At 39.3% G+C, this 144,179-nt stretch overlaps 2 protein-coding genes across 2 annotated transcripts; both read right to left on the reverse strand.

The window, feature by feature from the left end:
• Nucleotides 1-668: 668 nt before the first annotated feature.
• Nucleotides 669-73,148, reverse strand: Rala (RAS like proto-oncogene A). The gene is made up of 5 exons (XM_003470090.4): nt 72,963-73,148; nt 20,727-20,879; nt 18,025-18,233; nt 11,809-11,983; nt 669-2,682 (listed from the first exon to the last, which is right to left on the reverse strand). Exons 2-5 carry the CDS (start codon nt 20,838-20,840, stop codon nt 2,560-2,562), a joined length of 621 nt encoding a protein of 206 aa, XP_003470138.1. The 5' UTR covers nt 20,841-20,879; nt 72,963-73,148; the 3' UTR covers nt 669-2,559.
• A 55,758-nt stretch (nt 73,149-128,906) lies between these two features.
• Nucleotides 128,907-132,012, reverse strand: Yae1 (YAE1 maturation factor of ABCE1). The gene is made up of 3 exons (XM_003470089.5): nt 131,804-132,012; nt 130,324-130,445; nt 128,907-129,504 (listed from the first exon to the last, which is right to left on the reverse strand). Exons 1-3 carry the CDS (start codon nt 131,930-131,932, stop codon nt 129,075-129,077), a joined length of 681 nt encoding a protein of 226 aa, XP_003470137.1. The 5' UTR covers nt 131,933-132,012; the 3' UTR covers nt 128,907-129,074.
• Nucleotides 132,013-144,179: the final 12,167 nt, after the last annotated feature.

The following is a 144,179-nucleotide window of genomic DNA, read 5'->3' on the forward strand; positions in this document are numbered from 1 at the left end:
GTTGCGCTCAATACTGGACTACATGGCTTCTAACTTTAGCTACTTGATAGTTAATAGGTCATCATTTCCCATGAGACATCAAATGTGAAAGAACAATTTGGTGGAATAGTATCAGAGTAGTCACTCCTGTCATGATTTGCAAAGTCTTGCGGGGTGGGGAGGGTCACTCTGATTAGAATATGAGCTGGGCACGATGGCACATACATGTAATCTTTACTACTCCAGAGGCCAAGGCAGGACGGTCTTGAGTTTGAGGTCAGCATGCGCTGCTTAGTGGAACTCTATGACAAAATAAAGTGTGGAGGAAATAGCTCATGCCTGCATCTGTGATTTTCTTTTTTTTGTCTTTTTCCTTTTTATTGGTACTGGGGATCGAACTCACGACTGCCTGCTTGCAAGGCAGGTGCTTATGCCGCTGAGCTAAATCCCCAGCCCTGCATCTGTGATTTTCAAAACAGTGCAACAAGAACCTTCCATGGAACTGTGCCCATGGGCATCCTTCATGTCTGAGTGTTGATTTAAATGTGACAACACTGTTATCTAGGAACTCTGGTACCATACAGAGGAAGCTCCCACTGTGATGATGGCTCCAAAGATTTGGTGCCTAAATCTCTGATAAAAAACAATTAGAATTTTACATCATATTGTAAACATCAAGGAACACCACAGACATTTTAAAAAAGGAAGTTTATTGGTCTTTAAATGGCTCAAATTGCAAATAAACGAATCGGGTAGTGGCATCAGCCTAAGACATGTGATGCATCTTTGTCAGTTGGCTTCATAGCACCTCAGTACCCAGGAGAGGAAAGGGCTCAAAGCAAAGTCACAATGTTAGTGGTTAGGCCCCCTGGTTCAGTGAGACTGCAACAAGGACACATGGAGAGCACTGGGCCTGCCGCCCGGGTTACAGCGGAAACTTGGATTCTGCACACGGCATAGCTAAGAGGAACACGGAATGAAAGATGGACATCTTAAACCCTTTACGGACAGATAGTTAACACGACAAGCTGGATGTGATATCTAAAGAGCTGAGTCCCTAAAGAGCCTATTTTTGATAACTTCACATACACACCTGTTACCTGGAATGCCTGAACACATCTTTGACTTGCTGAAATTAAGACTCAGCAGCGAGAAAGAAAAGCTTTGCTGAATCACTGAAGTCTCATTTCAAAGAGGAAAGGGAAACTGACAATGGTGTATTTGCCACTGAAATCACGCTCCCAAAGAGTGCCCTACAATTCTGGTGGGAACGTCACCCACCGGTGACAGCCTGACGTCTGGTCTGTGTGCCAAACATGGTTTTTGCACTGTACCTGGGTTTGACTGGTGGAAGCTGACATTAGGAAAATGTAGCTATGGTGTTCTTCACTATGAACATAGACAGACTACAGGTGTTCCTGAGAACTCCCATAGAGCCAAACTGCAACCACATGAGTATAAACTTAGAACGAACAGGTGGCAAGAACAAGTATTTCCCGAAGTGTTCTAGTGCAAAATGTATTAGCACTATAGATGGTTTTCCCTGTGCCCTGCTCCCAGGAGAGAAGAAACTTAATACTTATGTGCTCACCACTCGCAGGTCATTTCCCGGACCAGCATCTTAAGAGAAAGAAAAAGCATTCACTCAAACGTAACTGGTGCAGAATCCTCGTAGTCTAAAATTATCTTACAAGTATATGCTGGCCCTTCATTTTCAACTTCCTTAGAGTTTGTTAGAAGCAATCAAAGAGCTCTGGAACTTTATATTTTCAAGTACCAGAGTATGGCACACATTTTAGAGTTTGGACAGACTCCTGGCAGATAGTAATTTCTCAAGCATCTGCTATACAAAAGCTACCCTCCATCTAGGTAAGAACAGATCTCTCACCAGGACACGGGAAGCTGTGGGGGGACCCCTGTTACCAGCGAGAACACACCCAGAATGATGTGACCAGATATTTTTCGGTTTCTAAATTAAGGCATATTCAAAAATGTCCATGTACAAGTTTTATGCCACTTTTCTAAGTCAGTCACCAGGTAATTAATGCAGATTCACAGATGAATTACTCTCAGTTTAACTATATGCAACAACCATGCCAATAACGTTTTCTCCTATATTTTGCATAACAATGGTTAAAAAAGTGGTACAGTTTAACTATCATGTTCACAATTGTCATTTTTCAAGGCAGTAGAAGACCAAGACATTTTAAAATGATATAAAATTTAAGCTTTATAATAAACACCAGAGGAAGTGGCCTTTCCTCCATTCCCCACCCCATTTCATTTCTTTATTTAACAGTTCAAGAAAGACCGCCAGAGAATACAAGCCCCACACTACATTCAGGACTGTGGTAAATGTAAGCAATTATGAAATAGGTTGAATTTTGCTTCTTGAGGAAGCCACATTAATTTCTTTTTTAAGTGAATTTGACTTTCAGTGCAGTTCCAATTCATGCTTTTAGTGATACATAACAATTTCCAAAATGTTAAAGTAATTTCAGTCAATTGAGCCTTCGATGGCAATGCTTATAAATTATATTTATTAGTATGGTCAAGATAAGAAAGAAGTTTGGGCTTTGATTATAAAATGCAGCATCTTTCTCTGATTCTCTTGGCTAAACTTTTCCTCTTCTTTTTTCCGTTCTTTTCTTTGCTGTCTTCCATCTTTCTGGCTCGAATTTCCCTCATTAAATCAAAAAATACCTAGAAAGAAGAAAGTAGGATGAATAAAGCAAACAGATAATATGAACGTGGTACTTTTCTGATGCATAGCCGGAAACCCTGGGGACCAGGAAGAAGGCACACAGCTCACCCCCACCCCAGAGCTCCCTGAGGGTGCAGCCCTTGGCCACCCACGCAGGTGCTCCACTCCGGCCCAGCCAGGGTCTCGCAGGGGAGGACGGGGAGCCCGTGGCCCCAAACCCAAGTCTGCTCCTCCAGTATCTTGAGAACATGGGAAAACTACAAGTTTTTCTGAATTATACTTTTTGATAAAAATGTTCATAGAATACCTGATTTTTCTATTCTAGTTTTCAAGATAAAAACAAAGAAAGTCCTACAAAATAATGAGAGCTAAAGACAAAATTTCAAATGGGCTATTCTTGAGTACTTTATGATGGATAAATGTGTTTTAATTCATATTTAATAATTTTTAATAAAATTGTATTGAATAACTTAATTACTATGTTTACTAACTTACTTTCCTCAAGCAGATCTATTTTTTGAAAAGGAGCCAAGGATGGCAGTGCTTTATCATCTTGGCACCAGACACTCGGTTGTAATGTATTTGAGAATTTGACAACTTTTGTCTGATGTCTAGGATTCCCAAGTAATGACACTAACATAATAACTAAAGGTATTACATCACAACTCAGGAGTTACACTTCTACTGTGAACGCTCTCACGCAGAAGGGCCGGGAGCACAAGCTCATGGTGGAGGAAGAGTTGGTGAGCATCTGGGACGGCGGAGGACAAACTTCGAAGGTTCACATTATTGTATTTTTGGTTTTTAAAAATTCAGTTTCTATTTATAGAATAAAGAGTAAGAACAAGAAAGATGTCAGAGACAACGAACGCCCTAAGTAAAGGACCGTGTGTGATGAGGAAGGAGTGCCGTCTGGTGCAACCCGGCTCCCCAGCGGAGACTGACTGAGCAAGAGCGGGGTGCAGGGGCGCTCACGGCCGGGACAGCCGCCTCGGCAACGCAAAGGGAGAGTGTAAGCCCCAAACCAAGAGCCAGTTTCATTTTCAAAAGGAAGCGAGAGCAGCACAGAGGGTGGTGGGGGATCTCTGTATGCACCTCATCATATAATTTCTACTTTGGAAACATAAAATCAAAACAAAAACACACACTGACTGTATTCTAAGTTGGTGACATAATCAGGGAGAAGAAAGAATTATTTCTAGGGTCTTTGGAACACAGCATAGAGAACATTTGCATTAGCACAGATAAATAAACAATGGAAGCCCCACAAAAATACTGCAGGATAATGCAAGTGAACAACTGTTAACGTGGTGTAGGAACCTGGACTCCTAGCAAGGGAAAAGACAGATGAGATTCAAGAGGCACAAAGCTGAAAAGCTGAATTTGAGTCAGAAAGAATACGAGCCGATGAGGGTTTTTGTTTTATTTTGTTTGCTGAGAGGGTTTATGTCTCAGGCTGGCCTTGAATTCACTCTGTAGCCCAGGCTGGCCTTGAACTCACAGTGATCTCCTGCCTCATCCTCTTGAGGGCTGGGGTTACAGGGTTGGGATTATAGGTGTCTCTACACCAGCTTTTCTTGCTTTTTAAGTACTACTTCCTACCATTTTTTGCTGAACTGGCCACAAAGAAATGATGATCCAAATGGCTGAATCCTGCTCCGCAGTGAGACATAAAATTTACAGTGGTGAGTGAGAACACTCTCAAAGACCAGTAGACCACGCTGAAGGGATACAAGATCAACAGGGAGGGGCACAAATGGTTATAGGGAAAGGTGAACACACACACACACACACACACACACACACACACACGCGCGCCCGCGAACAGAGTGAAACACACTGGTGATGTAAACCTTGTGCGTTTTGCCCCTACATATTAGAAGAAGGGATTTCAAGGCCTTTCTTCAAGTTGGTGTTGATGCGCTGGGCCTGGAAGTCTCCGACCTAACTACATGTAATTTCCTGAGTACTCCCAGGACTGCTTTCTAATGCACAAGCTCCACTATGGAAAGGATATTATAAGAACGCTTGATTCCCAATTTTTGTGAGTCTCTGTAATAAACTGCCAGTGCATCCTATTAGAAGCTACCGAGGCCACTTAAACTAGAAAACACAGTGGGAAACTTGAGGTCTGTGTCAGCTAACTTAATGAATTAACGCTACAGGAAGTTCTGCTCTGACTGCCAAGGGCAGGAAACAGGAACTTGGGACAGGAATAAAGCACTGGTTTTGATGAACCAGGCAAACAACAGTCCCCTGGGTGCTGGGCTTTTCCCACTAATTTAACACAGACACTTTCATATCACTTCTCTCCCTCTTTTCTTCGCATCCTCTCTTGTCCTGGTCTTTCTCTCTTCCTACTTTAGGGTAATCTGGTACGTACGAAATTTGGCTTGTATAACTGGTACAAAATTCTGGACCAGACAGCATAGGAAACCTTTCTTCTTCTCACACAAACCCAAGCAAAACCAGACAGAAACAATATATAAGTTCATAATGTAATCAAATACAATAAAGGTCTCTTATAGAAAACAATAAAAAAGAAGTAAAAACATACATGAATTTTTTTGAAAAATTAGAATGTTAGGAAGCAAGCCAGGAACCTCAGAAATCAAAATGGAAAAACTCCAGCATATATGACATTATCTTTAATATCTTTCCATGGCAAAAGACAAAAATAAGCCAAGTAGAGATATGAGACAGATTAGGAGGCAGCATTTATGACAGATATAAATGGACTAAGGGCTAATATATACCAGTCTTAAGAATAAAAAAAGATAAAGAAGCCATTAGATAAGCAAGCAGAGGAAAGGATTTCAGAGAATTCACAGGTGACAGACACACAGCCAGAGAGTCAGTCAAAAGATGTGCAGCCTTGTCTGTAATTGGGAAACACACAACACTACTTTGCCTGTCTACTGGCGATTTTTAAAGACTGTTTGAATCACACTGGGAAAGCCATGGGGAAAGGACTTCCTCGTGTACAGCTGGTGGGACCCGAGGGCAGCCTTCTGCAGGGTAACTGGTCGTGACAATGTGGAAGGCACTGGGGTCTTTTCTCTTGAGTGGTTACACACACACACAGGTCAGTGTAGTGTTGTCTGTAACAACAACAACAACAAAACTAAGAACCAAAATGCCATTAGGAGGAAAATGATTTGAGTTACAGAAAAGCCTAACGATGGAACACTCTGTGGATTTTAAAAAGAATGTGGGAACATTTATATGCAACAGCATGGAAAAGTTGTAAGATTTATTTGTGAAGTCTAAACAGCAAACCAGAAAACATATACACAAACATACATACATATGCCCTATGAACAAAAAACAAGCAAGCCCTTCCTTTACCATCTGGAAAGATACACCAGGGTTAGCGCTGGTGACAGGAGGGAGGGGGACAGAACAAGGGCAGAAAATGACTCCTTTCCTTCTCCCCCTTGCAGGTGGGGATTAAGCTTTACTATGTCACCACGGTTGGCTGACGCCACCTTGGGGCTTAGTACAACATGCTTGGGGTGTTTGTGGGTGGGTCATGGGGTCATGACCTGGGTTACTATATTTGGTCCTTTCCGCCTTCCTCTCGGGCCCTTCTGGCCCTGTTGCCCTGCTCTGCTTCCCGGCTAACGTGAATTAGGCACTTCTGTGTCACCAGGAAACACTTCCGCCTTGGAGCCAGCTAACCATGGACTGAATTCTCTGAAAAGTCAGTCAAATTAAACTCATGGGTATCAGGTAACCTCTCTCAGTAATAAGAAAACTGAGTAATACAGAGCACTGCTAGCAAATCAGTTAGGTTGTTGCTGAGACTGTACCTCATCATGTGGTTTAGAAGTCTTTGGAACCAGTTTGCAGGAAAAGTTTGGAAGGATAGGAGATGCAGGCTAGAAAAGGGCAAAAGGTAGAATAGAAAAGTTTGAAAGACTTAAACTTTGGCCCAAAAGGAAACACTTCTAAAATGGAGGCAAAGGAGGTATGGCTGCTAGAAAGACCAGCACCATTAAAAAGAAATCAAGGGTTTTGTACAAGGACAAGAAAGTACCTTGAGGGCATCGCAGGAATGGCCAGACCCCATTCACTGCAGGCTCAAGGGTGCAAAAATGTCAACTTTTCATTGGAGAAGAGATTCCCTGGGATCCCACTCAGCAGGATTCATTTCTCTCTGCTCAGCCACGCAGATGCTCAGAGGCCACTGTGGCCATGGTTCAAGGGAGCCTGACTACTGCTCCTGCTAACAGCAGATCGTGCGGTAGTTGTTTTACTGGTATGCAGACTCCAGCAGCTGCAAGGCCAAGATTTTAAAGGAAAGACTGGAAATTTAGGCAAGGAGACCTTGAGAAATGCAGAGCATGAAGCTGTGGGAATGAAGCTGAAGGTGTAGTGGAGATCCCAGGAGTCAGAGATTCTAGGAATATGGAATGTCCACCAAGGAAAGCTGCAGGTTGTGAGTGGGGCCAGTCAAAAGAGAGCCATGAGGGTTGTACCACTGGAACCACAGGATGAGACGTCCAAGTCTTTTAGGGTCCCATTTTACCACTGTGTGCCATACACATGGATATAAAGCTACTGGGCCTAATGTTTGCCCTGTTGGATTCTGAGCTTGTTTTGATCCTAGTTTTTGTATTCCTGCCCTACCCCCTGTCAGCTCTCCCTTTGGATTGGGAACGTTTAACCTGTGCACGTACTTTGGGGTTTTATAATTTGTTTTTGATTCTTATAGCTGTTCATAGCTAAGAGTGCTTTGAGTCTCAGAAGAGAATTAGACTTCTGAAAAATGCTATAAGAATAGCTGCTGAGACTTCGGAGGAAGGGATTATTGTTTTTTCTGGTTGCACACAGGGTAGATGTAACATGTTAGGTGGAATTACGAAACTGTTATTGTGTTTATTTGGAGATTAAGCGTGGTTTAAGAGAAGTGTTTGGGTCTCAAACTGATAAGAAGTAGAACATGGCAGTTAAGCTTAATTGTGTCAATTTGGCTGATTTGGGAGCCACCTAGGAGATTAGTAGAGTACACATCTGGGTGTGTCTGATGGGTCAGGGCAGTGTGACCTATTACATTTGGTCCCTTTCCTATTCCAATTTAAGCTTCTTCTTTAAATTGTGGTTGTCATGTATTATGGTCCAGTGACAGGAAAGCTGACTAATACATTATAGTTCGTTGTGACTAATTTTTCTTTACATCGTAAATACATATTTGTGCTATTACTTATATAAAGAAAAACCAAAATATTTTCAAAAAAGTACAGTACACATCTACTAACATATTTTCCCCACTGGACATCTATTTGCTCAACTTCCTTCATTTTTCCAACATGTTCCTTAAACCCTGGAGTCAAGAACCACAGCCTTTAGCCAGATGGTTACTGATGAGGCTGCTGGAGGGACGCTGTGAGTGCACACAAGGTCTGCCCAGAAGGGCCTCAGGTCTCTTCTTGTTAGGACACTTTCCATACAGCATTTAAAACCTGCCTCTTTGGAACTTCCATTCACTGGTCTACCTGGTATCCCAGTGAAGATAAAGAATGAACCCAGTACTCCTGTGGGGAGCGTTACTGATCACAATTCAACAGGAGACAGTATTAACACTTGGTAACCCTGAAAACTCACTATCAGGTTTCTGGAAGTGGATGACATACAACATAAGGGACACCACAAGCTATTCCAAATGTCATTTTGAATAAGAGTGACAGACGTGAGCACAGAGCTGCCGGATTCAGAGCAGGACCGATGCTACCACCAACCCTGTGACCTTGTACCAGTTATGAAATCTCTCCATGCGTGTTTCTCCATCCAGAAATGAAAATAAGACCATCTGTGCCTCATGCACTTGAGGACTAGTGTTTGCCACAGTGCCCAGCTCTTGTAAGCACTAATAAACATTCACTCTTTTACATCCTCAGGAAAAAAAAAAAAGCCTTATAACTTAATTCTAGAAATTGCTTAGTTACAGCGAGTTACATTTATATAGCCACTAAAGTGCCTCACCTGGTAGCCACTCTGCAAGGGTTAGCAGTGTATGAGCTGCAGTTTTTACTAAGATTGTACCTCAATTTACAAGCAGCCCCACTTGATGTCATTCTGTCATGGAGAAGTGACCCTATGACTGTGGACAGTCTTCCAAATGGCTGCAGCAGTATTTCCTACATGGATTTTAAGAGTCCTGCCACTCTCCATCAAGAGCAAGAGTATTCCTAAGGTTCTCCTGAACGCAGGTCGGGTTTTGTGACTATACTGATCAAAAGCATGAGGCTAAAACACTGCTACACATCTTGAGAGGTCAGGCTCTAAAGCTCTAAAGCAAAGTTTTTCTGCCTGGTCCTTACTCTGCTATGACACCTGCCTGGAGCTCTGCCACTGTGCTGTGACAAGGCCTAACAGCACACGGCCACATGGCAAGGAACGTGGCAAGGAACCGAGCCATCCCCAGTAATAGCCAGCATCAACTAGTTGAGCCAGACAGGTGAGAACAAGCCTTAGAACCTAAGTCTAGAAATTTCCAGCACACTGACTTAAAGATTTTCAGCCATGCCACTACATTTTGTGCAGTAGAGATGATTTATATTCCTGTATATAACCACTGTAATTAAAAACAGCCTAAGCCCTTTACTTTTCTTCTTTTGAGAATACACACAAATGGAAAGAAGTTCAAGCACAAAGCCCTTGGAGGGTGTTTACAGTGAAATGCACATGCGCCTGTAACTTAAGTTACCTGGTGATGACCACAGCTACCTGCCCTCACACATTCCTAAGATATTCACAGATGCAGGAACATGAATGCATACCGAAAACACTGCTGCCTAGAGACACTCTTATGTACCCTGCTTTTTTTACTCACTTATATTGACAATCATTTTATATCAGCATATTCAGCTCAATCACCACCCCCACTTTGTGATACTGGGGATGGAACACAGGGCCTTTGCATTGAGCTGTATCCCTGGGCCTTTTTTATTTTCAGAGAGAGACTCACTAAATCACTAAGTTGCCTACGCTGGGTTCAAACTTGTGACTTTCCTGCTTTGGTTCCCTTAAGTGCTGGGACTTCAGGCACATACAACTGTGCCTGGCTCTCCCATTCTTTTTAATGGCTTAGTACTATTTCACTGCATGGACACATCATATGTCAATCAGTCTATTCCCGGGTGCTTGGATATCCTGTAGTCTCTTCCCTCTATAAACAATGCTTCAATGACTGACAACTAAGCATACATCCCTATTTGAGTCTATGGTTTTCTCTGTTGTTTCGTCATAATTAGGATAGGTAGTCACACTGCTCTAACATTCTACTTTCTTGCTTTGCTAAACTCTTGCTGATAATGTTATAACCAACCTCTTTGCTTTTACACCATGGGACAGGCTAAGAAAAATAAGCCATCATATTTTAACATTATTGCTTCCTTTTTTTTTTTTTTTAAATCGGTACCAGGGATTGAACTCAGGACCCTGCGCTTGCAAGGCAGGTGCTTATGCCTCTGAGCTAAATCCCCAGCCCCTATTATTCCCTTTCAAAAAGTGAAGTTGAACTGCTTTTCAAATGTAAAAGCCTTTGCATTTTCTGCAACATTATTGCTCCTATTTTTGGATCATTTCGAAACCCCAGTGGGGTGCTGGGCATCTTCTGGTCCTGAGACCTCTGATCATGCACATCACCACCCTTCCCAGGCCTTACAGACTAACAGGTGCCAACCACAAGGGCTGTCACAACACAGGGCTCCGCTGCCTGTGAACAGTCACCTCCCGTCTCTCTTCCCCATTTGCCTTGGTTCAAGTTGCTTTTATAGTGTGTTCTATGATCTGCTCAAAACACCAACTAGGAGCAAACAAAACATGACATGCTGTGGTAGCGTTCAATGCAGTTTTTCAAAACCCCAAACATGCTCAATCTTTTTTTTTCCTTCAAATTTTTGAGACTTGCTATGGAGCACAGGTGAGCTTGAACTCTATAGCTCAGGCTGACCTCAAATTTGTAGTCTTCTTGCCTCAGCCTCCCAAGAGGTGGGATTATAAGCATGTGCACTGTATTTGGCTCCAAACATATTTAATTTTTATAAGCACTCTAAAAAAATTGCCCTGATCTCTGAGCAAATCAGTGTATTATACTAAGTAGAAATCTTACAGTGCTCATTTTATACAGATTATCTTGGACCATGTGACTAAAAAATTAATCAGGTAAGCCATAGTAACACTGTCTTGAGATCTATAGCAAAAGAACTGTTTCTTGGGCCAGATCTATGGCACTACAGGTACAAGCAGATCTGTCCACAAGCACCCAAGGCCCCAGACAGTGTGACTCTCAGCATGGCCCATCAGTAAAGCCCGCATCAACTGAAACTTGCTAGGACACCAATTCTCAGGCTCAGCCCAAGAGAAGTAAAATCTCAGGGGCAAGGCCCAGGGTGTGCGCTCACCAAGCTTTCCAGGCAACGGATCACACACTGGAGCTTAAACAGCACTGCTGTGGAGGCTGACCAGAGGCTCCATCTGGGGGCTTTGGGCACCTGGCTGCTTCCCCTGAGGGAGCCTGGCTCATGCTGGGGGTCTCAGGTGCAGGATGCGAAGTACCTGAAACCTGGCGGGACTCCACATAGTCCCTGGGAAGGCTCTGTACAACATAGGAAGCCGGGCAGGGAGGTGACCCTCCTTCCCACTCGAAGGGAAATAAATGAAGGCCAAATGGAAGGAATGTAAAGAGTAAAGAGATCTTAAAATTCTCTTTTCTGAAGAAGATTCCTCCATCTTTGGAGCCATGTTTGCTTTTGAGAGCCTGAAGAGGTCCTGGCAGGCGCCAGGCCAGCAGGGAGGCTGACCAGGGCCAGCATCTCGAGCCTTACACAATTCCTCCTAAACTATGCAGCCCCACCAGGACAAGAAAAAAGCCAGGCCTGCCATCAACATGCAAAACAAAAGTACATTTTGTTGTAGTGTCTCATGATTCAAAGTCCCTTGGAGACTGAGAACAAGCAGTCAGAGATTCTTAAACATGCTGCCCTTAAGTACTCAGGGACAGTAAAAATCAAAAAGGACTAAGTCTCCCTGGGAGTCTCACAGCCTACACAAAATGGAGACGAGTGAAAGCAACGAACCTATTTTTCACAGGTCACAGTAACAAGGAGCCAGCGTTTTACCTTGTCCACGTTGGCTCGCGTCTTAGCAGACGTTTCCACGTAGTTCACGTTCCACTGATCGGCTCTGTTCTTCGCCTCTTCTACTGAAACCTGCCTTTTATCTTCTAAATCGGACTTGTTACCAACCAGTAGAAATGGAACATTTTCATCTTCCTTTACTCGTAAAATCTGCTCCCTGGACAAGAGAAAAGCAGGAAGAAATATTATCAAGTGCCCAAATGTTAAAATAGTAAGATAACGATTAGTGATCTGCAACCAGCATTTATCTGTAATTGTTTGTTTCTATATAGCAACAATAGGCTTATCTATCACATGGCAGAAAACAAGTATTTCTTCCATTTCCCACCACCTATTATTTGTGATACACACTCACTTCGGTAATGATGGAAAACCACATCAACAAGAGAACGTAACATGAACATGAGGTACAAAGGGAGTCAAATGCAATTTCCCCTAAAGGGTTTTTCTCAGAAATAAACTCTTACTTTGGAGGGTTTAGTTAGGTATGTATGTATGTATATGTGTATCTATTTATTTACTCGAGACAGGATCTTGCTCTGTAGTTCAGGCTGGCTTTGAACGCATGTGATCCTCCTGCCTCAGCCTCTCGAGTGCTAGGATTACAGGTGTGCATCCCACGCCCGCTCTGGAAGGGTTTTACACTCTTAGAGAGACTGAGAAGATGGTACAGAGAGTTCAGGTGCATTACATACCCACTTTCTCCACATTAACATCTTGAATGAGTGGGGATGCATATGTCACAATGAATGCACTGATCATGACCAGCATCATTAAGGCCCAAACTTTATCCAGATGTTCTTAGTTTTTAACTAATCTTTTTTCTGTTGCTTCAGTGACTACCACTGATCATGCATTGATATTTGGGTCTCAGGTTTTTTCTTGTGGTTTGGTCATCACTGTGACAATCACCACACTGCTCGTCACACACTTTCCTGTTTTTCTGTGTTCCTGCTGACAGCCCCCATCGAGGATTCCATGTGACATTTAGTCTCCTTAGACCGCATGTAGCTGTGAAAGCTCTTGGACTTCCCGTTTTTGATGTCTTTGACCGTTCTGAGGGCTGCCTAGGTCTCTCTGTTGGGATTTGTGAAATGCTTTTCTCATGATTAAACTGGGATATGGGTTTTTGGGAAGACAATACTGTTATTTCACATCAAAGGTCCCACAGATGTTTTTAAAACCCCACACATGGCAGAAATTACTGGAAGTGGCTCCTGAGCACAGCCTTTGCATGTAGAGGTAAGCTCTATACTGTGAAGGTAGCATCAATCTTAGAGTACACTGGCTCTTGCTCTTCACGTGACTAAGCGAGTCCTCTTTTTCATTTCCTTATCCACAAAATAGGACCAGCAACATTTTCCTCGTTTGGCTGCCATGAGGATTAAATGTAAAATGCTTATAACTATGTGTGGCACATAGTGAATATTCATTAAATGTTCTTTGTTCTCATGAGAGGAAGAAATTTAGGTGATTTTTAAATCAACACACAAGAAGAAATATGTAAAAGGCTGGAACGTTAGTATTTTTAAGAGAAAAATGTGAAAACTAATGGATTATATGAATGGCAGTTCAGCAAAACACATTTGATTTTTCTAGGCTGTTGCGGTGATGCTTGAGGGACTGGGTCAAAGCCTTCTTCACGACTTTATCTCAGACTGGTTGTTCTGACTCCCCAGGAGCATTTCCTGAGTGCCACCCACAACCACGCCCTATAGCAAGAATGTCCGGCCTGGTACTCACCATGGGCCAAAGCACTGACACTTTAGTGCCGTACATACACTGTCTCACTTACTCCTCACACACCTGGGACACTAGTATTACTATTCTTATTCTACCATAAGGAAATGGAGATCCACAGAAATCAAGCTGGCTCATTCAGTTAAGTACAAGTAGGGTTTAGACCCGAGAAATTTAACACTAGAGAACACATGCAACTTTTATGCGAGATACCTTGGAGCTCCCCAAATGAGGTGCATTTAAGGGCACACACCCTGAAACAGAAGGCTGAGCTTCCCAACACTTCTTTACGAGCAGTGATCCCAATTTGTGGTATGTAATGGGGCACCACGGGGCCTGACACTATAGGGAGGTTCTCCATGTCACACGACACCTCTCCACACAGCACGGTTACAAGCTGGCTAAGGGATGTCATCGCACTGGGGATCAGAAAGTGCTCATCGCGTACAGACAATATTGCCTTTCTTAAAAAATGTTTTAAATTAATTGTATCTGTTGAGAATTAGAATACTAACAAACAGTGCTATCATAATGTCATAGGGTATTTAAAGTTTAAAATGCTTAATATTTTAAAAAAACAAACAGCAGAGGACAGGACTGTTTTAAATAGGAAGCATAATGTAGTTCACTGAAGGACCGCGAATCATCGTCAGTTAGAAAGAGCTGGTGCAGCGTTGCCATTACCCTCAGGCATGCAGAAGCAGGCCTTCCAGGGTTCAGCCTCTGTGGTCCTGACCGCAGGCCTCTTGATTTCAGCCTCTGCTGTTCTGACTGCAAGGCGGGGAGAAGTCACTTAGCCTCTCCGTGTTTCAGTTTCATCACTTAAAATTTTGTATAATAATTTTTAAAAGTCAAATGTTCAGGATTTCACTAGCTATAAGCTTTATTTTATGTACTACCTAGAAAAGCTGCCTATAATAACAACACTAAGAAGCTGAGACACAGCCCTGACTTTGCAAACGCTAACATGTGGAACTGTATTATCTTGGCACCTATGATCGTAGCCACTCCCCAGGGCTGTGTGATGAATTTGTTCACGTGAATGCTCAGAAGAGTGTCTGGCTCGTGGCAGCTGCTGCACGAGTGGCTGGTAGTACCACTGCTCATATCACTACCTCAGTTACCTGATTACTGGCACACAGCGACCGCTAACAGACTCAGTGCTTGCAGCATGTTCTCTGGACCTGTATTCTCAGTTCCAACATGTACACAGTATGCTCACGCAGAAAGTCACTTCCACCTTTCACTGATTTGCACTTGCGACACCCTTTTAAAAAATAAGGCTAAGAAGTGTGACATGTGGGTGTGGTACGGTAAGCTATGGTTACATAAAGTTATATATAAGGTTTCTTACCACTCACGATTTCTTGCAAATACAGTGGCACTTCCACTCACAACTTAATTCTTTCCACAACTCTGGTTGCAAGCTGAGTTGAGTGAGAACCAGATTGCAGAGAGAATTAAGTTTGGAAACTGAGCTATCAGTATAGCCTGTGACGTTCATTATCACTGCTATTAAACTCATAATGTGCTTGTGGAGAGGATTTTAGCCAATCACAATCTTCTTCCAAGGTTGATAACAACATTTTGCTGTGACTTTCTCAACTAGTTTCCTTCATGACTGGCAACCTGAACTAAGATTTTAAACTGACTTAGCATTCAGCCTCACTAAGCATCAGGACGATGATGTGACCTGGATGCAGGTGAACCCGCACTTCCGGTTATGTGTATATATGCTCATTCATTCATTTGTTAATAAATACTTCCGATGCTACTCTTAGACACTACAGCAAGACCAAACCTGAAATCACAGTGTAACCAAACTGTCCGAAACACGACTGCAGAAAACTTGGGCTAGCAAGCTGGTTACATTAGCCACTTTTGGGAATGTCAGAGAATGGTAATGCTATGTCTATAATCTTCATACACATTTTGCTGAATGCTATGATCCCTTTAAAATAGTTTTAGAGCTATTATACACTTTTAGAATACAAAGTCCCTTTTCAGTATTATCCAACCTCACTTTTGACATAGCAAAGTAAGCCACGAAATGTAAGTTTTTTCAAATCAATCATGTACTACAGTTATATGACTGCTTCTGTGTCAAAGGTGGGTGCCAGAATACCGAGATGGATAATGTGTTGGTTACTTTTCTTTCCTTGCTGTACCAAAATACCTGACACCCAAAATTAGGGAAGGAAAAGTTATTTAGCTCAAAGTCTGAGGAGGTTTCAGTCCATAATCAGCTGGTTCAAGGCAAGGTGGCATGCAGAGGGGCAATGGTTCACGGAAAAGCAACAAGAACACAAGGAACAACAGGGGAGGGCAAGCCTCTTCCCCTTCCTTAATTCCATGCAGGCTACTCGCTTCAGGTGGGGGCAGCACTCTTGCTTCCAGTCTCAGCACTAGACAGTAAAACAACCACAGACTCTAGATTCAGCCACCTTCAAAAGGTCCACCTCCCATGCCTGCCTGAGGCTTGGGGGGACATCTAGACACAAAGCGTTACAGGTAAGAAACTGGACTTGCTCTTGGGGATCTTCACCTTACAAGGAAAAGCAGACACAAACCAAGCTCACTGTAAGGGTGTGCATGATACTGCAGCTGTAGCAAATGCTGCACTGTCCAGAGGGACTTGACAGAGAAGATCAGGAAGGCTGATGGGAGGAGCCGGTGTTAATGCCACAGAGCTGCAGGTCCGACCACGCGGAGCGACTACTACAGTCATTCAGACCTTCTCAAAAGTGCCTTTCACACTGCTGGTGAGTCACCACGGCCATTTTTTATTTATGGGAAGGGCACCACACTGGAGGTATACTAGAAGACTAATGAATCATCCTTATTTTCTGTAACAGTTGTAGCCCAAGATTCTCTCTTGGCACAAAAATACCTTATTCTCTTGAGATAGCACTTCGGCTTTAGTAACTATGGTGACAAAATTTATTCCATTACCTAGAACAGGACTTGCTACATAATAAACTCTCGTGTACCTGCTGAATGAGTAAGTGCTGACACATACAGCTGAACACGTCTCCCGGCTTTACGAGGTACCAGGATCTGCCACCCTTTGCCCTTTATCATTTAGAAAATTCCCTCGTTTTATAAACCAACAAACTTAGTCTTACAAATAAATCTGTCTTTTAAAGTTTCTTAATGACCCTTTTGTCAAGGCATGTTCTCTTAGAATCTTGTTCTTGCGTCTTTCACAAGTGTACATAGGAAGGAATGTTCTGTATAAGCCCCAGTTCAGGTTTTGGCTCAGGCACCGAAATGTCTTCTTTTCTCCACTGTGCCCTCATTCTCTTCTTCAGGCTCAACTACTGGTGAAGGCTTCCAAGCTCCTTACCCCTTCTGAGTGCTCTTTACAGTGACCTTGGCCGAGGTCTCCTTTGTCCCATCCTTGCCTTGCTTATGTGGCTTATATATTCAACTGGGGTGCATAACTCTTAAAATCAGATGATATATTACTACAGGATATATTATTACGTACTTCTCTTGTGTCCCCATTAGCAAAGCAGAAATGTAACACAGAAATAAAAATACACCACGAAAGGACACATGTGATGATGCAAGCAGTATATGTAAGATGTTATGGTTTGTGTCTAGATGTCCCTCCAAAGCTTCATTTGGTCACAGGTTTTTTGGAGGTGGCCGAATCTAGAATGTGTACTTGACGTGTAGTGCAATTCTGGAACTAAGGGTGGGTGACTGCTGGATCACTCTACCACCTGGACTGGTGCTGCCCTAACCCAGTAGACCGGATACAATATAAGGGACAGAAAGAGGTTTGTCTTCCTCTCCTGTTGCTATCTTCTGCCACCATGAACTGTTTTTCCTCTGGGATGACCCTCTGCCAAGGCACACTGTCTTGGACCTAGTGAATTATGGACTAAAACTGCCACAAACTGAGCTAAATAAATCTTTCCTTTAACTCTGGGTGTTAGGCATTTTGTCTCAGAAATGAGGGAAAAGTAATTAAGACACAAGGCTACTCAAGAACTTTATGTTAAATTTCTCTTATGTTTATGGAAAGGAACCCTTCATCCATTTACCAACTGCCTTTCCCCAAACCAAATGATGCCAGGTTTAGAGAAAGCAAAAGATACCTAAGATATACAGTAGGATACAACCTTGTGTGTCAGCATACAGTGACTTTACCACAAATTCAGTGCTTACTTCTTTTTTTAAAATGTAGGGCACCAGCACTGTGAAAGGGGCGACAATGTACTTACGGAGCACTACACAGGGACCAAAAAATCGATGACTGAAGTCTGGGAAAGCGCCATGATAATAGTGCAAATACCAACTACCATGACAGTATAGCACTTTAGGAAAAGTAATGCACAGAGGGACTCTGGATACCACAAACTCAAGTTATAAAACAGGCTGCACTAGGAAGGCTATAAAGTTGTGCAAAGTACCTGAGTACAAGCACGATTAGAGACAGAGTCAACATACCTGAAGTCGGCAGTGGCTGCAAAGGATTCCATTTCTGTAATAGAGAAGACACAGAGGAAGCCCTCCCCACTCCGGAAGTAGTTGTCTCTGATTGCAGCGTAATCCTCCTGGCCAGCTGTATCCAAGATATCGATCTGCACTTCTTCCCCATCTAGCACGACTTTCTTCCTGTAGCTGTCAGCTTTGGTGGGCTCATAGTCCTCCACAAACTAGAAAACATGAAATACACTCATTCTTTCATTATCATTTTTGCTTGTCAAAACTTAGTTTGATTATCTTTTTTATTTTTTGGTGCCAAGAGTTGAACTCAGGACCTTGGCTTGTCACGCAAAACTTTTATATAAAGGTCAAAATACACAGAGATCCATGTGCTCTTTACTCAGTTTCCTCATGAAAATGAAGTGTTCACCTTCATTTTAGATACTTAGCTTCCTTATTTGCAAAAAGAGGGGGCTCAACTACTACTTGAGGCAGGCTGTTTACAGCTTGAAAATTATGTCTTTTATCTTTACTAAAATACATATATGCCAAAAAATATTACACGTATATTTTATCAAAATTTTGAGAATTGTTTCCAGTGTGAATCTAAATATACAGCATTGGGCCAGAACTATGGAAACAACTTAAGGGTCAATATTCAGGTCAACAATGAAAGTACCATGAACCCTTTTCTTTCTCTAAAATGGCACTTCTATAAGAACCAAGTCAATAGTGATTTATACTAATTCACAGATGGTCAACCTTGACTTTTGAGATTTTTTTCCCCAAACTTTAGAAATTTTTTAATAATTTTAAAGTAATATAATTAAAGTTTTACATTCCCATTCCTTTCACCAAGTCCACGAATCTGATACATCTTGAAGACTTTTCTGACATCACTGTTAGCATGTATACACGAACACACAAACACTTACAGTTCTTATATATACTTCTATTACCTGATATTTTCTTATTTGTGTACTTAATTTGTATAATCTGCTATAAGAAATTAACCTCTCAGAGCAGGGACCTTGAGTATGCTACTCCTTATTGTATCCCCAAGGTCTAAAACATGTGCCTACTACATGGTAGACACTCATAAATAGTATTTTAAAAAGAAGAGAATTTCTGTAACTGTAGAAAGTACTCAACAGTCCACCACATTTATATGCTAACACATGCTTAACCATTCCTTCAAAGATAGGCATGTGAATATTTATATTTTGGACTCCATTATTGGTAAAGGATTTATCTGAAAGACTAGCTACCTAATGAACAACCTAGAAAAGAGAACTGAATGAATGAATCAGTAATTTCATTTAAGGTACCACTTCAATCGCCTCCTCCCCCGAACTTTCTATGACAGTCAGTGACAAGCAGGACAAATGGTAGATCTGAGGGCCTGGGATGTGTGTGAAGGTGTGCAGGCGACAGAAAAAGACTCAGCACAATAAAACCAGCAAAACCCAAAAGACTAGGCTTAACATTTAGTTAATTTATTACAGAGAATTCTCCTTGGACAAGGTGGATCTCTGAGATTCTGTTCACTTCTCTGTTAAATGAAGATACCACTACTTACCTTACAGGACTGTTGGGGGATTAATAAAGAGAACATTGTAACCATAAAACCCGGTTTCTAATGAGAGGCAGAATTGAGATTAAATACTTAAATTAGATTGTCAATTCTTAATCATTAAGAGTTGGTAGCAGTTTTCTAGGGAAAGGCTATATTGCTGAATACTGGCTGAAACCTTAACTCAAGGATGATAAAGTCTGACATAAATCTGTAACCTGTCTAATAATTAACAGTTTGTACTGACACAGCCTTCACCTGTTCAGTGGTGGGCGTAATGGGCTGACTTTTTCACTGAGATTATCAGAGAGCATGTTATGCATGTTAACCTCATCTCAATTAAGATCTATGTATATCAATTTTATTACTTAAAAGTAGGACTCTCCATTAAAATAGTATAAATAAAAAAACTGAAGTTAGGTTACTCAAAAACTAGGCAGCTTTCAATTTTTTTTTCTTTTTTACTTTTAACGCCTAAGGTTTTACAGGATTTTGAGTTCTCAATCTTTATTTTAAAATTAATTTTATTGTTACATTTATTTTAGATGTTGGTCCTTTGTTTGAGGAACAACTGGCAAAACTTTTTTTCCACTGTGGGTTGTCTCTTCACTCTGCTGGTGGCTTCTCTTGCTGTGCCCAAAATCTTTTTAATCAACTGAGAGCTCAGTTGTTGATTCTTTGTAATATTTCCCATGTGGTCTGGGTTTTGTTCATGAAGTCCCTGCCTACACCTACGTCTTCAAGATCTCTAACTACTTTCTCCTCCAAAAGATTTAGTGTTTCTGTTTCAATATTCATATCTCTGATGCATTATGAGTTTAGTTTAGTGCATACAGATACACAGGGATCTAGTTTTAGTCTCTGGCATGTGGAACGTTGGTTTTTCCAGCACCTTTTGTTAACGAGGCTATCTTTTTTCCAGTGAAGGTGTCTGGCTCCTTTGTCAAAGGTAAGGTAGTTGAGTGTGCTTGGAGTTGTTTAATTTGTAAAATTAAATTATGTACACATCTTGACTCAGAACTTCAAAATGGAAAAACAAATTACCAGCAGGAGTCACAAATCTAGCCCAAACCGTGCGGAACCTCTAGCTTATGGAGACACAGCCTCTCGAAGCCCACACTGGGATACCCATCGCGAAGGCAGCACTTACCTCATCATACATGAACTGCAGGGTCAGGGCCGACTTGCCCACACCACCGCTGCCCACCATGATGACTTTGTGTAGGGCCAAAGAGTTCTGACCCTTGGGCTTATTTGTGGCCATCCTGTCTCACAGATTTTTCACCAGAGGCTTAAGGAGAATCTAAGAAGAATGAAAGAATAAGTAATGGTCAGTGCATGCTTCTTCAGATTCCAGCACAGGAAAGAGACATGGAATCCTTAGGGTTCAAGACAGCTTTCACTCTGTGGTGATTGCAAACAGATGGCAAGTGAAGTACGCTCACGAGGGAATCATCGGAGAATGAGAATGGCTGGCAATGAAACCAGCAGATGACTCGAGGGCATTTTTGTTAAAACAGTTTCTGTAATGAGCTGCGACCAAATGGGAAAACTTCCCAGTGCAAGCTCAAGCTGACAAGGATGGGAGATCTGCTGCAGTAGAATATATTCACATGGATTATGAAAACAGGCTTAAGGGTCACTGTATTCATACAACCTATGCTGGCAATATTTTAAGAGATACTGCTTCTAATTTCAGTATAAAACAAATGACCAAGGACTGCTATACCTTATGCTAAGGTCTTCATTGAAAGGCTTGCCATATTACAAAAGAAGAAACTTCATTCCAATACATTGGTAATAGAATTTGAAATAGACTCCAACACTGTACATCACAATTATTACCAGAACATCTATGTGTTGTGGGGTATGTAGCCATCCAACTTAAATACTTGGATTGGATTAAACATGCATTTGTTTAATTTTTTTTCCTTTGTGGTACTGGGGATTGAGCCTAGGGCCTTTGCACTGAGCTACGATTCTAGCCCTTCTTTATTTTGATACAGAGTCTTGTTATGTTGTTTCCTGCCTCAGCCTCCCAATGACTGGGGTCTGAAATAGAATCCAAATTCTATTTCAGCCAAATTCAAACTTGTGATGTGGACCAGGTTGCAAGGCACTGGTACCAGGCCTTAGGAAAACGTCTGTGAAGTCACAATGCATACTCTGAGTGTGTCGGGGATGGTGGTGGGGGACTTTTTGTCGTAGTCCTTCCTCCTCAACTTTACTGACACAGCTTTCCTGAGTCACCATTCACAGAACCATGCTCATCTCACTTCCCTCCAGTCAGTGCCCATCTCTCCAAGCTTGGCTACGTCACAACTGCACAGGACTCTAGCTCCTAGATCCTTCTCGGCCTCGGCCTCTGCCATCCACTTTCCTCTCTGGCCTATTCTTTACCCAGCCAGCTCTTCTGTTTTGGGGTCCCAGCCTTACCAGACATCCTGAATGTAAATTAGGCTTTCCTTTGTCCTGGTTCTCAGTGAATGTCTGCTATTTTTCATTTATGGCCATTTTGAAATCTGAAATTGCTTGAGCACATAGTTGTTCAACTTGGGGGTTCTCTAGTACAGTTTACCAGGAGTAGCTTGGGTTCTGGGGCCATGTCTGTCTGGTTTGCCTTATGCCTGATGTAACTAATGTGGCTTGGTGAAATCAGCCTTCAGTTCAGATGCACTGCACAAAAAAGCAAACGTGTGCAGCCAGACTGAACCCTGGGGAAGGGGACACCTAACAGGTACAAAGCAGCTACTGCTACTGGGGAGTCAAGTCATGAGGGGGAGTCAGGACAGAGCATGGATCTGTGCCAAGAGGGCATTCGAGTGCTGGGCACGGCTTCAGACCTCACCCAGGAATCATACCCACTCGTCCAGCTGCCCAACACAAAACAGTTTTCAAACAAACAAAAACAAGCCTACCACCCACTGAACATGACCGCGTTTGGGACTGCCTTCACCCTGCATTTGGCACAACAGAGCTCACACCATATATGGAATTCTTTCATACTGCTCTGATTGTATCAAAAGGACTTTAGTACAAGCAGCTGAAACTCTGAAGGGCTCGACAAAAAAAAATCTGTACTTATGGGTTCCATAGCTCAATTCAACTCAACAAACAAGGTCGGAGCCCCTCTTTTACAGGGGTACCAAGACCAATATCCTTAGATTCTGAGCACTTAGCACTGCTCAAAAAATGACAATTACAGTACACTGCAGATAACGGAAAGTCTGGATGATAAGAAAGCCAAGTCAGTTTATGGAACATGCTGCTGCCGGTGCTCCTACATAAATGGGACATGACTTCTTTTTCACTCTTACATTCCTAATCTGATGGCAGCTATAATGATGTCACGGCTATGCAGCCACCATTTTATTTTTAAAATACTAAGTATCACACGATCTCAGGGTGTTACCACATCAGTTAATATTTTAAGAGGTATGTATGTGAGTGCATGTATGTGTGCTTTAAAGCAAACATTTAGCAGTTCCAGTAGACTGGTTCAAACCCGTCCCCCCCAGAACAGTTTAATACACTGTCACTCAGACAAGAACCTTTTTTCCAATCAAGGGCATTCTTAGTAACTATGTGTGACATACTGTAGACTTACAAGAGGGTACCAGGAAAAGGAGCTCCCACCAAAGAATATATCTCATCCACCATTAAATAAATGGCACTTCTCCACTTTATTCCCCAGGCATGCTAGTCAGCTTTCTGTCACGGTGACAAAATACCTGAGAAAGTGCCAATAAATGGAGAAAAGGAAACTTAGGCTCACAGTTTCATAAGTTTTAGTCCATGGTCTCTTTGGACCTTCTCAGGACATCACAGCTCAGTAGGGACGGTGTGGTGGAACAAAGCTGCTTGCCTCATGGTGGTCAGGAAGCAGAGAGAGGAAGGCTGGGTAGGAATCCTCATATTCTTTCCAAGGGCACACACTGAAGACCTAACTGCTTTTCACCAGGTGCCACCTCTGAAAGGTTCTAACATGTCCCAGCAGCACCACAGGCTGACAACCAAGCCTTTGCGGGTATTTAAGAACTGAACCGTAACACCTGGTCTAGATGTTGTTTTGAATGGTAAACATCCAATGGCTCTGCCTAGCAGAATGTAAGACATGCAGAAATAAAATCCTAGCGGCACCAAGTGCAGTGAAAACCTAAGAGGGCAGAGGGATTATTACAGTTTATATCCAGATGTCTTCCCAAGGCCTCACGTGCTCACAGGTGGGGCTTTGGGGGGGGGGATTGGATCATGAAGACATCATATACATCAGTGGATCAGTCCACAGATGAGTTTGCAGCTAGATGTGTTGTTGGAAGCCTGGCTGGAGTGGGACAGTGACTGGGACCATGGCCTAGGAGGGTGGGAAGCTCACCCCACACCCCACCACCTTGCTGCTACCGTCCTGTTTCCGCTGCCATGCCAGGAACTCTTTCTCCTCTGCCATGCTGCCCTGACCTGGGGCCAGCCAGCCACGGACTGAAGTCTCTATAAACTGTAAGCCAAAATAAACTTTCTCCTTAGAGCTGTGAGTGTTGTGTATTGTGTCTCCATGATGAGAAAACACAACTACGACACGCATAAAGAGTGGGAGGATGGTCCAGGGTCACTCCCCTGCAGAGGTGGCATTTAGAGCCAGGACACGAAGGAAGCAGCAGCTCTGGGGGCAGCGGGGCTATGGGGAATACCAAGCACAAGGACACTAAGATGACAGTGAGCTGGCACTTGCTGGGGATGAGAGGTGCACAGCAGAGGAGGGCTGGTGGTGACAGGTGAGGAGGGGTGAAAGGGAAGCGAGGGCCAAATCACAAACACCCTTCAAGGCCACTGGAAGGTGTATGGATTTTATTACAACTGCAGTGGAAAAATTCTCGAGTGCTTTAAGCAGGAAAGTGCCATAATTTCATGCATGTTTTAAAAAGATCACACAGGCTGATGTGTAGGAAGAGACACCAGGAGTGCAAGAGCTGAAAGTGCAGAACGCTATGCCAGTGGTCCATGCTTGAGAGGACAGAGGCCTGGGTTACTGTGGCAGCTGGAGAAATTATACTAGTTCCGCCACTGTAAGTAGCAATGGTATAAGTACCTTCTCTATCAAGAACAACAACAACAACAAAAAAAAACAACCACCACTGCCCAGGCACTAAGCACTAGACCTCCTTCTGAGCATTCAGTGTCCAGGAACTCATCTGAGCACCATATTTCATACAATAACAATTCTATAAGGAGCAAATTATGTTAACTTCACTTAACAGGTGAGGACTCTGGGTCACAGAAGCTCACTTGCTCAAAGCTGGGCCAGGATTTGAAGTGAGGCAGCCTTACCACTATGCCACCTGTGATGCATGCTGACTGATAAAAATTTTACTATTCAAATTTCTATATGAAAAAATTGTCTATAAGCATAGTAAAAGGTAAAACTGGGGAAATACTTACAACTTTCATAGATAAAAGGCAATTTCCTTATGTAACAGGGGTACAATAAAATCATGTGTCGGAAATGAATGAACAGTCACAGAAAACTCCATGCGAACTACAATAAATATGTTCAACTTCAGTAGGAGAAATATATGTAAAACTGCTTTGGGACACCATTGCTTTACTCATTAGACTGATGTCTGTAAATGCTAGCAAATCATGGCTCTGTTGGGCTGTTTTCAGATGGTCTGTGATTAAGAATGATTTTATGTTTTTGAAGGGCTGCGAACAAAACAAATCCAAGAATAAGCAACAGAGAATAATGTGTGGCCTGCAGCCTAAACTGAAAAGGCTTGTTTACCTGTGGTGTAGAGAAACAGGCACATTCAGTCATTGCTGCTGGAAGGGTAGACCTGATACACGAACGATACACAACTAAAAAGCAGTGAGTGAGCTTGGTATAAAGCACTGATGGAGAAGGAGCTCAAGTACTGTTAAATAAAAAATAAAGCTAGATGTAGAACAAAATTGAACAAAACAATGTATTCTTTATGTTATGAACTGCTAAAAAAACCCAACAAAGATTATTTAAGATTTGCTTATATATTTGGAAGTATGTAAAAACTGTAAGAAAATTGCCTGTAAGAATGAAAACTATTTTGTATTACTAATACAGACTAATAAAATAAAAAGGATAGAAACCATATTACTAGTGGACAGAGTTAGGGGAATGACAGTTCACTGTATAACATTTTGTGTATTTTTGTGCCATATGCACATATAGTTTATTTTAAAAATCAAATTAAAAATAGTCATAAAGGGCTGGGCATTTAGCTCAGTGGTGTGGCCTCTGCCTTACAAGTGGGGGGGGGGTCCTGAGTTTGATACTGGTACCAAAAAAAAAAAAAAAAAAAAAAAAGAGCATAAAACAAATTTATTTCTTCCATTCAGTTGGCACAAGCACCTTATATAAACTAAGAATTGGAGGACTGAATCTGAATTTTAATTAAAATATATTCATATGTGCATGCATCTGTATTTTTTTCTTCTTCAAAAAGATGGGTCTGTGGGACTCAAATTAGTTTCCTCAAACATTTTTTAACTCTTACTGTTCAGCCTTTTAAACTGCCATCTTCAAATAATAACACAGACCCTATTTTTGGATATGGGTGGGCATCAAGGCTGCACACCCTCTGGTTTTCTGTTTCATCCAGAAACTAGATATCTATAGCATGCTTACAAGGTTCATTCTAATTATAGGCTCCATGAAGTATTTCCTTTCTTCTCTCTTCCCTCTTTCCCATCTATTCCCCTCCACAAGTATACACAGTATCTCCCTTATTCTGAAGGCACTGGTCTAGGTGCTGAGCATAAGGAGCTGAATTCCACAGTCCCCACACTCATGTTTCTGTACAGTATTAGTTAATTAGCTTCCTGTACAGCATTAGTTAGTTTCCTGTTGCTACTGTAACACATTAGCAGGAATGCCATGGATCCAAACCACACAAATTCGTTGCCTTCCAGTTGTGGATGATAAGTTAAAATGAGTTTGTGAGAGGCCTAAAATAAAGAATCAGCGGGGCAGTTCCTTCTGGAGGCTTCAGGACAGAATCTATTCTTGGTCCCTTTCACTTCTAGTAACTTCAGATTCCTTCCTTGGCCCCCAGCCCACCACTGCACCCTGGCTTCTGTGCTCATATTGTGTTCTTTACTATCCAAGTCCTCATGTGTTACATTATAAGGGATCATCTGAGTCCAGAATAATCTCCCCATCTAAAAATCCTCAGTCACATTTGCAAAATCCTCCTTTGCAACATGATGCTGTATAGGTTTCAAAATTAGGAAATGGACTTTTTGTGGGTTCCACCCTTCCTGTCTTCCTTTCTCCTTGCAGCAGGGCTGCAGGTTGAACCCAGGGCCTTTGTACTGAGCTACATCTCTAGACCTTGTATTATTATTTAGAGACAAAGTCTTCTAAGTCACTAAGCTGTCCAGGTTAGGTCAAACTTAGAATCTTCCTGCCTCAGTCTCCCAGAGTATTGAGATTACAGACATGCCGCACTATGCTGGCCTTTTAAGAGTTATTAGTCAGTCTGTCATAACGTAGGAAGTGCACCAGAGCTTTGAGCCACAACCAATCTAAACTTCCATATTTATTTATTTGAAACTTCAAGAACATTTTTAATACTAAGGAATAATCTATCAAGTAAGACAGCAAACATTCTCCATCTACCAAAACAAAAACCCCAATAATCTTTATGTTTCTAGGGTTCATTACTATCGTCTTCAGACTTCTGTAATAAAGAAACTCATCATCAGGCTGCAGTTTAACAAAAATACTGCTGGCAAAAGTTGTGAGAGGTTCTGTGCTAATACAGAAATTAAATGAAACAACAGCTCCGTCTCTTCCAATTTAAATAGTACTTTGAATGCTTATGATCACTAATGTGTAGCACTATTACATCATTATAAATCATTACAAATCCCAAGCAAGTAGTGTCCAAACTAGTGAAGCGCTCTTAAAATAGAATTTCATATAAACTCATAACACTTTCTATCTGTATGAATATTTGCTCAAATAGTTGATTTTTAAATTTTTTTTATCTTTTTATCGGTACCAGGGATTGAACTCACGACCACACGCTTGCAAGGCAGGCACTTATGCCACTGAGCCAAATCCCCAGCCCCTGCTCAAAGAATTTATACACAGTGAACAATTTAGAAGATTTAGAATATACTCTATCAATTAAATGAGATACATAATTATATTCTGAAAGAGCTTTAAAATTATTTAAATTTATTAACAGGCCCAGATAAGAATCACAGCTGTATTTTTCTCCACTCTTTCTTCACTGTTTAAAGAGCATCTAACTTTCCAAAGCACAGAGAAAGCTCCAAGTTCCTTCTTGAGAGCTAGCTAGTCTAACAGAAAGACTTAACCAAGACAGAATATAAGAAATATAGACTGATCTAGTTTGAATATGGGGCAGAAATTCTGAACAAGAATGTTAAGAAGTAGAATCTAGGCCTTTAAGAGAATAAACATTTTTTTTTTTGGTGCCAGAGATCCAACTCACAACCTTATGTTTGCCAGGCAGGCGCTTAGGCCACTGAGCTAAATCCCCGGTGGGCCATTACGAGAATAAACCAAAATGACCAGGTGGGATTTAACCACACTGCAGGAATAGCTTAATATTTTGAAGTCAAAATAGTTCCTAATATTAATAGACAAGAAAAATCATGATTCTCTCTACAGGTAGAGCCATAATATTTGCTCAAATTCCAAATTCGATTTTCCTAAGAGTTCTTCACTAGAACAGAAACAGATGGTGCTCGTGTAATACACATGGACACGGGCTAGCTGGGAACCAAAACCATAAAAATATATCATGTTTAATGATAATATAAAAACACTTTTATTAATGTCAGGAATAAGAGTGCCCACCATCATCACTCATATTGTTACAAACAAGACTTCAAAAGGTAAAATTACATAAAATTGAATTTCTTTTCAAATAACCCGTTAAAATATATAATGGAAAAAGAGACCCAATTTATAAACTTATAACAGTACCAACAAAGAATTTAATGAATACATTATATATGATATATGTGTGTATACATATATAAAATCATATTTAGCTAATGTAAAGGAGAACCAGAATAAATGAAGAGAAATCTTATTCTTTTTTTTTTTTTTTTTTGTCTTTTTCATTTTTATTGGTACCGGGGATCGAACTCACAACCGCCTGCTTGCAAGGCAGGTGCTTATGCCGCTGAGCTAAACCCCCAGCCCCGAGAAATCTTATTCTTGAGACAGGAAATGTCTATATTGGTAAAGGCACAAAATCCTGATAATAAAAAAAGACATGAATTTGACATTTAAAAATTTCTTCACAAACCTGGTGTGGTGGTGCACGCCTGTAATCGCAGCATTTGGGAGGCTGAGGCAGGAGGATCACTGCAAGTTCAAGACCAGCCTGGGCTACAAAGTGAGCTCAAGGCCAGCTTGAACTGCAAAGTGAGACCCTGTCTCAAAAAGATTAAAAAAAAAAAAAAAAAAAAAAAAAGAATCTCCACAATAAAAAACAAAAACTATGAAATCAAAAGAACAAAGGCCCTGACTTTGGAGTTAACTTAGTTTGTCAAAGCTTTCTCCACCCTAAAATTTGTAAGGGTGATTTCTGATGCCGAAAACCGGCTTGAGTTTTGAGAAATGCAGTCATGTAACCAGGAGCACAGCCAAGACACAGAAGTTCTGCACCGCCCCTAAGTGTCCTCTAGCCCCTGCGCAGTTTATTCCGAAACTCTGGCAGCCACTGAGGCAGCTCCCACCCCTGTGCCTTTTCCAAAATATCAGCATAACACAGCCAAGGATCATAATGGAAGTGGTCTTTTTGCCTGATTTTTTTCACTGTGACAAAGCTTTTTGGACACCTACGTATCATGTATCCATTATCTAGAAGTAACATGACTTAGGTTGTTTGCATTTTTAAAGTTTTATGAGTAAGGCACTGATAAACATTCATGTAAATACATGTTCTTCATTTATCTTGGGTAAGGAATCAGAGTCGAGTGTTAGGCTATAGAATAAGTGTTTATCAAAATGTTTTCCAAAAGTGGCTATGCCCCCCATATATTTTCTAATTAAACTAGCACAACAGAATACTATTGTACTTTGTTTGCCTGGATACGCAAAGCATTTTTGTTGCTGCTGTCATTGGCAGTTGGAAATCAAACCGAGGACCTCAGCATAATCATCATATCATGTGCTCTACCACTGAGCTACGTGTCCAGGCCCAGGAAGACAGTTTTAGAACTAGTATTTTCTAAATTTCCAGGTACATTTTACCCCTATTACATGTTTCCTACAAAACATATAGATTGATAAACTAACATAAAAAAGTCAGTGTTTCTATAGTACCTGTAAGATAAAGTTTCCACAGGACCGCTGCAGTTCTAGATGAGGCTGTATTGGAACTCACAGTTAAGATGCACATAATTGAAATTAAAATGAATCAGAGCAATGACTGTCAAAAATGAACACTGATTTAGGAGTTCCTGTTTTCAGTCCTATTTCTGCTTCTGACAGTTGGATTCTGAGCAAATGACAACTTCCCTAAGATCATTTTGATCCATAAAATAGGGGAAATAGTCTAGACCAGCACTGTGCACAAAACTGTCTTTGTGATGTACAGCAGTCTCTGGTCACATGTAGTGACTGAACATCTGAAATGTGGTTGGTGTGACTAAGGAATAAATTTAAAATTTTATTCAATACTATTCAATTTAAATAGCCCCATGAGACTATGCGGCATACATTTCAATTATCGTGGGTAAGGAACTAGGATTATGTCTGCCTGGCTATATAATAAGTGTCTATCAAGATGTTTTCACTGTCTGGATAGCGCTGTGGGGACTCACTTTTAACTCCTTCCCTCAGCAAACACTTGGGGTGTCTACAGTCTCTCGAGCATCAGGGAAGAGGGAAAGGTGAGTCATTAATGTCTTTGTCCTCAAGGAGTTAACATGAAGAAAAGCTACGTTTCAATGATGATACTACAGAGGGTAACAACTAGAACACATATCATCTCTAAGGTCCTCTCCAGATCTGAAATTTAATGAATGAAATACAAGTATTTACTGAACAGCTATTCTCGACCCAGCTCTTTAATGGTTCCATTTCTTAATAAAGCATTATCACCCAGAGTGAGTAACTCACAAGTATTACTAGGACTCTCATTGTGTTCAAGATTCAGAGTTCTTTGTGGTTTAGTGTACTGTATGCTTTACTTGACTTAATGACTATATGTATTTATAGGATACCATGTGACATTTCAGCACACACATACAACATGTAATGATCAGATCAGAGAAGTGCTCTATCACCCCAAATATCTGCAATTTCTTTCTCTACTAGCTATGTTGCTGTACCTTTCTGTACTTCCACCAATAATGGATGTGATTTCCAGTTGTATATCCTGGTATTGTACTCTTCAATTTGGGACAGTCTAATGGATTGTACTTCATTGTGGTTTTAATTTTCAGTTTCCTAATGACTCCTCATGAACATCTTTTCTTATGAAAACAGAGTACATGTCTTTGGTGTTCAAATCTTTTGCTCATATTAAGCAAAAAGCTGTTAACATCTTTTTGGTGAGCTGTAAGAGTTCTTTACATACTAGAATCAAATCCTTTATCAGAAATGTATACTGAAAATGTTTTCCCCCAGTTTGTGGTTTTTTCTCATTTTTCTTAACATTTTTTAAAAGAATAGAAGGTTTTAATTTTGATAATGCCCAATTTATCAGTTTTTCTTGATATAAATTTCATGCTTTCCCCCAAATTTGCCAGGTCTGAACTTTGTCATTAGCTGTGAAAAAGGGCCAAGGTGAAAATGGTAGTAACGATATCCTAAACGCTTAGAGGTTCTTCCTCCACTTTAAAGGACGTGATTGCTTCAGTTCTGAAATGCAACAACTTAATATTTTCAGTTATCAAATATGAATAAGAACACAGAATTATAACAAAGACTGAACTAAGGAAATTTATATTGTATAAGGATACAGTCATTTTCAACCAAAATGCCCAAAATGATGTCAAACATCAAAGCACAGAGTCTTTTTTTTTTTTTCCAAGTGATATTTGTTTTTATTAGAAAACCCCATTTGGTAAGTGCTTCCTTACCTAGAACAGAGACTGGATGGCCTCTAACAGTCCCACAGCTTTCTGACTGGGGGGAGGGAGGGATGGGGATGAGGAGGACTCTGGCAAAAGCATAGAGTCTTAAAACCAGGAAACTTCAAATTACCTCCCTGTTTGTTACAGTAAGGTTAGGATGAATGAAATAGTACATATAAGGTATCTACTACATGTAAGTAAGTATATGAAAAAGGATATTTTAAATGTCCTGGCACGTTTTTAGAAGCTCTTGCCTTTTTATGAAACACATATTCAGCTCTGGTCAGTTCAGAATTGCAGCTGTGGCACTAGGGCGAAGTTCTTGCCACAGGTAAAGGAACAAAGAGCTTCTCAAATGCTAGTGTTGTGGAAGCAGAGATTTGAAAGACAAAGCATCAGCAAGCCAGCTGAAGCTAGGAGCCAAGATGAGAAATGAAGTTACTGTGTGAAGGAAAAGGCCTGGAACATTTAGATCTGTATCCTTACCACAATGGAGAAGACCACTGGTTTTTTTTTTTTTTTTTTGTCTTTTTTGTTTTTATCGGTACCAGGGATCCAACTCACGACCGTACACTTGCAAGGCAGGCGCTTACGCCACTGAGCTAAATCTCCAGCCCCCAGAAGACCACTGTTTTAAAAGTGAGAGACTCTAGAAGCAAAAAACAGGCAGATGGCTACAAGCACTCTGGGCTAGAGAGGAGAAGAGGGTAGAACTCCAGAGACATTAAGGTAAAAAAGAGTCAACCAAACCAGGCAGAGATTACATGTGAGGGATGAAGGGAAGTGAACACTCAAACCAAAACCAACCTTCTGGCTGGAGTGTGTCTGAGTACAGAACCGAAGGGGGATCATCAGAATTCTAGGGAATGCATGGAGTGGTGGTAGACAGTGCAAGGAAAGAGTGGAAATCAATATGAATATTTTAAAAGATCAAATAATTTTAAAAGACGAATCTGGAAGTGGGCATGGTGGCACACACCTGAGTGTGGGGCACACACCTCAGCACTTGGGAGGCAGAGGCAAGATGATTGCTATGCGTTTGAGGCCAGCCTGGGCTACATAGTGATGTTTAAGGCCAGCCTGCATAGCAATACCCTGTCAGAGAGAGGAGAGAGGGACAGGGAGGAGGAGAAAAGAGAGAGGAAGAGGAGGAGGAGGAAGAAAAGGAGGAGGAGGGAGGATGATCATCTGAATATATCTGAATAAGCAGTTTTCTTATCTCAGTCCCAGAGGTTTCACCATCACACCAGGACTGATTTCAGCAACGTTCAGACATAAGTAACAAGATAGAACACGAAGGCTGGAAAAGCAAAAGACTAGTACACTAGTATTTAAAGCTATTTTTAAAATTGCCTTTACATATTTTTATACAATGGAGTACTACTCAGCTATAAAGAATGATCATATTGAGATAATTTATAAATAAAGGGATGCAGCTTGAGACCATACTCCTAAGTGAAATAAATCAAACTCACATATATAAACACCGAATAGTCTTCCTAGTGTAAGAAATGGTAAGAATACATAAAAGTATGTGGTAATCATGATTTCCCATTATATTGCTTTGAAGCCTTATAATGTTCTCATTCATTAATTGGAATGGTTTTATTCTCGGTTGTTTGATTTTATTGTCTGTGATGGTATGAACAGCTATTTTAAAGAAAACAAGACATTATAATAGCTAGTGATGATTTAATATCATCTTGTTTTGAAGTCCCACCAACCTTTTGTTCTCCTGTCTCCATCGGTTTTATCATGTTGTATCCTACTGGATTTTATTATATGTGATAGCATAAGCAAAATTTTTTATGGACAAGGAGATAATATAGTAACCACTGTTCGTTTTCTGTTAGTTGGTTCTGAATACCCTATAATACTTTCATTCTCCCGAATGGTTTTATACTATCTTGTTATGTTTGATACTATAGTATATGAAGGTATACTCAAATATTTCAATCAAAGAGACACTATGGTAGCTACTGTCATGTCCAGTAGTCTTGTGGTGAAACAGTTGCTTAAATTGTTCTGTTCTGAACTGTTTTGTTACGTCCCTCTTTTATCTTAATTTTTTTTTAAATAAAAAAAAAATTGCCTTTACATTGTGTTTCAAAATAAGATCATGCAAGCCAGCCCTGGTGGCTCATGCCTGCGATCCCAGCACTTGGGAGGCCGCAGCAGGCAGCAGGATCGCTGCAAGTTCAAGGCCAGCCTGAACTACATGGCAAGCCCGTGTCTCCAAAAACAAAACAATCCCACAAACCAACCACAAAAATCTAAAGAAGATCATGTAGTTTAAGAAAGCATTCATAACTGTTAAGTGTAAATAATGTACCTTTTGCTTCCATGTTATTGTGGTAAGTCTCGAAGGATATGTAACCTTTTAAACTTTGACCTAGGAGAAGGCACATATTGCATATTTGAAAATTAAATACATAAAATGTTTAAATTTGACAGTTGCAAAACTGAAAAGAAATAGTATCCTAAGGCTGGAAGTGTAGTAGATATAATTTTAGGACGCATAACTTACATACATACTGTATATCTGCTGTAGGTTCTGTGGATGTTACAAATTATGTACAACGTCTGTTATTTTTTTATTGATAGATTCATAAACTGAATATGATTTACAGCAAACCATTTACTTAAGAGATTATGACAAAAAATCTGATTATAAATAGTCACTAGGAAAGGAAATACTTAAAAGAGGCTAATAAAAGACTGATTTATATCAAGACTTGTGTGAAATTTTTTCAGTGCAAGTTTCATTAGTTAGTTCTCATTGTACAATAGCTTCTCTGATCTCTCTGGCTTTGGACTTCCTTTTTGTTATTTTTCCTCATTACCATATCCTGCATCAATATGTATTTATTGAGTCAACTATGGGGCATTGGGAGGCATTTGAGATCTTTAATTTTTAAGGATCTTAGAACTAAGAACAAAGATGAGACAAGGGGGTAGATGTATTAAACTAGAATGAAAATTCTGTCTTCTGTATTCTCTCCTGCTTATGTCATGCTTTTCTATTATTTTTGTTGTAATTTGTAATGGCTATGTAATATGTCATCCTACAGATACACAGCAGCTTATTCTCCAGACTCCATAATGTATGACATTAGTGCTTTTTCAAACTCTTGAATACTATAGTGGATAACATCATTTCTACATAGAAAATGCTATCATTGAGATAGGTTTTGAGAAATGAAAAATGAACAAATGATTTAAGGTTATTGTACGTACAGTCGAATTCTTCCAAAGCATTGGTGCCTAATATGTTCAACTGTTCACATTCTAACACGGATATCTGTCTAAAAATTTGCTAATTATATATTGAGAGGAGCTCATTGTTATTTCTAATAATGTCTTGATTAATGAGAAAGAAACATCTTTCTAGTTATTAACATTTTATGAGTTGCTCATATTCATTACTTAGCAGCAAAAATATGTCCTGTGTCATATCTTATAAAATTTCCCACCACCACTAGCTAGGTTTTCTTTTTTCTTGCTCTCCCAGTTCACTGTCACTGCTTCCCAATGCAGATCAGGAAGAGACCGTATATGAAGTTCATGTGGAATTCAACGGCCAGGCATGCTTCGGTTTGGGTCAAGAGGCAATGAACAAGTGAACAGGTAGACAAGTTGACTCCTCCAAATATGACAAAGCATTTACCAAGTTGCTGATGCTTTTATTAGAACTCAGTTTCCCTAGGCTGGAAGTTCAAAAAGAAAATCTGTTTTTGGAAGCAGATTTCCTGAACTAGTACAGGGAACCAATGTTGCTGCACACGCTGCTCTGTACAGTTTGAACGTGTGACAGAATATTCAGTTTAAGCTTTCCACGTATATGCTATCTTTTTTAGGGATAGCGGGGATCAAACTTATGACCTAGCACTTGCCAGGCAGGCATTTATGCAGCTGAACTAAACTCCTGGCCCCTCAGGTACACTCTCTTAATCCATCCCAACTCCTATTACCTCTTCTGCTACTGACCTATGCTTAAAGCCTCTTTGGGACTCTCAGGAAGCAGACTCCATGCGCTCCTCCCTCTTGGGTAGGCAGAGGGATTCCTCCACCCTGATTCACCCATTAACACCATCTGCTCTGTCTTCTAGAACCTGGAAAGGCTCAGCTTTGCTGATGGTCACTCCATCTGCTCCCATTCTTAGTGTTGTCACAGATTTACAATTTCTGTCTGTAAATTCTTTTTTCTGTCATTTCACAGGGAGGTGGGGGTAAGAGGAGACGGATGCCTGAGTCGAATCTATTGGCTTTCACTATAAATTTGAGTTAAAATTCCAACTTGAATGGGAACTCCCAATTATTTTAAATTTACCATATGACAAAAACTCAAAGACATTAAAATTAGCTTAGATTTCACTGACAACTTTAAGAATAAGTCAATTTCCTGGTATGGACGACCTAAGGATCATAAATAAAGACCAAAGTTTAAGATTGGGCAGTATCTGCCATAAGGAGGAGCGGGAATGAGGTGATGGGAGACGCGCAGGAGAGCCCATGGGAAAGGCTTTCGAGGGAAGGGCTGAAATGATTTTTTACCCCCAAGCCTGTTTTTTTCCAAAGTACTGGAGAATATGGTGATCAATCATGGCCTCCAAAATTATCTAGCACAATTATTTTTACAAACCAGGAATTTAAAACCAAGATTGATTCTACTGACACAAAGATTCCCTTTGTGCCAATTAACCTTTACTAATGTGCTTCTACTATTCCTCTGCAGAACTGTGACTGAAAACGCAATTAATTTCTTTTACATAGTAACTGGGAAGAAGAAGGAGGGGAAGGAAGAATATAAAGCAGTAAATTTAAAATTCTAACTTGCAGCCCCTAGCCAACCTTATTTAAAAAAGCAAAGAAAAACTCAATTTCATGCAATAAGGAATCCAAAAGGTGAAATCACTACAGACTCTGTGGAAATAAGCCTATTTTCAAACCTCTACTCTCATAGGTTTGATAACAAAGAATAAATAGACAGATTCATAGAAACATATGAACTACCAAAGCTGGGTCAAGATGTAAAACTGCTGAATAACTCAATTTCTATTAATGAAATTGAAAACGTAATTAAGTCCTTACCTACAAAGAAGAGCCCAGACCCAGACAGATTCACTGCAGTATTCTACAAGAAACACAATGAAGACTTAACGCTGACACTCCTCAAACTCTTCAATGAAATCAAAAGAGAAGCAGTTCTTTCTGAGTCATTCCTGGAAGCAAATATTGTTCTAGTACCCAAACCTGAGAAAGACCCAACTAAAAAAGAGAACTACAGGCCAATCTCCCTAATGTGCATAGATGCAAAAATTATCAATAAAATATTGGCAAATAGGATGCAGCAAATAGAAGATTATACACCATGACCAAGTGGGATTCATCCCAGGCATGCAGGGATGGTTCAACATACGTTAAATCAATAAATGTAACCCACCATATCAATAGAGCCAAAAGTAAGAATCACATGATCATTTCTATAGATGCAGAAAAAGCTTTTGATAAAGTCCAACACTCATTCACGATAAGAACGTTACAGAAAATTGGAATAGATGGTCTTTATCTCAATATGATAAGGCCATCTATGACAAACCAACAGCCAGCATCACATGAAATGGCCAAAAGCTAAAAGCCTTTACCTTAAAATTAGGCACAAGACAAGGATGTACCTTATCACCACTCCTATTCAACATAGTACTGGAAATACTAGCCAGAGCAATTAGACAAGAGAGAGAAATAAAAGGAGTAAAGACAGGAAAAGAGGAAGTTAAATTATCATTTTTTGCAGACTACATGATACTCTACAAAGACCCAAAATTCCACTGAAAGACTCCTATCATAAATAAATTCCACAATGTAGCATGATACAAAGTCAATACTCAAAAATCAATAGCATTCCTATACACTAACAACAAAATCACTGAGAGAGAAATAAGAGAAGCCACACTCTTTACACTAGCATCCAAAAAAATGAAATACTTATAATCTAATGAAAGAAGTAAAAGATCTATACAGGGAAAATTATAATACCCTGAAAAAACAAATCAAAGAGGACCTTAGAAAATGGAAAGACATCCCTTGTTCATGGATAGGAAGAATAAATATTGTGAAAATGGCCATTCTCCCAATACTGTCATACATATTCAATGCAATCCCAATGAAAATACCACTAACATACCTTATCGATCTAGATAAATCACTCCTAAAATTCATCTGGAACCAGAAGAGACCTAGAATAGCAAAGGCAATTTTAAGCAGCAAAGGCAAGGCAGGAGGTATCACAATCCCTGACTTGAAGTTATACTACAAAGCTACTGTAATATAATCAACATGGTACTGAAATAAAAATAGATCTAAAGATCAATGGAATAGATTAGAAGATACAACCACAACTACAAACACATTCAACTGCCTCATATTTGATAAAGGGGCCAAATATGTTCACTGGAATAAGTCTCTTTAATAAATGGTGCTGGAAAAACTGGCTCTCCATATGTCAAAAACTAAAACTAGACCCATGCCTATCACAATGTACTAAATTAAAATCTAAATGGATCAAAGATCTGAATATTAAAAGAGAAACACTAAATCTGTTGGAAGACAAAGAAGGTAAAAATCTTGAAGACATAGGGGTCGGTACAGAATTCATGAACAGGAATCAAACCACTTGGGAAATACTTCCCAGAAACTGGGATTATGTCTTATTAAAGAGTTTCTGCAGGTCAAAAGAAATCTCTAGCATAGTGAAAAGAAAACCACAAACTGGGAAAAAATCTTAGTGAACTGTCCCTCAGACAAAGGACTTCTGTCTAGAACATATAAAGAATTAAAACAAATCAGATACCCGAAATTCAAAGACCCAATCTAAAAATGTGCATCTGAGATGAATATACAGTTCTCGGAGAAGAGAAATACAAATGGCAAATAAATACATTAAAAAATGTTCATCATCATTGGTCATTAGAGAAATGCAAATCAAAACCACACTGAGATTCCATCTCACTCCATCTCACTCACGGCCAGGATCAAGAAAACTACCAACAACAAATGCTGGAGAGGCTGTGGGGAAAAAAGGAACTCTTCTGCACCATTGGTAGGAGTGTAGACTGGTGCAACCACTGTGGAAATTAGTCTGGAGGGTCCTCAAAAAGCTGGGACTGGAAGTCCCATTTGACCTAGCTATTCCACTTCTGGGCATATCCCCAGAAAACTGAAAACATCATACCACAGTGATATAAGTGCATCCATGTTTAAAGCAGCATGATTTGTAATAGCCAGATCTTGGAAACAACCATCAACTGAGTGTCCATTAACTGAGGAATGGATAAAAAAATTATATTATTTTTATACAATGGAGTACTACTCAGCTATAAAGAATGATCACATTGAGATATTTATAAATAAATGGATGCAACATAAGCGAAATAAATCAAACTCACATATATAAATATGGTATAGTCTCCCTAGTGTTAAGTATGAGTACACAAGACTTTACAGTAATTATGATTTCCCATTACATTGCTTTGAAGCCTTATAATATTTTCATTCATTAGTTGGAATGGTTTTATTCTGTTTTGTTTGATTTTATTATGTGTGATCGTATGAACAGTTATTTTGGAGAAAACAAGACATTATGGCAGCCATTGCTGATTTAATATCATTTTGCTTTGAAGTCCTATCATACTTTTATTCTTCTATTTCCATTAGTTCTATCATGTTGTGTCTTACTAGACTGTATTATGTGTGATAGTATAAACAAATTTTATATGGAAAATGAGATAAAATAGTAGCCATTGTTCATTTTCTGTTATTTGGTTCTGAATGCCCTATAATATTTTCATTCTCTTGAATGGTTTTATACTATTTTGTTATGTTTGATGTTATTATATGTGAAGGTATGCTCAACTATTTGAAAGAAAGAGCCATTATGGTAGCTACTGCTAGTATCCAGTTGTCTTATTGTGAAGTGCTGTGTTGCTTACATTGTTCTGTTTTGATCTGCTTTGTTCTGTCCTCTTTTGTCTTAATCTCTTTAAAACAAAATTTTAAAAAATTCTAACTTGCTACACATAGCACCACATACTCATTCAGTCAAGGGAACATCTTGGTGTGTACTGTGAAGTGCTCGCTGGAAACTGGGTGTGGTGGCACATACCTATAAAGTAATTCCAACTCTCAGGAGGCTGAGGCAGGAAGGACTGGCAAGTGTTTGAGGCCAGATTGGGCAACTTAGCAAGACCCTGTCTCAAACAAAAAGGCCTGAGGATGTAGCTCAGTGCAGAGGACTTATCTAGCATATCTGATGTCATGGGGTCAATTTTTAAAATTCTCACGGTATACCTAAGGCATTGAAAATGTCCCTTTAATTCTGAATCTATCCAGGCTCATCTCCAAGAGCGACCTTGATTACTGACCACTGTACTCATCATGCCATCATCTGTACTGATCACTCTCTAGCTGCAGAAATCAAGCTCCTTCCCACAACATGTTTTCAAGATATGAAAGTAACATTCCCACCTTATATAACCTAGAGAGAAAAGAAGGGGAAATGTTCCTTTCTTGGCCCTAAATCTCAGTATTAATATTCTGCATTTTAATCTCTTTTTTAAAGACCATCTTTTACAAAGCATTCAACCAATTGTATGGTTCAGAAAGCTGGTAGGAAAATTCCAAGAAAAACAAAAAAAGAAAAGAATCATAATGTTTGGGTACCTTGGGAAAATAATTTCCATTTACTGAGCACTATGTTCTATGTCAAGCATTTTTTCAACTATTTAATTAACTCACAAACTCTCAAAACAACTTTATATTTATTATCCACATTTTCTAGGTAAGAAAATTAAGCCAGATGGAGCATTAAAACTCTGTGCCTCGGGGCAGTGTCTCAATGGTATAGCATTTTCCAAGCTTGCACAAGGTCCCAAGTTCCATTCCTAGCACCAAATGAAGGCAAAGAAAACACCAAGCCAAGTGCCCCAGTTCACACTGCTTAGATAAAACAATGGTAACTCAAGCCCTAAAAAAGAAGCTCTAAATGTTGAACATCTCTAAATCTGTACTCTAAGGCCATGCACAGAACAATAATTAGTGAGAACTGACCTTTACATAAAGACTGGAGCCCAGTTTAGAAGCCATTTTATTTAAATATAAAAAGATAATTCTCATAGGTAGCTGACAAAAGCTACACAAAGCATTTTGTAAATCAGTGGTATCAAACTAGCCATGGTGACACCAAAAACTGCTAAAATCTCATTTATGAATACAGACATTTTCATAAAACCACCAACACCTAGATTTTATTTCTCAGTATTCTTCATAGTTTATAGTGTTTTAATCCAGAAATACAACTGCTTAATATTAGGAATGCTATGAAACACTAGCCACACATCGTGGTGCACACCCTAGATCTCAGGAGGCTGATGCAAGAGAATTGCCATCAATTGAAGGCCAGCTGGGCTACACAGTGGGTTCAAGGCCAGCCTGAACTACGTAGCAAGACCCTGTCTCAAAAAAAAAAAAAAAAAAAAAAAGTTATAAAACACAATCATATCAATAGGCCCAAAGAAAAACTCACTTGATTAGGGACTGCAAAAGAAACAGCATTAAGTAAAATCAGTATCTCTTCTTGATTACAATTCTTTTGAGTTAACCACTACAGCTGCCCCTGTGAGGAGTATATGACTGTATTTCTAATGAAATGCTTCACAAATCTGAGGGCCATTTTTGTACAGGAGCCACACAAAACCTCTGTGTATTTACACCACTAAAGCAAGCACACTTCATTTTTAAGGAATGCCAGCTAGGGAGAACGTGACAGCGAAGAGGTAGCAGTGTCTCTTCTGAATGTGAGTACAACTCCTTTGTGCAGCTGCCAAGAAACTATGAAAAACCGTTGCTAATTTTGGGCCTATTCAGAGCTCTGTTGCCCTGACAGTCTACAGCACAGGCTAATGAGAAAAGCTGGCCACACATTAACACAAATGAAGGGAGACAGCCAAAGAAATTTCCCTGCATGTTCTCTGGACCACATCAAAATTATGAATCCTGTGGGTGAACTGCAGTGTGAATCACTAGGGTGAGTTAATAATGAACCACGGCCTGCTTAATATTGTTCATTCCTCTTGCCATGAAAGGGCAAAAGTGTATCTGGAATGGGCCACATCCTGAAGTTATAAAAAAGATAATATGAAGTTACAAACAAAACAAAAGATTCAGAAATTACGAAAACATTTTATAGCACATAGATTTTTCTTAAGATTGAAGACTAATAAATCTTAAAAGCTTAAAAATGACTGGAGCTTATAAAATCATAAAACTAAAGTTTCAATGTATCAGTATACCCAAAACAAGCTGGTCCATATAAAATAATAACACCCTTAAAAGAGGAACTACCTGAGGGCAGGTGCTCTCAAAGGTATTTCTAACCAGGAGTGTGAATCACAACCACCTGGGGCCCTTTTTCCCCAAAATGCATTTACCCAGAATCCATTCACAGAGATTCCGATCACTGGCCTGAGATAATGTATGTGTACTTTGTAACAAGCTGACTAGACCCTTCTAGTTCACATCTCTGACTAAGAACCCTCATGGCAAGCCGGACACAGTGGTACAACTTGGAATCCCAGTGCTTGCGAGGCTGAGGCAAGAGGACTGACCCATGTTTGAGGCCATCCTAGACTACACAGTGAGTTTAAAGCCAGCATGGACTACACCGCGAGACACTGTCTCAAAACTAACTATCAGGACCAAAACAAACCAGAATTTCAGAAAGAACCATCACTGCAGGGTAGGGTAGAGCTCAGTGGCAGAGCACACGCCCAGCATACACAAGACCCTGGGTTTGATCTCCCATATCAAAACAAAACAAAAGCCCCCAAACCATCATTGTGTAACTATAAAGTTAAACCATATGAAATTACTAATTTGAGTCTTTTTTACTATATACAACCCCATCCCCCTCCCGCAATTTCCTATAATTTATCTAATAGAAAGGAAGCAGGGAATATCAGTTACCATTCATTGAACAAACTATAGTTGTCTTTCGGTATCTTCAAGAATTGGTTCCAGGACTCCTGTAGATACCAAAATCTGAGGGTGTGAAGTCTCTTATATAACTTAGGTATATCCTTAAGTACACTTTAGGTCACACAGTTAACTTATTGTACCTAACATATGTAAATGTACTGTAAATAGTTATTATGCTGTACTTTTTAGTGATCGACACACAAGCAAGTCTACATGTTGAGTACAGGTGTAATTGTTTTTTCAAATATTTTTGGTCTGCAGTTACTTAAACCTGGGGTTGTGGAACCTACAGATATGCAAGGCTAACTGTATTTTGTACAAGGTATTTTACTAAGTTGTTTATACTTGTTGACAGTTTTGATAACACCAGGCAAGAGGTGGGCAAAAATATACCTAGACCTTGTATGGAGAGGCGATAGGCCAGAGAAGCCAAGCAGGAAAGAAGCAGTCATGGATTCCCCAGCACAAATCTGTCTGGGATGAAGACTACTGGGATTATAGATGGACTGATGGTGACAGAGGAGACTACAGAATACTAATTTAAGACCCACACTTAGCAAGGGGTTAGCCCTTCTCAGTTGTTTCTGACATTCAGAAGCAGCACGTTTTATTACTCTAGCCAGCAGTGAGAAAGGGGAGCACAGTGCCCTGACTTTAGAGTTTAGTGATAGCCAATGGAAGGTTAAAGCCCCACAGGCTTTTCTCGGAGACCTCCTCCAATACAACTTTCTTCAGTGTATGTCTTCTAATTTTACAACACAATAAGCTATTAACAAGACTCCTTTATCCCTTCTCTTTCTTTGTTATGTCACCAGGGATTGAACTCAGGGCCTCAAGCATGCTAGGCAAGCACTCTACCACTGAGACAAATTTCATTCCTTTAAAAAATTTTATTTTGCTAAATTGCCTATGCTGGCCTTGAAAATTTGGTAATTCTTCTGCCTTGGCCTCTTGAATAGCTGAGATTACAGCTGTGCACAACTACACTCAAGCTCACTTTCATTTTTACCTAGAAGCTGCACAAGATTTTTTGAAAGTAAATATAATGAAACTGAAGAACCCACAGAAGGAAGGCTTAAAAAAACAATTCAAGCCTTTCATTTTTCATATAAGGAAACACGGGTTCCAGGTGACTGCAGCCACTTGTAAGAAGTTTCATAGAGAGCTGTGGTAGAACTAAAACCGGAACTAACCCAGTATTACACGAGTTTCAAGAGCCGGGTTGAGCAGATCTATTTTACTTGGTAACCGGTACTGGTCCCAGGCTTCCACAGTCACTGGCCTGTCACAGTAAACTAACAGACTGACCACAATGTGTCCTAGCAGTTTCAAGTTGTACCAGGTATACGGAGCTACGGTCTTGGCTGTGAAGTGACAGTGCAGTATAAAGACAGACACTTGTTTCTTCTCTTTAATAACAAAGCATCCGAATTCCCAGGTAACTGGCTGCGGCTCATAAACCTTTCTTTCTTTTCAGGTTCTTGCTGCTGCCATGACTCAACAGTGGTCGCATAACTAATCCCCAATCAGTAAGCCCTGACTCTAAAGCTTTGCAAGGATGACAAATAAAAGCTTAAAGCTCTTACATGCTATTTTATAAGACTGCAAATTGAGCAATTGCAAGCATGAATGGATAAGGCCTAAATACAGTTGTCACTCTCATAAACCCAAGAAAGATTTGGAACCAAAAAAATGCAGATAGTTCTGAATTTTGAATCGCTAGTTACATTTCAATTGATAGGATGTAACTATAATAAACAGTGTGAGAATAAGTATAAGATAGTAGAATAGAGGTTTTGAGTCTGATACTGCAAAAATCTCTATACTAACTAAAATACCAAAGAGACTACAAAGCCCCTTAGCTGAATATTGGCTGCATCTTTATATAAGCTCAACTTATCACAATAAAAAGTGAAATATTTTTGACACAATGTGTTCAAGATTCTTCTGAGAATGCATATTGCTTGTAGATTAAAATCTCAATTCCTTAATTAATCTCCCATGTGATATCCAATTTTGCTCATTTCATTTTCATTCCCTATCATTTAAACCTTTTACTGTTGATTCTGAAGCATATGCAATTTCTACATGAAATAGGTGTAGACAATATGGGGACAAATGACACTTAGTAAAGTGAATGTGCAGGTAGGTGAACAATGGTACCAGGAATGCAAACAGAGTTTGGCAGGACCTAACTTGAATAAAGAAACAGAAAGTACGCTTGAAGTTAGATGGAAAGATAGGGAGAGGGTGAAAACAGTCAAGATGTTCAAAAAGAAAGAACAATTGGGATGGGGGAAAGGAGACAAGAAGGCAGGGAAAGAAAAAAAAATATATAGACACACACATAAATATATATACCCAAGAGAGTTAAGATAATTATACTACTTCCTTTTAGTTCAGTGAACAGAATGGTTTCTACGTACACTGTTTGACCAATTTTGCATGCCTATGTCTTGTCAACTACACTGAAGATAACAATATGCAATATGTTAACCATTGTTAATTTCCTATTACCTTATTTTGAAATTCTGTATTTGTTTCTCTTTAAAGTAAAAAAAGTTAAGATGTGTTATGTGCATGTACCAGCTCCCCACAATGAATGCAATCATTATGTACTACTAAAAATAAAAATTATAAAATAAGCAGAAATTTAACTAATCCATATAACTAAGGATCTCATATAAATTTTCTGTATCTGTAAGCATTTTACTGAGGTATGACTTCAAATAAATTGCACATATTTAAAAGTCTGTTCCCCTGGAATACCTCTCCGGCCCAACTGCTCCCTCCCCATATACTGATCTGTGATTACAGGTTAGTTAGTATTTTCTATGCTTATCTAAAATTGAAATTATGCAATATATACTGGTTCTTTCTTTTACACTGGTTTTTCTTAAAATTTTAAAATTTATTTTTAACCAATACATAAACACATAAAAGTGTATATATTAACCAGGCATTGGGTACTGTTTTATCTGGCTTCTTTACCCAGCATAATTCTAAGAGTTACTTCTATTACCTGTATCAATAGTTCAATTCCTTTTATTGCTGAATAGTATTCATGGCACAGATACACTGTAATTCATTATATCTTGTCCATCGAGAGATAAAAGTCAATGCAGTGAAGAATGGATAATATTTTATTATAACAATGATGCTGGAAAAATTAAACATGCATATGAAAAACAACAACTTAGATCTGTATCTTACACAGTATTAAATACTAACTCAAAATGGACCATTCTAATATAAAACCTGAAACTACATACATTCTAGAAGAAAGCATAGAATTAGGTTAACTTGGAGTTAGTTAATGATTTTTAAGATTCAACATCAAATGCAAAATCTTTAAAAAGATCAAACAGATAAACTGGAATTCATCAAAATTTAAGCCTTCTGTTCTTAAAGATACAGTTGAAAAAAAAATGAAAGGATAAGCACAGACTGGGAGATAATATTTAGAATTTAAGACTAAAATTACTGAGCAAAAGACAAAAATAGGCAGATTTTGGCTCACTAGCAGGATCTTTCTGATACCTAAAATGTCAAAAATGGAATGCACTGTCTGTAAGCTTCTGTCAGAGACTTCAAGCAGAGAAAGAGTTTGGAGAAGGGACTGATTAAATTTAAATTCCTTCATATTCTAGAGAATTAAAGGAAAAAAAAAAAACAAAAATAGAGCTTTTGTAAATCAGGAGAGGAAGAAGGGCTGAAGGGAAGGGATATAGTATAGATAATTAAGAGACATTACCAACATGTGACACAATTCCTCATGATGAAAATGAGCACTATGTATGGCAAACATGTACTAATAAAAAAAAAATTTCTTACTCTATTTGCAAATTTTAGCAATTTCTAAAGTGACAAATTTAATGCATATTTGCTTTAATAGTATTCGATGATAAAAGAAAGAAGTTTGTTCTTGGTTCACATAACTCAATCAAAATATTAATTAAAACACCTTTCTCTAATATGGTGAAATGAATGTGCCCACAGAGGTAAAGCATTGTTCATACAGAACCTCTTGGGTGCAGTGTTCTTGCCCTGATTGCTCTCCAGGTTCCTCAGTGGTTCCAAACATTCCAGACATAGCTTTTACGGGCGCTTTCATCTCATTAATTATTAGGAGCTTTTCTACTGACTGAGGGGAGTTGTATTGTTTCATTCTGTAATTCTTGCACCTAGTATTTGCAAACAACTAGGGTGTATGTATACATCTGAAATACAAGTCCAACTCTGGAAACTGACTTTGGGGAGCAGTTAATCATTACTGGTACAGCTCTGAGTCATCCCCCCAGGAAGGGTAGGAGCCTGCTTAGCAGTTCCTGACTGAAGGGAAACAAAGAGGACTTGAGTCCAGCTGTTTCCACATCTGATGTAGCTATGTTGTACACCTGAAATTACAATGGATTAGCATAAAGACAAATGAAACTGCAATCAGAATTTAAGAAACTAATGCCCAATCCCCTATAGAGTGGAACTGTCACAGATAATCCTGAGTAGAGCTGACATTTCATGCAATATTAACAAATTAATCCAAGTGTATCATCTGTATAAGTCGTGACCGCAAAGAAATCCAACATTCTGATAAGAAAGTCATTTACTAAACTCTCTATGTAACAAGTGGTACATCTCTACAAAACGTTTCTTTGTTCTTAAATAAATATCATGAGACTTTGGAGTTTGAGGGGCATTAGAATTGCTATATTCTTTTGCTTTTCTGTATCCCAGTTTTCTGCCATGAATGTTAATTTCACAATCAGAAAAAAAGTTAGTAAAAAGAAAAACATTTGTCATTATAATATAATTAAACTGTCACAAATAGCTATTCTCGACACTGGTGGCAACACTGGTCGTAGACCAAAGCCGGTTGTACACGATGTAATGTGAGTTCCGTAGACTCTCAAGCAGGTCAGGGTGGGAGTCAGCCCCCAAGAGGACTCCACCAAGGATTACTCCCGGTAATCATGTTCTGTGTGGACTTCTGTGCTGTACCAGGGCTGGCCTGTGTGACCAACGTAACAGAACAGAAGGACAGGACATCATTTCCAGGGCGGGGGAGATAATGTTGTGGGCAGTTCTAGGGAGACGCCTGAGTAGCAGGGATCTGTGGGTGGACGAGGAAGTAGACTTTGGATCTAGCCACATCTCACAGGACCACAGCCTAGGGAGATATGGAGCCAAAGCCACGCAGCCAGGCTGCTCCTGGTTGTGACCACAGAAACCATGAGAGGAATGTTTGTCTTAAGCGGCTAATTTCCAACACAGTAGTGGATAACAAAACAGTGTACAAATCTGGAGACTAAGCACCCACGTTAGGAAAAGGCAACGGGGCTGCAAGTCATTTTGCTTTAAGTTTGAAATTTGGGTTTGCTATCTGATTTGACCAAAACCAGAAAAGGTATCTAAATGTCTTTTTCAAAACACTGAGTTATCCAAATTTTCTTCTACTTTTCTGCCTCTCCCACTCATATTTCACCATACCTTCTTAGGGCCAGAAAACTCTTTGCATGCACATTAGCCGTCTTTGAAGCATCTGGTTGTGCTGCTGTAGTTCAAAAGCAGCCACCTAAAAATGATGTGGTTATGCTCTAATAAATCTGTGCCTTAAAATCAGGCAAACCCTTTCCATAAATATAAGTGACCAAAATCCTAACAATCCCAAAGCTTCCACTCATGCAACAGACCCCACTCGCTTTAGCCAAACTCAACATTTTACTCCAGAAATTTTCCTCTACTCACGCATCAATTTTTCCTTCTCTACGTGATCCAAATGTTTTTTCTTCTGCCTTAACAAATTTTTTTTCCTCAGCCTTATTTCCATTTTTCAAACTCACTGTCACAAATTTTGTTCCTCTCATCTTGTCTCCCAAGCCTACTCATCAGCTCTTGTGAAAGGTCAACCATGACTCCACACTGCTAATTCCATGGATCAGTTTTCAATCTTTGTTTCACGGCACTCTTTGGTAGCAGCTGACCCACAGGATCATTCCCTGTTTCTTCAAACATTTTCTTTGTTTGATTTCCAGGTCATCACCATGAACATGTTTTCTTTTTTTTACAAATCTCATGGCTGCTTCCTCCTTATCCTCCTCACTCTAAATGTTGATAGACCTAACGCACATTAGCTTAGATCTTTTTTTCTATCAATACTCATCCCCTGCCTGATTTCCCTCAGTTAATGGGATATTTATGCTGTTGTAACACAAAATCTAAGACTCGGGAATATATAAAAAACAAATCCATTTCTGCAGTTGGCCAAGAGAGCAAGATCAAAATGCCACAGGTTTGGTGAGGACTGCTCTCTGCTTCGGGATGGTATCTCATCACCGGGTCCTCCAGACAGTACAGACATTGCATCCTCCAGTGGCGGCAAAGCACAAGAGCAAACATGGGCAAACATCGTTCCCTCCAGCACTCTTCCAGTCAACATCACAGCCCAATCACCCCCCACAGGCCCAACTTCCAATTACTATTGCACTGGGGATTAGATTTCAATATGAATTTCTGAGATGAAAAACATTCAAACCACAATACTGAGTGCATCACCTATATAAGGAAGACACCCAGCTTTCTACATCAACTTCACCTCGCTCTTAAACACCAGATTCATGTTCAGGGGCCTACTTAACATCTAATACTGGCTGTCCAACACTCTACACTCTACAACTCAACTCTCAAAGTTTCACTTATGCCAGTGATGGCAAGCCTCTCAGGGCCTTCCACCGCGTGTGTGCCACAGGTTCATCACCACTAACTTACACCAACTTCCTCTCTTTTAGCTTTTCCTCGATCAGTGGGTGGCAGCCGCATTCTTCCAGCTGTTAAGACCAAAACCCCTAGAGTCTTTCTTAACTTCTCCTCCACAGCCCATATCTTATTTACTGACAAATGTGACAGCTCTACCCTGAAAATATATTCACACTTGTGAAGACAACTTGTATCATGTGAATGAAAGCCTTACTTACAGCTCTGTAAGACTCTAAGTTCTTTGGCCATTCCTTCTACCAGGAAATAAATACATGGCTCTCTGGCTCACGTCCTTTGGGATTCCCTCTGAGAACACAAGATCCATGTGGTCAAGGGTTTTGTCCAGTTTGTTGTTATATCTCTCTTACCTCAGACAGTTCTTGACACACAGTGAGAGCTTAAGAAACATTTATTGAACAAATGCATTAGCTATGAAAATAAGCAAAAAATATTTTCTGAATTGACAGAAAACAAGCAAAGCGAATACATTAATTTCTCATGCTCAGTGTTTTCTGATGATGCATTATTGCAGAAAGAGGGCCAAGGTGACAGGCAATGGGCCTATGTTCTAGTCTTATGTAATTATCTTTTTTTTTTTTTTTTTTTTAATTTTTATTTAAGGAGAAAAGAAAAGAAAGAAAAAAAAACAGTGAAGGGGTACAAGTTATACAGATTTACAGAATAAAAAAATGCGCAGTAGGAAATCACTAGTTAATGGATTACATATTGCCATCTTAGAAATAATTGTTCAAGTCACAAAATTAAAGCTTGTAGAGTGGACATTCCACCAATGATACTGCAAACAGTTCTGTTCAATGATCCAATAAAACTCTGTGATATCATTTTCTATCTTATACTTTTAAATATACATGCAGTTATATAGTTTAGGGCACTTTCTTTTCCTCTCTTTTGTACAGTGACTATTACACATTTTGGGTTTCATTGCTCCCACGGTTCTTGTTGCTTTTTTGGAAGAGAGTAAAACCAAATGTGACATAACAGAACAGAATCGGTCAAGTCAAAAGGGTGGACATAATAGATAATATAAAAACATAATACAAGGTGATCAACAATGGTTACCCTAATGCCTCCCGCTATTTCTAATAGAATTGCCTATATCATTAGTTGTAATACAATTGAACAAAACCGTAAAGAATAAAACCGACAAAACCAAAACATTGGAGACATTGTAGGTCTTCAAAAGTAGATAAAAGTCAACGAGAATGGGCGTTATAATGAATCTCATTATCTTCTCAGCTGATGCCTAAACTTTCGAACCTGATACTATCCAGCAAAACAGAATATAGGAACCTCAGTCAAAAACAAGATGGTGAGAGTAATACAGGGCTTCAAATCGAGATAATAGAAAGTCAAAGTGGGTTACTATATTATATCCTGCTATATTTTTCCCTGTAATTAAATGGGTAAAAATAAAAAAGTAAATAATGGAGTGGAGATTGAGAAAAAAAGAGGGCATAACAGCGAAACAGGGCAGATCAAAACATAACCATTTAAGCAGAATAGTGTTTCACCACCAGCTAATCCTGACCCAAAAATAGTTACCATATTGACTCCCTCCCTGAAGTCCTTGAGTACAACTTCATATACTGTAGCATTAAGTATATCAAAACAATGTAAATCCATTTAAGAGAATAACAGCATTATAGAGTATTTAGAATCGACTAACAGAAAATGAACAATGGTCTCTGTATAATCTCCTTGTCTTTAAAAGGTTTTTTCTTATACTATCGTACATAGTAAAATCCAATAAGATACAACCTGTTTAGACCATTGGAGACAGAAGAACAAAAGCTAGATGAGACTTCAAAACAAGATGGTACTAAATCAGCATTACCTATTAAGATGTCATTTTCTCCAAAAAAAGCTGTTCCTATCATCCAATCTTCTCTGTCTCATTTCTGTTGAGCTCTTTTTCTGTCAGTAGCTGTCAGTTTGTCTTCTTCGTTTTGGTCTCTGCTCTATTCGTTGTGGCCTCCCCGCCCCTATTTCTGGGTTCTTTGTATTTTTCTTTTTTTAGAATATCCTGCAATACTTTCTGTAGGGTTGGATTGGTGGTTGCAAATTCCCCCAGTTCCTCTTTATCTTGGAAGCACCTCGTTTTTCCATCAATTTCCAGGGACAGTTGTGCAGGATATCTCAACCTTGGCTGTAGATTATTATCTTTCAAAGCTTGAATTATTTCTCCCCATGCTCTTCCTGATTTGATGGTTTGTGAAGAGAAATCTGCTGTAATTTTGATGGGTCTTCCCTTGTAAGTGATCTGTTTCTTGTCTCTTACAGCTTTTAATATTCTGTTCTTGTATTGAATTTCTGGAATTTTTATTATTATATGCCTGGGTGTTTCTCTGTTAGGGTTGTAGGTAGCTGGGGTCCTGTATGCCTCATACATTTGAGTATCTTTACCTTTTGCTAAATTAGGAAAATTCTCCTGGATTATTTCTGTGAGTAGCTTTTGTAGTTCACTTGTTTGTGTCCCTACTTCTTCTTTTATGTTCTTAATCCTTAAGTTATGGCTCCTCTTATCATCTTCTTGTCTTTGTATTATTGCTGTGTGTTTCTTTGTTATTTTTAAGAAGTTTTTCATTTCATTCTCCCATGTTTCAAGTCTGCCCTCCAATTCAGATAGTCTGTCCTTAGTTTCTTTCAAGCTGTTATGCCAGTCTTGGGTATACTTCTTGATTTCTTGATAGTCCCTTTGCACCTGCTTCACATACTCAATGCTTTCTCTGTTTTCTCCATCAAGCAATTCTCCCCTCTTTTTCTGTTCTTCCACTCCACCAGCTGCTTTTTCCTGGGTGGTGCTTAGCATTTCTCTAACTATTCTGCATACTTCTAGCTTCAGGTCATTGATAACTTCATTCCTGAATTGGTCTATGAGGCTCTCTAAATGGCGCTTAATGTATATTGGTACAGTGTCCACTATTGCCTGATTCTCAGGATTGGGGGTCGAGGAGCCTTTTTTGTTGCTTCCCTTCCCCATATTTTCTGTTCCTTATAAAATGTAATCTTACACAGGAGGCCCGGCTTCCCTGCCTGTCAGCTACAACTTGATCGAATTGCGCTGGCTAGTTGTTCCAGCTCACCGCTGCGCCCCAAGGAGTTGCGGAGGAGGCAGCCTACGCGGAAGTCGGTCGCTCCTCCGGGCCACCATCAGGCTCTGGGATCTGGGCTAGGCCAGCCTAGGGAGTCCGCGAGCAGCGTCCCTCCGGCCAGGCACCTTTCACCAATCCCGTCCGAGAGGGAAATGCGCGGCTGCAGTTGCCACCGCGCCCTGCTCTTACAGGACTGCCCGCGCCCAGAAAATCCTCCGCTGGAGTCAGACTGCGGTAGGGAGTCAGTTCCTCGCTCACCTCGCCACCAGTCAGCCTTCCTTCCTGCCCGTCGCGTTTCCGAGACCGTTCCCAGACGCCTGTTCCCAGAGCTCGGGGGTCACGTCTCTCCTTGCTGAGCCGCTGTGGAGGTAGCCGGCCGCCGCGCGGCGGGAAATCCAAGCCGCGGTTTTCAATGGCGCGGAGTCGAGCCTCCACACCGAGATTTTTCTGTTCCTATTTTAGCGCCAGGACTGTATTCCAAGTTGGATTCTCTCAGCCCAGTTCGTTCCTGAGTCAGCAGAGCATATCTCTACTGGTTCGTATCTCCTTAGTCCGCATCATTCCTGGCCTCTGAGCCGAGCCTTTAGAGAGCCTTCGGTAGTTGCTGTTGTCTGTCCGCCATGTTCTCCAGAGTCCTCTATGTTCTAGTCTTGACTAGCCTCTAAAGAGGTTGGGGTTTTGCTTATAAGCCACTAAAGACCATGGTTTTCAGATCTATAAAATGACAAAGCTGAACACAATGCTCTGGCTCCCTTTAAAATCTATAAAACTCCAAACTTCTGCATATGCCCTCAGAGGTTTAGCAATGGCAGTATCTTTAAAGGTGAGCTGACAGGGGCACACATCCCACTTCCTGGAAAAAAGATCATCCTCTGGACAAGTGCCACACCAGCTGGTGAGCTGCTGAAACAAATACCTATTTAGTGGCTTAAAATATCTAAGACTTTGTGCTAGATACTTGAAAAACTTTTCTCTCAGCCTTTGATAGTAAACAGAAGAGGTGGTAAAAACTTTCAACCTTTTTGATGAGCCCCACATTATACAACACTGCCCACATGGGCTGCCAGAACAAAATACCACAGACTAGCGGCTTTTATCCAAACAATATTTATTTCTAAGTTTTGCAGGTGAGAAGTTCAAGATCAGTGTGCTGGTAGATTAAGTGTCTGGTAAAGGCCCATTTCTTCAAACATGGATGTCTTGTCAACATAACCTTCCATGATAGTAGGCAGAGGTGCAGGAATCTCTGGGCTGTTTTTTAAAAATTAAAGCGAGGACACCAATTTCATTCAGAGGGCTTCACTGTCATGACCTAATCCTCCTGCAGGCCCTATCTCCTAAATTTTATCACCTTTAGCATTAGGATTTCAACACCTGAGTTGGAGGTGGGGCATTAACACTCAGCCCACTGCAAACATGTCCCAGGTCATACAGCTAATAAATGTCCAAGCTGGAATTCAATTATAGAGCTGTGAATCTCCAAACTTACATTATATGTACCACAACACCTCAAGTCTTAGTCATAGGACACATGTCCACTAGAACAGCTACAGATTTTTAAGGAATCTTTTGATCAGAGACAACTCATTCTACCTCTGATATATTTTAAAAAATCATTTTCATCCTTGAGTAATTACAAATCCCAATTTACGTCAGCAGCTACAGTTAGATTTTCCACTAGAAAGAATATGCTTATAAGTAAACAGAATACTTAAATTGTATTTCTCAGTATAAACTAAGACATTCCTGTTTACTTTTAAAGAAAAAAAAGAGAATTTGTAGAATACCTTTTGTCTTCTAATATTTTATAATATTTATCAGTAACTTTTAAGGTAGGCGTCAGATAGATGAAAAATACAAGATTCACAAGACCACACAAAGGATTATGCTTATGGCCCCAGAATCAATGCAGTGTAAAACATCCATTCAGTCATTAGAATATAAAATAGACTATCTGAAACCAGGCCTTTCAATCAGTGTATCACAAAGAGTTATGTAACCTCGATCAGAATAAAGACTCTACACCTCAATCAGAACGAAGACTCTACACAAACAAGAACTGTTGTATATTTTATGTACTGTATTTCCAACATCTGTAAGGGAACCGAGGTAATTCCTTACATAAATGAACCAAGAGTTTTTAAAGTTGTAATAAAGCACATTCAAATACATACATTATTGTTACTAAACATTTCAGTGTGTGTGTGTGTGTGTGTGTGTGTGTGACTGTATTTGAGACTAGGTCTCACTATTTAGCTCAGGCTAGCCTCAAACTCATGATAATCCTCCTCCCTCAGCCTCCTGAGTGCTAGGATGACAGCTGGGTGCTACCACACCTGGCTGTAATCTTTAGACAGTGGTGCACACCTATGATTCCATCACTCAGGATCTAGAGGCAAGAGGATCACAAATTCAAGCCCAACATGGGCAATTTTGCAACTCAGTAAGACCTTGTTTCAAAGAAAAGCTATAAAAATCGGACTGAGGCTCTACAGCTCAGTGTAAAGGGCCCAGTTCAATCTCTAGTATCAATTAAAAATTTCTGAATTTTATAATTACATAATTTGTTGTTTTTTCTAATTTATACTTGATGGCTTAGAAGGGACATGATATAACTAACTGCACAGCACTATATGGGTTCAAATGAAGAGTAACTATACTCACAGGAACCTCTGGAGTTAAGGACCAAGAAGAACGGCAGCTCTGTAGAAAAGGTATTCTAACTAAAACTGGTTCATTCCTGGCTGGCAATAAGCTTATGACACACTTAGACACGTTCATAGAGGAACATACTTGACAAAGTCATTCTGTATCTGTTCAGTCAAACTAAGAAGTGGGCTCATTTGCTCTTTTAACATTTTACCCTTATAATAATTCACTTGTGTTATATTTCACAAAAGTATCAGTCTCCCTGCTTTCAAAATGGAAACGCAGACTATTTCAGGAGCACTGCTGTAGAGTTAAAAGTCTGTCTAAAGGCAAACCTGATGGCAATGTTACCTTCTTAAATGTTTCCAGTGGCTTCCCAGTGGCCACTGAAGGTGTACTGCGACCTGCCCGCGGCTCTGCCCCTCACTGCATGGATCACATCTGCGGTGCTGCCAACAACATCCAGGGCACCTAACACTTCTCCTTTCCCAAACTCCTTCCTGTTCTACTTGGGGGGAGCTTTCACCATTTCTTGGGTGTACTATCCTTTTCCATGTCTAGCACAATGCCTGGCCCACAGCAGGAGTTTATCATTTAACAAACACCCTGGACGCACATCACCACAATGTACTGTTTCCACCGAAAGGCTCCAAGCTTCTGTTCAAAATTTACTGACAATAAATGGACACCTAGCTTTAAATGTTAAAGTACGTACTACAGTAACAAACCCCCAGTTATAATCCTTTCTCTTTCTCATTTTGTTTAGGAGGCTACAACAACAGCCCAGGCTGGAAATGAAGAAACACATACTGGTGATAACTTTGATCTCAAAATTACCTGCATGTGGCTGACTGAAGGGAACATCCTTCCCAGTCTGGTGCTCTCGCTTCCTATACTATAAAAAACTTGGGAAGTATGTTTATGGATTAATATAAGAAAAACACACAAAAAGGAAACCTGCTTTTGTTTACCCTTAGCCCAATCATTTCCGTTCTGAACCCAAATGATACTGTATTATAAATATAAAGGCAACAGTTTAAAATAAATGGTGCTTCACACTTTGATGATTTGGGAAAGTCACTGAAAAGTCTGGTTACACCCCACGTATTAGTTCACTGACACAAGAAGCAGAGACACCATTTCAAGAAACAACAGGTATCGAGAAATCAATCAATAACAAATTCTGGTTAGTCTGTGGGGAAAAAGGAACTTGTCTACATAGTCTGTGAGGAAAAAGGAACATTGTCTACATTGTTGATGGGAATGTAAACTATGTAATTACTATGGAGATCAGTATAGAGATTCCTCAAAAAACTAAAACTGAAAACTCCATCTGATTCAGCTATTCCCAAAAGAGTTAAAGCCATCACATTACAGTGATACACGCATCCATACTTGTAGCAGCACAATTTATAATAGCTAAATCTTGAAAACAGCCTGTATGCCCATAAACAGATGAGTGACTAAAGAAAATGTGGCATTTATACACAATGGAGAACTATTCTTCCATAAAGAAGGATACACTGGTGTTATGGCTTGTGTCTAGATGTCCCTCTCAGTCTCATGTGATCATAGGTGGGGCTTTTTCAAAGGTGGCTGGATCACTAGGACTAAGGGTGTGAATGCCGCCCACCCTAAGTAACCTGGATAGAATGTAAGGGACAGAAAAGGCTGTGGTTCTCCCTGCTTGTTTTGCTATCTTCTGTCTACCATGAATTATTTCTCCTCTGCAACGCCTGTCTGCTGTGCCAACCTGCTTTGAAGCCAGGCAATTATGGACTAACACCTCTACAAATTGTGAGCTACACTAAAATTTCTCTCCTTTAACTTTGGGTAGCAGGCATTTTGACTTAGCAAACAGAAAAGTAGCTAAAACTGAAGTCATTTCTGGGAAAATGGCTGTACATTGAGACCATAATGTTAAGTGGAATAAATCAGGCACACGAGCTTAAATATTGTGTGGCTGCTATGAGAAATCCAAATATAAATACAGGGTGGAATAAAAGATAACAGAAAGTAAGAAGATCTTTTTCAAATATAAAAGGGAACAAGAGATAGAGGGAGGAGTAAAGGAAGAGGAAAGGGATAAAAGAGACAAAAAACAATGGAAACAGCTTCTGCAAATGGAAAAGGGTACAGGATTGGAGGGAGCAGGGAGGGCAGGAAAGGGGATGAAAAAGGAGTAAGATGTGTTATGTCCATGTGCAAACTCTCCACAAAAATGTAATCATTATGCACTATAAATATGTACTAATCAACATTTTTAAAAAAGAAACAGTAAAGAGTAATTTACAAGTAGAATGTGAGTTTCTTAGACTTTGCATCTCATATTCTATATGATGCAACTAAACTGTTTTTAACATGAAGTTACTAAAATTTCAATGAAAGTTCAGGTAAATTTACTGTTTTATAACCTGAATGGCAGCAATGCTTTGACAAGGATAACTTCTAGGTTTTAAGTAATTTTTAAAAACCCACTATGTATATTCTGGGTTGCGCTTTTTACCTAGTCTTTTTGGTTGAAGAAAAATTGTTATTTGTACTCAAGATTTAAAGATGTAGGGCCAAGAACATAGCTCAGTAATACAGGGCCTGCTTGGCAAGTGCAAGGTCGTAAGTTCAATTCCCAGAACCAAAAAAGAGAAAACAAACAAAAAGATGTAATACAGTTGAATGTGTGGCACATGCCTGTAATCCCAGCACTCTGGAGGTCGAGGCAGGATGATCAACGCAGGATTAAGGCCACCCCAGCTATATAGTGAGTTCAAGGCCAGCCTGAACTACATAGTGAGACCCTGTCTCAAACGAAAAACAAAACAAAGCAAAACTTACTCTTTTACTTCCCAATCTAAAAGAAAGTAAAGCAATTGTTACCAGATAGTTTAAAAGTATGTATTCACAAACATTCTTACATGAAAAATTATACTGTTTGCTAAATATTTTCTTAAATACTGAAGGAACTAATAGCAGAAGAAATGGACCAAAGTGTGCTGTGATACATGAGAAGCAATGTTGGGATAAAACTTACTAGGTGCAAGATGGGAAATCCTTGGTAATTCAACTAAGTTATGAGAAATGACAAATTTTTCCCCAAATAATCACTGATGATGTCATGGCTTGTATGTAGATAGCCCCACAAAGCCTCATGTGGTCACAGGTGGGGCTTTTTCAGGGGTTGCTGGATCTAGAGTATGGGGAGCTGGGGTTAAGTGTGTGTGATTACTAAATCAGTCCACTGACTGGTTTGGCACTGCCCTAAGCCTAGACATAAAAAGGGGGCAGAAAGACACTGTGAAGGTTTCTTGTTTGCTTGCTTGCTTGCTTTTGCTGTCTTCTGCTTGCCATGAACTGGTTCTCCTCTGTGAAGACCTTCTGCCAAGCTACCCCACCTTGGAGTCAGCCAATTATGGACTGAAACCTCTACAAACTGTAAGCTAGATAAACCTTTCCTCTCTTCATTTGTGGTTGTTGGGTATTTTGTCTCAGCAATGAGAAAAGTAACTAAGACAGATAACAACCTATTTGACTATCCTCTTGAATATCTTATTTTAGTAGCCTTTTAACAGACACTTATTTTAAAAGCTCATAATTATAAGAATGTTCCAACAAGACCATAATCAATGAGAAATAGATAATTTGGGTAACAAATAATTTATCCTATCAGTACTCAAGTAAGATACTTTTAATTTTCAAACTGTACTTAAAAATTTTTAAACTGCTATACAAAAACCATAAAAATTGTACATATTAACAGGGTATTGCCATTTTGATATGTGTACACTGCATAATGTTTAAATCAAGTTAAACATTATCTCCTGAAGCATTTATCTCTTTTTAGTGAAAACTTTCACAACCCACGCCTCCAGCTTTCTGAAAAGTATACAATTGTTATCTACAGTCACTCCTTGCAAAATAGCACAGAGTTGTATTCACTTGTATTTGTGAGTTCCTCAATTGAAGTGAATAATTCTTTCAAAAATCCTTGGTGACTCAAAATCAATGCGATCGATTATAATCCCAACTTAAGAGGCTATTACAAATGCAGGGAAGCTCTCTTTAGATTCAAGTCCTAGAACGTGGAACTCTGAACCCTTTACTGGGATTTTACTGTCTTTTTCCGCCTCCTGCATCCCTCTCCCACCGTCCCTCACGGTTCACTGCAGCCTGTGTGCCAGCCTTCAGCAGCACCTCTCATCTGTAGAAAATGTGCGTTGTGTTCTACTTGGCTTACTGCTGTAAGGCACAAACTGTGAGCAAGCAGGTCCCGGATGATGGCCTCGCTACTCCCCCGAGCACCAAAAACGACAGCCGCTAGCACTAGGGCCTGGGCATTTCCACTCTGGATGCTCAACAGCACTTCTGTTTGCCTCTGAGTTTTTGTTTTCTAAACTTCCTAATTCTTAATGATGCGGTCTTCAGTTTCACCTTCTCCCTTACGGGTTTGGTGGATGACTAAGTGGAAATAATGCATCTGGAACTGCTCCTGTGCAGCCAGCCACAGAAGAACATCCACATGTTCTACTAACTTTCTCCTCCCCATCAAGTGCTTCCTGTTTAAGCTCATCTCTAAGGAAATGAATCTCTAAGGAAACATGATCTCTAAGGAAATGAATGTTGCTGGATAACTGTTAAAAGCCTGTCTGTGTTCAGGCTGAAGAGGTGAAGACTGTGTGGCTAGAACTGCAGGCTACATGGGAAGTGGAGACAGCTGTGCGTGTGACTGCCAACTTCCCAACTTCCCGCTGCTGAATAAAGGCAGACGTTAGGTGACAATGCTCCATCCTGTCACCAGATGTCCTGTTTAACAAGCGCTCAAAAGTATGTGTGCTAAGTGCTGTTTCAGGTAGCAGAACAAAGAACAAAGAGAAGCTGCCAGTTAATACACTTCAAAATGAGGACAAATGTCAAAACTTAAACAGCCAAAAACGAAGCAGATTTCCATAGCATTACTACAGTGTGTGAGAATGGTTAGTGGCTACATGCTTTTGAGAGGATTTTTGTAAACAGTTAAAAAAAAATCAAAATATATCACCCCAAAATAGGCCTTTGGTATGTAAATGATTTTGAACTGAAGGTAACTGAGAGGTAGCAAACCAAGGAACCGCTGTCTCTATCCTCCTCCTCCTCTTCTGCCTGCAGGACACAGATTCTTCTGTACCAGACACAGCTCTAGACTCAGCCAGAGATCTGCAAACAACTCTTCCTCCACCAGCTTCTCCCAGTACACAGGCCTCCCCAGTTTCCTTCCTGTCCACCCTTTCTCTTATCCTGTCTTCTCCACAAACTGTTCTGTGTTGAAGATGCTGCATAAATCAGGGTTCTAAGCTGCAGCTTTGAGTTTTCATTGCAGTTCTCCTGCACAGTGTGTCCTGCACCCCTTAGTAAACCTGTTTGGTTTTTCTCTTTGTCAAGCTGGCGTCTGTTACCAGCTTCCATTACAACTAAGAACTCTGATGGGTAGAGGTGATCTTCACTCCCTCCAAAGGTGAAAGAGTATACCCCACAATCTCTAATGATCCTGTTCCATTCTGACACATCTATTTCATAAGACAACCCCAAATCACAAGTTTTTTTATCTCTGTATTTAGCTTTCATGTTTAAAATAAATCCTGAAGGGTACTATATGGGAGAAATTCAAGATCCACAGAGTATCCAAAGTTATTTATTCAATTGCATGAACAAATATATTATATCTACCAAGGGTTTGGATAAGAAGCTCTTCAAGTGAAAAAAAAATCATGTCTTTTTTTGAACAGGATAATCACAACTACCACAGCACCATATACGGGGAATTATCTTTAAAAAAAAATCACTTCAAAGATGAATCATATAACATATGGACACTGACAGAGCTTTAGAATCTGAGTTAAGTGAATGTGTGGGGGGGAGCAAACTAATTATAAAAAATTGATTTCAGCAATCTGCAGGAATGTCGGAACTCCAAGACAATTGGCTCTAACATTCATCCAGACAGCTGAGGAAAAGGACAGAGAAGAACATCAGGAAAGGTGCAAGTAGAGGTCAACCACAACCATCAAGTTGTTACTGGTCGTTGTTAACACAGGCTCCTCATGTCCTTGGGAGGTGGGAAGAAGTGTGAGAATAGTACCGTATGTAGAGTTCAGATAAGAGCACTACCAGAAAAATCTGACAGTCAAAATTAATCCTAATGAACACTGATTTTTTTCAAATACTCCAGATGACCACCTCTTCAATATTTGATATAATCTCATAATGCAAACTTCTGCCAATGCCCAATATCCCTAAAGTGGCAGGCCTGTCTGTGTGCTCAGCTCCCCTTCCCCTTGAGGGAACTGTATCCTCCGTACTCTGCTACAACAGTACTGCATCAGGATGTGCCCTGCAGTGGGGAGGACAGAGGCCCTCACTGCCCAGGACTCCATCCCTGGGTTCTTCTCTAGCACTAAGAAAGAAAACAGGCTCTTTCTGCAGAGTGGGAAGAACTGTCAATCACACTAAGGGTCCACGAAAAAAGGAAGAAGGGGCCAGAGAAAGAGAGAGAAAAGAAATTCTGTTTGGCTGAAATGAATTTCTGCCCTTTGCAAATAGAAATCCCTCTGTGCCCATGTATCTACATTCACATCTTGTGGTATGGACAGAACAGTTCTTCATTGCTAAACAGTAAAGATGAAGGTGCTGATCCTCATCTTTAATCATTAACTGTCTTTGAATATTAGATATGTAGAGGAATTAAGAAGAGTTAGCTTCTAGTCCCAACACCCCACAACACCCCACAGCAAACTGGAAAACATCAGTTAAGGCTCATGGTTAAAATCCTTCCCCACAAATAGCCCGGTGGGCAAGAAGCCATTTGCCAATCATAGATATCTGATGAAGGACTTATATCTAGAATATACAAAGAACACCTACAACTTGGTAACTAGAAGATAATCAACTCAATCAGAAAGAAATGGGAAAAAGTTTTCACTAGACATTTCACCACAAAAGATACAGGACTAGGTGTAAGCACATGAAAAGGTGCTGCAGACCATCCATGATTAAGGAAATGCAACCTGAAAAAGCCACGAGAGGGCTGGGGACATGGCTCAGTGGCATGATGCCTGATGAATATGTGTGAGGCCCTGGGTGCAACCCCCAGCAATACCCCACTTGCTTGCCCCACCAAAGGACATAATGAAGTTCATTTTTAAAAAATGAATAGGCTAAAGAAGACATGATAGGGCTGGGGATTTAGCTCAGTGGCTCAAGCACTTGCCTGGTAAGTGTAAGGTTGTGAGTTCAATCCCCAGTACAAAAAGAGGAGGAGGAGGAGGAAGAGGAGGACGAGGGGGAGGAAGAGGAGATGACCCATGACCAAGACATGATAAACAAACAGAAGTCATGAATTTAGATTCTTAATCAAGGGAAAAATAGCTATTAAAAACATTAGACGCTAACTGGGGCGGGGGGGGGGGAGAGAAACTGCCATTTAGATGAGATAGTATTATGAAATTAGTACTAATTTTCTTAGGGTTTACAATAATATCATTATGCAAGAAAATATTTTTACTCTTAGAAGATGCAAGCTGAGGATCATAGCCGAAGTTTCTCCAACTTACTTTCAAATAACTCAAACAATAACAGTATCCATCTTTAGAAATAAAAAACAAAACAGGCCTAATGATAACTGGTGACAGGTGAACACAGGGGCAAGTGCTCAACACACTGCTCTTCTAACATTCCTGCAGGTTCCAAATGTTTCAAAGTAAAAAGCTGGAGGGAAATAGCACTCCGGTTTGAGACTGCAACCAAATGTGCAATAAATCACCACAGCGGTTCTCTGGATGTCAGGAAGACCCAGTAGTAATGTATACTGTCATCTTAGTTTATAATTGTGTTAACATACAGAAACTAACAGAGGGAACAACTAAGAACTACAAATATAAAGTAATTATGCAGCCAGGTGTGGCAGCACGTATCTGTGAATTACTCTAGAAGGCCGAGGCAGGAGCCTAGCCTGGGCAACTTAATGTCTTAGTAAGACCCCATCTAAAAATAAATTAAAAATTAAAAAGGGCTGGGGTTGGGATATAGCTCAGTGGCACAGCGCCTGCCTGGCAAAGTGCAAGGTCCTGAGTCTGATTCCGTACCAAAAAAAAAAAAAAAAAAAAAAACTTTACAAAAATGTTCTTGTTTTAAAAGAAAAGCTCGTTAACAAATACTTTCTGAAATGGCATTTAAGTCAACGTGACACAGTTAGCATTGATGTTGAAATCTTTAGTTTATAGATGTGACCAAAACAAAATTGTTGAGTGACAGTCAATCAATTTTCCCCTCTGTGCGAACCACCCATCCCACTGTATCTCTTGGCTTATGTACACATCAAATTAGATCTTGTATATAAAAGTGCTGAAGTTTATTTTTAAAAATTCAGTCATACTCTGTACTAGGATGCACACAGAATGAAATCGAGGATTTCTGGCTACTCTAGCTAATTTTCTTAGGTTTTACAACACTGTGGTTATGCAAGAGGATGTTTTTATTCTCAGAGGATACAAGGCTGAAGAACGCAGCCAAAGTTTCTCCAGCTTCAGCCTCTAACTGGGCCTCCTTAATTTTGCAGTCAACACTACACTAACAATTCACTTGAAGACACTGTCAACCGTATCTGTTACAATAATTTCTTTTCTTTACTCTTATTCTGTCTTATTACTCATTATGCCACAATTTCTGATAGTTTTACTTTCAACAATTTAAAGTTTTAACAGCTTGAAATTCACCACAGAATTCATTCACAGAAATCTTGTTAATGAATCAAAAATATTTATCTAGCATTCAAACAAAATCACATTTATATCTCTCATAATAAAAACATTCTAGGTAGTAGAACTCAAACTAAATTACTTAGGAAAAGGACACGACATGCTAAGATAATAATTATTTCATACATGCAGGTCTTCTGAAGACAAAATAATCTCGCACACGAAAGAAGACAGAAGTAATAGCTACCAGCATAGCTGTAATAAAAAAGATGGGCAATAACAAGTTCTGAAGATGGAGAAAATTGGGAACAATCATACACTGCCACATTTTACACATTTTCACTGAGTTGTATGGTCACTTTAAAAAACAGTTCGCCAGTTCCTCAAAACGGTAAACACAGTTTCCATATGACTCATCGATTCCACTCCCAGGTAGACACGCAGGAGAAACGAAAACATGCCTGTGCTGAAGCATGGACATCATTACTCAATACAAAAAGCTGAACTGTGGAAACACCCAGCTGCTCAGCAGCTGACGAACAGATGGAGTGTGGCCTGTCCATACAAGGGAACATCGGTCAGCCATAAAAAACAGTGACTGGATCATATATGCTACAACATGCAAGAATCTTGAAACATTATATAAATGAAAACAGCCAGACACAAAAGATCACATATGCTATGATTTCATTTATGAAATCCCAAAATGCCCAGGGTAGGCAAATTTGTACAAATAGGAAGTAGATTAGTAGTTGTCAAACTGAGGGGACAAGAAAAATCTGGGCTGATGGCTAATGCGCTCAAACTTCTTTTAGGGGGGTTAATGAGTGTGCTCTGGAATCTGACAGTGGTAATGGCTGTACAACTCTGTAATTATACTAAAATCAATGAACTGCATACATATAAGAGGGTGAAATGTATACTATGTGAATTATATCTTAATAAATCTGTCATTAATAAGAATTAGCCCCTGCATTAGTAGAGAAAGTGTGGAGTAGAAAGCCAGACATAAAAAGATAACTTGCAGAAAAAGAAATCAGAATGGCAGTGAATGCAAGAGAAGTTTCAACAGTTATAACCAGATAAATATAAATTTTAAAACAATGACAGAGTCGGAGGTGGTGAGCACTTCTGTAATCCCAGCACTTGAGAGGCTGAAGCAGGAGAATCATTTCCAAATTTGAGACCAGCCTGGACCTCAAAGTGAGTCCAAGGCCAGCATGAATTGCATGGCGAAACCTTGTCTCAAAAAGACCAAAACAAACAAACAAATAAAAATAAAACAAACAAGACAATGACAGGACTTGGTTTTATGAACTAAGCCTAAGCAATGGCTTTAAATAAATGATCATTTTATTTTATTCTTAAAGACCAAAAGAGCTACTAAAAACCACAATAATTAAATAAGAATAAATGAAGCTTTAAAAAAGAATAAATGAAGTAACAGACACAGAGAACTGCACTAGTTCTGGTACACAGGCACAAAAACCAGGGAGACCTTGGAGAATAAGAGAGGAGGGGTAATTTCCCAGTTATCCAAGCATGAGTCCCCGAGACCCAAGACTTCAGAGAATGAAGAGTTTCTTTCGCAGACTAAATGTCTTAGGAAGATGTGCAGAAGCAGGGATTTCTTTCAGACTAAAAGGGCAGGGGGAGAAGGAACTTTAAAAAAAAGAGAGCAAACAAAACATCCCTCTCCAAGTCCTGCTGTGGGTGGTAGCACGTAGCAGAGGGTAACGCCTGAGGGACTCCAAGGCAAGAACTCTCCTTCCCCTGTCTAAACTACACACCAGTGAGGCAGCAAGACTCAAAGAGCAGAAGGCTACCAGGCCACAGAACATGCGAGTATGGCCATGCGCCAGCAGGCTAAGATACTGGCTTGGCGCTGGAGGGTTTATCAGTCTCCACAAAGGACAAGATTACCAACACGCCCTTGCCAGCCTCCTCGTGTGGCACAAAAGACTACAGGTAAGGGACCAAGCAGCGAGGTAAGTTCCAGGGAGGTGCTCCTTAGCATCAAGGAAGAAATTAACAAATGCCCTACCAGCCAGCACTCTTAGAGAGGCAAGACTGAGAATGCACAGACGGACAAAGGGATGTGGAGAAAGCTCACACACAGACCCAGAACATTTTGAAATGATAAAAATCCTCAGAAAACATGCCATTGGAGCTTTTTGCACAAATATGATGGCAGTAAAATGAAGACATTCTCCAGAATTTGGGAGAGTGAGGTCTGGATGGAATGCCATCCACACTGCCACATGGAGGGCACACAGACAGGATGCAGACCAACACCCCGTTTCACACCAACAGGTCCTCCTGGCCACAGTCTCCTAGACACACTTTCAAGAAACAACTGCCTTAAAGCCAGGTGACCCAGGCCCTAAAATTCTGTCTAGAACCACCCCACGGTCATGTACACTTGGGCACGACCATCTTCCTGAAGGAAGCTGCCTAATCACACACCTGGCTTATCATGTCTCCTACAGACCCAAGAATCCAGGACAGCACTATAGTGACACAAAGTAAACCTCACGCATGTGAAGGGCCCAGAAACCACTCAAGACTGGGAATGACTAGATGATAAGTCCCAGGTTTTCACAGATCTGGGGGGGGGGGGGGAATTTACATTGTGGCATCCATGACTGGCTGGACAAAGATCAATCACAATGATGTCCAGAGGAAAGGTGTGAAGCAGGAAGAACACTCAGAACACCCAGGGGAACTGGAAGGCCAAGAACATTCCATGTTAGTCACTGTACTCTGCTACTCCCCACTGGGAAAGTGGATGTGTCCTGTCTCTCACTATATCCACTGCCATGAGTAGAGGGCTGCAATCTTTGAAAAGTGCATCCATAGCTAAGTTGACATACAGGTACAAAAGCATGCATTTGTATATACATAAAAAAGATAATACAAAGAAGCAACACGTATCACTATTAAAGACAGTAAAGACAATAACATTATTCTGGAGTACAGTCATGCAGTTAGAAAGATAAGCAGCCATAAACACTGAAAAGAAGAGGAAATGACTTCAATTTACAGATGACATGATAGTATCAGCAAAGCTTTTAGCAGCTCAATAAAAGTGAGAATTTGGCAAGGTACAAGGAAAACATGCAGAAAGCAACAATTTCTATATATGAATAAAAAGTTAGAAGATAGAATTGATAATAGCAACAAAGAAGATAAAGTACCTAGGTATAAAATTAAGAAACTTTCAAAACTTATATGAAGAAAACTATGTACAAGAGTATATACTTCAAGGAAAGACATTGCTTCTTTAGGTTAAGATGTGTCAATACCATTCAGATGTCAGTTCTCCCTATGTCAAATCCTAAGTTTAATGAAATTCAGATAAAAATAGGTAGTTTTTTTTTTTAACAGTTGGACAAATGGGTGTTAAAAGTTTATACAGAACAAAGAGAGTAAGCAAGAAGGGGACTAACACTGAAGAGATACTGTTATAATGGGGATCCACTCCCATATGATCACATATTACAAGGCCTCTAGGCAGTGAAATAGTACAAAACCTCTAAAATTGAAACAGTGGTCAGACAAGTACATGAAGGGTCAGACAGTGCAACAAAATAACATATGCCAAACTACACACAGCATGTGACAAAGGGAAGACAATATTTAAAAAAAAATAAATGACATTAGCATACCTGGGCAACTACTAGGACAAAAATGATAAATTAGATCCATTCCTCACACAGAAATATGCTTCAAATGGCAATGTTAAAAGTAAAGTACCTGAGTGTCAGAAGAAAGCATGAGTGAACTGTTCTATAACCTGAGGGCAGGGAAAGGCTTTCTAAGACTAGAACCGAGCATGAAATATATTTGAGGTTAATACATTTTGTTATGCAAAACATACTTTTGCATAGCAAAAAGCAACATATGCAATGCCAAAAGATAACTAGGCAAAATATTGACAACATATGCGAAAGCTAAATAGCTAATATTCTTAAATATAAAAAAATACTAAAAAGTTGAAACAGGGAAAAAAAACCCAGTCAAATCATATTAGAAAGTGCAAATAACATGATTAAGAAAAAAGAAATTGTAAAATGGACCTTAAGCATATGAAAAAAAGGTTCAATTTGCCTGGATAAGAATACAAATAAAAACTACACAGAGATACCAATTCTTTCCATTAGTTAGACTAACATTTAAAAGCTGACAATAAGTTCACAGGTAAGGTTGTGGGTAACGGGTACGCATGCCTTGCTGGAGAGGATGGGTAACAGCACAATCCCATGGGGAGAAGAATTTGGCAACATCTTACAAATCTACACATGCATTTAGCCTGAAGATACACTCCCAACAATACAAACATACACACGTGCAAAGTTTTAACTCATAACATCATCTACTATGGAAATTACTTAAATTTCTAGGTAGGGCATTGTTTGGAAAAAAACATGGTACATGCAATGAAGAACCAAACAGTTAAAAATGAAAGTTACTTAGCTGGGTGGTGGCACATATGTGTAATTGCTGGTAACTTGGGAGGCAGTGGCAGGATTAGAAGTCTGAGCTCAATATGGGCAACTTAGTAAAACCCTGTATCAAAATTTGTCAAAAATTTTAAAAAGACAAGGAACGCTGCTTAGTGCAAAGATCCTAGGTTTAATCCCCAATATTAAAAAAAAAGGTTACTTAGTTTGTGTGTATTATTTCTCAAAAAGCTACTAAGACGTTAGACAATAACTTATTTGGACTAAGTATTTAATAAATTATACTGCGAGGTGTTTTGACAAAGAGATGAAAAAATTACTAATATAATAAGTATCAAGAACTGAGAAAGTTGGGAAAGTTCTAATAAAGAACTGTGAAGGCATTTAAGACATGAACTGAGAGAGGAGGGAGAGGATGACTCTGTATAATTTTGAGTTAACTATGGGGTGACATAAACCAAATGTACAATAGGCTTATGAAAGCACTCTTCTTAGTGCAGTAAGTACAGACACTAAAGGCATGATGGCATACATTAAAACCACAAGCCTAGACTTGGAGATTTACCGTTCTTTCTTTCTATTTATTTATTTTTGATTGACCGCTTGATTGTGGATGGGTCCAGAGAAAAGACCTAATTGACATATGGGTTCCGAGAGGTACAACCTGAACCAAGTCTCAAGGCCTAGCACGAGTGGCACACTGGGAAGAGTGGCTAGCGTACCAGGAAGAGCAAATGGGAGAAGAAGCAAACACTAACACGCCAACACCTCAGCACAGCTGCAAGGGAGTGTTACAAAAGGGAGAAGAGTCTAGACAGCTGACTAGGAAAGGGGCACATCCGGAAGGTTTTGTATACATACGATTAAGAATAAAAAAGTTTGATTCTATTAATGGGCAAAAAGGAACCACAAGAAGTTTTTAAAGGAAGATTAGATTTTAAAGGAAAAATTTAGAGAAAGGCCAATCACAGGACAGAATGCAGCTGTAATATTCCAGAATAGATCTACACCAGGAGGGTATAGGAAAACAGTTGCAATTCTGTGTGATAACATCTACTTCCAATGGATTACAATGCTAGCTACTCAACTGCATAAAAAAATAGTGATTCTGTGGCTTCTATGACAACAACCATGGTCTCTGTGGAATCTAGGCATTTCTGTCGATCTTCACAATGAATTTGGGAATTGAAATCATGTCATAAACTCACTGTGTTTTACCATCCAAAGCAACACTGTCAACCTCAACACTCAGTTTCAAAAAGTGAGTTCAGCAATAAAACTGGATTCTAGACTGCAAGATTATGTGTGTCATGTACCTGGTCTACTGCTTCTAATACAGGACACGGCTGTGATGCCCTTTAAGAAAAATACATAATGTTTCATGGCAGCTTGCTTTTTTTTTGCTTCTACAGACTATTCTGTTGAGTTTGGGGAAACAAGTCTTCACCTTATATATAACTACATCAAGCAAATTCTCTTCTAAAATTGCCTCACACAGCTTTGAGAAAGTGTTTAAGGGAGAAAGCAGAAAAGAACTGCTATTTACGGGGTCCAGAGAATGAGCTGTCTTCTACTTAGAACTTCTATCGTTTTTCTTTAATCCAAGAGGTGAAAACACTCTTCAAATTAAGCTTATGAAAAAGTGCATTTAAAAAAAAAATTCACACAGACTTGGCATGAGGAGCATTCTCCTAGCACTGAATAGCAATTAGATCATGAACAAAAGTTCTGCAATCCTCAAGTCTCTGTACTAAACCCCGAGAAGCATGGTTTAGGGTTAGAGGGGGAAGAACCGACCTGGCACATCTCTGCCATTGTGTCTGTAGGCATCCTGGAGATAAAGAGGAGAGCAGCTGCTGTTTAAGACCACCTGGCCAGAGTCACTGCTGACCCAGGCCACACACAGTGGCCAAGAGTGCTGAGACCAGTGTCTTCACTTTCCTAAAGCTCAGCTCAATCGTTTCCTTCCTTTTAGGGTTAAGATTAACCCTCACTACTCTTAGAAATCCTTATTTCATTTTCAAACCCAGGTTCTACTACACACTAGCTAGGGGCTGCGTCTCTGGCAAATAACTGCAGTCTGTGTTAGAAAGCCCGGGGAAAGTCTCCATCTTGCAAAGGTATGTGGAGATTAGAAATAATATAAGCAAAGCTCTAATCATGGTGCTTGGCAGGAAATCAATGGGTGAAAAGCATCTGAATTAAAGAAGGGAAATCTAACATCTATACAGTGGTCATGTAGGTGAGCTACTCAACTGCAGGCTCTTCTCTTCTTTGTTTAAGAATTCAAACATTTTATAAAACACTGAAAATCATGAACTGTCTCCCCTACATCTTTGAAAAGCATGTTTTCTCATTAACATTAATAGCTTCTTATTCCAGTACTTTAAAAGTGATTAATCCTTCATTTATAAAAGAATTTAGTGTGTAGCCCGCTGAGAGACACATACATGACATGTGATACTGCAGCCAGGGAGGGTGGCACACACCTGTAAATGCCAGCACTCTAGGAGGCTGAAGCAGAAGGCAGATCAAGTTTGAGTCCAGACTGGGGAATTTAGCAATTTAGCCAGACCCAGTCTAGGGGGGAAAAAAAGCCTGGATTCAATCCTCAAGTACCACCACAAACAAAGCAACAAAACAAAGCAAAGCAAACAACAAAAAAATGATACTGGCATGTTTGTTTATGTTCTGTAGAAAGTGAGCAAGATTGGGAAAACAAAGGCAGGAGAACCATTACATACTGGGCAGGAAAGAACAGGTTAGCACTCTGTTCTGATTTGGGCCTCCCTGAAGTAGAAATAATCCAACCATTTATAAACAAAAATCTTCCCTCATAAACTGTCAATAAGATTCTTCTCTGTAGTTAGTCCTTTTGCCCTGTTTTATGAAAAGCCATGCAAGAAAAAAAAAGTGTTGTAATGAAGTAAAAGATACAGATGACTGCATACTCAGCAGACACTAGATCTGGATCTTGGGAAAGAAATGTGCAAGTGGCTACCGGTAAATCTTATCAAGGTCACATTAGATGACAGAGGACTTCGGGCATCTGTGGGAAGAAGCCGCCACTATAAGCAATCCTGGGATGCACCACGTTTCCCACATAGTGTTAACTTCCCATTTCCTCCTTTTGATTAAAACAGGGTACAGTTATTAACTCCAAAAAAACCATAATGCCCATCCCCAGGCAATCTTTTCCTCCAAACCGTGAAATGCTCAAACCATAATCGCTGAACACTGGAATATAAATTATCACACTGTCCAATCACAGTCCCCCAAATATAATTTTAACCTTCCAGGAAAGGGTAGGGTTTTGCGGATTGTTCTTTACACCTGCTGAAGAACAGGAAGGCAAAGCAAAAATCTGTAAGTGCCAAGAACCTCAGAAAAATGAACAAATACTCTCGTGAACAAAATAAAGCACACTTCTGAAAGGTGAGATCACCTACATATTCATTCATTCATTCTGTGAAAAAAATGTGTTCTAGACACATTGTGTTGAAACACAACACATACATAGCTCCTGCCCTGAAAAATTCAAGACCTTAAAACATTATTAATGCAGACAGAAAAATACAGGCTAATCTAATACATTAACAAACATAAGCTAACAGAAAGGCCTAATACTGTGAGAGTTTATTTATTAAATTTGCTATCCTATTTTTGAAACGATTATTAAAGTCATAATTTACTTCTGTGGAAAGAACGACGAACTTAGGATTTATGTTTTATAAAGGGTTTTTCCCACACACATCAAACTACAGTATCTGACAGGGCGTGGCACTGGAGTTCTCACACAACCTCAATGACACTCGACTGAGCTCTCCCAAGTCTGGACATTCAGGTTTCCACGCAAGGCCAGGGAACTCCCTAATTCCCCCTAAACCTCTAAACAACGCTTCCACTCCGTGCGGTCACCCCCGCCCACTTCCCCACCTAGGTGCCCAAACTCAGACGCACAAATCTCACCTTCCACTTCTAGAACAGCGGAAGAAATGCCCCCACCCAGCTACCTCCCTTCTCTCCTCTTTTCCGAGGCTGGGTCATTCTAATAGAAGCCTCTGCTCAGCCTCTACAGGAGTCCAAGGCCAACTGTTCCGTTCAGTGCGGGGCGTCTTAACGACTTGGGTCCCCCAAACCGACCCTTGGATCTGCACAGAAGCCCCGGCGGACGCTTTAGTACAGGCGAGGGGTGCAAAGGCAGGAAGAGAGGAGAGAAGGGTGGAGGGAGCGGGGGACTGCGGCGGCGCAGGCAGGGAGTCCCCAGGTCGCCGGCACCGCCCGGGCGGGGACCTCAGTGCCACCGGCTGGAGAAGCGAGGTGACCTTCCGAGGCCGCCTGGAGGGGCGGCGGGCGCGGGGACTTGGCTCCCGGGGCGCACTCGCCGCACAGCCGCGAATGCAGCGCCGGGGTTCCAGCGCCCGGGACTCGCCTGGCAGCCTGGCCCGAGAGGTGCAATCTGGGCGCTCAGACGCCGCGCCCGGGCTTCGTCCACCGCCGCCCGGACACACCCCCGCCGCCGCCCCGGCCCTCCTGGCCCCGGGGCATCGCTTACCTGTGCGCCGAGCCGGTCCGCCGCCCGCGGGCTCCAGAAGCCGCGGCTGTGCTGCCTCGGAGCCAAGGGTCCGCGGCCCTGGTCGTCTGGGAGGTTCCGCGGCGAGAGCGGCAGGAGGAGGAGGCAGAGTCCGACGGGCGGCGGCGGAGTCTGGGCAGCCGGAGGAGGAGCAGGAGGAGGACTCCGAGCTCCGCTCAGGGGAGAGCCACCCTCCTCCTGGCCGCTCTGCAGCAGCCGCCGCCGACCACTTCCGGGGCGCCGGGAAGCGGGGCGGGGCCGACGGGGAGCACTTCCCGTCCGCGGGCGCGGAGCGGAGAGATGGCGGCCGGGGCCGGGAACAAAGGCTCTGGGTGCGCGGACTCGCCGGCTTCCGCCCCGTGTGTGGCTCAGGGGCGGCCCCTCCTTTGGCTGTCTGCGCCCCGGGAGGCGAAGCACCTCTCCCAGCGGTCCGAGAGTGGCCTAAGGGCCTCGCGGAGGTTCTCGGACCGCGGCGTCCTCTCTTCTGCTGGGAGCGGGAAGGGGCTCTCGGGAGGGAGGGGAGGCCGCCATCTTGCTTGCAGGGGGCCTCCTCGTCTCCCCCGGCGCAGTGGGGCGGGGGCCGCGCTGTCTTGGGCCTAGGATTTTCCCGGGTGTGACGTGGCATGTCGCCGTCCGGCTCCTCGGTGGCAGCTGGACCCCTGTCCTTGCTGGGGGGTTCGGAACTGCCCCGGAAACCGCCCTGGCCGAGGGCTGCGGTCCCTTCCGAGGAGCGCAGGTCGCCTTCGTGCAGCAGGTGTGATTGTGGGTTTGGTCCCGAGATCGTCTGGAGGCCGCGGCACAGATTCAATAACATACGTTAAAAATCTTTTCACCAATTCGGTTGGATTTATATCCCTCCACAGTCTGGAAATAGATGCTTTGCCCATTGTCCCGAGCAAATTCCTACCTCTTGATTAATCTCATTTCTTTCCCCTCCAATTTGAATACCATTTGCATGCTCGGCATTACCCATTGAAGGAATCCCCAGTCAAAAGGGGATATGAAAGCAAACAGTTGCGTGTGGAACTATGGTGTATCAAAGTGAGAGAGGAAAGGACCAAATCTCGAGGTTAGGTTTTTGCAGAGATACAGGCATTTTTTTTCCAAAATAACAATAATGTGAGATGGCAAATTCAGATCCATATAGATAACTAATTGAGATCCATATCACAGGGACAACTAATTGAGAAAAGACTGAGTAGTAATTACAGGTCTTAAAAGTTCAAGTATGGGTCGCAGAAGATGAGGCTGCAGAAGCAGAAGCCTAATCATAAACTCCTTGCCCTTATGACACAGCGAGAATAGGAAAGGCCCTGGACAGATTCACAGTTTAAGCTATTCTTTTGTTGAAGAGGGGCAGATTAGTTGCTGGGGAAGAGCAGGGCATGAGTCTAGATAAAGAGCCATTGGAGAATCCAAGAAGAGAAAAGAGAACTGGTGTGACAGCATCCAAGAGCAGTTCTATAATATTAGGAGGACAAATCAACTGATAATTGAGGAATTGCTAAGTACAGCTAGATCATCGTGGTTGTGGCGGTAACAATGCTTTGTTTGGGGGAGGGGCAGGAGTATTTTACAAAATGATGTGAAAAAGGATTGACTCTGAGAAGAACGCTTTGGGGAGGAGCAGAAAAAGTTTGGCTTTGGGCTTAGTGATTTTGTAGTAAGAGTGATAATATCTAAGGGCAGCTTACATCTGGCAGTCTGGGGAGGTGAATTGTACTTAGAGACAGGACAGGTTTACGTGATCTCATCAAGAGGACTGCAGTTTTGAAGCCGCTTCTCCTTTTTTCTTGCCTTAACTCAGGAAAATTTAAGTGTTCTTTTTTTAGAACCCCAGTGTGGTGCTAAGTGTCCACCCACTACTGAGCAACATCCTCCGGCACTTTTTTTGAGAAAGGGTCTTGCAGAGGTCCCCAGGTTGAAACTGACCTTGCAATCCTGCAGCTTCGGTGATTAAAGTCTGACTTTGAGTATGAAAGTGCTTAGTACAGCATCATAAATTCATAAGGTGAAATATTACCTATGTTGATATTTTAGTGAAAGTATTTAATCATTGGCAACACCTTAGACTACCACAGACTAAGGCTGAGGATGATGGGCTGCACAAATACTTGCTGAATAAAGGACTACCCGGAGGGTGACTTCAAGAGCGAGCAGTAGGAACACCATGAAAGACAGCCTCAAATGCATTAGTCAGCCTTTCTCGGTTGTCACAGCTGTGCTAACCTAGCAGGTTGCAGTCAGAATAGTTCATTTTGAGCAGAGGCTTCAGAAAACCACATGTAACAAAGGCCCCATAAATAATAGCTACAGAAGCAAACCAAAGACTAATTATTAGCTTCTGCTCTGTATTCCTGTAAAGCAGCATTTTTAAAAACACACAAAGAAACTGAAATTCGTTCTCATACATTTAGTTCTTAGATTAAACACATTATTCTCAATTTTCCTAGAATAGAAATTCATTTAGTGTATTAAAGAAGTGTGTAAAAGGTGGTATACTGAACTAGAAATGAAAATAACTGAGTCCCTTTGTTATTAGCTGTTCACTATTATGACCCCAGCAAAGTCACTTCACCCTTCTATGCTCTAGTTTTTCTGACTTTAAAATAAAGATAATAATAACTTTCTACCAGTCTGCTTCTCAGAGATATTATAAGAAATAGGAAATTAATGCTCTAAGAGCTCTTTGACGCACTTAGATGAAAGGGCCTAATTATAAGTACATATTAATCATCACACTAATATCCAGTAGAACTCATGAGCATTCCTAAATTCGCTACCTGGGCAGCTCAGAGAACATGAAAATTCCTGTTTTATAATAATCTCCCTGTTTCTTTGTATCTGCTCTTTATTTGTATTTTGCCTAACTCGAACGAGAGATACTATAAATATTTAACCTGTGTGCTTGATTGCACTATTACATTTTCACAGTGTCTCCATTTTCCCACAAATGTCTTGAATTTATCCTTCTGGATAATAACAGTAAATAGGAAGGGGTTCAGGAGACAGAGAGGGAAGGAACTAGGGGAGGGGAAAAGGAAGTAAATTTAGGATGTGTCATGTACACTACCAAATACAATGAATGTAAACTTTACATGTTGTAAACATGAACTAAAAATAGTAACAGGAATAAAAATGGGGAAAGGGAATTTAGAGGTGGAGAGAGGGAGTTGGGATTAAAATGGATCAAGTTGTGTTATGTACATGTGCCGAATTCCTAAACGAATGTAAACTTCTTGTACTGCAAACATGTACTAATAAATAAAACATAAAATGCCTGGATTTCTTCTTGACTTGTGAGTTCACTTTTTATTATTTGTGATCAAGCCTTACACAATAACAAATATAATAGTATTTTACTAAGTAAAAGAAATTTTAGTAACCATAATTCTTAGGTCTACTATTACTCATAGCTAATTATGCTTTTTGCAGCAAATGAGATAGGTATGGATTTATGAGTCAGGCTTCAGGGTTAATGATTAGTTGACTGCAGTCATTTAATTGGGGTTTGGTGTCAAAAGCATTACTTGTTTCTATAGAATAAGAACTTACATTCAGTTACATGTTTGAAACATTATGGTGAATGTTCCTGCAGACCTGCCATTGGCATTACCAGTTAACCAGAAATACATAATGAAATAGATTGTCCTACGAAGTTTGTCCAGTGTCGATCCATAAAGTAGGTGACTTTTTTTCTTTAGATGGTTGCTTCAGAGCTTTTCTGATAGGCATGTGCATATACCAGCATTGAAATATTTTCATAACTATAAATTCCATATTTATACACATATTTGCTTCATAAAGATACATGAAATAATAAGTAATCCCAGCATTCAGGAGGCTGAAGCAGGAGAATTGCTGCAGGTTTGAGTCCAGCCTGGAATACTTAGTGACACTTTGTCTCAAAAAAGCAACAAACAAATATAACTATACATCTAGTAACAACAACAAAGCTTTATGGATGGGTTTTGGGTCAGGTAAGAAGTCATGTAATAGCAGTTTGTCACCATCAGTGAAAAAATAAATTATATGTTTTATTAAGGTTATTTCTTCCTGGGTAGTGTCACATCAGTAGTCAGAAAATGTTTTTAGGGATAAAAAGTACGCTGTGATGTTTAGTTTTAAGTAGAAAAAAGTATGATCACCTCAGAAACTCTCAGGGCTGTGTGAATACAATTTCGCTGCCATTTGGGTAAAGGTAGTGTGCTCTGCTTTTATACTGTAAGCTGATGGGACCATGGTCTCAGTTTCTAGCTTAACTGTTATTGACAACATGCCTTGGAGGGGGGGCAGGCTTCAGTAGATAGTGAAGACGACAGTCACCTGTAGGATAATGTATCTGTGTTGGCTTTCATATGCCAGATGACCTTTCTGTTGTTGACACACAAAGACTGAGATAATGATTCTGGTATCTAGAATCTACCCATCTCGTCCATGGACCCCATAGTGTTGTATGCTTCTCTATGGAGGTTAGAGAGTATCACACTGCTGAATCACTGCCTCCCAATGCAGCTGCTCATCAAGGTATCCTCCATCATGCTGAGGGAAGTTCAGATTCTCAAGTCCCACTGTAATAATTAATTAGAACATGTTGGGTGAAGCCCAAGGCATCTGTCACTGCAACGTTCTTTCTCAGGTTCTGAATATCGCCGAGATTTAGGAAGTTCTGCTTCCAGCAATTTGTCCAAAGTCACATCAAATCCTAAATGTAACCAGAAACTACCTTAACTCATATCTTATGAGTCCAATTTTGTTTTCACTCAACTTTTGCTGTCTTTTTACCATCTGTTGGGGACAGGAATCCAAGGAGGGGAGAAAATTAGCCTTTTTTCTTTTTATTACTTGTTAACTATAATTTGTAGCATGGTTTTAAGATTAAATGAGTTAGTATTTTCAGAATGCTCAGAACAGTGGTGAGTCATGTAAATGTTAAATAATAAGTGTCTACTGTCTTAGCTTTCACTTTTCCCAGGATTAAATTAGGTAAAATTGTATTAGATATTAATATTTTCTATATAAAAAAAGATGGCATCCTCAGTCTTCATTTGTCAGGGAAGCCCTTCACTTGTATAGCTGAAGATATTTCTATATTATTTCTTTTAGTCATTTCTGGTATATTAAATGTTAATGATATATTTGTAAAATGAAATTTTGGAAAAAGTATGATACTATATTTTTAGATTCTCTTATTTAAGAGATGTTAGGACACATGAGATAAGGTATTTTTCACTGACCTCCTTTCACTGGACTAGTTCCAAAATCAATTCTTATTTTTATGTAATTAAGTAGTCATTATTTAGAAGCCAATGTCTGCATAGATTTATCTTCCAAATTACATAGTTCCCTTAAATGAGGTAATAGATGTACTTGATTCTATTTAATTCCTTTACTGCAATGTTCTTCAATCTTTCTGTGTTGAACATGTTTTTATACCTGCTTATAAAAAATTTGAGCTTTTATTACTAGCAAATGAAGAACCCAATTTAATATTTTAAAGTGTTCTTTGATACATTTTGACAAAGCATGTGAAAATTACCTTTGGTCAGTATTTGTGTATGAAAATTGATAACCATTTGAGGTTTTGTTTTGTTCTATTTATTTATTTATTGGGGGTACCAGGAGGTTTTGTTCAATTTTATAAGCTGTCTTATTTTTCAGAGTGATTACCACACACTCCTGTTTCAGTTTCTAGAGGCTTGTAATAGTTTATGTTTGGATGGCCCCCCAAGCCTCATGCAGTCAAAGAGGCAACTGAATCTAGTGTCTGTGATTGCTTCGTTGTCCAGTACTAAGATTGGTGGTGTGAGTGTTGCATCCATCCAGGGGCAGGGAGCCACATACAATAGAAGAGAGGGATGGAGGAATGCTTTCCTCCGTTTTGCCCTGTTTACTTGTGTTGCTTCCAGCCTGCCTTAGAGCCAGATGAATATGCACCGAAACCTCCAAAAACTATAAGCTCAATAAACTTATCCTTCCTTCATTTTGGGCATCAGGTATTCTGTCTCAAAATCAAGAGAAAATTAACCAAAGCAAGGCTCTTCCTCTATTCTAATGCATGTGTACTTACAGAAAACTTCACATTTTTGTCCAGATTACAATTTAGTCTTTAATAGATTTTGCTAAAGTGAATTCCATCATAAGTGAATTTTTTTCTTGGAATAAAATGAATTCTATCATAAATGAATCTTTTTTCTTGGGAAGGCAGAAGTAGGGGCAAAGCAGAACAGAAGATATTTATAAAGTCAGGAGCCATCTGGCAAGTAGAATACATTAGACCAGCAGGTACAGATTAGAGAAGCCAGGAGAATCAGATGCCATTGTTAATGAAACAGCCACACAAGGGAATTAGGTTTCCAGTAATTGAAGATTTACTGTACAGTATTTCAGATATTGTACCAGGCACCTTACAAAAGAAGGAGTAGCTTGCAAGGGCCCGTAAATCTAGGTGGTTTGTTGTGGGAGTCAGAGAAAATAGTATTAAGTCAAACACGTGAGCACATTTTATTATTGTCTTTTTATATTTACACGATGTAGTTCATAAGAATTAGTGGAAAATGGGATAGTCCATGTGAGTCATCACTTAACCTTTAAAGCATACCCATCCTTTCCTTCCCCATGCTTTTTATAATATAAGACCATTATTCAACCTGTGATTTGGACCTCAACTCCTCCTGTCTACGTGGGGTCCTTACTACATCAGTAACTCTTTCTGTTGGGTGGGTAATGGGAATCGAACTCAGAACCTCATGCTTGCCAGGCAGGCACTGTACCACTGAGCTATAACCCCAGCCTTGTGAAATTAGTCTTGATTGAGTGCCAACATTATTTCTACTGCATGAAACTTTTTTTTTTTTTTTTTTTTTTTTTTTGAGACAGAGTCTCACTGGGTAGTTCAGGCTGGCCTTGAATTCACTGGTCTCAAATTCACAGCAATCTTCCTGCCTCAGCCTCTGGATGCTGGTGAACCACCACAAGGTGCCTACAAGGTGCCTTTTAATTCTTCATGTTTCAACAACACTTGAAGCCCCTAACCATTCCTGCCTTTTTAAAATAATTTCTTTTCTTGGCTTCTGTGATACTATACATATAGCTGTTTCCCTTTACCATTTTTTTGATGTTTCTATCATTGTGTAAATGTTACAGTTCTGAGAATTGTAGGGATGTTATCAGGTTACACATTCTTCTGGGATGACCCCATCTATAGCCATGGTTTTACACATTCATGGCTTTATTTCTATTTTTAGTTTCCTCTTGCTGTTGTAACAAATTGACACAGATTTAGTGGCTTAGTAGAAAAACGAATGTATTATCCTGACAGTGCTAAAGATCAGAAGTAGAAAACAGGTGGGCAGGACTCTGCTCTTTCTGGAGGGCCTGGGAGAGAGTCTATTCGCCGATTCCTGTGGTTTTCAGAGGCTGACTGTCCTTCCCTGGCCTCTGCCCTCTTCACAGCCTGCATCTCCTCACTCACTTTGCTTCTCCAGTCTGACACTGACCTTCTTCAAGGACTGCTGTGACTGCATTGTGTTTATTAGGTGATTCAAGAGAATTTCCCCATCTCGAGATCCTTGTCTTAGTCATGTCCGCCTAGTCCTTTTGCCTCATGAAGTAAAAATAGCCACAGGTTCTGGATAATTAGGATATGAACATCCGTAGGTGGTTGTATGATTTAGCCTAGTGCAATGCTTGGCTATTGAACAGCTACACATAAATAAAACATCAAACAAGATCAAAAGTCTCTCTCTCAAAGGCAAGCATTTTTCACTTTTTTATCAGTTTCTTTGCATAATCGATAATTCTGTGATATGAAGAAAACGTGAACATTTTAATTAGACCTTAACCATGTCTAACGCATATATTAGAGAGCATTAGCTTTTTTCCACTGAGAAAAAAATCGCAGTGCGGCAAGTCAATTGTTCTGTGAATATTTATTAGTTATTATTATTCATTTTATTTTTAGTTATTAGTTTATTTAGTTATTAGTTATCATTTTATTTCATTCAGGACACCAAGTCTCCTGAGAGTTCTTTGCTACATTCTCTTCCTCTCTGTTTTCTATCTTTGTTTCCATTCTTAAAACCATCAATTAAACTTTCGCTGCCACCCACTCTGTCAGTTTTTACTTCCTACTTCTCAATCTCTCTCCTCTTGCCAGTGATCAGTTACTCAACAGTACATATCCCCATTTTTAACTTCTTTAGGCTACTGTGCTGAATATTTTACAGACATTGAATAAATCATTGGCTACTGAAAGCTTTTAGAACTATTGTTAAATATAGTTTCATTTCTAAGCCAATTTTTATAAATTGCATCCTTATACCCATATGATAATGGCACCTTTGTTCATTTTAGGTCTTTTCACCAGTGTCTCTAATTAAATTAATTTTGTTGACAGAAGTAAAAAGAATCAATGGTAGCGATAGATATATGCTAGAATCTTTGGATCTGGCCTGAAGGTTATTAAGAATTTCAGTAGAAATCGAATCAATGTAGAGGAAATGCCAAGAGAAAAAAAAAAAAAAAACAGAACAAACGTATTGTTTCTGCAGTGAATTACCACAAATTGAATGATTCCAAACCACAGAAGTTTTTTACTTTATAGAAATCTAAGATTTCTGGACCTTGTGGGGCTAAAATCAAAATGTTGGCAGTGTGGATATCGGAGGCTGCCTGACTTTCTTAGCTCACGCCCTCCTCCTTCACCTTCAAAGCCAGAAATGCCAAGTGCAGCCCAGGTGACCATTTCTCTGGTTCTCCCTTCTATTTTTTAAAGTTTCTTGTGATTGCATCTGACCCATCTGCATAATCCAGGTTACTTCCCTGGTTTAAAATCAGCTGATTACCCACCTTAATTCCACCTGCAGCCTTAATTCCCTTTTGCTGTATAATCTAATATTTCTCATGTTTCGAGGATTAAGAGACATCCTGAGAGGGGACACTCTTGTTTACCACAATAAACAAATGAAGGAGAAGATTCAGACAATCCCCAAAGAGGGAAAAAGTGTGGCCTTAAATAAACATCATTATTTAGAGGCAGAGATGGTAATTCTTTAAGATAGGTAATCCAAAATACTGGGAGTATCTTCCCATAGAGTTATGAGACTGAAAGAACTTGAATATATCATGTAATTATTGATGAAAAGCAAAAACATCACAGTTATGTATTGGTAAAAGACATTTCAGGAAAAAATAAAAATTATACCACTTATTTTTGGAAAGATTCAAACTTAATATGATGACAGGAGGCAACTTTATGCAAATCACCTAGAACAAAAGAATATATATGTCATTACAAATTACAAAAGGATTGTATTCGATAATCATACAAGTTGGGGAATTTTAGATTGTAAATTGTTTAACAGTTGATTACATATGGTTCTCACAATTACTGTGTAAATAATGCTTTCCTGAATTTTGATTGTCTAGATGCTAATTTAGAATTGTGTTTGGGATCTTCAGATTTGTCCCTAAACTAAAATAGAAAATACTGGGTCCACCCTCATGCACAGGCATGGACATAGCAACTGGTGTGTTCTCTGTAGCCTACTATCCGCCCAGTTCAGCAAAAGCCACCAGGGGAGAGTAAATTTATGCAGCACAGAATAATAGTTTTACTTTGCTCCTTTGTTCCTGCTGGGGATCATAGACTAATTATTGTTAAAGAGAATGAGATTAGGATTCTGTCTTCTTTTTTGCATTTGCATGATGTTTCCCGACACTCACCTAAGAAAACTACAAGTGGGTGCTCAATACAATAGGATTCTGTTACTTGATAAAATTTTATCAAGTGTAGTTTGAAGTCTGAACCCCAAATGTCTCTAAACTTTTGAAATGGTTATGTAAAAATGCAATCTATATCTCTCTTCTCTGAATTCTACTTCTGACTTTTTGTAATTAAATTTTCTCTTTTTGGGCACAGACAAAAATAGTAAGTCCCAAAGGAAAAAAAATATAAAAGCCATTAATTAGTATAATAATGACATTTTTGAGGTGGTCTTTCTGGATCAAATGATTTCTAAAAAAGTGTTTTACCATGAATCTTGAGGTAAAGGAAAGACCCTGCAAGCTATTTGCTTCTATTTTCTAGTAAAAAGAACTCAGTGATTATGAGTGAACCAATAAAAACTGAAGTAGACTAGAATTTTATTTTATTTTTATTTATTTATTTTTTTGAGACAGGGTCTCGCTATGTAGTTAAGGCTGGCCTGGAACTCACTATGAAACCCAGGATGTTTCTCTTTCTATCTATCTATTTTTCTTTCTTTCTTTCCTTCTGGCATTTATTTTATTTTATTTTAAATCCATTTTGTTTCAAGCAAAAAGAAGAGGAATAGGAAAGGAAGAAGGGGAAGAGGAAGAAGAAGAAGAAGAGGATGATGAGGAGGAGGAAGAGGAGGAGGAAGAAAAGAATTTCAAAACATGTCAATCAGGGACCAGGTTTTTGAACTCATGGTAACCCTCCTGCCTCAGCCTTCCAAGTGTTGGGATTACAGGTACATGCCACCCCACATAGCATCATAGAATTAGAATGTTAATCATCCCAAGAATCCAAAAATAAGTAAAAAACAAACAAACAAAACAACAACAACAAAAATAATATAGAGAATGTGCTTCACTCATCTACAAGAAATGAGGAAATGGCTTGCTTTGGAAGATGTTCTCAGTCCATGTATTAGGGTTCTCCAGAGAAGGAAGACAAGAGGGTGTGTGTGTGTGTGTGTGTGTGTGTGTGTGTGCGTGTGCATGTGTGCGTGTGTGTGTGTGTGCGTGTGCATGTGTGCGTGTGTGTGTGTGTTGATTTGTGTGTTAACGGTAGCTAAGAAGTCCCAAGATCTGTGGGCAGCAAACTAGAGACCCAGAAAAACCAAGGTGCAGTTCTAGTCTGAGCCCAAATTTCTGAGAACCAGGAGAGCAAGGGATATGCATCCAGGATGGAGACAAGCAGGCTTGAAACCAAGATCTGCTGATGTTTTGGGTAATACGAGAGAGACTACAGGCAAGATAAGACAGGTGTCTCCGCTCAAATGGGCAGGAGCAGTTTCCTTTTACTGGAGAGAGCCAGCATGTTAGCCCCACCAGCCCCTCAGGTGAGGGTACCCGCATTAGGCAGAGAACCAGCTTCACTCAGTCTCCAGTTTCAGATGTTAATCTCACTCAAAAACTCTCGCGGACTCATCCAGCACGTTTGACCAAGCACGTGGGCATTCCATGGCCCAACCATGTGGACACAGAAAATGGTCATAACCCAAGAGGCAGGATGATAGTTCACAAGAAAGCTGCATGTTTAGAATGTTACTTTGATCTGATCTGAATTCCTACCCAAAGCAAGGTTTTCTCAGCCGCATTGATGCTAGATGATCGTGGAAATTTGGAAATTTCCAGTGGAGAACCAAACATTTTATGAAAAAGTTCATAGGCCATTTCCTGGGTCTTTTTAATTAATTAATTAATATCACTTTTTGAGACAGGGTCTTGCTATGTAGTTCAGGCTGGCCTTGAACTCACAGTGATCCTCCTGCCCCAGCCTCCCAAGTGCTGGGATTACAGGTGTGCATTACCACACCTGGCCTCATAGACAGTTTTAAGTGATAGGTTATGAGATACTGAGCCAAAGGCCATCTCACTGAAGTTTTTACATTTCTGCCCTACTTCTAATCCATAGAACTGCATAGCTTTAATCTATGCTCTAAATATGAACTCTTTGAATAAACTAAGATTTTTGGTGCGTTATAGTCCTCCTAATAGATTGAAAAAAGAAACTTGAATGTGCTTACCATAAAGCAATGAGAGAAGTTTAAGATAATGGATAAATTAATTACTGAGTTGATCACTACTCAATGTATACATAAACCAAAACATCAACTTCCAACTTATAAATATATAGAGAGAGGTATTATGTGTCAATCAAACGAAGTTAAGAGTCCTGTGATACTCTTCCAACTGTTTTTCCCAAATTAAACCATCCCCAGATTTTTTCTAATCCTCTTAGTATACGATTTGTTGTATTCTAGTTTACATAAAATGTGATGACTTATATTGAATACATTATTCTGTGACCTAGCTCCTTGTAAAGAAAACAAAATCAAGTTTAAATCTCCATATAAATAAGAGCATTTTTGTGGGATCACTGAAATCTTTTGACTGTAGTGCTACTAATCAAATTAGCCTTAAATATACTGAGACTCAAATGTTAGTCAGTGGTGATCACACTGTAACCGGTCAAATCTAGTTTTTTTTAAGGTATTCACCTATCCGTATTGCGACTCAGCGGGTGGGGACAGGACTGAGCCCGGGTTGATGTAAGCTCTATAAAGTGTTTCTGAGCTTGAGCAATCCCCTTGCCAGGAGACTGGTTTAATGACGGGTGTGTGACAGAGTTCTGCAGCTTATTAAAGAATGACAAATAAATGCAACTTGTGGTCCCGATCTGGTTCCTGTATAGAAAAATAATTGCTATAAAGAACACTATTAGTTAAAAGAGGGCATAACAACAGAACAGCGCAGGTCAAATCATAACCATTTGAGCAATATCTCAATCCCCTTTTTTTGAATTATTTACTTTTTTCTTTTTATTTTTTTAATTAAGGAAAAAATAAAAAATAGCAGGATACATTATAGTAACCTACTTTGATTTCCTATTAACTTGATTTGAAACCCTGTATTGCCCTCACCATCCTGTTTTGACTGATTTTCCTCTATTCTGCTTTGCTTGATAGTTCGAAAGTATAGGCATAACTGTGAAGACAATAAGAATCATTATGACGTCCATTCCCATTGATTATTATTTTCTTTTAAAATCCTGTAATGTCTCCAATGCTTTGGTTTTATTCTTTACTGATTAGTTCAATTTTATCACTACTGCCCATTCTTCTTAAAATAGCAAGAGGCAGTATGGTAACCATTGTTGATCACCTTATATTTTGTTTTTACATTATCTATTATGTCCATCCTTTGGATTTGACTGACTCTGTTCTGATATGTCGCATTTGGTTTTACTCTCTTCAAAAAAAGTAGTAAGAACTGTGGGAATAATAAAACCCAAAATGTGTAATTGTCATTGTACAAAAGAAAAGAAAAGAAAGTGCTCTAAAGGTTATAACTGCATATATGTTTAAGTGTATAAGATAGATAAACATATTACTGAGTGTTTTTTGGGTCATTGAACAAAACTGTTTGCACTCTCACTGTTTGAAAGTCCACTTTATACTTCAATAATGTAACTTGAACAACTATTTCTAAGATGAGAATATGTAATCTACTAACTAGTGATTCCTTGCTGTTCATTTTTTAAATTTTGTATTACTTATACCCTTTTTCTGTTTTTTTTTTTTCCTTTTTCTCCTTAAATAAAAAAAAAAAAGAACACTATTAGTATAATTAGCTACCTGGAATACGTGCTACAGACTGAGGTATTGTAATAATAATAAATTTCCTGATTTGACAGCAGCAGTAGGTTATATAAAAAATATTCTGTTCACTTTTTTAAAATTTATACTAGGGAGACAATACAATATTTATACATGTGAGTCTGATTTCCTTTACTGATGAAAAAAAAGTGAATAGGATCCAAAATGTACAATAAATATGAAAATTAAAGGGAAAGAAAGTGCTCAAAAGGAAAGAGGAACTGGGATAAGGGAAAGGAGAAAAAAAGAAGAAAAAAGATTATATATATATGTATATATATGTGTGTGTGTGTGTGTGTGTGTGTGTAAGCAAATATATACAAGATAGATAACTATACTACTTGTTTTTTTTTGTCTTTTTCCTTTTTATCAGTACCAGGGATTGAACTCACAACTGCCTGCTTGCAAGGCAGGTGCTTATGCCGCTGAGCTAAATCCCCAGACCCAAAAACTATTACTACTAATCTGTGTGAGTTCATCAAAAAGAACAGTTTGTATTTTCATTGTCCTATTGTTTGGTCATTATTATCATGCCTAAATCTTGTAATCTGAACAACTACTTTCAAGCTAACAATATGCAATATATTAATAAGTGTTAATTTCCTAGTTTTTTGAAATTCTGTACCATTTTTATCCTTTTTTGTTTTGTTTTTAAAACAAAAAGAAAAAAGAAAATATCTTTTATGCTGAGTAACTACTATAAAGAAAAGAGTAGGCAATGTATCAACAATTATAAGTGTTCCACTAAACTGTTTTGTACCTTGGTTTTGTTGTTTATTTATCTTTTCTTTTCTTCTTAAAATAAAAAAAGGAAATGTATTCTCACACGGTTGAGGAGAACAATAAAATAAAATGGCATAGCGTTTGCCTATATCCTGTCCACACCTCCCATATACTTCATCTCTAGATTACTTACAACACTTAATAAAATGTTAATACTATGTAAATAGTTGTATGACATTTTTCAGGAAATAATAACAACAAAGTATACACAGCTCAGTATACATACAGTTTTTCTCATGTATTTTTTGGTATTTATTTATTTACTTATTTATTTGAGATAAGGTCTCGCTATGTAGTCCAGGCTGGCCTTGAAATTCCTATGTAGCCCAGGCTGGTCATGAACTCATGGCAATTCTCCTGCCTCAGCCTTCTGAATGCCAGGACTATAGACATGTGCCCCCTTGCGTGGGTCCTCATGTGTTTTCAACCTGTAGTATGTCGAACATGCAGGTGTAGAACCTGTGAATGTACAATTCTGACAGTAATTTTCTGCTGATGTGAATCCTGTCAGTTCAATTTAGAGACAAAAAATAGCTGTAGGACTTTTGAATTCTAAGTAAGACATCTTCCTCCCTTGGAAACACAAGAATGGTAATACAGTGAGTAATTGTTCTAGCATATTTCCAAAGTGAGTCTTCTCAGAAACTTTGCATTTTTTCTGATATGACAGAACTTAGAACATGTTCATCATTTCATCATCAGTTTCTACTCATGGAAAGACTTCTTTAAAAATCTCAGGAATTTATTGTATTTGTCAGTTTTCTCATTAGTGGGACACAAAACCCAGCGCTCACAATTTAAAGGATGAGGCATTTACCTTGGCTCATGGTTTCAGAGGGTTTAGTCCATGGTTGGCTGGCTCCAATGTAGGAACATCACGATGTGCACGGTGGGGCAAAGCTGCCTAGGTCATGGCAGCTGGGACAAGCAGAGCAGGAGAACAGTGTCAGAGAGGACAGGACTAGGAACATAGGTAAACTCCAAGGACACACTCCATGGCCCACCAAGACACACAGAAGTCCTGCTTAATGGTCACAATTATGGTCTGTTACCTCTCCAGGTGTGAAGGAAGCCATTTATTTGCTGGGTGAGGGTGGAATGTAGGATCCCTCTGGCAGGAGCAGGTTGGCAATTTTTCAGGGACAGACCCCACAGGCTCTGTCAGTTCCAAATTTAATCATTCTTCCAGATGGCCTCTTAGGTCTCTTAATTCTGAATGGCTGTCTCTTTGAGTCTGTCTGATTTGCTCCTTAACAGGGTATAAATGACAAGTACGAGCCTAGGACAATTATTACTACACAAAAATCCTTGTTAATTGCTCCTGTGTGGCCCAGTTTTTAAAATAACCTGCTCTCTGAGTCCATTCACATAGCAATTGACTCACTCATGCACTCATTATACTGTTCACTGATTGTTTTCTATATGCAGTTACCTGCCAGGTACTTGTTACTGTTATGCCCCTCTGTAGTAGTCTGCTTAATTCATTGATAAACACAGAGCCCCTGGGATCCAGTCATCCTATGAAAGTCCAACACTAAACACACTCTCAAGGGACATTTTAGATCTAGATTATAACATCCTTGAAGTCAGACTACTGATGAGAATACTTTAAACTTTTCTAATTTTTAAAATCTGTGTCAAATCTGCATAATACTCCACTCCAGCTGGATGTAGTGGTACACGCCTATAATCCCAGCACTCAGGAGGCTGAGGCAGGAGGGTTGCCTTGAGTGAGGCCAGCCTGGTTACATATTGAGTTCAAGGCCAGCCTGAACTACATAGTGAGATCCTGTCTCAAAAAAAAATTAGAAACAATACTCCATTCAAGTGTCTACTTAAATCGAATGAGCTTCGATACAAAAAACCAATTAAGTCATGGAAGCTGAACTTTATAGTTTATTGTTACAATAATCATCAGCTGACCTGAAGAATGGGAAATCAGTCAGACCATAATCATAAATTTTGAGCTGACTGTGGTGGTACATGCCTGTAATTCTAGCACGCAGGAAGTAGAGACGAGTGTCTTGAGTTTATGGACAGCCTAGACACCTAAATAAATACCCAAGTTGGAGTATCCTTAATCCTACCCAGAACTATGCCAACCCAATTGGTGGACTAATTTATTAATCACCTACCCTTGATCCCACCATTACACAATTAATCAGAGCATTACACACTCTAGATCCAGCCACCTCTGAAAAACTCAACCTATGACTGCATGAGGCTTTGGGAGGGCATGCAAACACAAAGCATAAAAAAATGCCAAATAAAGCTTTTCTTTCAGAATAGATTCAAGCCATCAAGAGATTATAGCACCCGAGCTGTACTCCCAACACTCTGGGAGGTTGAAGCAGGAGGACTAAAAGTTCAAGGCCACCCTGTACAATTCAGTGACTTAGTAAGACCCTGTTTCAAAATAAAAAAATATAAAAAGAGATGTAGCTCAGTACAAAGACCCTGGGTTCAAATCCCAGTACCATCAAACATATGCATATATAAATATATTTTTAAAGATGATAATGCTACTAACTTGTATTATTTCCTAGGGTCATCTAACAAAATACTGCAAATGAGTGACTTAAATGACAGAAATTTATTGTGTCACAATTTTGGAGGCTAAAAATTCACAATCAAGGTGCCAGGAGGGTTTGTTCCTTCTAAGGTTGTCAGAAACAGTAGGTTGTATGCCTCCCCTGGCTCCTGGTGCTTGCTGGCGATCTCTGGAGCTTCGCAGAGTACAAAAGCACCACCCCAACATCCACCTTCACATGGCTTCTCCCTGTGCTCGCATCTTCTCTTTTAGTGAGGACATCAGTTGTATTGAAGGAACAACTCACCCTGCTCCTATAGGACTTGTTAAGTACTTAAGCAATCAAGTTTTAAAATAAAGTCACATTTGAAGAAACAGGGGTTAGGATTTTAACATGAATTTTGGGGAATCCAATTCAACCCCCTTGTAATTTTAAAATTATGTTTTATAATAATGGGTCACCCATATCTTCCATAAATTTTTACTGTGTACCAAACAATATGAAATGTACTGGGAATAAAATGTATAACCCAGTACTCTCTTTTTTCTAGTGCTAGAATTCTGAGTCTGGCACTAATATATTTAATCATGTAGTATGTCAAGTACATAATTACAGGAAGGGTTTCTAGACTAAACATTTCCTTTTACAGTTTTCTTTTTTTTGGACCAGGGATCAGACTCATGACCTTGCACTTGACAGGCAGGTGCTTGTGCCACTGAGCTCCCTGGCCCTCCTTTTATATTTCTAAAGGCTTTTAATAGGATTCTTTTTACTGCAAAGAAAACACAGTTCAAAACCGATTTTATTTTAGGAGCAAACTTTGCATTTCCCTTCTGCTAAATGATGAGCCATCCACAGTTACCATATTGTAGAACAGAAATGTCTTCAAAGTCTAGGTGAAAATTATCATTGGGAGCATAAATTAAAAGAGAAAGTCAGTTTCAGTTGTATATAGCCATATTTGCTTCTAAAATATTTCCCTTGAAATTTGTATAGACACACGCAGTTTATTTACCTGTCAGCAGATGTCCCCACATTAGTCGTGCCATGGACACCGTTATGGTTTGAAATGAAAATGTCCCCCAAAGGTTTGTGTGTGTGCAGAACTGGGGTGCTGGAAGATGGTTATGTTGTGATGTTCCTAACCTGACCAGTTCATCTACGAGCTCAGAGCTGAATCTGTTGTTAGGAGGTAAGGCTGAGGCCACTGAGGCAGTGACCTCAAAGGGTCTCCAGCCCATTCTCTCTCTGCCTCTTACCTAGCTGTTGCCTGGCTGATGTGGGTGGAGCATGTTTCTTCTGTCAAGCCCTTCCACCATGATGTTCAGATCATGAACTGAAACCTCTGAAACTGTGAGTCAAGTTAAATCTTTTCTCCTTTTGAGATGTGTGTGTCAGTACATGGTCCTAGCAGTAGAAAATCTAATACAGGCACAAAGATTCATATATTTGAGAAGCATGCATTGAGTATTTTATTTTAAGTCCTAAACTAAGGGCCAGGACACAAAGTTCAGGGAAAGATGGAACATACATACTCAAGAAGGAGCCATTGAGGAGTAAAAAATTTTGAAGTCACATGATGACTCTTTAATATTAGAAGTGAGTTACTGATTGTTACATATAGTAATGTTTTATTTTATCAGCTCCAAAATATTCCAAGTTTTACAAAGTATTCAAAATATTCCAAGTCTTTTATAAGGTTTAGTAGAAACATATTTCAATGATATACTAAAATATTTTGTTGATAAAGAATTCAGTGTTTATCTGTTATGGCTCAATTATTAAGGTCAAATATCAAGAAAAAAGATGCATCCAATGGGGAAAATTAATGATTGGAGTCAAAACTTAGCTGATTGTGCTGGAGAAACTTACTAGAGACATTTACAGAGACTAGGCCAGGAAAAAAAATAAAACTGTGATTCTGTCTCCTCTTGATGAAAAACAGTATTCAAATGAGTTCCTTGAGTGCTGAATCTCTGTTCTTTTCATCCTTAAGTGCAGTCATTCCAGGCTTGAAACTCACCCATGTAGCTGCTTATTGCTACCTCTATACCAGTACCTGGGCGTAGGAGGTTGATTTCCTCCTCATCTGCAGTAGAGTGGTTACTGAAGAAGCTCCTCCTCATTCATTTACTTAGACATTATTCATCCTTAAAAAATTGTGTAGTGAAATGTAAATTACAGGTTAAGAATCCCTTATCCAAAAAGCTCCCGAAACAGAAGTGTTTTGGATTTCAAGATATTTGCATATTCATGATGAAGTAGTATAGTATAGGATCCAAATCTAAACATAAAATTCATTTGTTTCATGCACACCTTATACAGATAGCCCAAGAGTAATTTGTATTTGTTTCATGCACACCTTATACAGATAGCCCAAGAGTAATTTGCACTGTATTTTTGGTTTCTCTGGGTGACCCTCTGTGACTTGCCACATGAGGTCAGGTTTGGAGTGGTCGACTTACAGTGTCATGACAGCACTCATAAAGTTGTGGCTGGGCACGGTGGTGCATGCCTGCAGTCCAGCTACTCGACAGGGTGAGGCAAGGAGTGCTACTTGATAGAGAGTCAACTTGTATATTTTATTGAAGCTGTTTTAAAATCCCTATTTATGGTGGTGTCTTGGTTACTTCCTTTGTTGCTGGAACAAAATACCAACACCACAAATTTAAGGAAGGAGAGGTTTCTTTAGGTCAGAGTTTGTAGAGGTTCCAGTCCATAGTCGGCTGGCTCCAAGACAGGGCAGCGTGGCAGAGGAGACACAGCTCCTGAGAGACAGGCAGAAAGCAGAGAGCTACGTGGCTCTGTGTCCAACCATAAAGGCTTTTTGAAGCAAGTAGAGTTTGGGTCCTTGCTGGACTCTTCTGCAGTGTTCTCCTTTTATTCTGTGTCATGTTCCAGGGTGATAATCCTCTCTCCTTTCAGGTCACTGAATATGAACTCAAATCTCCTTAATTCAGAAATTTACTGTACAAACCTCCAGAAAAACTGTATAAAATTCTCATCAATGCAAAGAGAATAATTGAATGGAATGCTTGGAAACGTTCCCAGGAATGTTCTCAATATGGGGAAAAAAAACCCCTCTAGTCTATAATGCTTCTGCTTTCTCATCTACAGGAATAGAATTGCAGGTAAGTCAAGAAGAGCAGAGTTTTATTAGCATGGAGGTGCTGAAGAGAAGGTGAGTTGGCGGCTGCTGCGGCTGCCCCTCCTCCTCCTCCTCCTCCTTATTCTTTTGAGACAGAATCTCACTATGTAGTGCAGGCAGACCTTAAAACCTCTTATGTAGGCCAGGCTGGCTTTGAACTTATGGCAATCCTCCTGCCTCAGTCTCCTGAGTGCTGGGATTACAGATGTGTGCGGTCACATTCAGTTTGGCTGCTTCTTTCCAGCAGGAAAGTGAGCTTGGAGCTCTACAGCCTGGGAGCCTATGTGGTCCTCTTTCTAAAAGCTTCATGTTACAGAAAAATAAAATCCAAGAATGTTTTGAAGGGGAGTAATAGATTCAATATAATAAGTAGTAAGTCAATAATAAAAATATGGATGTCTAGATTTGGAACAGATTTTTCTTAAAGAAAAAATTGTTGTTTCATTTCTGTTACTGTTGAAGTTGCAGGTATCAGATTAACCATTCCACAAGTAGCATTTATAGACTTTGAACAAAATATGGAAAATGACTACATGAAGTCACTGAATGGTGACCAAAGTAGGCTGAAAATGGTGGTGCATCAACCCGGAAGGAAGGTTTTCCTTCCTTTTTCTTTCTTTCTTTTTTTAAAGCAGGGTCTTACTATATAGTACAGGTTGACTTTGAACTTCCTGTGTAGAATGGACTGGTTTTGAGCTTTTGATTCTTTTGCCTCAGCTTCCTGAGTGCTGAGACTAGAGGCAACTTGTTTTCTTACAGGTTAAGTATTCAGAGCTGGAGTTTGGGGCAGCTATGGCTAGATGTGAAGGAGAATATTCCAGAAAAGAGAACCATAGAAGGAGAGAGCCTGTGTTTTAGTACAAATTCTAAAAACCTAATAGGCTCCTGCACTGTGCTTCTAGAGGGCAGAGCCTAAGCAGCCCATATATGGCTAAGAATCAAAATAAACAAACTGGAAGATGGATTTCAGCTACTTGTCCCTCATATAGGGGGCAGAATCTGGACTTTGAATTTCGCTGCGATAACTGTCTACTACCGAGACAGAAGTCAATATTCTTGAGAAGAACATGGCAGTCCAGAATTGTTACTACAACACTTTCACTTACCAGATCCTGGGTACAACCCAAGATTACTAGGCAGAAGAAGAAACTGGAAAACATGCACAGTGCTGGGGGACACTAGTGACCAACCCCTAAATGCTTTGCAATAAGCATGCAAGGACTTTAAGGCAGTTGTTACATTTTGTTTTTTCATTTTACTTGAGACAGGGTCATGCTGTGTCATCTAGGCTGACCTCAGACTCACAGTGGAGGCCAGGTTGGCCTGCCTCAGCTTCCCGAGTGCTGGGCTTACAGGTATGCACCACCACAGCAGGCCATTAAGGCAGTTATTGCAACACTTGATATTTAAGGACATTAAAGAACATATGGTTTTAATGAATGACATACAGGAAATCTCAGCAGTGAAACAGAAACTATACAGAAATGAGTGTCTGGAAATTCTAAAACTAGATACTAAGGAACATAACATTTTAGAAATCATAGGATAGCTGTAACTGCAGATTGGAGAGAACATAGAATTAGTGTCCTTAAAGATAGGGCAATAGAAATTATTCAATTCGGGATGGAGGAAGCCCAGAGAATAAAGCCGGGGAGAAAATAAGCAGAGCCCCAGTAATTCGATAAACAATGTTGAGAACTTTAATATCTGTGTAAATGCAATTCCAGAAGAAAGGGATGGGGAGAGGAAAGGAGAGACTTTTTTAAAAGGGGGATGGGGAGGGGAAAAGAGCAGAAAGAGAGACAGAAGAAATAGAAATAGGATCAAAAATTTGAAGAACTAATGGCCAAAGTATTTCCAAATTGGGTACAATATACAAGATGTTGGCAAATCTCGGCAGGTTAAGTACAGAGAGCCACGCCTGGCTGCATCACAAGCACTACTGAATACCAGCAAGAGAACAGCTCCGAGGGGAAAACCACTGCACTGTAAACAGAATGACAGTGACGTGCATGAGAGATGACTTCTTACCACAAGCCAGAGGCAATGAATGACATATTTGCAGTTCTGAAAGGAAGAAAAAAAAAATCCTAGAATTTTATAACTACCTCCCGTTTAGCGAGTGTACATAGAATTGTACACTGAGGAAAAATATCCCCAGGGAAACACAAATTAAAACAACAAGCTAGCGTAACACATCTATTTGTGTGGCCAACATCTCTGACCGCACATGCTGCGGAAGGTGTGGGATAACAGGAGCGCTCAGGCATTGCTGATGCGAGTGCAGAATGGGAGAGTGACTTTAGGAGACAATTTCTCACAAAACAAAGCAATCTTTACTGTTGGACCCAGAATTCATGCTTTTTGGTATTTACCCAAAGGAGTTGAAAACTTAGGGCAACATAAAATGTGTGTGCAGGTATTTATAACAACATTTATTCACATTTGCTAAAAACTGGAGGAAACCAAGATGTCCTTCATTAGGTAATATAGGGTGGTACATCACCAATGGGATGCTATTTAGTGATAAACAGAAATGAGCACTCTATGAAAAGATAAGGAGGAATCTCAAATGTGTATCACTAAGTGAAAGAGTCAACCTAAAAGGCTACACACTGTATCAATCCAAATATATGATATCCTGAAAAAGGTAGAATTATGGGGTCAGTGAAAAAGATTAGTGGTGAGAATGGAGGGATGAATCAGTGGGGCACTAAGGATTGTTTTCAGGTTAGTGAAACTACTATGCATAATTCTATGGTGGTATATTGCATGCCGTTCATTATACAATGTGTGATTAAAAAGTGTTTACATTTAAAGTAATGATTCAAATATATAAAAGTATGTTGTAATCATGATTCCCCGTTATGTGGCCTTGAAGCCTTATAAAGTTTTCACTTATTAATTGGAATGGCTTTATTCTGGGCTGCTTGCTATGGAAATATTTGAAGCTATAGTATATGAAGTTATATTCAAATATTTCAAGGAAAAAGACAGACACTATGGTAACTACTATTAAGTCGGGTTATTTGGTGATGAAGCACTAGGTTGCTGAAACAGTCATGCTTTGACCTGTATTGTTACGTTGTTATGTCCTCTTTTATCTCAATCTCTCCCTTATTCATTAAAAAATTATTTATTTTCTAATTAAGGGGAAAAATAAAAAAATTAGCAGGATATATAATAGTAACTTTTTTGATTTCCTATTAACTTGATTTGGAGACCTGTAATACTCCCACTGTCTTGTTTTGACTGATTAGACTCTGTTCCATTGAGTATGATCATATCAAGTTTGAGGGTATAGGCAACTACTTTGAAGGCAATAAGATTCACTAAGATGCCCATTCTGGTTTGACTATTATCTCCTTTGGAAGTCCTGTAATGTTTACAATGTTTAGGTTTTATTGGTCTTGTTCTCTACTGTTTTGTTCAACTTTATAATACCTAATGAGATAGACAGTTCTTTTTAAGGAAGCAAGAGGCATTATGGTAACCATTGTTGATAACCTTGTACTCTGTTTTTACATCATGTGCTATGTCTTATCCTTGGTTTTGACTGACAGCTTTGTTTTGCCATATTTGACTTTATTCTCTTCAAAAAAAAGTAATAAGAATTAAGGAGTAATAAAACCCAAAATGTGTAAATTTTGTTGTAAAAAAGTCCTCTAAAGGATACAACTGCAAGTGTGTTTAGGGGTATTAAATAGATGACCATATTAATGGTTTTGGGTGGATCATTGAATACAACTATTTACAGTCTGACTGTTTGAATGTCCACTTTGTATGCTTTGATACTGTGACTTGAGCAACTACCTCTAAGATGATAATGTGTAATCTATCAACTGGTGATTTCTTACTGTTTTTCTTTTTTTGGAGTTCTGTATTACTTGTACCCTTACACCACTTTGTTTTGTTTTGTTTTTTCTCTTTTTTCTTTTAAATAAAATTTTTAAAAAAGTGTTTACATTTAAACATTTTTTGCATAAAAGATACATGCTGTTAAGCCTCTCAGAATGCTCTGCCTCATTTTGAGCACACATATCCCATTATTCTTGTCACTTTCTGAAAAAGTTCTGGAAGTCCTTTTTTTGTGAATTCCTTTAGTTACACTGTCATAGCTGCTTCAGTGTCCTGAATCTGTTCAAAATGTTTACCTTTCATGGTCATTTTGACTCTGAGGAAGAGCCAGAAGTTGTACAGTGCCAGATATGGTGAAAAAAATGGATGAGGACAGATCATAATATTATTACAGGCTTGATTTCTATTGTGTGGCACTCAGCAGCAGCATTCACCAGATTTTTGAAATCACATTTCATAAAGACACTCAGTAAAGAGGATTTCCAGAACTACTTCAGAAAGTGGCAAGAGAGTCAGCTGCAGTTGTACTGGCTGGTGAAGATCTAAGAACACAAGACTCCCGTGAGCCAGTAGAAGTTGCATTGGCGGGGGGGTGGGGACCAGGAAGCATGCCCACAGCTGCCCCCTTCCCCCATCATGATCCAGCCCTCCCCCGAAAAGCAGCCAGCTGATTTTGAGGAACACAGGCTGAGATGATAGCAACTGAAGTAAAGAAATAATTTAGCGCTTGTATTGGTTGATTGACTTTGCAGGCCTTATGGTAGACCTTAATGATTTCCTATTATCTTAAAGTTCTTTATCATTTTCAATTTTTTGTTTGATTTTATTATGTCTGATGGTATGGGCTGATATTTTGAAGATAACAAGATGTATTGTGATAGCCATTATTGATTTCCTATTATCTTGTTTTGAAGTTCTGTATCACATTCATGGTTTTGTTTTGATTGGATTTATTCTGTTTTGTTTTGCTTAATTTTATTATGTCTGATGGTATGGGCAGCTATTGTGAAAATAACAAAAGTCATTATGGTAGTCATTATTGATTTCCTATTATCTTGTTTTGAAGTCCTGTATCATTTGCACTGTTTTGTTTTGATTTGCTTAATTATGCTGTACTTTATTTGGTTTTACTCTCTTTTTTGGTTTTATTCTCTTTAAAATAAAAAAGTGGTAGGAATGATGGAATAAATGTGTTGGATGTAAGGGAGGAGTATTTTGAGGGTGACTAATGGAAACGTATCTTTTATTGTAATACATTTTAATTTTTTATTTTTATTTTTTTGATACTGGGGATTGAACTCATGAACTCACACTTGCCAGGCAGGCACTTAAGCCACTGAGCTAATATGCAGCCCTGTAATACATCTAAAAAAAAATCCATGTTTACTCTATATTTTGATCATATCATGTACATTTCTCCAATCTCATGAAATGTACAACACTGCTAGTGAATGCCAATATAAACTATAAACTTTTGGGCGATCATAATATGTTAATGTAAGTTCAACAGTGTAATTCATTCAAACAATTCAAGGCGGATGTGCTCTGGGTGAATGATTTGGGGATGACGATGCACAATGTCTGTACCATTGTTGCACCTGCTTTGAAAGTTTATTGTAGTGTTTTTTATTCTTTGTCATTTTTTCTCTGTATGTTTGAATAAAATGAATTTAAAAAATAAAATTAGATAGAAGTGGCCTTAAATAACACCCTCTCAAAATATCGTAACTCAATGCTAATCTGGGGTTGTTGCTAATGGGGAAGTCTATGCATGTGTAGTGATAGGAGGTTTACAGCAACTCTTTGTACCTTCTGCTCTAGTTTTCTGTGACCCTAACTTCTTCAAAAAATAAAATCTATTAAAATAAACTTGAAAAATGAAAGTGAAATAAAGTTCCTTTAAGAGTAATGGAAACCAAGAGATTTCAATGTCAGTGGACAAATACTGCCCAGCCCTGTAACAAAGCTTTAAGGGAAGTGGTATATTTGGTGTTACGGGTTGAATTTTGTCTCCCTTGACAAATTTATAAATCTAAAGCCTGAATTCCTAGCATCTCATAATGTACATTGGGGTTGAGGGCATTTAGACAAGAAGTTAAAGTGATTTCTTCACTGTGGGCCCTAATTCTGTGTCACTGATGCTCATACAAGACGAGGTAATTTTGTATTAGTACATATTTGCAGTATATAATTTTCAGAGATGGAACATTTGTGCATTGAATCATAATCCTTTTTACTTCACCTTCGCTTCCTCTCCTTCCATCTCTAGATCTCCTTTCCATTTACAAAAGATCTAGCTCCCTATTTCCTACTATCCATTCCTTATTTGGCTCTTTGCAATATTTATACTTTGAGTTTCTCATTGGAGAGAAACAATGTGATATTTAAGCTTGTGTGTCTGATTTATTATGGTCTTGAGATGCATCCATTTTCCTAAAATGACTCAAGTTTATCATTGTTGATGGCCCAAGTAGCACTTGTATCACTAGCCCCTATCACTACGTGGCCATCAAGAAAGATAAGTGTGTAAATAGCACACTTTTTATCCATTTATTTGTTAATGGACATCTAGGCTACTTTCAAGATTTAGCTACTAAGACCTGTGCTGCGATAAACATGGGTATGCATATATCACTGTAATGTGATGTCTTTAACTCTTTTGGGAACATACCTAGAAGGGGAATAGCTGGGTCAGGTACAATTTCTATTTTTAGTTTTTTTGAGGAATCTCCATACTGATTTATAAAGTAGTTATACTAATTTACATTCCCAACAACAGTGTAGGATTCTTCCCTTCCCACCCCTTTCACCTCACTAGCATTTATTGTTTTTCATTTTTTGAGAGAGAGCGACCAGAAATCGAACTTAGGCCTAGCACTTGCCAGGCAGGTGCCACGTTAGCTGAGCTATATCCTGGGTCTCTGATTACTTAACGACAGTGATTCTTTCTCAAATGAGAAGAAATCCCAGTATTGTTTTAATTTTCATTTCTCTAGAGAATTGAACATTCTTTATGTACTTATTGGCTATTCGTATTTCAGGAAGGGGCAATTTGACACATGCAGAGACAAGGCAAGTGTGCACACGGAAAGATGACCATGTGAAAGAAGAGTTGCCTGCTAGACCAGACAGAGGATTTAAAGGAACCAATCGGCCTGTACCTTGCCATGAACTTCTGGCCTTCAGAGCAGTAAGAACATAAATATCTGTTGTCTAAGCCATGCTAACCCTCACCCTCACCCTCACCCTAACCCTAACCCTAACCCTAACCCTAAACATAACCGTAACCGTAACCCTAACCCTCACCCTAACCCTAACCCTAATGTAGTAGGTTATCCCACAAAGTATGGAAGAGGCTTGGGAAAGAAAGGCAAGGGAGGCAATCAGTAAAGAATATAAGATTATTCTCTGTGGGAAGCAGTCAGTATGGACAGTTTAGTATAAAATCCTGCTGATATACTGTTAAAGACCACAGTAATTAAGAGGACAACTTTAATATAAGACAGATATGTTTATCTTGTTTCATTTCATTATTGTGCTGGGGATTGAAGCCAGGACCTTTGCCTTAAACTTCATCCAAGCCCTTTATTTTTTTTCATTTTGAGACAGAATTTCACTAAGTTACACAGGCTGAGCTTGAAATACCACCCTCCTGCTTTAGCCTCCCAGAGTGCTGGAATTACAGGCTTCACCTCTAAGGTAGGAGGTTAAGGCCAAGACAAAGCAGTCACACAACTGGGCAGAATCTGTCAAAGTCACACCTCAGACACATGTGCAGAACACACGATCCAGGATAACTCAGTGGCTGCTAGGCACTGTACATGGAGCCAATCAGAAAAGTGCTGTTTTGAGTCTTCACCCACTGAAGACGTGGGCTTTCTGGCGTGAAGTCAAGTGAGTCTTTTGCAGGATAGCTTCAATCTGGCACTAGGTCAAGTGAGGTTTTATAAGACAACCATCCCAATGCCTTATTTGCAGAGAGGAAAGCCAACCCAGGGATTCCAAGCACAAAAGACCCCTCTTCCTTATCCTCCTGGCCCTTACGGGTCTGTTGACTAGCTGCTCTCACTCTGCAGAGCACACCACTTTTCCACCTTGGTAAATGTTCCTTTTCTGTGTGCCTGTCCAGTTTTTGTTCAGGACACCAGGAATCTGGAAGGAATTTCCCTGGGGCTATCACTGGTAGCAACAGCACATCTGGCTTGTGAGTTTATTTATCTATAAAATAGAGGTAGCATTATCACATTAGGAAACAACATAGTCCTTGTAAAACTGTTTGCCAGGACTTGACATAAACTATTCAATAGGTATCACTGCTTTTTGTTATTTCATTTTATTTGATGACAGCTGTATGGAATTAGTGTTACTGATGATCATTTGTTTGAAAATATCTTCAGGTGCTTTTTTTGTTGTATAAATTCTAATGCCATATTGTTGTTATGAAAGTCACAAGTTCCATTTGCTTCTAGTTGAGTCTGTGTCACTTGTTCCCATGGCCATTCTGAGATCTTTTGCTATTGTATAAAAGAGTGGAACAGATTCTGTTTTGTGGTTTAATTTTTATTATTTAAATAATAAAAGTCTTAGATCAATCAGACAGAAAATCAGCAAAGAAATAACATAACCGAATCACACCTGTGAACAAATGGACTTGATAGACATATACAGAGTGTTCCATCCAACAACATCAGAATACACATTCTTCTCAGCAGTTCATGGGTCATTCTCTAAAATAGACCATATATTAGCCCACAGAACATACTTAAATAAATGCAAAAGAGTTAAAATTATCGGATCATAGCGCCGTGAAATTAGAAATTAATGATAAAAATACTGCAAAAATCCCACAAACACATGGAAACTGAATAACACATTCTTGAGTAATCAGTGGGTCACAGGGGAAATTAAACAATACCTATATGCAAACGAAAATACAAATACAACTTACCGGAATCTGTGGGATGCAATGAAAGCTGTCCTCAGAGGAAAATTTATTGCGCCGAGTTCCCACATCAGGAAAACAGAACGAATACAAATAAATACAAACCTGATGCTACACCTCAAACATCTAGAAAAAGAAGAGCAAGTCAAGTTCAAAGCCAAAAGAAGGGAGGAAATTATAAAAATCAGAGCAGAAATTAATGCAATAGAGACTAAGAAAACAATCGAATGAATCAATGAACCAAAGAGTTGGTTCTTTGAAAGAATAAATAAAATTGATAAGCCCCTAGCCAACCTTATTAAAAAAGGGAAGAAAAAGCTCAAATTCATGCAATAATGAATGAAAAAGGCGAAATCACTGCAAACTCTGTAGAAATAGAGAAGATCATCAACACATTTTGAAAATCTCTACTCTCATAGGTTTGATAACACAGAAGAAATAGCCAAGTTCCTAGAAACACATGAAGTACCAAAGCTGGGTCAAGAAGATGTAAAATTGCTGAATAACCCAATTTCTATTAATGAAATTGAAAATGTAATTAAATCCTTACTTACAAAGCCCAGGCCCAGACAGATTCACGGGAGAATTCTACAAGAAGTACAAAGAAGACCTAATGCAGACACTCCTCAAACTCTTTAGTGAAACTGAAAAGGAAGCTATTCTTCCTAAGACATTTCCTGGAAGCAAATATTACTCTAGTACCAAAACCTGAGAAAGATCCAACTAAAAAAGAGAACTACAGGCCAATCTCCCTAATGAACACAGATGCAAAAATCCTCAGTAAAATACTGGCAAACAGAATACAGCAAATCATTAAGAAGATTACACACCATGACCAAGTGGAATTCATCCCAGGCATGCAGGGATGGTTCAACATACGTAAATCAATAAATATAATCCACCATATCAATAAAGCCAAAAGTAAGAATCACATGATCATCTCTAGAGATGCAGAAAAAGCTTTTAATAAGGTCCAACATTCATTTATGATAAGAACCTTACAGAAAATTGGAATAGATGGTCTTTATCTCAATATAATAAAGCCCATCTATGACAGACCAACAGCCAGTATCATACTAAATGGCCAAAAACTGAAGGCCTTTACCTTAAAATCAGGCACAAGACAATCCCTTATCACCACTCCTATTTAATATAGTACTGGAAATACTAGCCAGAGCAATTAGACAAGAGAGAAATAAAAGGGGTAAAGATAGGAAAAGAAGTTAAATTATCATTATTTATGAATGACATGATACTCTACATAGAAGACCCCCAAAACTCCATTGAAAGACTCCTAGACATAATAAATTCAGCAATGTAACTGGATACAAAATCAATGCACAAAAATCAATAACATTTCTATACACTAACAACAAAATCACTGAGAGAGAAATAAGAGAAGCCACACCCTTCACACTAGCAACTAAAACAATGAAATATTTAGGAATTATTCTCATGAAAGAAGTGAAAGATCTATATAGAGAAAATTATAATACACTGAAAAAAAGAAACTGAAGAGGACCTCAGAAAATGGAAAGACATCCCTTGCTCATGGATGGGAAGAATAAATATTGTGAAAATGGCCATTCTCCCAAAACTGTTATACAGATTCAATGCAATCCCAATAAAAATACCACCAACATACCTCATAGATCTAGAGAAATCACTCCTAAAATTCATCTGGAACCAGAAGAGACCTAGAATAGCAAAGACAGTTATAAGCTGCAAATGCAAGGCAGGAGGCATCACAATCCCTGACTTGAAGTTATACTACAAAGCAACAGTAGTAAAATCAACATGGTGCTGGAATCAAAATAGAGCCGAAGACCAATAGAATAGATTAGAAGATACAACCACAACTACAAAAACACTCAGCCACCTTATCTTTGATAAAGGGACCAAACATGTTCACTGGAAGAATGACAGTCTCTTTAATAAATGGTGTTGGAAAAACTGGCTCTCCATATGCCAAAAACTTAGTACACTGTGATAGACCCATGCCTATCACAGTGTACTAAATTAAAATCTAAAGGGATCAAAGATCTGAGTATTAAAACAGAAACACTAAATTTATTGGAAGACAAATTGAGTAAAAATCTTGAAGACATAGGGGTAGGTAGAGAATTCATGAACAGGACTCAAACAGCACAGGAAATACTTCCCAGAATCAATAACTGGGATCATGGGATCATGTCTTATTAAAAAGTTTCTGCACGTCAAAAGAAATCTCCAGCATAGTGAAAATAAAACTCACGAACTGGGAAGCAATCTTAGTGAACTGTCCCTCAGACAAAGGACCTCTGTCTAAAACATATAAAGACTTAAAAAAATCAGACCCCCAAAATTCAAAGATCCAGTCCAAAAATGGGTATCTGAGATGAATATACAATTCTCAGATGAAGAAATACAAATGGCAAATAAATACATGTAAAAAATTCATCATCATTACTCATTAGAGACATGCAAATCAAAACCACACTGAGATTCCATCTCACTCCTGAAAGAATGGCCAAGATCAAGAAAACCACCACCAACAAATGCTGGAGAGTCTGTGGGGAAAAAGGAATTCTCCTGCACTGTTGGTGGGAGTGTAGACTGGTGCAGCCATTGTGGAGGTCAGTTTGGAGATTTCTCAAAAAGCTGAGATTGTAAATCCCATTTGTTCCAGCTATTCCACTTCTAAGCAAATTCCCAGAAAAACTGAAAACATCATACCACAGTGATATATGTGCATCCATGTTTATAGCAGCACAATTTGTAATAGCCAGATCTTGGGAACAACGTAAATGTCCATCAACTGAGGAATGGATAAAAAAGTTGTATTTTTATACAATGGAGTACTACTCAGTATAAAGAATGATCACATTGAGATATTTATAAATAAGTGGGTGCAGCCAGAGACCATACTCATAAGTGAAATAAATCAAAGTCACATGTATAAATACTGAATAGTTTCCCTAGTGTAAAAAATGATACAAATACATAAAAGTATTTGGTAATCATGATTCCCCATTATATTGTTTTGAAGCCTTATAATGTTTTCATTCATTAATTGGATTGGTTTTTTTCTGGAGTGTTTGATTTTATTGTCTGTGATGGTATGAACAGTTATTTTGAAGAAAACAAGACAGTATAATAGCCAGTATGATTTAATATCATCTTGTTTTGAAGTCCCATCAAACTTTTGTTCTTCTGTCTCCATCGGTTTTATCATGTTGTGTCTTATTGGATTTTATTATATGTAATAGTATAAACAAAATTTTTTATGGTCAAGGAGATAATATAGAAACCATTGTTTGTTTTCCGTTAGTTGGTTCTAAATACCTTGTAATACTTTTGCCCTGTTGAATGGTTTCACACTGTCTTGCTATGTTTGATGCTATAGAATACAGTTATACTCAAATATTTCAAGGAAAGAGACACTATGGTAACTAACACTATGGTTACGTTGGGTTATCCTGTGGTGAAACACTATGTTGTTTAAATTGCTTTGTTCTGATCTGTGTTATGTCCTCTTCCATCTTAATCTCCCCCTTTTAGTATATATTTTTTAAATAAAAACATAATAAAAGTCTTTATTATTCCATTATAGAAGCAAGTTTTTACATTTTGGGCAAGCCTAGTCTTTTATATGTGGCATTTATTTTTTTCTAATGATTCCTTTATTAGATATCAGTTTCTACAGTAAAAAAAAACTCCAATTATAAAAATATTAAGATTTTAATGCTTAGTACATTACTGTGGTGCTTAGTGTCTTGTGGGGTGGTGAGGCAGGAGACTAGGGCACAGAAGGCTGGCTGGGGAACTGGGCATGACGTGCTAACTACAAAATCCCCAGATACATGCACAGAACCCAAAACCCTGCAAGTGGAATTTCCCCAAGAACTCAAGCAGTTTGGGATCTGTGGTCTGACTGGATGCCAGCCGGGAAGGTGGGTGACACAGGAGGGACAGTCAACATCCAGCTCTCTACCACTGAGGGCTCTGACAGTAGCTCCACCTCGTTTTGTGGGGTTCTTTTTTTTCCTACTCTCCCTTGACCTACCTGCTCTTTCTTTTCCTACCTTTAATAGACGTAAAACCTTGCTACCATTTTTGTTTGTCTTGACCAGTTCTAAAAACCACCCTTAGAAGGAGACTCCAAAACCCCCAAATCCAGTAACAGTGGCTAACTAGTTACTTAATACACTACGTATTTAAATCTAGTAAATGTGCTTGGTCCTAAATAATTTACTGGGTGGGTCAGCTTTTTCACCTTAAGCCAAGACAGAAAACTTCCTACATATTCACAAAGTCCACAGGTTCCCCACCCCAAAAATGAATGAATGAATAAATCAATCAATCCCAGGGCCAGAAAATGATGTACTTCTTTACCTTGCAAGTACCCAGACTATTTTTTGCAGTGTGTCCTTTTTAAAATTTTGCCTAATAAATCCCTTCATGTCTCTTAAAAATGATCATTTATTATGTATACATGTGATATTCTTGTTTCTAGGCTGCACTGAAATTACAGTCAGTTGTGGTGTCTCTGCTTCATGTTGTAAGTCTCAGCACACACGTACTTTATTAGCAGCACATGGTCAGGTGATTTCTTCCTATATGTCCTAAGGTTGAGAGGGACTTTTGGTGAGTCACTGTCTGGGTCTCTGTGGTGACGTGTGAGCTTATGGTCTGTCTACTGGGTGCACGCTTGGCTTCCTGAAATGAGGTTGCAGTTCCTGAAATGCCAACTGTGGTTGAAGCTGCGTGTTCCTGGGAATCGCCCTTGATCTGTCTCTTGGGAAACAAGAGCATATGTTGTAATGAAGATGTCAGGTACTTAAGCAAATTAGCTTTAATTGTGGAAAACATTAAAGAGCGGAAGCAGAATAAGTGATCAAATTCGATTATCCTTTTAGTAGCAGTAGTTAAAAGGAATGCAAATTCAAAGATGCAAGTCCTGTATTCTCATTAAAAAACAAACAAACAATTTTTACGTCATGTACTGAGTCTGAAAGAGCCAATTTACTTTTTAAAGAACTACTATTCTTTTTTTTCAGTACAGGGGATGGAACTCATGACCGCACACTTGCAAGGCAGGCCCTTGTGCTACTGAGCTAAATCGTTGGTCAGAACAATTATTCTTTAAGAAAATGTTAAATAGTTTATAATGTATTAAAAATAATACAAGCGTTTCATTTATTTTCAAGAAAAGTAAAAACCAACTTTAGTGTGTTGAACTCTCCATATTAGGAGTTGATTTAAAATATGCACTTATTAATGAATACCTATTTATTAAGTACCACATACTACTAGGAACTGGCCTACATGGAATAGTCACAGTTAAAATAGGCAAAAAAGGAAAAAAAAATACTGTTTTATTCCTTTTTTTTGGACAGAGCCTTCTGTATATCCTAGGCTGGTCTTGAATTCATGATCCTCCTGCCTTGGCTTTCTGAATAGTTGGGAATCTAGGCATGTGCTGCCATACTCAGCTACTACCCTCATATTTTATTTTTATTTTACTAATTATTAATTAATTATTCAAGACAGAATCTTGCTATATAGCTCAGGCTGGCCTTGAACTCACAATTTATTCCAGTCTGGTCTTGAACTTAGCAGCCTCCTGTCTCAGCCTCCATAGTGCTGAGATTATAGGTGTGTGTCACCACACCTGCCTCCCCTTCACATTTTAAAGAAATACTTAAATAAAATCGGTAAAACATTATGCAAGGTGATAAGCAAGAACCAAATCTTTAAATTCACCAGATGTCAAAAAAAGTTCATTAAGTATCAGATGATAAATCAGAGATGCCCAAAAAGATCAAGGATAGCCAAATTATTTCTAATTTGGAAAACAGTTTACCAAAAACAAAACAAAAATAAAAGTAGGAACAAACATTACAGATGACTGAGAAAATGATCACAAAGTGGCTAAGGCAATCCAGGCAGGGTGGTACAACGTCTATAATCTCAGTACTGAGAGGGGGTGGGAAGATTGGAAGTTCTTTCCTAGTGTGGGCAACTTATCAATTGAGACCTGATCTCAGAATTTTAAAAAGACTGGCGACATAGGTCATAAAAAGGCTAAGATGATAACTAACTAGAATACAAAGGCTGTCAGCCACTTAACAACTTTGAAAACTCATGCATCAATGATGAATGCTATTCTACTGGCTTTTAATGTTCTGGAGTTTCTTTCTATAGGTGGTTTCTATGTTCTTTTTGTTCTGAGCAAAGAATTGGTTAAGACGAGCTCAAAAGGTAGCAAGGGTTTACATTTATTAAAGGTAGGAAAAGAAATGTGCTCTGCATAGCGAGTTTGGGCCAAGTAAAAGTAGAAAAATAAAGACACTCCACAGGATTAGAGTGGACCACTGTGCAAGAGAGAACACAATGACTCAGAGATCAAAGGGCACTGTCTTTTGTATCTCCTACTCCTCAGCTCTAGGCTGTGTTATCAACAACTTGCTGGAGTTCTCAAGAGAAGAACGGAAAACAGCACTCAGACTGGTTCCATGTGAAGGGCTTTGGAAACAGTCTTGAGACTTTGCAATTAACAGGTCATGGCTATTTCCAGTCAGTCTGCCATGTCCTGTTCTGCCTCAAATCCCAAACTGACTTATAAATCATCAGATCCAATGAGATAAGATTCCAGGGCAGAATAAAGAGTTCAGATGAGAGAAAAGTCTAACAGTCACCCAAATGTGCTGACGAGATTTATGCCTTGATAAGTTCTTTTGGGTGCTTGATAGATATGTTTAGCAACACTGTTTCTTTTATTCAGTCAGAACCATCATGTCTGGAAGACTGAATTATATAAATTCAAAGGATCCCTAAACAAGCCAGGCCAATCATGCTACTTAATTCATTAAAGTTAAACATTCCAGATTCCTCATAGACATTCAAGATATTCTGACCCTTCTCTGAGTAAAGAAGGATTCAGCTGTGTAGGGACAGAGGAAATTTTCCTTTTACCCACTGAAGTCTATGGAAACAAAACTGACCACAGACAAACAGAAGAGTACACAAATTTATTATGTTAATCTCCTTGCCCTTCTGTGAGCTTGAGAGATTGACATGGGACTTAAAGGACGGCCAGATGCTTAAAACTTAAGTAACTTTTTCTTGATTTTATTAGAGATCGAACCCCCAGCCCTCTCTTTTTTTCCCCCACTTTTTATTTTTTTATTTTGAGACAGGATCTTGCTAAATTTCTAAGTTGCCCAGGGTAGGCTTGAACCTGTGATCCTCCTGGCTCCAGCCCCACCTTATGCTGGGATTATAGGTGCATGGCACCATACCTGGTTTTAATTAACATTCTGAGTCAGGAAAAGAGATAGGGATGGCAGTGGGGAAGTGCTGACACAAGCTGTGGGAGGGCGAGGAGAGGAAATGCATGGTGTCAAAGATTTTCTTCTATAGCTGGTGTCCCTCACACAGCAGTGCTCAGAGGCTGCCCATTTAGTGTCCTGTCTTGTGAGTCTCTGATGAGATTATAGGAAGGTAGCTCAAGACAACTGCATTTATTCCTAAGGAAGTCAGAGAAAGCCCCTCTTTACATTACAGGAGGAAAGAGGGACAAGGCTAAGGATGGGATATCAGGGAGACCTGGGTTCCCCTTTAGTCTGAGGTCCTTGGCATGCCAAAGCATCATACTTTGTGGGTACTCAGCATTGCAAGTGATCATACTTAGAGGTATCACTTTCTGAATACCAGTGATGGAACTCAAGGACTTTTCATCTAGACTGTGGAAGAACTAAGAGTTATCCTTTGGGTTGCTGTTCATTTAATAAGTGAACAGCAGGCACTTACTAACTTCCTCGCACTGAATACTGAGGATGCAGATTTTAATAAAATCAGTCCAATCCCTCAAAAAGCTCACAGTCTAACAGGGCAAAGCTAAGGAATAATTTTAATCCATTATGTAGTATGAAGAAGATACTAGAGAAACACAAGGGGAAAGAGGTTATTTGGGAGAATGAACAATGGTTTCTTCAAGATTGTATTTTAGTCATAATGCAAAAAAGATGGGAGGCTGAGACAGCAGAATCATTGTGAGTTCGAGACCAGCCTGAGCAGTGCTAGCCTGAACTGCATAGTGAGATCTTGTCTCAAAAAGACAAAAAAAAAAAATTATAAAGGAGAAGACAGTGGGGAAAAATGCATTCCTGGCCACTAACAGATACATACTAGGACACAGAGTATTTAGGAAATAGCACGTTTCTTTCTCACAGATGCCTTGGGCTCTCTGGTTGTATCCAGAGGTGACTCTGGGGGGAAAAAGACACATCTGGTTGTTTCAAAGAAACAAAGAAGAGGGAGAGATGTTCACATTTCGTTTTAGAAAGATCCTTCTGGTAAAGTTGTATAGTACAGGGGAGCCCTGGAAAGTATAGGCAGGAAGAAACAAGGGTTATCCAACAGGTCAGGCAAAAAAATTGGTAAAGTTTGAATCAAGGCGGTGGAAATTTAAGTCTATGACTTTTTTAAGTGAGTTCCCAGCTTAAAGAGTTTTTTCCTCCCAAGGTCCAAGTTGGCTATATATCAACAGATCTTTTCATCGCTAATTCTTCTTTCTTAAAATCTATCCAAACTATTACCAAGCAATACAGTGTGCTTATCTTTATTAGCCATTAGATTCTATCTCTCTACCTGATGAGTTCAAAAGATAACCTAAATTGGGTAGGGTGACTCATACTTGTAATCCCAGCATTTAGGGAGGCTGAGGAAAGAGGATTGATAGCTCAAATCCTGTCTGGACAATTTAAGGAGATCCTGTATCCAAAAAGAGAGAGAGAAAGAAAGAAAGAAAGAAAGAGAGAGAGAGAGAGAGAGAGAGAGAGAGAGAGAGAGAGAGAGAGAGAAAGAAAGAAAAGAAAAGAAAAGAAAAAAAGAGAAAAGTCTGGGTGTACCTCAGTGTGAAGGCCCTAGGTTCACTCATCAGGAACTGTCCACTGACTAAAGATAACTTAAATAACTGACAAGATTTTAAGAGAGAATAAACAGAAACAATATTAACAGTATCTAGTACATGTTATAGTCTAATAATGATCTAATCAGGTAGTAGGAAATTGAAGCTTTTTGTTCCCTGAGAATTTGGAGGTTTGACAAAATTTAGACAATGTTGGTACTTAAACACAATAGAGAAAAAAAATAGTTTGCTGCAAAGTTAAAAATGGGGTTTACAAAAATGGGGTTTGAGATAGACATCTTTTTTGGGGGGTATGCATTTTTTTGGTCAAAAAGAATAAAAGGATTTTTACTAAGATCCAACAGGATTTGGGAGTTTCTGATTATGGAAGAAAAGATAATTCCTCTGCAAGTATTTTTGCATGTACTAACATGTTTGAACACCACTGATTGTGGCTAGCCAATCTACATACTGCATAGTCGGTATCCTACCTGGGGGCGCATTTCAGATATGAAACACTAGCACTCTCCCACCTGTTTAAGAATGTCCTTCCCAATAGGAAGATTTCAGGTTCTAGAATACGTGTGAAGCCTTCTGGGAAGATGGTAAGCCCCAACAAATGAACCTCTCCAAGATTTGGAATCCAGACACTGAAAAATAACAGCTTGGAGAAGGAAAAAAGGAGAGAGTGGATCCTTGGGACCCAGGAAGACTCTAAAGGGAAAATTGGAGCCCACAGAGAAAGCAAAGAGTCAGACCTCAATGCAGAAAAAGGAAAGGGTAATCTTCACTTTTTGCCTGGCTCCTGGCATGAAAACAGAAGATGAAATCTACAGACACAGTGAGAGTGGGTGACTCCCGAGGACCCCAGGGAGAAATGCACCAGTGGAACGGAGCAGTGGATGCTGTGCTCTATAATAGCTGGTGAGTGACTCCAGTCCAACTGACTGCAGAGACAGTGCTTGCTCTGGTGCCATTTTAGGGAGAGGCCAACTGAAGCAAGGACTCAGGGCAGCCAGGGGGTGGCTTCATCTCAGGGATGCCAGTGTTAGAAATCCACAGTGACTGGGTAAGGAACAACCACAGGAGACATCCAGGATCAGGGAGCCATCATCAGGCTGGCAAGTGACACCCAGAGTGTTACAAGACTCAGGTTTCAACCCCACAACCAGGGGCCAAAATCAACCTGAACTTCTGTGGGTTCAAATGTCCCAGAACTGGCACTCAACCCTATTGCACACTTGCTGGGATTTTCCAGCATGGATCTGGGCTCTGTTTGACTCTTTTGTCTGCCAGTGAGAGCAGTCATGTCCTGAGGTGGGCACTACCAGAGAACCGTAGACTCCAGAAGATAATCAAACAGAAAACTTCTCTCTTTAAATCACAGAGACACTTCTTCTTCTTCTTTTTTTTTTAAATCACTTTTGCATTTGTTGTTCTTTTTTTATTGTCTTTTTTGTGGATATGAAAATTGCTTTTAGGGTTTTCCTGTTCCTGTTTCTTTCTTCTTTCTTTCCCAGGGTCCTTTTCACCAGTTTCCTGAGGCTTCGGTAATCACCCTTCATCCTTTAGCCTTGCTTCTAATTTCTTTTCCTTCTATTATTTTTCTATTTTGTGTTCTTGCTCCTTTTAAATTTTCTCCCCTTAAAGTACAATTGCTCTATTGAATGGATATTTACTGTATATAATTTTCTGATTTGTCTTAGGTTTTTTATATAACTAGAAAATCTTGTACTATTGGTTAAAGACAGAAAATTAATAGTTATTACAGTTTGTCATTTTCCAGTCTGTGCTTGATGCTATTGTTGTTACTGATTGTACTACTTTAGCCAAAGTGACATTATTATGGTGATCAGTTGATCTTCACATATATCAGAACTTAGGTTATCTGAGGATCATAAACAATACTGTAATCTAATACCAAAAACTGGCTGTTAGGTCATATAGGTAACACATTTTCATCCCTAATAAACTGAAGAGTCAGGATGCTGGAAATGACTCAAAATTCAAAAGCCAAGTAGATCCAGAAGAGATCTCTAAAAAGTGGAAATCAGTGTGGAGAGTCCTCAAAACACTAGGATTGGAGGTCCAATTCAATCCAGCTATTTTTCTTCTGGATATTTTCCCAGAAGAATTGAAAATACTATACCACAACAATATATCTGCACCCATGTTTATAGCAGCACACTTTGTAATAGCTAAATCTTGGAAAGAAGCTAAATGCCCATCAACCAAGGAATGGATAAAAAGATAAGGTATTGTTATGCAATGGAGTACTACTTAGTTATAAAGAAAGATAAACTTGAGGTTCTTACAGGTAAATGGTTACAACTTGAGACCATACATATAAGTGGAATAGATCAGACTCACATGAGAAAATATTATATTGTCTCCCTAATGTAAAAAACTGAAAGAGTAAATAAGATCCAAAATATCTAGTAGATACTGTGAAAGGGAAAGGGAAAGAAACTGCTCAAAAGGAAAGAACAACTGAGATGGGGAAAGGAGGAAAGAAGGGAAAAGATTATATGTGTTTGATAACTATGCCACTAATCTGTTAGTTCATCAGAAAATGGTTTGTGCTTTCATTGTTTGATTATTTTTTTTTTCTGGTACCAGGGATTGAACTCATAATCTTGCATTTACCAGGCAGGCACTTGTGTCACTGAGCTAAATCCTCAACCCCTAATCCCTAGCCCCTGATCATTTTTCCATGCCTATATCTTGTAAACTGAACAACTATTTTGAAGATTACAATGCAGAAGATATTAACTATTGTTAATCACCTGTTATTTCACTTTGAAATTCTATATCATTGTTTTTTTTTAAAATAGTCATTTCCTAAGGAGGTCTTGATGCTAAAAGCAAAGCTCCTTATCATAAGCAATTTACAAGCCTCAACACAGAATATATATGCAGAGAGTGAGAAAGCATGAAAGTAAGATGCAACCCATAAGTCCGAACTCACCCAGGGCAAACCAAGGGAGCACTGAGATGGAAGAAATCAAAAGCTACCCAGGTGAATTTTATGAAATGGTAGCAGCAAAAGTCACAAAACAGCTGAATAAGTCTCTTGACAAAAATAAAACAGATAATTAAAGAGATTACGACCATAATGAAGGACATGGTAAATGAATCTAGAGTACATACAGATAAAAAAAAATTAGAAGAGATGCCAGGCATGGTGGTACACAAGTGTAAATCTGATACTTGGGAGGTTGAGGCAGGAGGATTGTTGTGAGTATGAGGCCAGCCTGGGCTTCATAGTGAGTCCAGGCCAGAGCTGAACTACATAATGAGAGCCTTTTAAAAAAGGGAGTGGGGAAGAGTTTAGGAAAGACATGGAAACCGCGAATGCCCAGCATAGAAAAGAATTAAATGCCACAAACAGACTCATATAGAAATCCAGAAGATTAAAAATTGTACTGAAAATATATGCAGCAGAGTAAGCAAGTAGTCTTATATTCTGAAGATAGACTATCATATCTAGAAGACAAGCTTGTGGTTGGTGGCAACCAAATAAAAGACCTCTTAAAAATAGCAAGTGAGCACAAAAATTAATCCAACAGCTGTTAGATGATGCAAAGAATTTATGTAAGATTAATTGGAATCAATGAAGAATGATAAGACAGCACAAAGGGCTTAAAAATCCTGTTTATACAAGTAATAGCAGAAAACTTTCCAAGCATGGGAAAAGAATTTGACATACAGATAAATGAGGCATATACAATTCCGCAAACTCACAATCATAAAAAACCTATACCAAGGTATACAATAGTCAAGATTCCAGAAATTTAACACAAGAACAGAATATTAAAAGCTGTTAGAGAAAGGAAACAAATTACCTATGAAGGAAAGCATATCAGACTCCTCAATACAAGCCTTTAAGTCACAGAGTGCTTGGAATGAAGTATTTCAAGTTTAAAAGAAACAACCTCTAGCCCAGATTGATGCAACTACAAAATTCTCTTTCAGAATTGTTGGAGAAATAAGATACTTCCATAATAGAGAACCCCTGAGGAAATTCAGGGCCACCAAATGAGCACCCCAAAAGTCCTGGAGGATATTCTAGAAAAACACAATGAGGACAATAATACCATGAATCCCAAGAGAATGAATCTACCAGTGAAGGCACTACAAGCTATTAAACATAAGGGAAAGAAAGAGAACCAACGACAGGAAAACAATATCACTCGACTAAGTCAATACACATTAGTTTTAGCCATTGATGTAAATGATCTCGGTTTACCAATCAAAAGAAACACATTAGCAGACTGGATTAAGAAAGAAGATTCAACAATATGCTGCATACATGAAATACATTTAACTCATAGACAAATTTATAGACTGAATATCAAAGGATGGAGAACAATATTACATGTGACAGGAACACAGAAAAAGCATGAGAAGCTCTTTTCTTTCCAGACCAAGTGGATTTCAAGCCAAGACTGATCAGAAGAAATGAAGTTCACTATATGCTTGCTAAGAGAAAAATCCAAGTGGAAGAGATAACAACCATAAATGTATACACACCAAATACCAGCAAATCCAACTATATAAAACAAGCACTCATTGATATGAAAAATCAGATAAGCAATGATCCAGTTGTAATAGGAGATTCAATACCTCAATACCACAGATAAACAGATTAGACAAAACCCAATAATACCATGAATTAAACTAGAGCTAAACCAAACCTTTGAACAAATAGACTTGGTAGGTATATACAGAGTGTTCTACTCAAAAACTACAGAATAGTTATTCTCAGCAGCATACAGGACTTTCTAAAATAGACCACATAGTAGCTCAGCGTACTTGACTGACCAAATGCAAAGGAATTGAATTATCTCATGCAGATTATCAGATCACAGTTCAAAGACATTGGAAATCAGTGACAGAAAGCCTACAAATTCTGCATAAACACATGAAAATCAAGTAACAGTCTTTTGAGCAACCAGTGGGCCATAGATGAAATTAAAAAATAAATTAGACATTTTCTACATTTAAGTGATAATGCCAGTATGACATACCAGGATTTATTGGACTCAGTGAAAGTAGTTCTATGTAGAAAATTTATAGCAGTATAGTCTCACATGAGAAAAAGAGTGTTTCTCAAAAACATAACCTAATGTTGAACCCCTAGGTTCTAGAAAAAGAAGAGCAAGTTAAACCCAAAGTGCATATGAGGGAGGAAATTATAAGGAGCAGAGCAGAAATTAAAACAAATGTGACTAAGAAAATAATACAAAGAATAAATGAATCAGTAAGTTGTTTCTTTGAAAGATTAAATAAAATTAATAAACCCTTATTCAACCTTATCCAAAAAGTAAAGAAAAGACCCAAATCTATGTAATTAGGAATGAAATGGGTACAATTGCAAAGCATCCTGCAGAAATCTAGAAGATCACCAGCAATCACTTTGAGAACCTGTACTCTAGTAAGATGGACAACTCAGAAAAAATAGACAGATTTCTAGACACACATGAATTACCAAAGCTGAATCAGAAGATATAAAACTCTAATAACCCAATATCATTCAATGAATTTGAAGAAGTAATAGCGAAAAAAATTACCAACAGAGAAAAGCTTAGGTCCTGATGGATTCACTGCCAAACTGTAAAATAACTTTAGTGAAGATCTAATGCCTCATACTACTCCTCAAACCATTTTAATGAAATTGAAGGGGATAAGATACTCCCCATCTCATTCCTGGAAGCAAGAATTACCCTGATACTAAAGCAAGAGAAGGGTCCAACCAAATAAAGAGAGCTACAGGCCAATCTCTTTAGTGAAGATAGATGTATAAATACCCAGTAAGATACTAGTAAACACAATGTTGCAAATTATCAAAAAGATTATATGCCATGACCAAGTAAGATTCATTCCAGAAATGCAGGGATGGTTCAGCATGTGCAAACCATTAAATGCAATATACCCCATTAAAAGAACAAGGGCAAATCCACATGATCATCTCAACAGAGGTAGAAAAAACATTTGGCAAGTCCCACATTCATTTATGATAAAAACCCTACACAAAATCGGTATAGAAGTTCTTTGTCTTAATCTGATAAAAGCCATCTATGACAAATGAATACCCAACATTATTCCAAGTGGTCAAAAACTGAAAGCTTTTATTATAAAATCAGGAACAAGACAAGGATGCCCACTATCACCACTCCTATTCAATATAGTTCTGGAAACATTAGCCACAGCAATTAGACAAGAGGAAAAAAGCAAAAGAAATATGGATAGGAAAGGAAGAAGTTAAATTATTATTTGTGAATGACATAGTACTCTACATAGAACTTACCATCAGAAGACTTGTAGGTTTAATAACCAATTTCAGCAATGTAGCAGGATGCAAAGTCAACACTCAAAAATCAATAGCATTCCTGTACACAAATATCAAACTCACCGAGAGAGAAGTCAGAAACAACAGCATCAATAAAAAGGAAATGCTTGGGAATCAACCTAGTGAAAGAAATAAAAGACCTTTACATTGAAAACTACAGAACCTTAAAGAAGAACATCAGAGAGAATATCAGAAAATGGAAAGATATTCCTTGTGATTGGCTACCTACTGAAATGGCTATATTTCCAAAATAGTTATACAGATTTAATATTATTCCAATGAAAATGCCAATAGAATACCTCATAGAATGAGATAAAATTCCTTCCTAAAATTCATTTGGAACCAGAGGAGGCCTAGCATAGCAATAGAAATTCTGGGCAACAAGGGCAAGGCAGGGAACATCACAGTCCCTGACCTGAAAGTACACTACAAAGCTATCGTGATTAAAAACAGCATGGCACTGGCAAAACAAACAAATAAATGAAGCAAAGCAAAGCAAAGCAAAACAAAACAGAACTAAGGATCAGTGGAACGGAACAGTGGAAGGTGCAGAAACAACTCCAAGCATGCTCAGCCATCCAATCTTTGGCAAAGGAGCCAAACATCTCAAGTGGAAGAAGCCTATAAAACTGGCTTTTAGCATGCTGAAAATTGAACCTAGATCCATATCTCTCATCATGCACTAAACTAAAATTGAAATAGATCAAAAATCTAAATATTCAAATGGAAACACTAAATCTTCTGGAAGAATAGAATAGGTAAAATTCTTGAAGAAATGGGTCTAGGTAAAGACTTTTTGAACAAAACCCCAGTTGCACAGGAAATATTGCAAAGAATTAACCAATCAGATCACATCATATTAAAAAGCTTCTGGATGGCAAAAGAAATCACTAACAGAGTGAAGAGAGGCTACAGAATGGGAGAATTTTTTTTTTCAGCAGTGATTCCTCAGACAGAGGACTCACATATAGAATATATAAAGAACTAAAAAAAGAGAATCAGACTGCCCTCCAAATTTAAACACCTAATCCAAATATGACCTTCTGAAATGAATAACCATTTGTCAGGTGAAGAAGTACAAACAGCAAATAAATAGCATATGAAAAATGTTCAGCGTCACTGGTCATTTGAGAGATGCAAATTAGAACAACACTGAGATCCCATCTAACTTCAGAAAGAATGGCTACTACCAAGAAATCAATCAAGAACAAAAGTTGGAGTCATCCCGCCTCAGACAAACTGAAACCGACAAAGAAAGAAACTGGGCCTCCTATATATGCCTGTATGGAAGGAACAAAAAATATGAGAAAATGAGACAACAAGAAAGGGTCCTCAGCCCCCAATCCTGAGAACACTGATCCAGGAAAGGTAAATGCAAAGGAGAATGAGGACAGAAAACATGCAAAATCAGGCATGGCATCAATAGATATAAAGCGATATCTTCGGGACCTCATAGACGAGTTCAAAAGTGAAGTATTTAACAAAGTAAAGCAAGATATAAGTAGAATAGTTAAAGAAATGCTAAGCACCTCCCAAGAAAAAACAGATGGTAGAATGGAAAAACAACCAAAAAAGGGGAGAATTGTTTGATGGAGAAAATAGATAAAATATAGAATACATGAAGCAGGTTCAAAGAGATTACCAGGAAACTAAAAACTATTGAAAGCTGGCATAACGGCTTGAAAGAAACTAAGGATAGATTATCTGAACTGGAGGACAGGTTTGTAATGTGGGAACATGAAAGGAAAAACTTCTTAAAAATAACAAAGAAACAAGCAGTAACAATACAAAGTCTAGAAGATGACAAGAGGATCTATAACTTAAGAATAAAGAATGTGAGAGAAGAAGCAGGGGTACAAACAAAGGAACTGCAAAGGCTATTCACAGAAATAAGAAAGGAAAACTTTCCAAACATAGGAAAAGGGACAGATGCTCAGATGTAAGAGGAATACAGAACTCCAGCCACCTACAATCAAAACAGAACTATACCCAGGCATATAATAATCAAGATTCCAGAAATTCAATATAAGAACAGAATATTAAAAGCTGTCAGAGACAAGAAACAGATCACTTACAAGGGAAAACCCATCAGAATTACAGCAGACTTCTCAGCACAAACCATCAAATCTCGAAGAGCGTGGGGTGAAATAATCCAAGCCTTGAAAGACAATAACCTCCAGGCAAGATTGATATGTCCTGCACAATTGTCCCTAGAAATTAATGGAGAAACAAGGTGCTTCCAGGATAAAGAGGAACTTGGGGAATTTGCAACCGCCAATCCAACTCTACAGAGAATACTGCAAACATTCTAAAGAGACAGAAAAGTACCAGGATTCCAGAAACAATGACAGAGAGGTCACAATGAATGAAGCAGAAAGCCAAATGAAAAAGACAAACAGACAACTAATGACAGAAAAAGAGCACAACAGAAACAAGGCAAAGAAGGTTGGATATAATTTATAATATAGATGGCATAAATACACTAATTTAAGGGAAGAGAGAGAATCGCAGGCAGAGTGGATCAAGAGGTAGGATCCACCGAGACTCTTTATAGGAAATACAATTAGCCTGAAGAAGGTTGTATAGACCAAAATCAAATATGATAAAATGGAACTCAATGTGATAGGGAACCAGAGAGTAATAGGGGTAACTGGGCCAGTATTTATGGATAGGTTGAACAGACAGGCTTTAATAAATGAAGAAATATAACTAGAAATCCAACCCAGGAGTGAGAAAGTTCAGAAATACTTAGGTAAATAGCAGGTTGCCCCCACCAACATAAAACCATGAGTGATGGGGAGACCCAAAAAGACACAGTTCATTCTGGGGGAGAAAAGGGGAGGAATAGTCTTCAAAAAAAAAAAAAAACCAACAGAAGGTATAGTTAATAGTGTATCAGGAATTAAAATCCTTATTACTTGAATTACTCTGCTTGTTTGGAACGTGTTCCATCCTAGTTTGTATACAAGCACTGGATCTGAGGGCACAGACAGCTGTCCTGAAGATATCAGGACATAGCACAGTGGTCATCTTTAATTTCCTATTAATTCAATCAGGATCCCTGTATGACTTATACCATTGTATCATGACTGATCTTAGTTAAATCTGACTTGTCTGAATACTGCTTATTATTGACAGATTTTATTCAAAACTGTTAGGTGGCTGGTATCAAGTTGAGGAGTATACACAACTATACTGAAAATGACAATGATTCACCACAATATCCATTCTGATTTGATTATTACCTGTTTTTGTAGCTCTACACTATCTACAAAGTTGTATTTCTGTTAATTCTGTTATGTACTGATATGTTCAACTATACTTTATCTGATGATATAGCCAATTTGGTTGATGATAACAAGAACCAGCACAGTAACCATGATAGAACTCCTTATACAGCAGTTTTATATGTCTTTTTAGTTTTATGTGTCTAAATGAATATGTTTAGTTCTGTACTGCTTTGTTCTGTTTCTCCCTCTAATACAGAAAGAATAGAAATACATGTTAAGGCTCATGCTTGTGTAAAACCTATAAACGGTTTATGAGAACTGATCTTATGACAAATGATAAAATGAACAAATACTTTGAAGGAAAGAAAGGGGCACTGCAGCACCCAGTGCTGATTCTGGAGTGTTACGATGTGAAATCCAGCAATATTATTAATCTTTGTTCAGAAGGATTTTAACCTAATAAGCTTTGTTAGGTCTCAACATAAATGAAGATATGGATAATACATGCATGTCTAAGTGTATAGGACTGATAGCCATATTACTTAGTTTTTGTTGGATAGTTGAACACAATGGTTTGCAGTCTCCTCGGTTGAATTTCCATTTATAAGTTCCACTTTTGTATCTTGAACAATTATTTGTGGGGGGACAATATGTATACATGAACTAGTGATTTATTACTGCTTATTTCTTTTCTTTGAAAGTTTGTACTATTTCTGCCCATTTTCTATTCTGTTTTATTTTTCTTTAAGTTGGCAAGACTGTGTCGAAAAAGCGCTTCTTCCATTGCTGTGGGAGGGTAAACTAGTACAAGCACTATGGAAATCTTTATGGGGAGCCCTCAAAAGACTAAAACTAGACATTCCATTAGACCCAGTTGCTCCTTTCCTAGGTATCTTCCCAAGAGTGAAAAGCACCATATCACAGTGATACATATTTACTCATGTTTATACCAGAACAATTTATAGCTAAATCTTGGAAACAACCCATATACCCATCAACAGAAAATATGGCGTCTATATACAGTGGAATACTACTCTCCCATAAAGATACGAGAGTCATTTGTCGGAAAATGAATGCACACATAGATAATCTTTGGTGAAATGAATCGTACACACAAGCTTAAATAGCACATGGTTTCTCTTATTTGAGAGACTCAAAGGGTAAATATGGAGCAGAATGTAGGATAAAATTTGTAAGGGAGGGAAAGGAAATAGTAAAAACAAGAATTAATTTATGTCATGTACAAGTAAAAATTCCCTAGGACGAACCTGATCATTATGTAAGACGAATATTTTACAAACAAAAAAATAAAGTTAAAAAACATGTGTACTCATAGACACTAAAATAGCCAGATAGAGACCTACATGGAAGAAATTTTCAATCAACTGCCATCATTTTTCAAAAGTCATAATTTATAAAGTAAATTATTTTCTTTTGCTCCTAAAATTACTATTAAGACTTTATTTTAAAGCAAAACTAAATTCTATTATACTTAAAAAAATTTTTTGAGACCGTCTCATTATGTATCTTTGGTTGGTCTTGAACTCATGGTGATCCTTCTGCCTCAGCCTCATGAGTGCTGGGACTACAGGCTTGTGCCACCAGACCTGGATTAATATTTCAATTTTTAAAGTAAATTATAAAACTGGTTTCTCTACATAATCAAAAGCAGATAAAGGAATAAATAGGAAACCTTGTATCATCTATTAATAAGACCAAGTGTGTAGATGTGATTGGTAAGCAAGTCGAAGTAAATAGTCACGTAGTATACACAGGGAAGCCTCTTTTGAGACAAGACTTTAGTTCTTAGGGTATGATGTGGAAATTCCTATTACTGCTGAGCAGGGTCTAAGGTAGATATATTCTTCTATTTTTCAAGCTTGTCAAGCTTTTAATCCTTTCACCTGGAGGCTAAGGAATGCCAGTTTTCAGAATTCCAGTGTTCATAGCAGTATGTTAGCTGGATTTAGACAGGTGCAAAAGAAAGACTGAAGAAATTTTAATACTTCCAAGTGGCAACTATGGAGATTTGGAGTAATTCATAAGCCCTGGGAAACAGCAAAGATGAAGAATGAATTGTAGTCACCCAAGATAACAAAAAGCTGGACATGCTGGTGCATACCTGTAATCTCAGTACCTAGAAGGCCGAGGCAGGAAGCTTGCTATGAGTTTAAGGTCAGTTTGGGCTACATAGTGAGTTGAAGTCCAGCCCGAACTACATAGTGAGACCCTGTCTTTAATCTTCTTTAATCCTAAGCACTTAACCACACACCGAAGCACAACCCTGTGGGATGTCCTGTCTCATGGCTGAGCCCACAGTCCCAATGCAATATCAAGCAGGTTCTTTCCAATTAGAGAGTGGTTGCATCCCTAGAAAATCCAGTGAGGCTGGGTTGGAGACGGCCTGTCCAATATAAAGGGCCAGACTTTCCTTGCTCCTGGGTGGACAATTAATCAGACACTGTTGCCTGGGATAGAGAATCTGAAGGGAATGGGCAGGAATAAGGGCCCACTCATAGATCATTTGCTGGGGCAAAGGGGTTGCCCACAGTCAAGTGGCTGATGTGGCTCGGTGAGCTGCTCTCACCCTCCTCCCACTTTCTGAACTTGGTTCTTCTTTCTTTTCCATTAGTTTAGTCAATTTGTTGATTGCAGCCAAGAACTCTGGCAGGTCTCATTTGCTCTGGGCCTCTGTTCCCCTCCATGTGCAATAAACAGAATTCAATGCTTTCAAGGCTCCTGGCTTGGAAGGTGAGTGAGGAGTCATTGCTTGTATGTAACTTGAGTTCTGGAATTTCCAAGAGGCTTTCAGTTGTGTCATGATTATTGTGGATGGTGCGATCCTGGATGGGTTTCTAGGTTCTTGTACATGAGGAACAAAGAACTGGATGAGGCATGTGATGGTAAGGAAAGAGCAGCAAAGTTTTAATTAGGCTATAGTACACGCAGAGTGAATGGGCTCGCACTGAGGGGAAAGAAAATGGCAGGATGCTTGAGGGCATCGGGTTCAAGAATTTAAAATGTTGCACTAGGTCTCAGGTGCTTCCTGTTGATTCTTCCAAAGGGTGATTGACGCTGTGATTGACAGGGTGCTGAGTCATGTCAGCCATGTCTACTGCGCTTGTCCTGTCCCATACTTTACTCTGTTAGAATTGTATGCATGAGCTGCAGTCCATACGCCTGACACCCCGATGAGCTCCAAGTGAAGAAAGGTTACTGTAGATCATGATGGAATCTGGCATGAGTGCATCTTATCTCCAACTCAGAATAGCAGCCTTAGGACCAAGGGGTTGGCTCTAGGCACTGCCCAGATTCAGGTGAGCGGAGGAGAGTGGTCCATCAGCCCAAACTGTATTATCTGCATTTTCGTCTTATCTAGATTGGAGATACAAGGTTGCTCTGACTGGTGTAAGGAAAGTGTTTAGGACAGTATCTGAAAAATACGAAGCCCTCAATGAATGATCATTAGTTGGAATGAGTTGTATTTGACATGAGGAACCTATCTGGCTATAAATTAACTGATTAAAAAGAAAGATTGTGAAGTATTTGAGTGAGTTTAAAAACTCACTACCCCATCTTTAGATTCTGAAAAGTGTGTGTGTGTGCATGTATGTGTGTGAGAGACAGACAGACAGACAGACACACAGACAGATGGAGAAACTGGGGAGAGAAAATTAGGGACCAAGAGAGCAAGACATGGATTGGAATTGCTGCTTCGAATAATTTAAGCACAGTCTTGCCTGATGAGGAATGATGTCTCATGCATGTGACATTACAGTTTTGCATGGTCTCTGACTGAAGGCCGTGTGCTTCGGGTTTTAGGTGTTTACTCTTACGCCTCAGAACTTTGGAGGATAAAAGGTGCATTTTTCTTATGAACAGGTTTCTTTATACCTACCTGATTATTTTGATTTAGGAAAATTCTCAGCCTAGAATTAAAATGGGGGACACCTTAATTTCTTGTTTGTTAACCTGTACAGAACCCTTCTCAGACTCCCACAAATGACTCCACCTGTTTTGTGTCGCTTTAGGGACAGTCCTTAGCTTCTTGTCCTCAGCGGTGAAGTCTAAGCACAGAGCAGGTCACCCAGTAATGAAACACAGGTTGTACTAACACCTCAGGGTGCACTGGCACCACCTAGTGGCCACTACTCAACAATTTTTTCTAGAAAGAAAGAAAACCCAAAGGTCCAGAGCCTCCCTACCTGATTTGCCTGTTTGCTTATAAACACTTGAAAGTGCCAGGGCTCAGTTACTGTAGGACTAAATCTGTAAGACGTTCTGATTTGCCTTTTTCTGACCTTTCTAAAAAGATCTGACTATAGGATAAGAAAATGGAGTACAGTACTTTGTTGAGGGTTCTTAGCCCTTTCTGACAACCCTGTAAAAAAGTGTATGTGTGTCAGAGACGAGCTAATACCTTCCTCTGAGTTGAGTGGGAGCATATGAAAGAAAAGTGAAGTCATGTTATCACAAAAGGAGGGGCACAAATTACTCTCCCATGAGAAGGGAAGAAAGTCTGAGGAGTCCAAGGAGAATTTATTTTCTATGGATGCTAAACACATCTTTCTACAGTGCATGCCAGATAATTACATTTCTCTCCTTTAGTAGGAGTGTATTTCTTTTCTACGGGTGCAGCAAACCAATTTCTAATAAATTTTCCTTCTTTAACTGTTGGTTACTAGTATACGTTTCAGTATAAAAATAATACTGACAGGGTAGGACTTGAAAAATGCAAGAAAGTAGAAATTAACAGCAGGCAGGAACTGTGGTATCTGGTCCTGAACACAATCATAACTGCTGTGTTACTCAGTGAGGCTTTGCCCTGAGCTCAGACTCTGGGACCAGCCATGCCTGGGACAAAACCTCAGCTGGGCCATTTCATAGCTGTGAATTCACTTTCCTCATTTTTAGGATGGGGATAATAATCCTTTGTGGCATACATAGGGTTGTTATGAGGGTTAAACAGATTAATATATGTAAATTTGGTAGAACAGTAAATTTTCTGTGCATTACTCTCCTCTATTTCTTCTTCTTTCTCCAATTCTTTTTTTTTTTTTTTTTGTCTTTTTCGTTTTTTATCAGTACCAGGGATTGAACTCACGACTGCCTGCTTGCAAGGCAGGCGAACTCAGGACTGCCTGCTTGCAAGGCAGGCGCTTCTGCTGCTGAGCTAAATCTCCAGCCCCCTTTCTCCAATTCTTCACTGCTTTCAAGAATATGCTCCACCAGACATCCTGCTAGAAACCATAATTTGTTTATTAAACTGTTTCCATCTAGTTTTTTATTTTGTATCTTTTTTCTGCACTTTCTTAATAGCTGAAATTATACTAAAATATAAATCTATATCTTTCAATGTCTTCACATTACATTGTAATATTATTTATTCATTAGAATATTGTCAATAATTGGTTGTTTTCATGTTACTATTTCTGGTACAATAGTATGACACCCAGATCTGGATTTGTGCATTTTTATGTGAATATGTGAAATGAAAGAAAGCAGCATTTTTCAAAAGGGATGAATGTAAAATTTTCTTTTCTAAAAATGAAAAGATATAACATGTTCTATTTTGCAATGTTATATTTCTGGTTATATTTTTCTTCTGGCTAGAGATTCACCATTTTTTTTTCTCTTATTCTATAGCGCCTAGGGATGTCTGTCCAAGGCATGAGGCTAAGTGTTGAGGATGTCACTAACACCAAGCAAGATACTTTTTTTGGAGAATGCAGAAGTTAAGAGACACTCAACGTGACAGAGTGGAAATACTGAGCCACTAACACTGCTTGAGGAAGTTGAAATTCACACTGGTACAGAAGAATAAATAAACCTTTGCTGGGAAAGAAGGATGCAGAATAAAATAATCTGGGCAGAAGAGTTGGCAATGAGTAAAATGAGAGGTTAAGAGCAGCTCTAGAACGTCCATGAATTACTGTGCGATTCTCCTTAAGTAACTGTGGTGTGCGTACAGGGCAGGAGTCAGGAAACAACGCTGCCAGTGCTGTTTGGGCCCAGAACTGCAATCCAAGATTCTACTTTATTCAGTGGGACAAAGTGGAATAAATCAAGGCTTTAAATCAGGAAAGCAAGCTGTTTTAGGAGGATGATAGAGATGAGGGAGAGAACAGACAGGAATAAAGCTAGGACAATGGCTGGTACCTGAGTTAATGAGCATCTGATGATCCGAATGAAAGGAGGCCAGATTTAAATATGTTCTGAAGATGTTAAAATTCTCAAGTGGAAGTAGGTTATGATAGCTAAGAATAAGCAGCAGAAGACCTAAGATTTCTGGCTTTGGGAGGCAGGCATGACACTTGTAGGATGAAAATATAAAAGCCTCAGTAAACAGGAATGGGAGCAGAGAGAAGGGTAGCGGGGGTCTGTTCAGATACGCTGCACGTGCTGTCACGGAAACAGGTGCAAGGAATGAACAGTTGCAAACATAGTTATGGAGTCTGGGAGATGGGGTTGGAATCGCCCAGAGATGCATTTCTTGCAATGGGTCCAGCTAGCTCACTGGGATAGGGGTACACCTAGGAACTCAGCCGTCTACTTCCTGTGTTTATACATCACAAAAATTTTGGTGACCTCAGTGGTGTTTGCAACAGAAATGTCAGAATAGCATAATATTGTGGTGCTCCTGCCTCTCTTTGGTTAAAAAGATGCCCAGATATATCAATACCTAGAAGTTAGATGAAATTTCTGTTTCTAAAATAACTACATCATCCAACCCAATGTTTGGGACTTGGCCATACCAGCTCAGGGTGCTATTTCCTGCCCACTTACCTTCTTCCAGATCCTTCCCGGGGAAGACCTGGCAGACTTACAACCCGCAGGCCAAACAACATTTCTTTCCTACACTCTGGTTGGTTCTAGTCTAGAGGCTTGTATCCATAGAGCCTGAGTATAATGAGTGTACAATTACAAATCCTCTTGCCTTCCAGGACCTTCTAAACATTTAAGACAATTTTTTCACCCCAATAGCCTCAACTCAGCTAATTCTCTTTAGTTTCTGGGATCCTCTGTACAAACACACATATATAACCAGCACTAGCAAGAGAGGTTATCTTTTGGGACCCTAATGAGGGCAAGCCAGATAAAATCTCAGGATTTACTATTCATGAAATTTTTATTCCAGGCAACTGTCAAGGCTTGTGTCTTTATGACCCCTCAACCCCAAGGCCTCAAGCAGACATAGGTAGGGCTTTTTCAGAGATTGTAGCTGCATCCACAAATATGGAAAAAAAAATTCCCTAGTCTATTTTTATTCTGAGACAGGGTCTTGCTAAATGAGTTGTCCCAGGATAAGTTCAAATGTGTGATCCTCTTGCCTTAGCCACCCAGACCACTGGGATTACAGGCTTGTGTGACCACACCCAGCTGTCCCCAACCCTTTTTAAATTTTATTATCAGACACTGCCAGACCTTTGTTATATTGCCCCAGCTGGCCTCAGACTTACCCTCCTCCTGCCTCCGCCTCCCAAGTACCTGGAATTACAGGCTCCCGCCACCACACCCAGCTAGCATTTAAAAAAAACTAGTTTTCAGATGTCACTTTGATATCTTTAGCATGTTTTAGTAAAACTTAAAACCCTATATATATAATTTTAGATTTTGTTGTCTTAGCTTCTTGATGTCCTGTGAACTTTGAGGGCTTAAGATCACAGTAGTACATTTTCTTAGACTGTCAGAAAAACTTTGTCAGACTGTTACACTGTCTTTTTAAAAAATTTTAAAAACTATTTAACTTGAAAGTAATACTTCAACCAATGTTTCCTGTGGGTTATCGCACAGTAGCCTTCATGCACACAAGCATTGGCTTGCCTATTAATTCAGTGGTAATTGCCACTCTTGTGTCTTTTAAAACAGATGGTGACATAGCAACTAAAGTTACAAAGGACAATTATTTGAATGCCTCTGAGGTCAGGCACCTTTTAAATTTGTGTTTCAGGTGAAAAAAAGTAGTTAGAAATTCTGATCCTGACATGCTTAGGTCTGAAAGCAAGAATTGGAAACTATTTTTTGTCTGTGCGAGACAAATAATTTCACCTCGAGGAACAGTGCAGAAGTCAGTAATTTCACTCCCGTGAGAACAAGTGTCTCACTCCTATGAGAATATCAAGCAAAACTACAATTTCGAAGTAACCTGATGCACCGTTAGGCACACTACTAACTTCTCATTACTTAGAAAAACTTGTAGGCATTTTTCTTCAAACTTGAGCAGGGAATGTACTTCTGTATTTTTCATGGAATTGATATTTCTGTTTTCTTTTTTTTTAAAACTATGTAGCTCAGGGTGGCCTTGAAGTCACTCCATGTTGGTCTTGAACACTCAATCCTCCTGCCTCAGCCTCTTAAGTGCTGGGATTACAGGCTTTGCAAACATGCCCACCCTGAACATCCTTACTTTGTATCACTATGTCACCAAACTGAATTTAGTATTTTGCTTTTAATCATTTAGTTAACAGTATAAATATTACTTCAATTTCCACCATGGTTTCTTAATTTAAATATATGGCTATAAGTCTATAAACCCATACATTTTTGTGTATCTATGTTAGCATTAGGTTAATCCTGCTAATTTGGGCCTGGTGATGTGGTGTAGAACCACCCAATGGTGACCGAGGCAGAGAGTAGCAGCAGCTTCTTACAAAATGTTTGAGTCTTACTCACTTTTGCTGAAGTTTAAAAATGCTTAATTTTGATCAGAAAATTGAAAATGACATCTGTACTTAGCCTATTTTAAATTACAAATAAATTAACAGGCTAAAGAGACTAAACAGGCTTATATTACATTTAATAGTGTCAACATTGGAGACATTTGGAACTTCATGAAGCATAACTATAAGTTCAATGTAGAACCCAGTACAGATTTTGGATGTCTTATTAGGAAACAAAGTGCTTTAAGAAATATTCCGAACATTGCTTTCATGGGAAAGGGAAGCTTTTCAAAGTTGTTTGAGGTGCTGTAACACATCAACTGAGAATCCCAGCTGTGCAACTAAATTGGCCGTCTGTTCTAAAATCCAGGTGAGGCTTGGGTTTGCAGAATGTGCAGGTTCTTTTGTTCTGCATTCTTCTAAACATACACAGTCTACCCTCCTAGTACCGTTGTCACAGTTTTTGTTAAACTCAGCATTATTTTCATAGAGTCTTTCATCTTTAGCTTCATCAATCTTTTTCTCAGCTGGAACTACATGACAAAGGTCCATATCCTCAATGGAGTCCAATAAATCTCCAACGTGGGGCCGGGGAGTGATTGATTTTAGATGTGTGAGCACATGCTCTTCACAGTGGCCAACTGCATCCAGGAGATTATTTATTTTACTGATCAGAGTGGAACTATTATCATGAAGGTGACACCAGGAGAGCAGGGCACTGAAAGAAAATATTTAAAAAAGTTAAATGAGAAAAACTTCAAATAGTCACAGGCTTTTACAGCCTGGAATTGCAGGCTTTTAGAATTTTTAAGGCCAAGCCCTACATGTTTTTCTATTGGAAAACACCATGTAAAAATGAGTTAATAATAGTAACTTAAGTCAGCATCAAGAGAGTAATGATGGTAAAATAGAATTAACATATTCACTACTGGGACAAGCTGCCTGGTAGAATAGTCCTGTGTGTACTACCAGTGATTCAAGCTGGTGGGAACACGATAAAAAATAAGAATGTTATCTTTTAACACAAATTAAGCAAGCACACTAATCATATGAACTGTTTACACCACCTCCACAGCTTTACATCTACTTGTCATGACTGTATCACAGTGGATAAGCCCGTCCTGCTCTCAGTTTTGTATGTTAGTTGGTCAGCTGGTCCTGCTATATGCCATTACTGCTATGGATTAAAATATACGGAATCATTTCTTCAGTTCTGGTCTGTTGTATTTTGTTCTACCACATGTGCAAGTATTAACAACTTTTATTTAGTACCTGAAGATCTTTTAATTAGAGAGGATAGTTTTGAGTTGCAAAGTATATACCTTTCTACCATTTCTTTGAAGAATAAAAGAGGACAATGTCTGGTTTACATATGAAGGTTTACATATGAAGTAATAAGTTTTACTTTTCAAAGGCAGCATCACTGTTATGTTCTGAAATACTCAAGCACATCAAACACTTCATTTTTACTTATTACTTTACAAAAAGTACTCCAGTGATATGGCTAAAATGATTCAGCACTTGTTTTTAAAGTTACCTCAGCGTTCCTCTGAGCTGTCCGTAGTTCATAATAACTTCTGCACCTTCCTTATAGCCTTGATTGAAGCCCTGCTGAAGAGCAACTGCTTTACCAGCATCGATTCCCTCTCTGTAACCTTCCTAAAATAAGTCATGAGAATTGCACCAGTGACTACACAATGTGAAGCATATGTAGGCTTTTCTAGAAAGGCACAGAATCGACTTATAAAACAGAAACTTGGCCTTTCTGTGTTATTGAACATAATATGGCATACGCACCGAAATAAGAAAAAGTTTATCTCCCAATGGCTTATTACTGGTTAGTCTTTTCTTTAGTTCACGTATGTATTTATTTACTGGTACCAGGGATCAAACAACCTCACATCTGCCAGAGAGGCGCTTTAAGTCTAGATGGACTGGGCACATTTTAAATATATTTTGCCTCTTTTGACACAGTATGGCGAAATGTAGTTCAGGCTGGGCTTGAACTCACTGTGTAGCCCTGGCTGGCCCTAAACTTGTGGTTATCCTCTTCCCTCAGCCTCCCAAATGCTGAGATCATAGCTGTGGGCCTCCATGCCCAGTGAAACACATCTTCAAAAAACTGTTAACAGTGTCTCCGCAGAGAGGAAATTACATGTCTGACACTTGGCAACTGCCTGGAATTGTATAGGTGAGTAAGAAGGCTGGCAAAATCAGGAAAGAGGAAACAGTTCTAGGAAAAGGAAAACGGGAAGTCTGGCTTTAGAAATTTTGCTTGATACTCAAATTCAATGAGCCTGCAGATTCTCAGTGAGTAGAGATTCTGCCTTGTATCTCTCCAGGGTGTCAGGGAACTAACTCACAAGACGCTCAGTATTTACAGATCTATTTCGAACCTCCTGGAAAGCATTTTTGTAACTGACAACATGATTGTTGAACTAAGCCAGAATTACTTTACTGGAAGATTAAATTACAGCAGACGCCCCCACCGCTGCAGTGATCCACTCAGAAATTAACGCTTACTTTAAGGAAGAGTGAGGCAAATTAGGAATGCAGTTCACAGTTAATAAAGGAAACCAACTTTCTTGGTTCTCTTCCCTAGCAAGCTCTCCCCTATTTCTCTGAGACAGCATTCTTACATCTGCCTTTCCCAAATACTTTGGCTGGTGTCACTCCTAACTGGGTTCCCTCCCCACATTCAGGGGGCGTCTAGCGACGGTATCGTCCGTCGACAGTCACGAGTGGTCGGTCCCCACATGCTTCTTCCCCATCTCTTCTACTATGATTCTCACTGAACTACAAACTCTTTCGGTCTGGATAAAGTTGATTTTAGTAAGTCCGCAACTATGGCAGGTGCTCACTACACAAAACACTGGAAAATCTGAGCAAAGTCGGGGCAAACGGGAGCAGGCAAACCCGGGGCGGGGGCGCTCGGAACCTGGATCAGTCACAGCCCCGAACCCCGGTCCCCCCAGGTCGGCCCCCACAGGGCCCCCGCTGCCTCCGCCCCGCTTTACTTTAACTCGTCTCTGCATGTGGCTCCGCCATTCCCGCTGTACCACAAGGGACTCGTCGGCGTCCTCGTCAAACACGTCTCCCTGGTCTCCACTCTTCCCAGCGGACTGAGCAGCTTGAACCCAGGACATCACCGAGGCAACCACCAGAGTCGCCGACCACCGGAAACGCCGGCGAGTCCTTCCGGCGTAGCGGGCGGGGCGAGGGCTGCGCTCCGGGCTCCGAGTGCGGCTGCGCGTGCGGGGGCGGGCTCCGGGTGCACTGGGGCGGGGGGCGAGCTTTTAGTTCCAGGTTGTGGGGGCGCTGTCAGCTGCGGAAAGGGTGCACGTGTTAATGGCGCGAGACGCGTTGTTCGCGTGCCTCGCGACCTTGCTGTTCGCCTGCATCCTAAGTAACCCAGCTGTGTTCCCGTCTCTGTGTACTGGTCTGGGTTAGGAGGCGGGCGCTTGGGTGGAAGCGTTCATGGTGTTGACTGCCCAGGATTCCTTTAGGATCTATTCGGTGCAGCCAAGAACAATGGTAAAAATAAAAATAAAAATAAAAATAAAAATAATTGATTCTGCTGCCAATTGAAGATCAATAAGAAATGTAAAATCAATGCATTTTTTTTTTTTCATCGATTGGCAGCATCCTAGTGCCCTAAGTTCAGGGGCTTGGCTTGGGGAGGTGGAGGCATAGTACTCATACCTAACCCTCAGGTTGGGCAGGATCCAGGAGGGAAGCTGGATGCGGGTGACTGAGTGGACACCAGCATCTTGCTGTTTACCCTTTTCGTAACTAAAGTGTGTCATATTATCATAATGACCTAAGTTACATTTTCTTGAATACCTAGTTTGTGTCTGGCATCATGTGTTAGGCTTTTGAGATCTATCAGGGAGCAACACAGATAAAGGTTCCCAGCCCTGTGGACTTTCTGAGTGTACAGTTGACAGAGAATGAGCAATGAGTAATGGATGAACAACTCATTTTTTCCCCCCTGTTTTTTTGAGTCTTGCTTTGTAGTGCAGGCTGGCCCTGAACTCATTATGTAGGCTAGGCTGGCCTCGAACTCGCAGCAATCATCCTGTCAACCTCCTGAATGCTGGGATTACAGGCATACACCACCATGCCTGGTTTATGTGTAAGGAACTCATGTACCTAAAAAGATGTGATAAATGGTATAAAAAATTGTAAAACAAGGAAAATAATAATGAATGTATGGGGAAGCAGGGTGGTAATGATGCAGGTTAGAATTTTATATTTAATTTAGTGTGCACATGTGTGTACTAGGGATTGAACTCAGGGTCTTGCACATGCTCTGTAGTTACACCACCACCCTCAAAGTTATTTCAAATACCAAGAGTTTTGCATTCCATAAATACATATAAAACATACATATTTTATTAATATAAAGATCTATATATTAGAAACAAAATGATAGTAAGAAAAGTAAAAAAGATAATTGAAATTAATAAAGTACAAAATCTCAAATTTGTGCAAATAAATCCGATACCTGGTTCTTTGAAAACACTGATAAGATAGGTTATCCTGCATAGCTCTGGGGTGTGTGTGTGTGTGTGTGTGTGTGTGAAAAAGAACAAAATTATATAGGGTGGAAAGAAGGTAACCACTGATGCAGAAGAAAATTAAAACATGATATATTACTAACTAGAGCTTAAGAACACATTTGAAAACCTAGGAGACATAAGTGATTTCTTTAAAAATTGACTCAAGAAGTAAAACAAAGAGTCTAAATACAACAGAAAAATTGGAGATTAAATATCTACTATAAAAAATAGAATGAGTGGGTTCATAGTTAAGTCTTTAACTCTTTTTAATCTTTAAGAATGATGGATAATTAAGTATTACTATTTAAAGCACAGAAAAGATGGAAACTCCCCAAATTATTTTACAAAACCATCCTTATTGTAACATGAGATAGTATCAAAAAATTTAACAAAGTTCAAGTGATTTTATCAATATATATCCAAAAGAAAATCCAGTACCTTACCAAAAGACTTAAGTTTTGTTCTAGGAAGCCAAATGTTGCAATATTGCCATCTGTAGTCATATTTCATTGAATTAACAATTTAAAAAATGAAGACATTGATAAATGCCAAAAAGTCATTGAAAAAATTTAAAAATCATTCTTGGAGAAAAGAATGTTTTTAGTTAAATGTTCTTATTTAATTCTTATGTTAAGTAAAAAACAATGTTTTTTATTTGTGTTCATATATAATTCTTAAGCTTGGGTTTGTAGGGTTAATTTGTAATCTAGTAAATGTAAAAAGAGTTTTTTCAATTTATATGCATGAACTATATTTCATTTTTATGTGTGATCCAAGACAACTCCTCTTCCTACGGTGTGGCCCAAGCAAGCCAAATGAGGACACCCATGCCTCAAAATTAGAAAAGAGAGGACATTGGGTGACTGCCATTATTTTTTAACATTTTCTTAAAGAGTCTTTTGAAGGATGGTCAACAAACAAATCTGTATAAACATTGGATAAGGGGCTGGGGATATGGCTCAGTAGTAGAACTCTTGTCTTCCATGCACAAAGCCCTGAGTTCAGTCCCCAGTGCCATCAAGAAAACATGTTGGATAATAAGAGATCAAGTTACTTCTTTTTGCTAATTATATGACTGTATTCCTAGAAAACTCAAAGGATTTCAGTTAAGAACCACAAAATGAGAGACTCTTACAAGGTTTCTGGAGTCAAATAAAACAAACAGCCTCATCCTTTTTAGTAATAATCTTCTGGAAATGTAAAGGAAATCAATAGTTCACTTGTAATACTGAAAGTTACTCAATACAATTTTTAAAAAACTTTTTCTGAGACGTAGTCTCACCAAGTAATTCAGGCAAGACATGATCTCACTATATAGCCCAGAGTGGTCTCAAACTTGTGGAAATCCTCTTGCCTCAGCCTAACTTCTATAAGATATTCACTTACATATTTACTTAGTATTTAGTGTCTCGCATAGACTTGTAAATCACAGAAATACACTTTTACAATCAGATTGTAAGTCTGAGTGTACAACTGGATGAGTTTTGGTAAATATACACACCTGTGTGTATACACATTTAGAAAATTTCCATCATTTCAGAAAATCCCCTCATATTCCCTTGCAATCACTTCCATATCCTCAGCAACTCTTGGTCTGATTTCTCTCATTGTAGATGAGTTTTGCTAGCTTTAGAACTTCATAGAAATACAATCACACATGTCCTTTTACATGTCTAACTTATTTATCTCAGTATAATGCTCTCCAGATAGTTCATGGGGCTGCAGTTTCCTCTCGATTGTTTTTTAAATTTTTTCTACTGCTACATCTTATTTTCATTGAATGGCTATGCCATGACTTGCCCATGTATTCATTGATGCCCATTTAGGTGGTTTCCAGTTTGGGGCTTTTATGAATAAAGCCGTTCTGGACACTTTTGTACATGTCATTTTGTGCATATGATTTTTTTTCTGGGTGAGCAGTGGACTTGTTGGATGATATGGTAGCAATAAATTTAATATCCTATTTTCCCAAGTACCCAGACTCTTTCACACTCCTGGCAGCAAAACGTGAGAATGTCAGTTCCTCTACATTCTCTGCTTTACTTGGAACTGTCATTTTAAATATTGTACTTAACTCCGATGAGGGTGTAGTGGCATTTCACTGTGTTTTTAATTTTCATTTTCCAGATGACTTATGATATGGAATATGTTACCATGTGCTCATTTTCCACGTGTATCTTTTTAAATGAAATCTCTGCCCATTAAAAAATGTGTTTGGCTCAGTGGCATAAGTACTGTCCAGCAAGCATGAGGTCATGGGTTTGATCCCTGTTACCAAAAAATAAAAAAGTGTTTTAAAGGTTCTGTATGTACTCCAGTCATATATCAGATACATATAAATATATTTTTTGCACTATTTATACCTGTCAGGAGAGAAATGGCATTAGAGATGTGTTCATGTGGTTGCATGTTCTAGTAAATTGTTCTTTGCCTTGCTGATGCTGAGTATGCTTTTTATTATATGGATATGACTTGCCCGTTCACTCATTGTTGGGATTTTAGATGACTTCCAGTTTGGTGTGGAGTCAGAATTAGGAATACACGAGGTTATTGGGGAGTCATCAACACAGTGCCTGTGAAAGACACAGAGAAGCGGTGGCGTGATTGGGCAGGGCGAGGCTTTCAGGAAGAGATGCTGATCTGATTGGTGTTACAGGGAAGGGAGGAGGACAAAGGACTGGGAAGAGAGAGCCTCTGATCGCTGTGCAGATCTGACAGTGTCTACGTCAACAGAGGAGCTCTGGAGTCCTGCATGTGGCCCGCGTGGCTGGCTTTTATTTCCTCTGCCACGCACGCTACTTGACTGGGGATGCCCTGAGGAGGGAGGCCATGGCTAGAAGTCTGGGACAGATCCTGTAGGCATTAGCAGCTGGAGGAAGGCAGTAAACTGTGCCTTCAAGAACTAGATGATCTTTCAAGGTCTTTTGAAGTGTGTGATTCTATTGTTTCCAAAATAGTGTTCGAGCTCCTTTTTAAAAAATGAACTGTAAATAACAATGACATCCCCTGCATAAATTCTGATGTTGCAATGTGAACTCACCGCAGAGTATTTAGTAAACTTATCTAGCAGCTCAGTGTCTCTTACATAAATACTCTGTAATGGGGTCAACCTTTAGGATTTGTTGTATAGTTCTCTTTATTCTTCTGCTTATCAATCATCCTTGTCTTTTCTTTCAGAGGCTTAAATAATTCTTTTTTTTTTTTTATGTTCTCCTGTTCCCCATCTCCCGCTAAATTTCATTCTTTATCTCAGTCTCCCACACCTTACTTTGTGCCATTTGCAAACCACTCTTTTGTAGTTGACATAATGAACTCTTCCAAGGGCAAGGACCTTTTCTAGAACCGTCTGCAAGTTTCTAGCATATTGGCTTTAATCATTCAGCCTTTGGAAACCAGCTAGCAGAGCTGATTTCCATGTGGCAGAGAAAGGAGTGTTCCCACTTCTCCATGTCTGTTCTTAGCTTTCATTTGTTCTAGCCTTGGTAGTTTCAGCAGCTAATTCCTTTGGTGCTATCTTTTAATTGCTTATATCAGTTTTGTTCTGAGGCTGTGTAATATGTGTTACAAAATAACATTGTTGCCAGTGGTGAAGATAGACAGGAGAACATTTGCAATACAGCTTCTGAGGACAGGGCTGTAGGATTAGTAAAGTAAGCTTTAACTACCTGCTTCGAAGACAGCAACGTGCAGTGTATTAATTATTGTAACTCTCCTACTAACCTGTTTTGAAACGCTGTTTTATTTTTTTCTCTTTAAAGTAAAATGAATACTTAAATTTTTCCTCCTCTGAAAAAGGATAAGTAGGCAGATTCTGAGCAGACTTGCCCCATTTATAACTCAGCTGTCAAGGCTAAGAGGAAAAGTATTAGTGCCATATGGAATGTTTGTTGAATATTAGAAAAGATGAGGTAGACATATTAGACAGGAAGCCTGATTGATCCTTCTAATGGCCTATCGATGGACAGTTATGTGGAGTAGCATTTAAGCATATTCAACATTGTCTCATCGGTAAAGAAAACCCCTCCTCATCTTCAAACTGTCCTAGCTATTACTCTAGGCTCCTCTTTCTCTTGCAACACAACTTGATATCACTTTTGTACCTTTCACTTTTCAGCTCATCGGAAGAGAAGTTAGAAATGGAGATGAGTCGATGGAGGCAATCTCCAGTATATATGATGGAGATGGAACCTAGGGCCTCCCTATGCTAGGAAATCCCTCCACCACTGCACCACCTGTCCAGCCATCCGGAACGGTATCTCTCCCTTCCCATTCTCCTCTACGAATGAGACTCCTGTGTCTAGCTGCCTGGAAGGTGTCTCTGCTGTGATTTACCTTAGGGATTTTAATGCATCATATCTGAAGTTATTTTTTTTTCCTGCCAGTGTTATTTTTTATGTTCTCCAGCTTCGTGCAACTCAAGATGTGGTACCAGCACGTGTAAAACAGCATCACCTGGAACTTGTTGGAGATGTAGCGTTCCTAACCCCAGCCCAGAGCTGTTCAGTCAGGATCTGAATCCTGGGAAAGGTCAAGGGCCGGGACTTCCTTCTCCCACTGTGCCACCTGGGATCTGGCTCTGCTCTCCTCTGTCCTTGCTTCTCCTTATTCTTTACTGGCGCACGCCTACTTCCGGGTCTTTGTCACGTGACTTTCCCTTTGTCTGGAAACTCCTCCTCCCGCTCCCAAGGCTACGTCATTTCCTTCTGGAAGTTTCTCTGCCTTTCCAAGTCTAGGTTAGTTGTTCCTGCTCTATGTGTTACAGTCTTTCCTTATGAAGGCTGAATAATCTACATTCTGTACTAAATCTTAAACTCTTTGAGGCTAGGACTGTGGGTTCTAGTCTATTTTATCTCTAATGCCTTGCACTAAATAAAAGTGAAGTAAATATTTAGGAAATATAAATTGTCAAACAATGGTTTAATATGTAATAATTTATTAACATTTAAATATCTATTAACAGATAATTTATTAAATGTATTAGTGAATTTAATTAAGTTCTTAAAACAGCACATTCTAAGAATTTCAAGTCCTACTTACAATTATGTAGTAATAAACAGTGTACAAATCCAGCTCAATTTAAGAATTTACTAAAATCAAGATGATACAGGGGACGTTAGGGTAGGCTAGGCAAGATACAGGGAAGAGAAATAATGTCTTACAAAATCACTTTTTATGGATTTTTAGAACATTCAGTTTTGTAACCGTACTTTAGGGGTTATAAAATTGATTTAAGCATGTATCATAAACATTTTGATTCTTAGTTTTTCTTATACTGTGTTTACAGTTTTAATGTGCCTCTGAGGTTTGAAATTTTCAGATTTTCTCAGTGATGATCCACTAGTTGAATATTTTCAAAGTTCATGTGTCTCTGATGTCAATACTGTAATTCATCCCTCCCTTTTCTTTGATTTACTTAATATTCCATAACCTACCCCATTTCTTTTAATTTTGAGTCACTTTATTATAAGTTTGTTCCACGAATGATCTGTGTTACATGCACACACATGCTACACATGCATCGTATGTGTTTGGTATAAGCTGAGAGTCACGCCACAGGGGTGTTTAATCTGGAAACAGCTGCAACAATCTGACCATTTATCAGATGAGAAGAATGAAGCCACATGGAGAAGAACCTCATTTCTTCCTTCCATGAAAACAGAGCAGAGGGGGAGGCAGAGCAGAGGGTGATTGATAGGGTTCAGGATTGGGGAGCAGGTTTCTGGAAACAGTGGGACTGAGAACTTATGCTGTCTGATGGCTTTTGCTCTTCAGGAGGAATAACAGGAGATAGGCAGGGTGGTGGTGGTGCTGACAGTAATGTCAGAGCCTCTGGCTTCAAATGGTGTTGATTAACTCCCGTTATGGTGTTCATAAACTCCTCGTTTATGAACAAAACGTTTTTAAGTGCAGTCAGGGTTCTCATAAACATCCCGTGGGGTTTTTAGGCATAATGTAGAAATTCCTCAAGGAAAGATTGGAAGCAACTCCAACCAGTTTTGATCATCAGTCATCTGCTCATTGCTCTAATGTACATTTAATGTAATGATTAAATCATAATCAAGGCACTGTAAGAGGAACTGTGACAGAGATACATGAAGTTTAGCCTCTTGCCTTTTGACTGTTTTGGTCTCTTCTTCCCTTCTGAGTTTCTCCGTCTTTGGGATGGACCCAAGACCCAGAGACTTGAGTGGCTGATTAATCTTACTGTACTTAAGTGATTCCTGGCTTGTGGTGGCCACACAGCGGGTTAAGGTCCTTGTATCATTGGGACCACAGCACTTTCCCTTGGGATGATCCCTTGAGCTAGTTCTCAGTACATCCTGGGGAGTAAGCAGTCATGAAAAGCCATCTTTGTTCAAAGACTTTGCCGAGAGGATCCCACTTTCCATCCCGTTTTAGGGTCAGTGGAAAGATTACCTTTGGAATGAGATTTAGAGCAGGCTCCCCATTAGAAATATGGTAGACATTGCTGATACATTGCCTGGCTCTTCTCATTACCAGCAATATTATACTTCCTAACACATTGATGTATACATAGGGCAATGCATGGCTAATTCTGGCTAGTGGCCAGTAAGCGTCCCTCTTCACTTCCCAAATGAGGCCATTAAGCCCTCTCCCTGAGCTCCAGCTCTCTCCCCATCTGATACGGCAATCATTGTGTCCACACACGGAGCTGGTGAAGATGTGGGATGCAGCCAGCCTGCATCTCTGAGTTACCATCCAGAAGAGCTGCTTTGGTCAGCTGCAAGACCTGTGGTAGAATTTGTGTGTAGGAGAAGCGAACTGTTACTAATTCAGCTAATAAAATTTATAGATATATTACCACAAACACAAGTGCTAAACGCCCAGCCTGAGGTACCTGGGTGTTTCCCCAGATACTCCACAGCTTCAGGTAGCATCTTGATATTTCAACTTTCCCTCTCATCAATATTCCCAGACCAGAACTGACTTCTGAGCTTTAGACTCACGTATTTGGCTACATACAGCACCAAGAGGTAACATAGGAACCTCACCTCACACTAAATCTATCTAAAAGTAAACTCATTGTCTTTTCTACAACAAATACAAGCTTTCTCCTGTATTCTCAGTGTCACAGTGCCACCACCATGAACTCTATCATTTGACATGCACCACAGCATGAACAGATAAATACAAAGTGGTCTGTTACTCAATGGAATATTATTCAGTTATACAAAATGAAAGAGCCAGGTATTATGGCGTACACCTGTTAAGTCCCACCACTCTGGGTGGCTGAAGCAGGAAGATTGTAAGTTTGAATCTGGGCAACTTAGTAACTTAGTGAGATCCTATCTCAAGAAAAAAAATAGAGTTTGAGTCCAGGCATGATGACACATGCTTGTAATCTCAGCTCTCTGGGAAGCTGAGGCAGAAGGATCTCAAATTCAAGCACAGCCTGGGTAAGTTAATGATTTAGGGAAAACCTGTCTAAAAATTTTAAAAAATTTAAAAAGGGTTGGGATGTAGCTTGATGGGAGGATTCTGGATTCAGTCTCTGACATGCCTCTGAGGCAATGAAACATTGATGCATGCAACCACCATGGATGGATCTAGAAAATACGCCTAGTGAAGTTAGCCAGTCACAAAAGGACATGATGTGATTGCATTACATCTAGAAAGGGCAAATCTATAAAGACAGAAAATAGTTTAGTGATTGTCATGGGCCGGGGGAGGTGGGATGGGGGGGTGGTTGCCAGTGGGATTTCTTTTTTGAGTAATGAAAACATTCTGAAATTAGACACTTTTGGTGGTTATATAACTCTGTGAGTACACTAAAGATCACGGAATTACACTTTAAAAGGTGAACTTTATGGCTTGTGAATTCTCTATTTAAAAGAATTACCGGTAGAGAAGAAAGAAATTTTAAAAAATCAATAGATGATGCTTTTGGATCAGTCAGAAGATTGAAAGTCAGTTTTGAGGATATCTGTTATTTTATGACACACATTTCACATAAAGAGCAATATATAACATCAGGGTTTGGAAAGTATGGGGGTTCTAGTATTGATCTAACACTAGCATTTACACCAGGAAAGCCATATGGGAAGCAATATCATGTCAATTGGCTAGAGGAATGAAAATGGGGAGGGAAAGCTTTAAAAATGGAAGGTAAAGTGTATGCAAGTGTAAGATTAAAACATTACAACACAAATTTGGAAATAAAAATGTTTATTTGGAACCTTACAGTCATTGTTCATATAAAGTCTAGCTGGTTAGAAAAGAGAATGAGCTGTAGTGTCAGAGTACTTGTCTTTGGTCAGAACTCAGCCCTATATTTTCTAGGCATACGACCTCAGGCTCAATATTCAGGTGGTTTCATTCCTTATCTGTAAGATGAGATTCACGCTATAAATCATGTGTGCCATTATAGTCTACTTAACATGATCCAGTTAAACCAGCAATGGGAAACCATTTCAGTTGTGAGCGGTGGCACATGCCTGTAATCCCAGCGCTCAGGAGGATGAGGCAGGACGATTGGTGCAAGTTTGAGGCTGGCCTGGGTTATATAGTGAGCTCAAGGAGAGCCTGAATTATATAGTAAGATCATGTGAAGAGAGACCGACAGGCAGACAGACAGACAAACAGACAGACAGACAGACAGACAGACACAGAGAATGAGAGAGAGAGAGAACACTTCATACCCACCACAATGGCTACCATGGCACCTAACGAAGTTTTTCAGTAAGTACTAGCTGCTACTAGGGGTTTAGCTCAGCAGCACAAGTGCCTGCCTGGCAAGCCTGAGGTCATGAGTTTGATCCCTGGTACCAAAAAACAAACTATTTGCTATTATTTCCCCTTATTTGTTCTCTTTGATTAGAACACTCTCCTCCAGCTTTATTTTCCTTAATTCTATGTTATTCCTGTTTTTCTCTGGTGTTTTAAGCACATTTTACTGTGTCATATATTCTATTCAAAGTCAGGGATTCCCTATTCTACTTCATTCTCTTAAAAACAGTCTTTAATCGACATATGGTTACACACACTAAATGACGCCCCAGTGATCCACATCCTCCAGTGGGTTCCCCTCTTAGCATATACTGCAGCTATGAACATCAGTGTTAATCTGCTGATGAGTTTAGCACTCCTATGACCCAGTCATGGCCCCAGGAGTCTCTTAGTACACTAGAGTTGACAATTAAGATGAACTGGCACAGTACATTTGTATATCTAGTAGGAGGAAAGGGAATTCAAGTTTTGAAATAGAAACTTGCAGTTGAAGTTGACACACCTGGAGACTTAAGAATTTGAAATTGTTCTAATTATTTTTTCATTTTCCTTGACATTGTTATATCTGATTTGGCTGGAAAATGTTCCATACTTTTCTCATGAAGACTAGAATATCTTTGTTAGACTTCTTACATAATTCAACAGTTATTTACTGAGCCCCTCCATGTGGCACCAGGAGCTGTGTGGCCTCCTGTGCCCCCCATCAATGCTTCTGATGCCCTCTTAAGGGCTTTTGATGCAGCTGCTCCTTTGGTGAGGCTTTGCCCCCACCTCTTATCATGGTTGGCTCCTTTTAATAACTCTCATTTCAAGTGCTACTTCCTTAAGGAGGGATTCCCTGTCTCTTAAGGAAAAGAGCATCTCCATTACCAGGCACTGTCTTTTACATCCTTTACCATACTTAAGAGCACTGTTTACAAGCATCTTGCTTGTCTATTTGTTTGTATTTTAATTGTTTGTGTCTTCTAGTGACTGTGGTGCCTGACACGCAGTGAACACTCAGTAAATATTTCTTGAATGAGATATTCTACAGGACAAGTCTGGCGTTCATCACATAGAACCTCAAGGGGATCCCACTTCTGTTGGAAGAGGAGGATTTTTGCTTATCTCTTGCCCTCCTTACCTCATAGGTAGAACCTTTTCCCCCTTCACCTGTACACATCCCTGTTTCTGTGTTTGCACGTGTTTATTACATTTTCACATAACTCTGTCTAGTTATGTTCCTGTGGCTGAGACATAATATCCAACGCCTGCAATTTAAAGGGGGAGAAGTTTATGTTGGCTCATGGGTTTAGAAGTGTCAGTCCATGGTCATCCATTCCAGTGGAGAAAGGGCATAGTGGAAGGGTCTGGGCAGAGGGAAAGCTGCTCACATCACGGTGGTCAGGAAGCAGAGAGAGAAGGGAGGAGCTGGGGATGGAGATGTGCCCTTCCAGATCATGTTCCCAGTGACCCCCCTCTGTCCAGTCCTCACCTTCTAATGCCAAAGCAGTTATAGCTCCCCACCATGATTCAGTCAATTTGCAATACACGAGACTTTTGGGGGATACCTCAAATCTAAACTATAATGTTACCCCACCTACTTAGTAATCTCATTTTTAGCTTTTGTGGTTAGGGACAATATCTCTTTAAAAATCTGATTCTTATTACCTTCCTATGAAGAATGGTCCAGTTAGAGCCCTGTTTTGGCTTGTGTCTAGATGTCCCCCCAAACCTCATGCAATTATAGGGCTTTTTCAGAGGCTGGGAGTAAGGGTGTCTGATCAGTTCCATCACTGGTTTGGCACCGCCTTAATCCCAGCAGCCTACACAGAGTATAAAAGGGTCAGGAAGGTGCGGTTTAAGGTTCAGTTGTTGATTTTGCTGTCTTCTTCCCACCATGAACCATTTTTCTCTGATAAATCACCCTACCTTGGAGCCAGCCGATTACAGACCGAAACCTCTATAAACTGTGAGCTAAATAAAACTTTTCCTCTTTTAACCTTAGGTGTCAGGTATTTTGTCTCGGAAACAAAAGAAAAATAACTAAGACAAGCCTAGTGGTGAGTGAGGATCAAGGATTCTGGAGTTCGACTTCATAGAT

The sequence above is a fragment of the Cavia porcellus genome, unplaced genomic scaffold, assembly GCF_034190915.1.
Source record: "Cavia porcellus strain 051 isolate PalLab524CR breed Dunkin Hartley unplaced genomic scaffold, mCavPor4.1 scaffold_23, whole genome shotgun sequence".
Classification (NCBI taxonomy): Eukaryota; Metazoa; Chordata; class Mammalia; order Rodentia; family Caviidae; genus Cavia; species Cavia porcellus.

Bases quoted from the DNA above. Each gene is read 5' to 3' on its own strand.
- Yae1 (XM_003470089.5), bottom strand. From the start codon at position 131,932: ATGTCCTGGGTTCAAGCTGCTCAGTCCGCTGGGAAGAGTGGAGACCAG. The intron at 130,446-131,803 runs GTAAAGCGGGGC...GACTTATTTTAG, and splicing joins ACATGCAGAGACGAGTTAAA to GAAGGTTACAGAGAGGGAAT. The intron at 129,505-130,323 runs GTAACTTTAAAA...ATTTTCTTTCAG, and splicing joins CAGCTCAGAGGAACGCTGAG to TGCCCTGCTCTCCTGGTGTC.
- Rala (XM_003470090.4), bottom strand. From the start codon at position 20,840: ATGGCCACAAATAAGCCCAAGGGTCAGAACTCTTTGGCCCTACACAAA. The intron at 18,234-20,726 runs GTAAGTGCTGCC...CATGTTTTCTAG, and splicing joins TGCAGTTCATGTATGATGAG to TTTGTGGAGGACTATGAGCC. The intron at 2,683-11,808 runs GTAAAACGCTGG...TCTTCTTTCTAG, and splicing joins CGCGAGCCAACGTGGACAAG to GTATTTTTTGATTTAATGAG.